Here is a 118,592-nt window from a genome sequence, read left to right as displayed (position 1 = left end):
CGGCGCGCCCCAAGAAAACGAAACGCGTGGTTTGTTCACGGGTGGGGTGGGGAACCGGCGACTCCTCTACCCTGCGGGTCATGCCGTGTTTCCGAGCTCTGCCCCAAAGACGAAGGGCTCGATCCTGTCCCCGGGCTGAAACGAGAGGGGAGCAGACGGCGAGCACTCTGGTGGTCCGTGGTTGGGGTACACGGGCTGGCCGAGTCCGGTTAAACCGCTGCGGCTTTTCGTGGCTGGTTGTGATGGAAGACTAGACACGGGCAGGATGCTGCCCTGTGAGTCCCAGCCTGGGTGGAAAGAGGGTGCGTTTGCAATCGCGCCTTTCTGTGTCATGTTTGAGTCTCCGGAGTGCACCGGAGTGACAGCACGGGACAGATGAGAAGAGCATCTCGCTCGACACAGCGAGTGCATCAGAGGAGTTTTGCTGCCCAAACGCTGTGAAAAGCAGGGGATCTGCGAGCAGCTTCGGCTGAACGAGGTCCCGTGTCCTCTGCAGGTCCTGTGTCCTCTCCCAACGGCTGAGAGCTGCTGGGGCTTAGCCGAGGGTTAACTTTCCAAAGGACAAGGATTAAATGCTGCTCTTAGTTGTACTGTGTAAATCTTGAATTAGTTAATCTGGGTTAGAGCCCAGATCCTGAAAATACTCTGAGATTAGGGTTACTGTGGCAGAGTGAGAGCCCCCAGCCCCCTTTTTGCACCAGTGACACCCAACAGCATTCGGCCCGTGACTTGTGACAGCTATAAGTGTTTGCCACATCTTTGTAGAGTCTCCTATATGTGTCTGTCACCTCTGCAACTGAATTAACGACCTGATTGGAAAAAAAAGTCAGAACTCATAAAGCTTACTTTGATTTTTCATCCTGAGGAATTATTGGTTTTCCATGTTTTTTAAATAAAAATGATTGAAGAGGGTTTTTTTCAGCCTTTCGGAAATCTTTCAGTCCTAGCAGAGGGGAATGAATCTATGCAATTTCAGGCCACAAAAATAAATAATAATATATAAATTTATTTATTTATTTAAGTGGGGGAAAGGCAATAAGTCACTGAATGCAGAGCTAGAGGACAAGTGCTTTCTTAACTGTAACTAGGCTTTGGCATCAGTAGGTTTCTATCAGAACTGCATTCTTAAAAATTGCAAAAGAAGACCTCCCCTGTATGATGTGGGGCTCCTGTATTCTCCTTGAAATGAACCTTGCTTCTTGGTTAGTACCAGCTGCAGCTGAATTGCTGCCATTTTGCAGCCCATTTGACTCTGCTCCCACTCAAAGCTCCCCCCACCTCAGGGTGCAGGTTGCTTATGCTCTTAGGGGCCGGTCTTGGCTCCTGCAGTAGGTGAGGTGAACTTCTCCCATCGGACAGGATCAGGCCCTGAGTTTCGAAGCTGCAACTGCCAAGTTGCCATAACTCCAGCAATTTGACTGCTTAAATTGCCTCTCCTTCATTTCTTCTGAATTTTCCATCAAAACACTCGCATCCCCTTGAGATCCACAGAGTGCAGATTCTTTTTTGTTTTTTAATACATTGCATTTTTTGGCTTTGGAAACTGCTTTTGAGCAGTATGACTTGTAAGTTGCTTATGAGCATGGGGATGTGGTGTCACTCCAGTTAACACCTCTGAAAGGCTGCAGAGCTGACTTGGGTAGGAGAGAGAGGGATGCTGCAGTCCAGAGAAGACCTGGTGGTGTGTCTCATTGCCCTGGCTGGCAGGACTGGCTGCCACAGATGAAAACTTGAGCAGTTAAAGAGTTGTCCTCCCAAATTCGTAGAGAAACAAGAGGAGGTGGAAGTTGCTAACAGCAGTGCAAACATTGCCACAGAGCAAATCGACATAAACTTCCCTGGCAACCTTTTCCAACGTGTTCCCCCCCTGCCTGCTACTGCCTTCTCTCTCAGTTGAGCTGTATTTCTGTGAACATATGCACACTATATATCATGCCTCATGTAGATTTAACCTCTAGACCTTTCTTACTTAGGCTTCAACTGGTAATGCTGCCTCCTGCCCATGCCTGTCTCCTGGCAGGGCTCATGGCACACATCCAGTGCTGGGAGGCCGGAGTGCCCAAGCTCCTGGCTGGCATGTTGGTGGCTTGCCAAGGGCCAACAGAAGAGCTGCTGTCCTTGGCTGTGCGGGTGCCCATCCATCACTGTTATTTGTGGTTCTTTCCCCCCCCTTCCTTAATCCCAAATCCTGTGCAAGATCCAGGCCTCAGCTTCCCAAAGGAAGGCTTGTGATGCTTTTCTTATAGCTGGAGAATCCAGTGTTGGAGTAGGCAGAGTCTCCAAAGACCAGGACCTTGGTGTGAGGGTCTGATGCAGTTTTTGAGTCCTTACTGCACTGGAAACACGCTGCTGGCTCGTCATTTCGTGGTCACAGTGGAGGCAGGCATTTGGGGCAGTTCTAACAGTGCTTTGGGAGCTTTCCCAAGCTGCTTGTGCCTGAAGAGGTAGGCACAGCCCTCTATTGTAATTAACTTGGCTTCTCCTCCCCAGTTGTGGTTTTTTTTGGTTTTTTTTGGTTTTTTTTTTTTTTTTCTGTATTCCCTTGTAATCCATCCCTGTGGATCTCTTGCTGCTGCCTGGTGGCAGGCAGGCTTAGAGGGCTCCCCTTTTTGGCAGCCCTTGCTCCCCTTAATTCCTGTCACTTCTTTCCCTCCTCCTTCTTCCTGCTGCCTGCAGCTGCTGGTGGTATGTGCCAGAGTGGTGGGAGCAGGTTGAGGCTGGATTTTAGGGTGTGGGACTCCCTCATGTCTGTGGAGTGTAGTAACCTTGCAGGACTGGTAGGGTACGGAAGAGAATCACTCGCAGTGTTTGGGACCATGAAATTGTTCCTGGGTCAAATTCCCCGGTCCCTCCGGTGCTGTTTTTACTGCTGTCGCTTGAGGTTTGGGGATTGTTGGGGGTTTTTTTGCTTTTCCAAAGGGCAGATCAAGCCCTATTACTGCTGTAACTCTTGCCCTTTATAAAGTCCTGTGACTTGGCTGGGAAGAGGAGCCATAGGAGTGTGCCTGCCTCTGCCAAGGGACCATTACCCGCATGGCCCGGCCGAGTGCCTGGTTAGCAACCATGGACTCAGCCTGCAGGGAAGCAGAGTCTGATGGATGAGAGCGTAAGGACATGGGGCTGGTTGGGGTCATGGATCAGCTGGGACTTGTTGATGCCTTCTGCCTTCCCTGCCTTTTGGCGGAGGATTTCGAAATACTTTTCAAGCTTTAATTAGTTCCAGCCCGTCTCCTTGTCCCAGCAGTTTTCCGGCTGGATAAACCAGGACCCAGAGAGGCTAATTGAACTTTGTATCCTTGTGGGTCTTATTGACTCCAGAGGAATTGGAATCGTTCAACCCTCTTGGAAAACCAGGCAGCCAGTGACCCCCCTGAAGTCACACAGGGAGGAGGTGGTGTGGCTTGGCATGTGCTCTGGTAATCTGGGCTACTGCCTGGCATGTCCCCTGCCTCCCTCTGATAAGTCCCACTGCTCTGCTTTGGGAGGGGTGGGGGGTGAGGGAACATGCAGGCTAATAACTTAATTACATTAAGGAATAATGAAGGGAACTGATACGAGGGATTAATTACAAGCAAAATCCCAAATTAATCGTGAGGAGTACGTGTAGCTGGCTCTGCAGCGATGTTTTGCTAGTGTGCTGCTCCTGTGCCCTGTGCCAGGCTGTGGCTGTGTGGCCCCGGGGGATGCTAATAAGGGAGCAGGAGAGGAGTAGGTGGCTGACAACCCCTTGGTCATCTCATCTCCTCCACCTTGTGAATCTGTATCAGACCACAGTGGGATGTTGGCTGTATAGCAGAGCCCTGCAGCAGGGAGGGGTTGGCAGGGAACTGGGCTCCCTTGCTCCGGGCCACCAGTGTGTGCGGGGGGGCCCAGGAAGATAGTTTTTGTTGGGTTTGGGGTTTTTATTTTTCTTCATTCCCTCCTGCATGCTAGTTTGCTCCCTCTGATGGATGGCTAAAGCACAGCTGACAGCCTCTGGAGGGAAAGTGAGTCTGTCAGGGGCTTGATTGCAAGAGAAAAGCTATGGAGGAAAAGTTTCCTTTATTAAAAAAAGTGACCTGTTATGCTTGACTTGTAGTAGTGTTTGCAATGCAGCAACTCCTTTCTGATTGTGCTCAAGTGCAGCTGGGAGATGGCTCCTGGGAGATGATGAGAGGCTCAGCACCCTTGCTGCCTACTCCAAGTGCTCTGGGGTGCTCAGCACCCTGCAGGGTCAGACCTCAATGCAAAGGAACCCTTGCCAGCTTTGTGCTTGTGTGTCTTGCACCAGCCTGCATTTCCTTCTGCATCGTCGCCATCTAGAAAGCCTCAGCACCTGGAATTCAGTTGACAGTCTCTAGATATTAAATTCCTGTCAGTTTTATAGAAGCAGAGCCACTTAACAGATTAAAATAACTGTGTATCCTGCAGAAATTCAGATCTTGACAATTAAGGGATTGAAGTGGCAAAGCTGTCGGGAACAAGAAAAAAAAAGCAGTGTTAAGTACCTAGGAAACTTGTGTTGACTGGGACTTGGGACTTGTCTGGGTGCATGAATAGGTCCAGGATGTGAGAGAAGGGGAAACTTCTGTCATGCTTTGCTGCTGAAATCCCACCCTGAAATCTCTAAGAGCAAACTGAGGCTTCTAGGATGTGCAAAGCTTTGGTGATGCAGGAGGTGGGGTGAAATCCATTTCTTCTCTCCTGCTTGTGTATTTAGTGATGGATGAAACAGAAAACCATGCCCAAGCTGTCCTCATTTGTGGGGCCAGACAGGACAGGTCTGGTGCATCAATGAGTGCCATTTCTCAAGCACTTTGTTTCCTTCTGGTGGGATTGGGAGAGAGGTTTTCCAGCATGGCAAACCTCCTTGTGCAAATACCCGTGCCCTTGTGGAGCGGGACTGGGGAAAGAAAGTCTTGCCAAATTCAGCACCCAGTCGCCTCGGTGACTAAACTGACTGCGGACAAATGGTGAGCAGCCTGCCTCGTGCATCTCCTTTAATTAACCTGCTCACTGCGCATCAAGGCACTCTCTGAGAACCTGTGAAACAATAACCAGTCAATGAAAAACCTCTTAATTTTTCACTGGTAATTGCAATGAATGAATTTTGCCCCTGTTACATTCTGGCAGAGCTCCGTGTTGTAGCTGTGACTGATGGGGGCATAAATATTGATTGAACAAGACTTGTTTGCTTTGCAAAACAGTGAGCATCGGGATATACAGGTGCCTGTCCTAGCTTGGTGCTTTTAAAAAAAGTATCAGAGAAGGAGGGATATGAGGCAAGAATTCTGCTTCTTTGCTGGTAAGAATATAAATAAATTTCTATGCAGGTGGTATGTGTTTTGTTGTCAAGAGGTGTTGAGCACCAGAAGAAGAAAAATACTTCTTATTGTGCTCTAGAAGGATAAAATGAGTTGAAAAAGTCCTGATGCTTCACTCTGAAGGGGTGTTGGAGGTGGTGATTCTCCCTGGCTGAGCTGGGTTCAGGAGTGTCATAGTCTCTCTTGTAATCTGTTTTTCCTATCAAGGTCCCTGTGGAGCACCCTGCATGTGGAATCACTCTGGGCTGCAGCATCCCTCAGCAGCTGGTATGACATTGTGTGGTGTCTTCCTCTTGTAGGTAACAGGGAAGGGCTCAAGCCCTTGCCCTTGGGTTTTTAGGAGGATGCAGCTCTGGCTCATGGCCCAGAGCCCTTGGTGAGCTTTAGGGGTGAGCTTGACAAAAGCAACTCTTCTTTTTTGAGCAGGGAGGTCTCCAGCTCTGTGTCTGGATGCCGAGGTTTCGCAGACACAGCACGATGTTGTGAAGCATCTCCACGCTTGAGAAACGTGTTGACTATCAGGGAAGATGTTTTTTCCTATTTATCCTTGCGCCACCTCAGATACGCACAGAGGTGGATTATTTACTCAAAAAACCTGACTGTTTTCTCCTCGCTCTTCCTTTCCTTGATAAGAAAACATCATCCTGATTTATTTTGATGGGCTCATGGCCCAGGGCCTGCCTTGTCTGGGTTTGCTTCTTGCTCTGCTGAGACATCCCTTGTCCCTGGCTCTGCCATGTGACCTCTGCCTCCCCACGGGCAGGGCACTCGGCACATGGGATGGCTGCAGGGTGAGAGCTATAAATGGGAACGCTGTGCCTGGGGAAGGCAGGTCCAAGGAACATTTATGGTGCTGTGACTAGAATTTTTCTGTCCCTCCTGAAGCTGAAAGGTTGGTTGTAGGCGTAGAGACCGGGTCAGAGCATGCAGGGCACGCTCTGCCTAGCTGCGGTGGTTCTGCAGGTGTGAGCTGGGCGAGCTCCGGCACTGGAAGGGCAGTGCTGGGAGAGGCAGCCTTGCAAATGACACCGTTTTATAATCCTGTATAAGTGCAGGTGCAGCATTATTGTCCCAGGCTGACAAATCCCTGGGAAGCTGAATATGGGGGTGTTGTCTTTCTTGGGTCCATGGATGTGTTGTACTCTGCGCTCACAGCTCACGGGAAGCTGGTTTGGCACTTTGGGCATTTTTGTCTCTGGTCTAGTCTCCTTGCCAGTGGGAACAGCGAGCTTGGGAGAGGTTGTGGAAACGCAAAAGCAATGTACTTTGTCTGGGAAAGTCTCATCTATGAGGGCAGCCCAGCATTGGGTGCAATAAAACCAAGTACGGGAAATGTATCTGTGGAGAAAGCAGAAGTAGGATCTGTTTAAGGAAGATGTTTGCATGGAGGAGTAATTACGTGTAGCCTAACGACAAAGGGTGCAGCGGATTGACTATTAATTGGAGTAGCACGAGCGGGAGATTGCTGGCATTAGCTGTGTGTTTCTTGCTGGTTTCCCCCTGCTTAAAGAAGGAAGGGGTGAGGAGCAGATGATGAGGGGGAGTTTGCTCTCTATCCACTTTCCCGTGCAATGAAAAAGCCATTTCTCCCCCTTTCTCTCACAGTGAAATGTTCAGATTTTGCCAGCGACACTTAGTGCAGTTGCTTACTAAGCTGCAATTAAATTGATTTCCCATCCTCTTTCGCCTTTTTGGTTCCAAAATCTCAGCAGGGGTCAGCTTTATGGGAGGAGTGAGACAAGGAAGAGATCTTGAGCCCTGTCTTCTGCTCCTCTAAATCAGTATTGCTCCACTCTTCATTTCCAAAGGAGCCAGGAAAGGGGGGCTGCCTAGATAAAGGTTTTTCCCGTGTAGCTGCTGCTGTGGTGGGCAGCCCTAGGTCAGGCTGGATTAGTCTATAGGGTACCTGGGAAACCTCCCACTGTGGGATGGGCACTGGGTGTCCTGGGGGGAGGGCTGAGGCTCTGGGTGCCAGTGGCAGAGGGGTGCTGGGAGGAGGAGGAAGAGGAGGAGGATTTTTCATTGTTAACACGTGCCTTCAGAAAATGATCAGTGGTGACAGGTTCAGCAGGAGTTCACCCCTTTGTTTATGGAGGCAGCATTAGTAATACTAATAGTTTGCCTACAGTCCCGCTGTTTGAAAGCCCTGTATGATCTGTAGTTAACCCTTACTGCATCCCTGAGGGAGTGAGAGGTGTGGTGGTCGTTTTTTTGGGAAGGGACAATGTGCCAGTGCCACTCCTCCATGGGGGGAGGAGATTACATGCTGGAAGGGGGACTGTCCCCAGCTAGCAGGTGTGCAGATACATTGGTGGTGGCACAGGGTGGGGCTTGTGTCCCCCGCCAAACCCTGCCTTACCACACATAGGCAGAAATTACTGATGATTTACTGCAAAACATCTCAAGCTCCAGCTTTGTTATATTATTTGGAGTAGCAAGTGAGCTAATGATTGCATCTCGTCTCAGAAAGTACTGCGGGAAGTGCAGTGCCAAAAGAGAATTGATTCAGAAGGAAAACAGGTTCATTTTTCAGATGAGGCTGAAAGACAAGGGAAAGAGAGATTCTTCTTCTCTTTTTTTTTTTTTTTAACTTTTTTAAATTTTATTTTTCTCCTCCATCTCAAGTATGACTCGTAGCTTTCCCTCTTCGGTTTTGTAGTGGAAACGCCAGTAATAAACCTGATTGGAAAGTGATGCGAGGAGAGCAGGGTTCATGCAGTGCAAAAACAAACGAGCTATGAAATCACCTTCTATTCTCCAAACATTATTCACAGAGCCAAGAAAATTGAGACGGATGATTCTTTTTCTTTTGAAGCCACTGAAGGAATAAGTCCAAAGGATGTAATTTGGCCCAAGCCTGGAAAGCAAGGCTGCTTTGTCCTGGCTTTCCAAATAGCTTTGCCTGCATTTAGACACACACCATTTCCTCCTCAAGGACCACTGTCGGCATCCGCCGGTTACAAACACACCTCATAACACATTATGGAGACACACGGCGCACAAATAAGACATGAATATGTTCAGCGGCGCGGGCCTGGGTTGCAGCCCCCCCCGGGCTGGGGGAGTTCGTGCACATCTCCTCTTTCTTCTGCATTGAATTTTTAGTTGCTTGTTGTTAGATGAGATGGAGAAAAGACGGGAGGGAGGGGTCACAGGTGTGAGCAGACTAATTTTCAATGGTTGACTCAGTTCTTCTTATTAAACACTGATTTATTTTTTTTAATATTTTTAATACTTTTTAATTTAATTTTTAAAATATTTTTATTTAAAACTGGTTTCTTCATCTGGGTCAAGGTAATCTGCTTTACCCAGTGGGTAGATTCAGGGTCCTTCAGGATGGAATAATATCCTTTGGGATATCCTTTGCACTTTGACCTCACCCAGTCGAAATGCAAAACTCAGGGTCTTGTTGGGGAAGGCAGGTGGTTTTCCAGCAGGGCAGACAGCAGGAAGACACAGGGAGGCTGCTGGAGCTGGTGTGGGAGCCAAGCTGGGAGGGAGGCTGTTATGTAGCATGGTCCTGCCTTTGACAAGAGTGGAGCTGGATGGAGAAGGAGCGGGGAAGAGTCATGGTGTTTATAATGCCCGTTGCATTTTCCTGGTGCCATAATGCAGTGTAATCTGGAGAGAGACAGACTCAAACATGCGTTAACCAGCCATCTGCTGCTGTGACTGGGATCCAAATGGATGAATATCCATATAACGCTCAGCATTAAACCTCGTACGGCGTGCAGGCTGCATATGGTTTGCTCCTGGTGGTACTGTGGAATGATTTGTGAAGAGCTTTCCTGTTCTGCCTTCCCATCCTGAAGGAAGATCTCTGCTTTGAGTACCTTCAGAGAAAAAAGAGCAACCATCGTGCAGCCCTTGGGGATGGGCGCTCAGCACAGCGGTGCACCAGCAGCTCTGTCTGCTGGGTGGGGCATGAGAGGAGCTGATTTTGGGGTGGAGGAGACAAACAGTATTTGCTGGGCCAGCCAGCACCAGGTCTCCCTGCCCCACTGCCATGACATGGAGTGAGGGAGAGTTGGATAGATGGACGGAGGGATGGTGTTGGATGAAGGGTTAGACTTGATGATCTCAGAGATCTTTTCCAGCCTGGTTGATTCTATGATTCTATGGACAGCTTGCTGCAGCAGAGGGATGGCACACATCTGGGGAAGCTGTTAGTGGTGGTTCACTGCTGTGAAGTTGCAGTTTTAGGGAAGCAAAAATATCAGTAATATCAATTTGCCTTTGTTTTTTTTCTTAAGTTTTGACATTTTTTTACCATATAATTAACTTCCCACAAAAAATATTGCTCTGGAAAACCAGGACTGAGATTTTAAAGTGGAGCATGCTGTTCTATACCCATCACCATTTTAATTTAGCCATTGGAAATGGCTGAAGATGGAATCCTCCCTGTTGTGATGATGTACGAGAGCACCCACCCAGCACGCTGGACAGATTCTACTCTCTTTTCAGTGACTGTTTCCTTTCTGCTCCCTGCAGACCCTGGAGCCCATAGATGAAGCAGACTTTTCTGTTCTCATGCAGCCAAGGGCTTCACAAGCAGTAGTAATTGTATTTACAGAGCTCTGAATAACTAATGAAATATGTCCCCTTTGCAGAGGTTATGTGTGAAGGGTTTGGTCAGGTGAGAAGATCAAGCCTGCAAAGAGCCTGAAATCTGCTGAGACTTCAGCTGCTGCGGTCTTAGGAAGTGTCAGGCATTTGTGCAAAATTAGGCTTTGCAAAGGCTTCTCACTTTGCCTGGTTTGGTGGCATTCTCAGGGGGAAAGTGAACTATCTGAGCCCATTAGAGAGATGGTCATCTGCCCAACCTGAAATCCCAGCCCCACATCTTGGAGAAGGAATAGCACCTCAAAACAGAGGTCACCAGGTGAAGTAATCTGAAATTTGAAGTTAGACTTGCAAGTGGCAAAAAAGGGAATCAGATGATGAGAAAAGTGTTAGGATGCCTTGTGATGTGGCCTTTATTACTGTGCATAGGTATGGATGTGTCTTCTCAGCAGAGACCTCCTGGATATACCTGCACACTGAGGAAGCACAACGTTTCCAAAATGAAACATAAAATACAAACACAATCTACCTTGCCAGGTGAGCTCCAGCAGGCATTTGAATGCCGGGGAAGGTCATTCAGATGTTGTTCTTCACCTGAGGCATGGCAGGACTCAAGAAGGGGAGGACACCTTCCCTTCTGAAGGCAACGTCAGCAAAGGAAAGTCAGTTCCAATTTGAAGTTTGCAGACAGAAGCTCCGCTTGTGTGTGGGGAGCAGGAGGAAAACGCGTTGGCACTTGAGGGTACCAGCAGCTGGGAGGTGAAGGGCGGTCAGCCTTCCCCGGCAGGCACAGGCAGTGTTCTGTAAAACAGGCTTTCTTTGCTCTTGGTGTGTTATTGCATCCTTGGGAGATCGGCTCCCACTGCCAAATCCTGACCCTGTAAATGAAACACTGCCCAGCAGTGAAGAACATCTCTGCTGTGTAGCCAAACCCTTGCACATTTTCTGTTTAACCAGAGTGTGGATAAACGCCTGTGCTGAGATAGCAGTTGCAGCGCTGGGGCAGACCTGGTAGAAAGGCCCTCGCTGTAGGTGCAGCAGCAGAGGCAGGTCCAGCATGGGGATTTTAACTAATTAAATAAAGTGTGATTTACGCCTTTTAATCTCAGTGATTCCTGCATGTGGGCACCTGTATTTAGGATAAAAGCTTATTCTGCTTCAATTAATTTTATATCAATATAAGCTGACTAATTAAAGGTGTGAATGAAAGGCCAGGTAGCTAATTCCCTTCCCTCTGGTGCACAGGCTGCACCAAGAAAACTCGGGGGCTGGGAGCTCTTGGCAATGCGGGTGTTAGTCCAGCTGAAACAGCCAAACAGTTCTGTGTTTCCATATGTAAATACCAACTGGGATCAGCTAAGTTTTGATGCAGATCTCCTGGTATTGACATCAGTTTTGGGCATTGGCACCAGCTATGCTTGGGTCTCAAGATGTTCTCCCCATCTTCATGCAGAACCAGCAGCCATTGCTGTATCTGAAAGGTAAAGCAGATGAATTCCCACTTTTTTTCCTTATTTCCAGAAGCTGTGTTTCAGATCCATAGGCCGGGACTGCAGTGTTTCACAGGTGTTTCATCACAGTAGGATGGAATAGATAACTGGCTGTTTCTGTGTCAAAATCGCAGAGAACTCTTCAGAATTATATTAATCCAATAAAAGGGTTAAAACTTTCAAAGTGTAAAAGCTGGGGACATTTCTCCTTTGAGAATGAACTAATGCTTGACCTGAAAAGTATGATATATCTCTAGTCCTGAGGCACAGCTAAACTCATGCCATGCTCAGGATTTCTTTTCCTCCCCCTGTAATCCTTTCCCAGTGCATCAAACAGGTACAGCAGATCGATTTGCTCAAGCTCTCAATGTTTGCTCCATGTTAGAGAGACCTAAATTCCACAAGAGGCTGGCTTTCATTGAAGGAGACTTTCAAGCCACTGAGTTTATCCCAGCACGTGCTTAAAGGCTTTTGCCACATGGGATTTGGTTTTGAGAGAGAGTGCGGGGAAGCCAGCGCTTGCTTTTCTGTAAGCAGGGCTGATTTCAGTGCCGTAAGGAGCACGGCGGAGTTTGATAACCCAGCAGCATGGTTCAGTGCCTTCCCTCGTGCTGCCTGGCTGTGTTCTTGCAAGGAGCCACAGTGTGATTACAAGGGCTGTTAAATGCCCTTAATATTCACGCTGCTGGAGAGAGCATTACTCCTGCCGGTTCTGCTGTCTGCTGCTGTTTGCAATAGAATTGCATCGATGATTAAATCACCAGTGCTGCAATGAGGAGCGTGTAAAGCCCCTCCAGCCAGGAGATGCAAAGGCAGAGTTAAATCCCTCCTGTTTGCCCACTTCTTTTCTGTTTGGTTTTTTTTTTTTTTTGCTGTATCTTAACAACATTTTTTAAACAAACAAAGCACAGAGGAACAGTTTGGAGCCATGAAATGAGACGAGAAATGAGCCTCTTGCAGAGAGGTTAAGAGAACAGGGCACGGGCGCTGCGAGGGAAAGGAGCTGGAGGGCTCAGGGCAGCACATGCTTGATGCAGCACTGCTGTGCACGCTGCTTCTCCTTGTCCTCTTCAGGAATAGATGGGAAAAGCAGCAAACTGAGTAATATATATGTGTGTGTATATAGACTTGGTGGGGCAGCAGATGGGGGGATGGCAGGGGGTGCTCTGATGGTGGTATGGGGCAGCTTTTGGAGCTGAAGCCAGCAGCTGCTTATCATGAGAGAGCCCTGTTCCATCCTAACATCTTCTGGGTGTTCAGGGGAGCTGCTCCCAGTTGGTGTTGGGCTTGGGGAGTGTTCGTTCCCACCATGCCTGTGCTGTTGCCTCAGCTCCGGGGTTTCCTTATCTGGCACTGGGATGCAGCTGTTTCCCCAACAAAGCCTTGTCCCTTGTATGCAGTCTCAGGTGCCTGAGAGGGTCTTCAGCCTGCCAGGTATTTTAGGGAAAAGAGCCAAAAGCAGATTCTTGGCACCCTGTTTCACTTGTTGGACTGCACCCATCCCTCTCTCCCACACGCTTTCTTGTGTGCTTCTGTGCTCGACCACAGCTATCACAAGCAGGTGGCTTGTTTTGGAAGTGTCCCCGCATTTCCCATTTGGCCCAAGAATGTGCAGTGTCCATCTGGCCACAAGGACTTGAATTTAGCTCGCGGGGCCAGGGGCTTTGAAACCCCTGTCTGTGTCTGGGAGAGAGGTGCTGAGCCGAGCATCCTTGTCTGCAGGGAAATGCTGGGGGCTTCTCTGAGGCCAGTTCCCGGCGGCACCGCAGTGGCTTCGGCAGCCCCTCTTTTCTGTGCAGGTATTGCTGGGGAGAAGGCTGGCACCTCCACGAACGACTTGTTTCCGTGGCTTGCTCTCACGGGGTCTCGCTGAGGAGAGCCCTGATGGGGTGGCCATTAACGAACCTGTTGGTTAATCGTGCCCGTCGGTTTCAGTTAGAGAGAGCAGCGTGGCGGGGACGCCTGGCTGGGCCCGGCAGGAGGCTGTGCTCAAGGTTTGCCGAGCCTCCATTGATTTTTGAGCTTGTCACGCTGTTCATTAGGAGTGGGAGAGCAAACTAGGTGCTTAGGAGAAGTGCTCTGAGTAGATCCTGATGGAGTGCGGGTTTCTCCCCTGCCTAGTTAAGAAGGAAAAAAAACCATTCTTGCCCAAGTCTCCTCTGCTCCTAGAGCACTCAGCCTCAAATCTCCCATCTTGGAGGAGTGCCCCGGCAGGACATCTGTCCATCTGCCCTGACACTGCCCTGTTCTTGCAGACTTGCTGCACTGAGGAGTGCAGAAAGTTGTGCTGTTGGTGCTTTTGGTTCGTGGGATGATTTTGTTCCCTGTTCCTCCCTCTTGTCCTGCCGGGTTCCCACGGCTTGGTCCCTGTTGTATGTTGAGCTTGCTGAGCATGTTGATCATGCTGGAGCTGCATTGATCGAGGCAGTAAATCAGCTTGCTGGTGCTGTGGATATAAATGGTGAATGTAATGTGAACCAAAGGGGAGCAGAGAAAAAAACAGGGGGAAACAAAAGGAAAAATTGGGAAGAATATAGTGTACTGAACAATGGATGGCCTATGAGTTGAAATACCTACCTCGACCAAGGCCTCTCAGCACAGCAGCATGGTCCTAAAGATGGCATAAGGTGCTGCAATGGGACCTGATGGGGAAGGAAAAGGGGGTTCCCATGTGTGCAGAGCTCTGCTGGCACCCCACCTTCCCTCTCTGCTTGCTGACAGTAGCTAATGGATAGTGGAGATAAGGATGGAAGCTGGTATCCGCCACGTGGGACGAGGTGCAGGACTGAATAGAGGGCACCAAATGGAGCTAAATCTTAGGCCAATTTATAGTCTTGCTGCCTACAGATGCGGGGAAGGTTTGAGCAGAGATACTGTTGTTCAAATGTCTTTGCAGCTCTTAAGGTTGCAGCCTCCCTGTTTGCTGCCTGCCTTAGCAGGGTTTCCTTTTTTTTAGAATTTTTAAGCACTTTCCTGCTGGTGAAAGGCTGAGAGCCCCTAAGGCTTGAGCCTTCCACTGATTTCAGCAGTTTCTAGGTCCCCGAGCTGCCCATACTGTGTCCCTCAGCCCTGGCCCGTGCTTTGGGGAGGTAGAAGTTTGGAGCTGAGTCAGTGACATCTCCACCAGTGGGTAGTTATCCAGCTGAACTGAGCCTGCTGGCTCCCTGTGGGCCGCAAACCAGATGTTGTATGGCAGTGATTTAAAGTCTCTGTCATTTAGAGACAAATCGGTGGTAATGAGTCTCTTTTTATAGACAGGGACTTTGAGGCATGGGAAGATTTAATGGGAGACACTTTGTAAAATTAGCTGCTTAGCTAACTTTAGCAAAATCTTAGCCAAATTAACTAAAAATTAGCTAAATTCAGCTAAAATCATTGGAGAATTCTTGATGGGGGGAAAAGCAGAAATTTTAAGGGCAAGTGAAGAGTTAGTAATGCTGCTGAAGTTGTAACACCGCTTGGTAGTTCAGGAGTGTGCCCCTGCCTTGAGTATGCTGCTCAGTTTTGGGCATTTCACTGGGATGGGTCCTGAGTTGGAAGAAATGGATGCTGGAAAGTTATCTGCAGGGAGAGAGGGGAATTTCACTTGTGGGCCTTCGTGCTGCCAGGCTGCTGTGGCATCAAGCACTTGATGGCTGGCAGCAGGAGGATTTGACACCTGTGTGGCCATCCTCAGCCACAGCTTTTGTAAGAGGAGGAAAAAGGGATGGGGAAAAAAATAAAGTCTTATGACTCAGGAGGGCATCTTGCTGGCAAAAAAATTGGGGAAAAGCATCACTCCTGGAGGAGCTGTGTGTAGCTGCCAGGGCATCTTCTTGCCCGGTGTTGGAGGCAAGGTGTCTGTTTGGATGGTTTAGGAATGATTCATTTTCTGAGGTTGAATATGGAGAAAAAATAGTGCTGCTGTAGTCCCACACCCTTGGAAATGAAATGGAGAGATGAAGAAAGAGGAAGGAGAGATGAACAAAAGCCTCTGTGGCTGAAGGAGGAGGTGAAAGAGGGTAAGATGAAATTCAATTCTGTGAGCCTGGCTGTTGGCCAGGAAGATGTGGTGAACTTCTGCTGTGTGCCTTGGGATCTATCATGACCGGGAGCACTTAGAGGCTTTTTCTCCTACAGCAGAGCTACATCTTTCTGCAGATGTTAAGCTGACAGAGACAAGATGGATTGTTGCAGAAATACAAAGGGCTTGGATGTACGTTTTTCCTTTTATCCCAATTTGTGTTCAAGATAGTTGTAAGCCCCATGGAATATTTTTCCTGGTAGAGGATCTGGTGATGAGCTAGTGGCTTTCTGCCTTTTGGCTTTTTCCAGAGGTAATTCCAGTGGACTAACCAAGGGGTGGCAGTGTTACTGGCCACCAGTGGTGAAGCCAGTCCAGGGGGTCACCATCTCCTCCTCCATTAGCTGGGAAGCTTATGTTCCCTGAGGATCAGGAGGGACTGGAGATGTGGTTTTGTGGACTGTACGTGCCTGACCTGGCTCTTATCTGCTATTTTCAGCCCTTGGAGCCATCAGAGTTGTTTCATCTGAGTGGTACAGAGTCAGGAGGGCAGATGCCAGGGGAAGCCATGTGGCAGCATCCCTGCCTGCAGCAGCAGAGCTGGGGACCACAAAGTAGGACTTAAGGCTAACCCTAGAGCCTGCACCACTGGGAGGTGAGAAGGGGATGCAGAACTGGTTCAGTGAGCAATGCAGGGGTTTGCCCAGCATCCCCACCTTGCTTCTGGGGCAGAAATTATTGTGAGGTTTTCAGGAAAGTGGTCTTGGAAGAAATATTGCTGTGGAGGCAGAAATCTGAATAATCTCTCAGTTTGCAGACTGCTCTTGATAAACTGTTGTTTTCAGATGCAAGACACAGGTCAAGCAGTTTTTGTGCTTCCTGCAAAAAGACCCAGCCCCCAAACACACCCCCATCATTGACACAGTGGGTAGGGCGAGGAAGAAATACATTTTTTTTTCCCCATTCGCTTTCATTAAATATGCTATCAATAAACATTCACCTTGGCCTGCCCAGAAGCACTCAGTTTTTATTAATGATTTTTTTTCTCTACTCTGGAAGCCTTCCAGTGACAGCAGTCCCTGTGCCAGCAGGGCAGGGCAGTGTTGGGCAGCATTTAGGATGTGGGTGAACAGTAGCACATCATTTCTGTTCAGTAGCACCTGTGCTGGGCAGGGGGCTTGCTGTAACATCTTAATCCTGACCTTGGTTTTCCTCCTGTGGCTCCTGTGTGCCCATCAGGACTATGGTGTGGCTGGGGCAGTGCTCACAAGCAAGTGTAGCTCTTTTGGGTTTGTGGGTAATAGTGAACTGCTGTGGGAAATAGCAGTTTCTTTTGAAGCAATCTTCTCTACAGAAGTCCCCTTGAATTTAATGAAGACTTAGAAAGTTGTTCCTGCAATTTTTATGCCAGCATATAGATATCCATAAAAGAGCCCTCCCATAAATGGAACAGAAAGGAAACCATTCATTTTAACGTCTGTGCATTTATGGATTGATCTTTACAGAATCCTATTAGTTTCACTGCCAGTAAGTGGCATGAGGACTCTATTTCAAACCAGACAATGTCAAGATATAGAGGTGGGCATTAAATATCATCCTACCTGTTGCTGTTCAGCTATACTGCTCATGTCTGAGCAGCATGTAATGGCAGGGGCCAGGAATGCCAAGTCGATCTCCTTCCAGCTCTTTGTTAGTAAAATCATTAGGAACCATGATAATGTAGGAGGCTGGCATTACACTGTTTCAACAGCCCATTAAATAGATCTGATCATTTTTGTACAAGGCTTCCTTAAAAGCAAAGAAATACTCTCCTGGAGTCATTCCTTGGTGCCGGCTTTTGAGAAAGCAATGATTTATAAACCTCTGCCTAAATAAACAAGTTACATACAATGAAAAAAAACCCAACAAAACCCATAAACCACAGACTGCTACTCTTCCCCATAGTGCAGACAATTTCTGGATTTTTTTCTCTTCCCCCTCTGCCAGGTGGAGGACAGATCATCCTCTCCCTGCCCAGAGGGCTGCTGACAGCCTGGCTCTACCTGCCCATTTTACACTTTTCCTTCTTGTGGTGTTTGAGCTGCTGACAGCCCAGATGGTTTCATAAACAGCTACCTCTCCTTGGGTTGAGGGTAGCTTACCTTCCAGTGCCATTATCAGGCTCTCAGATTATTACAAATGAAAACATGCTATTAATGTAATTTCCATTTTTTCCCTCCCTGTTTAAGCTCCCTGCTTTGTGCATCCCACTCAATTTTGGCAGTGCAGTGCTTTGATTTTCATTGATGGGTGATTTTACTTTTTGATTTCAATTCCAGCTGCATTTGGTTTGCAGAATGTGGGGACTTTACAATTAAAACCAAAATTGAGCCACACACGTTGAAGTGAGGCAGGAAAAGCAACAGGCTGACACTTCCAGTGTGGCACAGCAATTGGGGGACAGTGCTTAACCATGGTTGTGCCAGTCTCCTGCTTGGGAAAAGCAAATATGTGATGCCTTACCGGGCTGTTTAGGAAAGGCAAAGTAATATGAAAGTCATATATATGTATATATATAGATATATGTTTTCCTATATATAGGTTTTCTGTAGCTGAGAGGGAAGGGGTTGTTGCCAAGATCAGCGGGGTAGCATCAGATGTCACATGTTATTTAGGGAGTTGATGCTGCTGGTTTCCAGCCACCTGATCACACACACAAAAAAGACACAAAAATGTGTTTTAAAGTTGTTTCTCGTGTTTTACCTCTGTGGGCTGACCAGGTCACCTCTGCGTTGTCACTGTTGTTGCAGTGGAGACTCTGAGGATGTCAATTCAGGAAGAGAAAAGGACCTTTTTGAGGGTCAGAAGAAAAGAGAGGAATGTTAATAAAAGAGCCTGACTCTGAGCTTATCCTCTCCCTGGCTGTTACGATACTACTCACATCCTTTGTCCACTGGATCTTGCAGGCTGTGAAAGTAGAAAGCTGTTGAGTTGGACATTGGTGCCCAAAATCCCTGTTCCCCTGTCCCTGGCAGGCACCTGCCAGCACAGCCTTGCCACGAGTGTTTTCCTGCCTCACTGTTGGGGAATAGTTTCTTGGGTTTGAAGAGCACAAGGCTCTTTTATCCCTGGGCAGCCTTGGGCTTCGCCGCTGGTCTGAGCAAGGAGCTCTGCTGCTCTGCCTGGGAACTGGTAAAACTGGGTAAGCCAGCTCAGCGCTGAGCTCGCAAGAGTGGTGCAGATGCTTTGAGCTTGCCCTTTTTGCCATGTGTAATTTCTGAGTTCAGCAGAGGCTGGGAGCTGCATTTGGAGTGAGTTTGTGCCAGGGCACCTTTGAATTGCAGGGCTGGGCTCCTGGCAATAACAGGATTTGGCTGTGACATCTGTAGCCTAAATTTCATCCTGTCCCAAGGCTTCTCAGCCTAGTTGGAGCTGGATTTTTTTTATTATTTTTAATTTTTTTCAGCTTGAATTGGACTGTACTCAAAGAGCTGCCACATACCCACAGCTGTGGGAGAACCCAGCAGCTGGGCTAACAGCTTATAGCACATTCCCAGTGGGTTTACATCCCCTGGAGAATTTCTGGGCCTCTGTAGGCAAAGCAGTCACTGTCTCCACACTTCAGCTGCCCCATCAAGACATGGAAAAGGGATGGGGGGAGCACTGGGTGAAGCTGTGCTGTGCCCTGGGGGGACAGGGCAGCGGCTGAGGGAGCTCCCTGCACTAATTCCACTGCTCTGTGCTTTCCCACAGGGGAAAATGTGGCCTGGGAGCATGGCAGAAGCTCACTTTGCCACTTACTTCACCCACTTTGATACTTAAAAGCAGCTTGGTAGCTCCCTGTGTAAGGCTGTAATGAAAATTGTGCTCAAAGCAGGGCTAAAATCCAATTTCTTTTGCCCTTTAATTATTTAATTTATTTTCTATATTTAACGTGCTTGCTCTTCATGAGTCAACTGAATTTTCATGTAACTTTTTTTTTTCTCAAATATTTTTCTGTGTTGGCGGAGGGAACATTTTAAAATGAGCCTCTCAGAACTTGCCCTAGATGCCCTAGTGTTTTTTCTGGCTTCTCCCGCTATTGAGACAGGGTACTTACTTGCTTCACATTTCCCACGTGTTTTCCCTGATGCTTCCAGTACAGATAAAATGTTAAATCAAAGCACAGAGAAGAATTTTAATTTTGTTCCTCACCTTCACCACTCGTGTCTCAGGAAGGAAAGGGCTGGTGGGCTTAGCCTGGTGCTGGCAGCAGAGCCCTGCTCCTGTAGTGCTGGCTGCCCATTCCTGGTTGGCATCACTGATGCTGGACAGGAGTGAGGGAATAGCCACAGCGAGCCTGCTGGAGCTCAGCTGTGGTGTTGGAAATAGCAGAGCCCCTGCCAAATGCCCTGTGGAGGGGAAAAACATCTTGTCCTGGTGTACCAGGATCCTGGTGCCTTTTAGCAGTCTGGATTCGTATTTTAGAATAATAACGCCTTTGCTGCTTGTCTTTTTGTAGTCACATTTAAGTAGTGAGGCAGAGGACAGGACTGTTGAACGGCCTTTCCTGGGTGACTTGTGCTTGGGTTCTCCTTGTGAGGACAAGCAGGGTGCTGCCACGTGAATTGTCAGCAAATTTGGCCTGCTTTTGCTCACTGCCATCTCAGAGGGGTGGAAATGGTGCAGAGAGGGGACAGAGGGTGATGGCTTCTCCACAAGAAGCAGGCTTGGTCTGCTTGGCCTGCGAGGGAGGAGGGGAATTGTGTTGGAGATCTGGAAAATCATTAATGACAGACAAACGATGGATAGGAAATAGCTCTCATCCCTTCCTGGACAAAATCTGGGATCATCAAAGAAAGCTGGCAGGGGCAGGTTCAGTGCGTTTGGATGCCAGCTGCTTGTGTAGCCCCCTGCAGCAGCATCTTCTGGGTGCTGAAAGCCTGCCTGGATTTGATGGTGACCAGAGACACACGGGAAAAAGGTCCGTGGAGGTGTTTAATGAGAAGGTCTTCCTTTTTCCCTGCTGCTCTGAACACCCTGTTTCTCAGCTCAGCAGTTTAAGAGCCAGGCAGTACAACCAGGTATCGCCACAGTGACTGTGCCTGGCCAGGATGAGCCCTCTGCCAGTGCAGGCAGCTGGGCAGGGAGGAAGGTGCATCCCTCCCACCGGGGCTGCTCTGCATCCTGCTCTGAAGCTTTAAGCAGCGTTAGACACAGCTTACCAGGGCCATAGCACAGCACAGACCATTAGTCTTGCTGAGTACAGCTATGATCGTACTTAGCACTGCCTTCCTATCTCTCCTAGCTGAACTGTAGAGCACTTTGCAATGATTAATTCAGCATGAGACTCTTAAGTGAACATTATTGCCCCATTTTAGAGCAGACATAAAGGTCGCTGGCAGACCAAGAGCAGAAACTCTTTGCCATACAGATGTTCACCAGCCTAGCTGTCTCTAGCCACTGGTTACTTCCCAGTGGCCTTCTTTTGTCTCAGCTCATTTTTAGGTCCATTTCATTGCCCTTGAGATGTTGTTCCTTCCGCTGCAAAAAGCGGGGGTGCATTCAGATGCTCAGCTGTACCTAGCAGTTTGGGATTAAAACTCTCTTTGACTGCACAGGATAAAAAGTCTTGGCTTGTGTAACCAGTTATTTCTGGTGCATCTCTCCAGGCATCTGCGTTGATGTGGGCAGCAGCAGCAGCATATGCTGCCGGCTGCTCAGGGACCAGTCTTGTCGCCATCTGTGCGCAGGCTTGCTGGGGCTGTGGCAAGTGTTGCTGCTGGGGCTCTGTGTTCCTGCTTTTCCCAGGGCCTTGCATGAGCCCGGTGGCAGGTCATCCAGCTCAGAGCTGAGAGCCTGCTGTGGTGTGTCCAGAGCTGTTCACATCTCATGGGAGTTTTTTTTCCTTTGGGCACCAGTGGAGGTAGAAAGAATATGAAAACGCCCAGCTGGAGCTTGTGCTCTGGAGATGCCTTTACAAGCATTAAATCAAATATAAAAGCAGTCAGGTGTTGGTTTGGTTTTTTTTTAGAGCCATCAGGACCAGTGCTGGTTGAGATGCTTAAGCCTGCCTGCCTCATACACCGCTGGTAGGACCTCTGCACTGGCTGCTGTGTTTTTGGGAAGAGTCTATGGAGTGACATGTCTGTTCCTTAGCAAGTCTTCTCTATCCACTGGGTTTCTGCTCTTCTATGAGGTGTTGCAGCTTTTACTTGCTCCAGCATGCCAGCACGCTTGTCAAAGCCTGAATGTACCTCTGGGCATCTTCTCCCTTATGTTTGTAGGCACACCGTGACTGGTGCCAAGGGTCAGGGGAGCAAAGGGAGATAGAGGCATGCCTGGAGCTGGATAGGGTAAGGATAGAAAAAGATCCATGAGGAGAAACAAGCCAGTGGATGGCCAATGTTAAGGGGATCAGCATCACTAATTTGGGGCTTGACTCGTGCTTTCAGGACCATCCAGACAACAAAAGGTTGTGTTTCATTTCCAGTTACACAGACCCTGCAGAAGTAATATAAGGGACTTCCCTCCAGCAGCACAGCAGTACTACTTCTGTTCCCTTGATTCCTACCAGGAGGCCCAGCTGGAGACATAGCTTCAGTTACAGTTCCTCTGTAACTGAAGGCTGTCTGGTGCTCCAGTGGTATATCCAAACCTGGGGGCAGAGAAGCTGCATTAGCCTGGTCTCAGCCGTACCCCTCCTTTCCTTGCCTGCCTGGCCAGAGTTTAACAGCATCTCGTTTCCCTCTGGCTATAAAGACTGGCTCCTCATTTCCTTGCAGCTACTGCCAGCATCAAACATGGCCTGATTTGTATTATCCCATGTCTGATCCCACCTAATCCTTAATGCAGATCTGCCAGCAAGGGGTGCGTGTCGCTGTGGGAGCAAGAGGGATCAAAGGCATGCAGGAGGGTATGTGACCCAGATGGGTGAGGGGGCTGCCTGAAAGTGGGTCCAGCCTCTGCTCTCCACTCCTTGCATCATGTGAGGGACTTCTCTCCCTCCGTGGCTTTCTGAGGGCAGGACCCTTTGCCTTCAGCAGATACCACACAGCTTCTGCTGTGGTGCTGCTGTGTCCACCTGGCACGAAGCGCTCTCTGTGGAAGCAACTATTGGGCTGTTTCGGTGCTGACTCTTTGAGTTTGAGGTGCTGGAGGTGTTGCCTATCAACTTGTTCCTGGTAGTGGGTGGACAAGCCTTGTGTGGTGACAGCTCTGTGCTGATAAGGCCAATGAATGGAGTGTGTGTTGACTTGCCACTCAACCATGCTGCAAGAAGCTGTATCATGCCCACAGCTACTGCCACCTTCCAAGCCCGATGCTTCCAAAGGATGAAGACCCAACAGATTCAGGGTGGCTTGTTTCTGCCCAGATTTGAGCCCTGCTACTGGCTTGTATCATGCTTGCTCTGCTTGCCCACATGCCTCCTCTCATCGTGGGATAATACAAAATGCCATCTACAGGAGTGCCTTGGTGTCTGCATTGAAGAGGGCGAGGTTTTGGGGTTTGATGCATTGAGATACATGGCAGGGCTTGCTGCCTCCAGGCATGGGTTAGCCCCAGTGTGTGGAATTGTGGGGCTGAGCAGCAGCGTGCCATGAGCCGTAATGCCTTGGTGGAGAAAATGTCTTCCTGCATAAGCCAAGGGAGCTGGTATATGCCCAAGCAGGAGCTGCCAGTTAAGTCTTCTATGCAATGTTTCCATAACTGAGGACTCAAAACATGCTCTTTTCCTCATTGCAGTAAAATGCTTGGGTATGTGTGAGAATCAGTGCCAAATGCAGATTTTATTTTTTTTCTGATAATAACAACAAAGCTCAGTGCCTGGTTGCTGGTTTCCATCCAGATCCCCATGCTCTCAGGAGCTGTTTTGAGTTCGCTGCATCAGGTGACTTAGCATGGGTTTGGTTTTTGTTTTTATCTTGAGCGGATGTTTAAAAAATTATTTTTTATCTTCTAGAGATGGGCAGGAACATCGATCAGATATTGCCAGTGTGTTAGGGAAAGGGGGAAAGTTGTTCTGTGCCTCCAGGCTGTGGCATTGCCATGCTTCTTGGACCAGAATCCTCTTGGGTGTGAGAGCTCTGGTAATGGGCCCTTGGTGGTGACACACCTGTCCTCCAAATTACAGATGTTGTTTGCTACAAGCCCAGTTACGGCTTTGGTTGTTCTTTTTTTTTTTTTTTTATATTTCCACTGCCCTCCTCCCTTCTTTCTGTTTTCCTTTTGCATCTCTGATCTTCCTAGCAATGGGGGGAGGATGTGAGCAGAGCAGGAGAGAGTGAGTGACATTTGTCTCCATGTTTGTTTGCCTGGCATGGACCTGGCATGTCCCAAGCCATGGCTCCCGCGCCCAGCCACAGCTCTGCTCAGGGTGTGCTCATGCGAGCAGCAGCGCTGTGCTGCTGGAAGATGGTCAGAGCCTGGAGATCTGCCTGTGATCTGCCCAGCCAGGCCACACCAGCCATGTCCTGCCTGTGTTTTCCCCCCATCCCCAGCCAAGCCTGCATTATCCCAAGGCACAGCATCTCCTTGAGGCTTCCACAGCACCTGTGCTTGTGGCTGGCCACGACCCACAGTCCTTCCCCAATAGGCTTATTTTTTTTCAAACTTGCCACACCTTGCTACGATGCATTTCTCGCTAGCTAGGGTTGATTTTTTTATTCCTATTACTGAGCTGAGGTAGGGGCAGCTTGGGCTGACACACACACTCTAAATTACGCTGCTGTATCTCCGGTGCTGTCAGTCATGATGCGCCCAGGCCTGGGATCTCGCAGATGCTCCAGCAGCGGGTACCTAAGGATCAAAGGTTTCTTGCTGTCACAAATGTTTTATATCTAATTTCTCCTTGAGGGAATGAGGGGAGGATGGGCTGGCAGCTGGGTAGTACATGCACCCTGGAGCATCATTGCTGTGACCTGAGCTTCATCTTACTCCACCTGTGTGTTGAGGACCAGCTGCGGGTTACAAATACGCCTGTCTCTCTGCAAAATATGTCTGTGTGAGACAAGGATGCAGGTCACCAGCACTTCGTGATGGTGGAATGGTGTCTGACAGGCAGACACTGGCAGGTCCTGAGCTCCAGCTGTGCCCTGACAGCTGCAGATAACCTGCTGCTGTATCCTGCATCTTCCTGCATCATGGGGTTTAGGGCAGCCCTGGTGACGCTTTTAAGTGTGTTGGGGGAGTCGTGCTCTGACCAGGAACATCTCCACTGCTATCAGGATAGCTGCTTGGCATCGTTTGGGCTGGGCTGGGCTGCAGCACATCACTGCATATGCCAGGAAAATTGGGAGGGATAGGGCATTTTGGTTAGTCACCAGCAAGGGTTTTCCTCTGCTGTTGCCACTCTGTAAAGAATGAGAGGTTGGAAGAGGGGAAAAAAAAAGCCCTTGTGCTGGAGCTGCTCAGCAGAGGTGATGCTCCCTGGAGAGCCTCCCACCCAGTGGGAGCCTTATGAGTTAATTGTAGGAGCAGGAAACTGAGGCATAGCTTGGGGGAGTCCAGGGCTTTCCCAGAACTGGAAATAAAGTGCAGTAGTGAGGAGTTCCGTCTGATGGCATTTCTTGTCCTTGCTGAGCAGTTGTGCCTTGGTGCCCACCTGGTAAATCTCTGCTCCCCAAAGCACTTAGCTGACAGAGGGAGAGTAAAAGATGAGCTGGTGGCTTCCTGAAGGCAGCTAAAGCCATGCAGGTAGCTGTCCTGTGTATTTGCAAATATTTCATTTTCCTTGAATATCTATTTTTCTAGCATATGTGTTTTTTATAACCTTTCCCTCCCTTGGAGGCACTTCACATTAATATGCTGCTGTTAACCGTTGCCCCTCATTGCTGCTTGGTTTTGGAAGGGTGGCTGCTCAGGAAAGGATAGTAGCATTAGTTCCTAAAGCTGTGTAAAGATCCTCATGGAAGCAATTACCAGATGGATTACCCCTGGCTTTGCTGCTGTGTAAAGGCCATGCTGGGTCGAGGATGCTGACTGTATTAACAGTACGATCCCTTCCTTCTTGGGACGTGCTGTCCAGATTAGCTGCCTGCTTTTTAAAGGGCTGGGTTCAAAGCAGGACGTTGAGAGCAGGGATCCATCTGCTGGCTCCTTTATTCTTCCCTCCCTGTTCCTCTTTCCCCTTTTTTTTCCCCCGATGTGCCCCATCCCCGGCTGTCCTCTGGCGTGTGGGAATCCACAGCTCCATGGGGAAGGGGAAGACCTTCCCTGACCTCTGAGATGCTCAAGCTCTGTTGTTTGGTAGGAGTTTTGGCTTTTATGCAGAAGGAGGAGCAGAGCTCAGCTGGAGACCGAGTACAGCTATGGGCTCCTAAGTACTAAATCATCTGCGGCTCCTGCTGAAGTCTGAAAAGGCCAGTTTGACCTTCATGGCTGGAAAGCAGCTCATGTCTGTCCTAAAAGGCACAGAAGGAAAACAAATCACTGTTTGTCCATGTAGGAGCTCCCTTTTGCCACTCTGTTTACCCACCATGCGTCTGGGCTCTTCCCAATGTGTTTGGCCTCTGATGATCCTTTGAATGAGCTGAACCTGGCTGGTGTGGAGGGGACACGGGATGTTGCTTTCATTTCTATCCCAATTAGCGCCCTTCGAACTTGCTGATGACCTTTGGGGACCGTGTTTTGCACTCACCCACCCACTGGTCATGCAGCCAGCAGACGATGGCACTGAGTGGTGGGAGCAGGCTGTGGAGGGTCTTCCTGTGGTGCTCCAGTTAACGCAGCACCATGGCTGCAAAGATGCTCTTTGGAGTCTCCTGGCACCCTGGTGAGCCTGGAGAGGGTTGCTGAGGGAATCCCCTCTGGCGGGGGGCAAAAGCACTTGTGGGAGCTAGCAGGTAGAGAAAGATGGAGGGAGACAAAGGGAGCTGCGGGTGTCCCACTGCTGATGGGAGCGGCAGTAGGGGCACTGGTGGGGGACCATTCCCATCAGCCCGTGGGATTTGGGTTAGGAATTGGTGCTCAACTCATTGTGGAGCAGAGCTGCTGCCTGTCCAGAGGTTTTCCACCTTTTTAGATTTTTTTAAGCTGAAATAAAAAAGAAAAATCTCAGTGGAAGCAGAGACTATTATAGACTCTTAAAACCTAAATGGTCTTGTTTGCCATCCAGCCATTTGCAGCCCCATTAGAAGAGTTCACAGGGGCCAATGGACTTGCACTGGCATCGCTCATCCTTTCCAGGGGGCTGTGGGAAAACCCAGAAGACCTTTTTTGATGGAGACTTGGGAAGAGACATCAGGAAGACCGATGCAGCCCAAGCACAAGCAGTTGAACTGAACAGTCCTGCAGCATCTCGGGAGAGCTGTGGGTAGGAGGAGGAGGAGATGACCAAAAATCCTTGCTATCCTTCTGCTTGGCTCCCAGCACAGACAGAGCTGGATCTTCTCTTTTGTCCAGTCAGCAGCTTCGTTTGTGCTGACCTCCTAAATATTCAGCTCATTATACACTGTAACATATAAATAAAACAGAAGCAGGCAGGAATATTCTCCAGGAGGATATAATCGGCTTCCTTTCCTTTTTAATTATACAGGATTTGTCTCCATGTGTCAGGCTATCCTATGGGCTAATTTTTTATTTTAGGGAATTTAAAGTAAAAAATTTTTTACACAGTGAGACACTTACATACACTTCTGATTTTGGGGGTCCAAGAAGAAAGACCACCTTTCTAAGTGGGAACGCAGGGAATTTTGTTGCTGGATGTTGTTTCTAAAAGTCAGTGGCATGGATCCTTCCCTCCTTTCCATTGTCACAGGCAGGCAGGAGGTTCTTCAGTGTGTTGGAGTTGATGAGGGTCACCACAGGAATTCCTTGGCATCTGGCTAGGGAGTGTGATGCTGGCTGGTAGCATGCATTGCCTCTCCCTCTATAGAGGCAGGATGGTGGCCTGATGCTACAGCCAGTGAATAGAAGCATTGTCCACACACGAAGCTGTGGCCCAGGCTGCCTGTGGGAGATGTGGGTATATTTTAACCTGACGCTGCTGCCAACATGGCAGTTACTTGTTAATAAGTGTGATGTGAACTCTGAACTGACTTGCTTTCTCCTAAGGGAAGCCCTGGAAACAAAATCTGGCTTTTCATCAAGGCAATAAATCTGTCATCTTTCCCTCCATGCAACACGGAGTCCCCTACTCCTGATTTGCAAATAAATTCCCCGTTTTGGTGGCTGCCCCGGACATCCATTTTAAAATTAAAGCTTTGGTGCCCTTACTGGAAAAAGCATCAGTAATTCTCCAGTGGCTTTTGAGGCTGTTGTATTTGGCTGGAGACTTTAGCAGATTTAAGCCTCTGGAGGGTGTTTCAGACCACGTATATTGTTTACCACAGATACAGACAGGAAGATACACAGGTTGATGGTTCTAGCTGTGATCAACTCAATGGTGGCCCAGTTTCTCTAGCCCTGGGTCAGCTCCTTGCACTGAATCAGTGGCCAGCCACCTGAGCTGATGCCAGTTGAGTGTGGGGACAATAAGAGGAAGACACTGAAAAGCCTTCTCCAGAGCCTGATGTCATGGGTGGAGTGGGGACAGTCCTTCAGACAGTCCTAGAGAAGCCCTCCTGCTGAGTCACAGAGTGTAGAAAGGACCCCCTGGCTTTCTAAACTCCTTCTCAGAGTGGAGCGTGGGTGTGGCTGGTTCCAATCTGATTCCCAGACTTTGTCAACGGTTTAAGTCTAAGGAATTATAGAGGTGTGATTGAACCTTTGTACAACTTTGTTCTGTAGGGTTAAGGATGGCAAACCAGATAATTTATATAAAAATGAGTGATGTATTATGATAAATGATTAGGCAAAAATATCTTAAGTACACAGTACAGAAGGTAAAACTGCTAGGATAGTGTAGTATAGTATAGTGTACTATATCAAAGCAATTCTATTAAAGCAAATATCTTAAAGCTAGCAAAAAAGAAAAAAATTATTAAGTAGAGATTGATGTTACTCACCCATACCAATGACCATGGGCAAATCTCTTCACTCAGCCTTGAGGAGTAACCTTGAGGGACATCCCCGGCCATGAGAGGAATCCCCACACACACTCCAAGAAGGGGTATGTTAGAAGAACCTGCCGTTTGAAAGTGGGACTGGACTTTTTCAGTCTAAAGTGATTGATTGTCATTCATGTGTCCCCAGGTCAGCTGTGTCAGCTTAGCATTTTTAGATAGGGATATGTTACCATGTCTGCCACATCTTCACCTCACTATCAGGATTTTTAACTTTGGGGTTGACGAGTCAGACTGGTTTTAGCATGACTCAACACCAAAAACAGCATGACACCCCCTCTTGGTTCACCACTGACAGCTTTGCAAAATAGGGTGTTGTTCGAGTTGTTTTACCCCATTCCAGGCAGAGCATCCTGCTACACTGGAATGGGGATGTTTCCATCCAGGCTGAAGTTGCAGCTGTAGTTCCTGAAGATCAAGTCTTCTTCCATAGCCCCTCTCCAGCCTTCATAATTCCTGTTGCCTGATGTAGTAGGTGTCTTGATTGCATAAATGTTTTTGTGCTACCACAGGAGAGAATAATAAAAGGGTGGTGGGCAGGAAGGGCAGAAAAGGTAGTGATAGTATGGTCTTGGCCTCAGGGCCAAGTGAGAAAGTGGGACACTTACTGAAAAGTCCTCAGGGACTTGTGTTCCCTGCCGAGCTAGCAGAGGAGGAGATGATGCTCCATCCTTTGAAGATGGAGTGGCGTGCCTGTGGATGTGCATGAGCAGGGAAGGGTCAGTGGCAACGAGAAGCTTAGTGGTGAATGCTCAAAGCTTTTCCAGGGACCCAAGCTGCAGGACAGGCTTTGCTGGATAAGTACTTTGCTTTAATTAGGTATCCGTATTAAAATTTTATTTGATTTTTTTTGTTCTGTTCTTTCATCCCCCAAAGTGGGGTCAGAGCAGACTTAGATCTGCAGGCTTTCCTTGAGAGACAATAAATCACTTACTAGCAGAGGGAGACAGTGGTCCTCCTTGGAGCAGAGTGGGATTCTGGATTTGCTGTGTGTTGGCATGGGGTCCCAGAGGAGCTGCCACCAAGGTGCACGTGAATGTTGTGCCCAGGTACCAGTGTAAGAGGAAGAGGAGTTTCACAGGCCTCAAACTGGAGCTAAAATCTCCATGGGTCAGAAGACCAATTAGGGCAGACGGTGGCCAGGGCCCAGAGCTACCTCTGTTTCTAATGCATGATTTGGGTGAGCACAAAGCAGAAGGTAACACTGAACCATTGAAGCACTTAAACAAGTGCTTAACTTCATTTAAACAGGGATTTCTATGGGTTCCTTCAAATGTCTGCAGCTGCTTAAGTTTGTATTTAAGTGCTTGATTGGCTTAAGTATTGTGCAGTTTGGGGAAGGAGGTGGTGTGATGCTTCCAGGGTCCCTACTGATTTCCTGCTGAACGGTACCTGATGTACTGAAGCATGTGAAGCATGTTCTCCAGAGACCCACAGCCTGATTTTGGCACCATCACATGCAGTTTGGATGGGGCAAAGAGTGTGGCCATGGTGCTCTTCCTGTCTCCCCCTTATATCTTGGGGGGATGCACAGCACTGCTTACACAGGGCTAAGCCAAGGCACTGGGCTCTGGTGTCAAGAAAACTATACCAAAGCTTGACTGAAGGATCTTGTACATTGGTGCTCCATCTGGGTTATTCAAGGATGAGGATGAAGGCAGTGTGATGCTGTCCCACTTCTTTTCCCTCTGGTGCTGCTGACCCTCTTAGTGCATGTCCTGGCACCGGGGGACAAGCAGGGATGAGCCCTATCCTGTTTGAAGTATTATAATCCTTTCAGATGGCATTTGTGCCTCAGCCAGTAACAGCTTTATAACTGAACCTCCTGCTTGCAGAGGCCCCACACGCTTCAGTGGGACATTTAAATCTCATTTGTATAATGCCTGGTTGCAATTCCTGGTGGAAGATTGCCCTCTGCCTCCAGTGCCCCTGAGCCATGCTGAACACAAAGATGTCCTAGCAGGCAGAGGAGTGAGAGAACATGGCCAGGCAACAACATGCAACACGGCTTCTGAATTTCTAGAGCTTTCACTTGTTTATTGGAACTTTTGATAACCAGGTGTAATTTTTTATTTCCCCCTCCCCTCCTATTTTTTAATGCCTGAGTCCCAGGGAAGGCTCAGTAGAAGTGCTCGGTCAGAGATTATGTAGGGATGAGATTTTCCAGGGAAAGCTGGGTGTGAGGCAAATGGCTGCTGCCAGACCCCTTTGGGGGGGTCATCATTGCACCTGCACAGGCAAAACCTCTTTTCTAGCCAAAGATGGGTCTTCCTGTCAAACCCTGTGAGCTCTGTCAGCCTGCTGGGCTGGCTTGGGTTTGCTGCCTCCTGCAAGGATGCTTATGGTCCAGTTCACTCTGGTCTAAGGGCAAAACTCAGCATCCCCAAAAGGAAAATGGCTTTTATTTTAGCAAAGGTTTAAGTTCTCTATTTTAAAACAGTACCATGAAAGAAGAAAGTGAATCAGAATCTGCTTTTGGCTTGCACCGCCCACTCCTTGTCTTCCTGGGCAGCTGGAGGCTGGTCCTGGGGTCTGGTGTGATCTGCCTGTCCCCAGTCACCACTGGCTGTGCTTGGGCCAGGCTTTTCACCTGGAATGCCCTTTCATTGCTGGACTGCCTCACAGCAGCCAAAGTGCTGCCACAACATGCCTGCTCCCTGCCCACTGTCCAACCTGCTCTGGCCTCCCATGCCAGTGAGGGGTGCTGGGGGCTGCCTGCAGGAGCAGAGCTTCCCATGGGGACGCTGTGGGCCCGCATTAGCAGCCGGCTGAGTTGCTTGTTCCTCCTTCCCGCTCCAGCAATCCCTGCTGTACTGTAATCACACAATTATTATGCCATTAAAATGTCATATTCGCAGAAATCCACATAAACAAGGCATTAGCAGTTGCCAGAAAATTGTAGTTTTACTGCTAATGACCCACTTTCCCCCTGCAGCACCACTCCTTTTTTTTTTTTTAATATTATTTTTTCTCCCCCCCCCTTTTTTTTTTTTTTTTTTTTTGAGCCGTGATTTAGGAGGCGGATGACGAACTACATCTTTGCACTGAGAGGCTTTTAATCTTTAATGTGCAGTTATGGTGAAAAGCTGCCTCCATGCTGGCTCTGGGCCATTTTCCCTTTGCCAGCAAGGGGGTGGGCAGTTTTGGGGGGCTGCCTTTAGTGGGTCTTTTTGGGGGGGGTGCTTTAAGTGAAATAGCAGAGAAAGCTGTTGGTGAGCCTTTCTCATGGCTGGATGCTGGTGCGAGAAGGAAGCTCCTCTCCACAGTGAGTTTTGTCCATGCCCTGGGGATCCCCCCAGTGCGGTGTCAGACTTGTTCACTGAGAGCAGAGAGCTACCCCTTGGATATATTTTTCATTTCTTTCCTTCAGACTCATTGAGTCTTTCAAACTCTTTTTAAGCATTGACTGTGTTTCCTATAATTAATACCAGCCATTAAACTGCAATGTTGAAAGAGAAATTACCTAATTCCAACAAAAAAAAAGAAAATTTATTATTCGTACATGAGAGAAAATGAATATGAAACTTGGAGAGATGAACCCTGTAGAAGATAAATAGAAAGGCAAGTGGAGTATTGACTTGATCCTTTTCTAGTGCACGGTAATTTGGCCTCTAAAGTGAGTTAGATCATAATAAATTAAATTTAGATTTCTGCATATCAGTTAAATAACTCCCAAGACAGAATTCTGGTGTGAGGAAGAGGTGATAATACATGGTGGAAATATTATAATGAAGACCTTATCTGGTAACCTGTAACCGATGTGCTGTCCCTGGGTGAGCAAAGGGGATTTCTCCTGATGCTTTAACTCTCATTCCCTGTCTCTGATCAGGCGCCAAGAAACAGGTGAGTCCCTGCATTGGTGAGGTGTCCTGCCTCCCATGATTTGCATAGCTGGCAGCTTTTCATCCAAGGATGCTGCCTTGCTTTCCTTCTCTGCTTTGTGCAGGAGTTTTTTTGCAGAGGTCGGTGTGCATGTGTGTCTGAGCATCCTGTTCCAGTTTTGGTAGGAATGCTTGGGATGGAAAGAGCGCCCAGAAGATTTGGACAAGTGATGTGGATTGAAAGTGAATGACCCCACCCGGGTATCTACTTCTGGCTGAGAAAGTTAACCCCATCTCTGGGCTTGTTTTGTGGCCAGATAGGGATTAAAATAACTCTTTAATCTCTGGCATCTATTTGCTCTTGATCTCAGGTGTGTATTTAATTACCCAATATTTAGTAACCATCCCACTGATATCTTTCCTCAACCCAAAAAGGAGAGCCTGGGTGAATCGAGGTGGGGCTGATGTCTTTCAGGTGGAGATTTCATAGGAGTATTAGTTACTCACTGCAGAGCAAACCAAGAATGCGACCCCTGGGTGCAAGGTGTATCCATGGCAGTAGGAGAAGCAAATATCATGGGATAAGCCAGTGGTATTTGTCCTTGTATTGATTTACTGCTGGAGTTCCCCAGCAACAGAACATTACTGGGGTTAGATGGATGCTGGGAAAATGCCATCCCAGACCCTGAAGCACAGGCCAGGACCCTGTTGTGTGTTGAACCCCTGCTTCTGCTGCCTGGCCAGAGCATCACTGCCCTTGCAGCAGGTGCAGAAGCTCCAGTTTTCCTGGAGCCAAGGTTTCTTGCAGAAATCCACCAGCCCTCCCACCTGAGCCATCAGATTCTTTCCCACTTGTGCCCTTCTAGCTGATCCAAGGCTATTGGGTTTAACTGACGTTAAAAACCAAACAAACATATGCATTCACACATCTTACAGCCTCAAGTGCTGCATGGCCACTTTTGAAAGCCATTTTTCTTATTAAGTTTGATAAAACCAAGTTTTATTTTTCTTCACAGCATTAAAATTTAGGGACTGCAACTCCGTGGCGGTTGTTTTAGCAGCGCTAGGCCTCCCGGGGTCATCATGAAATCTTATAAACATCAGGCTGTCGGTGACTCCACGATGCAATCTCCTCTCTTTTCCCTGATCTTTTACTGTGGCAGTAAATCACGTTTTGCAAGATGCCTTAGAAAAAAGCATAAACAGTATTTATCACCCTGAGCACATTGGTCCTCCCAAAAGTCCGCAGGCGGGTTCTGTACATCCTCCTCGTAAACCTCCTGCAGTGACCTTACTGGTTTCATAACTTTCTTGCAGCCTTGGTTAACTTTCCCTTGGTCTTGAGTAACTTTCTCCCAGTATGGTTGGTGGCTTCTTCTGATATTCCCACACTGGGGTAAATGCTGGAGGAGCTCCTGAGAAGGCCATGGGTTCACAGCAGGGGAGGATGAATACAACCCTGTGTCTGGAAACCCCTACATCCCTGGGCTTTGCTGCCTATTTGGAAGTGGTCACGTTGCCGTAACCCAGAGCGATGTGGGGCATCCTGTGTTTGGAGGTACCTGGCTTGGTCCTTCAGTGGTTCACTTGCAGGAACCAGTGCTCCCTTCTCCCCTTCCTGTGACTACAGAAAATGCACTGCCAGATGCGAGTAAAATCAATTACGGGATAAAAATCAACCATTTCAAAAGCTTCATTTTGTGCTATTAGCAGGCAAAATCGGCTTTGAGATGGTGTGAACTGAGGAGGGGAAAAAAAAGAAAAGAGGAAGAAAAGATCAATTATTGGATAAGATCACAATTTTCTTTAGGGCTGAGATGGCTGTAAATGTTTGCATCTCTCCGTGTTACAGGTAGGCTGAGATCAAAGAGGTTGTGCTGCTGTAACGATGAGATGTTATCAGCATGGTATTGTGCTGGCTGTCTCAGACACTGCCAAAGGGTGCTTAAACCCCCTGACAGCATCATACTGCGGAGGGATGCTTAAACCCCCCAACAGCACCAAACCACCAAGAGATGCTTAAACCCCTGATGGTTGTCAGAGCTGTTGGGTAACCCCGAAATGCAGCTCCTCCATCCTTCTGGAGGGGGGACCACACAAGCACATGCTTGCCTGCTCTTCTCTCTGTGGTAGGGCTGAAGACCTTAGTGGGAGACTTGTTGTGACAAGGATGGACTGAAATTGGGCTGGGAGGATGGTGACCCCCTTCTTCTAGAGTCCTGTTGCTGGAGCCAGCCCTTGGCCTAGGGAGTGACTGTGGAAATGTGGGACCGTGCTTGATGAAACGGCTCCTGTTGGTGGCCCTTTCCTGCCTGAAGGGTTACAGGGGTGATGGGTCAAGTGATGTAAAATACCTTTGTTTTTTGGCTGGAGATAAATTAAAACCCTTACAAAACCTTCGTGCTTTTATATTTCTTGAGACCATGCTGCTTGAGAGAGGGATCCCCCAGAGACCTGAATTTGGTTTCAAATTAGTCATTTTAAATTCAAATTGGCAGGCTCTCTTTGACGTGGTGTTTTGGGACCTGAGGAAAAAAAATAAACCCTGAAGACCTAATGGGACTCCTTCTTGGCCTGCTCTTGCAATGCTTGCCCATGTTGCAAGGCTAGCTGACCTCCGGTGGGACTTGGGAGGATCTCCAGAGTGGGGTCAGGTGTCGTCTGGTCTCTCCTCTCTCTAACGGGGCTGACTTTGTGCGCGCAGGAATCGGATGTGGACTGGGACGACCTTTGGGATCAGTTTGAAGAGCGGAGGTACCTGAGTGCCCGGAGGTGGAAGGGCGGCGAGGACCCGTACCGGCTCCATGCCTTTAACCAGCGGGAGAGCGAGAGGATCCCCAGTGACCGTGCTGTCCGTGACACCCGCCATCACAGGTTCTGCCTCCCCCCTGGTTTCTCCTGATCTCATGAAACTTCATTATATGGGTGGATAGTTCCGTTCCTCTTCAGGGCCGTGGTTTTGGGGTGGTAGGTGGGTCTGGGCCCTTGGCCCACACCCAGTGGGTGTTCTTGGGATTGCTTCTGCCTGAGTTATATTTTTAGGATTGACTCACTTTGCTTGATTTTTTGGCATGTCTGGAAGTCTTAAACCTATTAATTAAAACCTATATAAATTTTCCTGGGACTATAAGGAAAGGGAGGAAAAGCCTTTTTTACCTTCAGAAAAGTACTGGGTGTGCAAGAACACATCTCCATGATGGTAAAAGTTTTCACTGCTGCTGGGAGCTCTTGGTCTGCAGACAATGCAGTGAAGTGGTGCAAGGCGGATAAAATAAGTGTTGAACGTTGATTTGGCTCTGGAGAGAGAGAAGTGGGGAATGAGAGAGTGAGAGGGAGAGAGAGGTAAGAACTTGTTGGATTACTGGCTGCTCCAGCACCACTGAGGTAAAAAATATCCTCTGGCACCCAAAGGACCCCTTGGGAGATGCAGGGAGGATTGCAGCAAGGGCTGTGGTGTAGACAGAGCTCTCCTTCCTTGTCAGCATGAAAAGGGTGGGATGGGAGTTTTGGTGCACCCTTGCTTGCTGAGAGCGCAGCTGTAGCCTCCTGTCATTGCCTCTCCAGACTCATGAGGGAAGAGCTGCCCTTTGTGGGTGCAGGTTGTTGAAGGTCAGTGGGGTTAATTGTTAGTTTGCTGGATGGAGTGATGCAGAGGTGTCCCACAAGTGAAGGAAAAACTCCCAAAGTTCCCTCGATGCAGTTTTCCTCATTGTCTTCTGAGGGCACAGCGTATGCCTGGCCCATGCTGCCAGTCGCCAGCCCACAGCCGGTGAAAGCCCTTTCCAAGGAGCTCTGCCTGGCATCATGTCCCAGCTTGCTGGCAGCAGCCATTCTCTACAATCTTCTCCTGGGAGCCCTTTGCGGGAAGTCCGGCTTCGGTGGGAGCTCTGTGCTGGACCCGCTCATGGCACCTTGCTGCCCGTGCTGCCCCTTGTTCCCAGATCAGAGCAACTCCACTCCCAGCATCTGACCCAACTCTGAATTTCCCCTATTCCAGTTCAAAGGCAGCACTTAGGCTGAAATGCTGAAACAGCACCAGTTCTCCTGCCCTATAACAAGCAATGTGCTTATTTATTTATTTAGCTTCTTTTTGTAGTAAGGACCAGATGCTCTTTTCTCTGGAGAGGAGCTGTCAGCCCTGACAGACGCCTGTTATAGCTGAGCAGAGAGCGAGTGTGCTATTCCTGGAGAGAATTAATGCCAGGGATATTAACCATCTGCCCTATTAAAAGGGAAGATCGACTCGGCTGCCCCTTTGCCATACCCGTGCTGTGCGGTGGCAGCCACCTTGTTCCCGGGTGGGCAGACGCGGCGCTGAGTGCTCCTGTGAAAGAAAAGTTCTCATTAAGGAGGAAGTGAGGGCACAGCGCCTGGGAGGGGCTAGGGCTAATTTAATTTGTTTCCAATTTCCTTAACCTGGTAATTGGATTCTGATTTATTGAGTATGTCTGGAGAACGCTGCGGATGATGCGCCATTAGCCGAGCATTAGAGCGGCCGCAGAGGAAATGGGGCTGCCGGGAGATCTGGGGGAGGCAAGCACTGATGGGGAGTATGGAGGAGGGAAAAGAATCTGGGATGGTTGGTTGAGGGAAGGAGGAAAGTGCATAGCTAAGACCTCTTAGGAAAAATAATCCTTGTTTACAGCACAGGTATCCTGGGAGCTGCTGCAGGTGATGCTCAGGCACTACCATGCAACCTAGAAGCTGGTCTTGAATTGTCCAGTACAACTGTGTGGGGAAGCATGGATAAGCATGGCCTGCTCTTGAAGCAGGGACAAATTGCTGATGACTATGCAAGAATATACATAGAAATATATAAAGAGAGTCGAGCATGGTGTTGGCTAGGAGGTGTCCCTCCTGAGAAGGGAAGAGTAGAATTCTGTGGACCAGGGAGAAGGGACACCCCCAGGGCTCATGCTACCTGACCTACTGGAGGCTGTGTTTAGGGGCTTGGTTTCAATGGAAAACCTGGATTAGGCTGCTTCATTTGAGCCAGACTGGAAGTGTTCTGGCTTCCTTGTTTGAGAGTGAACCCAAGGATTTGGACCTTGATTCTGCTCCAGCTGACTTTGGGGGAAGATACATCCTGTCACAGATCCTACACTAAGAGGCACCACCATGTCAAGGGGCTCCTGCCTGGCTCACGTGAGGGCTTAGGAGGCTTTTGAGAGGGTCTCACCCATCTCTTCAGCTCATACTCATGGGCAAGCAGGTTCTCCTTCAGCCTCTCAGTCAGATGTTGTTGCTCAAAGCAGATTGCTCTGCTCTGTGACCGGGTTTCCAGTGTGCTGGCTCCCAATCCTTTATCCCCTTTGCACGACACATGGCAGCACTGAGATGCACAGACCTGCAGACCATGGTAATGTCCCAAGACCCACACCCTGTAGTCCCTATCCTAGGGACTGGGATGTGGGAATGCTGCTCCTTGCAGCTTCTCTGTGGGCTATTTTTCATTAGGATGGTTGCAGAAGATTTCCTGGAGTTTTCTTTGGTAATCCAACCAGGCACCTGGACTTGCCAATGATAGCTGCAAAATCTGGCAAAGGCTGAGCAGCAAGCTCCTTGCCAGAAGGGCATGGAGAGGGCAAATGCTTTCGATGGGATGGGATGTGGCACTGACAGCCAGTTGCTTAGCAATGTTTGCTGGATTGATTTTGTTTTTAAATTACAGCCAGTGGAATAGTTTCAGATGGAGAGGAATTGCAGTGCTCCAAGGAATCAGAGCTGGAGAAACTGTGGTGGCTCTCTTTGCCTGTCTCTAGCCAGTGTGAGGCTGTGACCTTGTGCTTGGTTTGAGGGTGCTTTCAGACAGGGAAATGTCATGCCTTCTGTGCACTGCCTCGTGTCACTTGGCCTGTGAGATCTCACTACTGGAGCATTGCTCCTGGTGACCCTCTTGCATTTTGGTGCCATTAACTCCATTCCTGGTTGCACATTGACTAAGCTCTGGGACCACATAAAGGGATGCCTTTCTCCAGGAGAGGACCTCATATGGTCCTGTGGTGGTATATCACATCCCCACTCAGAGTTAAGGTTAAAAAACCGCTGTGGCTGCATCAGCAGATTGGACCTGGATCTTAGTGGCATGTCCACGCTGTGCACAGCCAGCTCATATCGCTGGAGTGGGTGACTGGTCCCCCTCCATCGTGGTAGCCACATGCCATTGGGATTACCTCATCTCCACATCCCACTTTCTACAACTCCCACTGGCAAACCGCAGGACCGAAACGGCAGTGAATGAGTCAGTGCCGGGCGTGTGCACTAGTGGGAGAGGAGCTGAGGTTTCCAATATTGCTCAGTGGCTTGGAAAGCTGACAGGGAGGATGCGTCGCCCCCAGCCATAAGATTTTGTCGTGATGGCTCCTGGGCTTTTTCCATCTGTGGCAGACAGCTCCTGAGGAGGCCGGTATTCACTGTGCAATCGCTCCATATGCTGCTTAGGCTGACCTCTGCCTCCCAAATGCTTCGGTGGGTTTGAAAGATGTGCAGATGCCACAGTTGTGGCTGCCAGGCTGAGCTGGGACCACGAGTCACGGGCAGCACCAGCCTGAGCGGGGGTTTGTGCTGGCTGATGGCAGCGAAGCAGAGAGGTGAATTCAGGGACAAGGAGAGTAGAGGAGAGGCTGGAGGAGAGGTGAGAGCCTCCAGCAGACTTCTCTAGCTACTGCAAATCATGTCAGACAGCTTCAAGCGTCTCCCACTGTCTGTTTTCTTCTATTTGCCTTACTTTTTACCTCCACACTGCTGATATGCATTTAGCAGTGCTGTCTCAAGAGCTGATAGAGCAAGGAGGCCAGGGATAGAAACCTCTCAAATTGCAGCAAAAGACTGGATTTTTGAAGTTCCCTCCCTCCCTGAGTTCCAAGTGCTTTACAAGAGGTCCTACCTACCTGTCTGAAGTTTAATTTTACAGCTGCTTAAGAGATGTGTTTGTGTGAGAATGTGTGTGTCTCCGAGAGAGAAAGCAGCTGCTAAAATCAAGTTGCAATTGAAACACGAGGCTGGCAGGAATACTGCAGGTAGGAATTTCATGTGTTGCACTGTCTGATGAAGTTTAGAGCATCCTGGCAGCCCAGAAGCCAGATAGTGCCAGCTTGTGCCCCCTGGAAAAGCTCTGCCCTTGTAGTCTGTCCTATTCCCTTTGCAGGGAACAACACACACTGTAAGATTTCCTCCAGGTTTCTTCGCTCAAATCCCTTTGCAGTGCCAGCTGGAGAGTGTCCATGGGGTAGGAGAGTTGCCCAGGGCTGGTTGCTCTGCTCATATGGACTATTCATGGAGGGATGGGAAGAGGTACGTGAAGCCTGTGATGTTCCCCTGGAGCAGAGAGCTGCTGTCTTGCATTTTCAGGGTCCAGAAATGTCAGGATTTCAGTCCTCAAGCAGAAGCATTAGACATTGCAGCGTTGTTTTGACCCATTAATTTCAGCATGCATCCCAAGGGTGCAGAGCTTACACATTCAGCATTACGATGGAGCAGCTGTTGTTGGAGTGGTCAAAAATACATGACTGTGCTGTGCATGGGAACGACTGGGAAGAGCACGTGGTCCTGAGGGTCAGCTCTGCTGGGTGTCGTACCTGTGTACGTGGGCACGTGGGGCTGAGTGTGCATCTCTGCCACTGAGCACCTTCCCCGCATCCCTGTGTCCCGCGTGAGCACATTTGGCACACAGCACGTGAGAGCGTGTGTCGACATCTGCTTGCCAATTGCAAGAGGGCAGCTGTGTCGTGTGCAGAGCTTGAAGTGGCTCCATTTTTGGATGAGTTGATGACTGCATCCCAGGAGCGGCGAGTAGTCAAGTGCATTGAAAATACTGTAGCGTCTTCTTGGAAGTGAAGAGTCAAAGAGGAGAAAAGTAGTTTTTGACAGCATTGCCTTTGGATTAGCATGTTTATGATGCCGTTGGACTTCTCACATTGCTGTGTCTTCTTTCAACTTCCTTTCCTGCTAGACCAAAACCACTTTGAGGTGACTGGAGGTGAACACTGGGTCTCAGCATCTAGAGATGCATTTTGTACCTCACACGGGAGTTTAAGCATCTTACCTTTCTTGGCTGGTTTCTTGAGAGTCTCCAATAGAACTTAATGTCTGGAGAATGACATGTGTGGACAAGCCCAGGCAGGGCAGATTGAAGGCTCTCCTCTGCTCTGTTGTCCTCAGTTCTACCTGAACATTAGACCTGCAGAAGCAGGTAAATGCCTAGCACGTGGCCAAACCCACTTGGAATTCGAGGGAAGGCTTGCAGGGATGTTACCCATGTGGACCTTGAACAATTGAGAGCAGAACCAAACCTAGAGGTTTTTCTGGCCTACTGTTGCCTTTCCCTTTGCTGACTCCATACATTTTTTCACTTTTGCCTCTGGACTGTAGCTGAGCTAATCCACTTTCCTGCGTAACACAGACTAAGTCCCAAGGGATTATTATTTTTAAAATTTGCTTACTGAAGCAGTACCTTGTGAGTTGCTGACTTGAGATGAGCTGTGTGGTAGACCAGGGCAAGAAGTGGTGTGGGTATGGGTGCATGCGCGTGTGGTCTCCCGGTGCCTGATGCTGCTGGGTTCATCTGCTTGGGGCAGAGGGGTGGTGGGGCAGCAGGGAGTGGAGCAGGTCTGGGCAGAGGAGCCTTGAGTGCAGTGCAGGTGGATGGACACCTGTCCGTGAGGATGGATGGAGCTGTACAGTCTAAGATGTGAAGGAGGGAGCCAGATGAGGAAGATGGGGTAGAGGGAGTGCTCAAATTCTGCCACATCTCTGAACCTGGCATTGTTGAAAGCTGGAAGAGGTGTCCCTGTGTGGCCATGCGTGCATTCTACTGTGTTTGCTCTGTCCTGCACCCTCTTGTGTGCGCTCAGGATCCCTGTGTGGGTGCTCCCCCATGAGAAATCTGTGATATCCTGAGGGGAGAAGAGTGGCAGTACCTCATGAGGGCTTGGAGTGGCTGGACGTAGGGAGGTACAGGTCTCTTCTTGCTTTTGGTGTTCATTATTAGCTGCTGTGTGGCTGCCAGGAATATCCTCAGGAGTTTTTCTGTCCCTTGATCTGTTATTACAGCTGTTACACTGTTCTCTGGGCAGAGCCAGGATATTTGTCGTTTCATTACAAAATAAAATTTATCACATGTGGGCAAAGTCATGTATGCATGAGGGCTGTCCCTGGATCTCTCAAAAGATGCAAAGCACTTTAAGGCTGAAGTAAGCTGGGTAAGAGAAGATCTGGGGTCCCCCTGTCTCTGGTCTTGGTCTCCTTATTTCTAGTGACAGCAAGAGCACAGCATGATCCTGCAGGCAAGCAGTTACACAAATCTATGGTGGAAAATGCATTTGAGACGAAAATATCTCCATTAGGAAACAGCATGATTGCTTTCATCTCTTGGACACCAGACCCCAAGAGGTTAGCACTCTACACTGTGTTTTTCCGTCACCTCCTTAGACTGAGATCTCTCGGGATGAAGATATGAGAACAGTCCATTAAGTAGAGCAGAGGCTGGCTTATGTTTTGGGGATAAGCTAGAACTGCCTGTATTGGCCAAGGTTTTGTTTCTGCCATTGGTGAGATGGCTTTTGTGGCCTCAGTTTGAAACTTTTCACGGGCTGGGCAGAGAGAGTATTGCTCACGCCTCTTGTGTGCAACCAGGTAACCCTTTGACAATGGTAGAAATAGCTAGCACGAATTGGGGATGTATCTTAGTATGTTGTATAGCTTTTATTTATGCAGTTGGGCAGGTGAAAGTGGTGAAAGTCTGTGAGAGACACAGCTTTGGGCAGCCAGCTCGCTCTCCACACTATTGCCAACCACTGACCAACTATTTGAGATCCAGCCGTACTGTCTGTGTAAGAGTGGATTATCATGTGATGCTGAGATTTATTTTATTTTTTAGGGAATTGTCGTTATTACCTCTTCTTATTATAGTTACCCTGTTTTCAAGCTCTTCAGCACTCCAGGATTTCAGATCTTTCTTAAACATGTTGGTTACTAGCAGTCAGTTCCCCTAGCTGGGAAAATCTGCAGTCTGCTAACAGAAGACCCAGTATGGAGCTCCCCTTATCAAGCCCCACTATTTATAGCTTTGTGCTAGAGTTTACACTTACTGCCACTTACAGTTTGGACCCATGTATTGCTGGAGAGCTGAGGCTTTTGGCTGAACAGAAGCATGAAGCCCAAAGTACAGTTAGGGGATGCAAACTGGGAAGGTCCTATCTGGCCAAAGACTTAAGGATGAGGCATAGTTTGACTAAGGGAGTGCACTGCATCCCCCAGACTACCATGCAGTAGTTATTTTGGCCTCCCAGCCCCTGTCAGGGAGCTGTACCAGCATCTCATGATTGTGATGGCCAGTTTGTGCTGACACTGTTCTTTTTGTGTGTCTGTTGGCTAAACCTGACCAACCTAAGAGTATAGGTGGGCGAAAATCTGTGTGTTTCACTCAGAAGAGCTCAGTTCTGCACATTGTAGATTCAGTCCATCTGGAGTGCTCACCACACATAGTGGCGTTTTGCACTTGGTTTTCTGGGTGAATTTGAGCTTGAAACTCCAAGGGGGTTTAAGGAACAGGTGTGTGATCAAAACACGGGGAGGTTGTTTTCAGGTAGCACAGAGAACAAGGAGTACTGAGATTTTCGGTTCTTGTCAGCTAAGCAAGGAAAGCAAGACAGCTATTAATCAGAAGCAGGCACTTCATAAGATCATAGAGTAATTCAGGCTGGAAGAGACCACAGGAGGTCTCTAATCCAGCCTCCTGCTCAAAGCTGGGTCAGCTATGTAATCAGCCCAGGTTTGTCTCAATGCAGAAACCAATGAGCCCGTTGGGACTCCTGCCCCTAAGGCTTGCCCCCAGCATTTTGTGAAAGCTGTATGTAATGTAAAAACCTTGGTTGCAGTGCATGGAATTTGTAGTTCTTTTCCCCCAGCTGCCTGTGGTTGGGTAATAAGCTTTGAAGTTGCTGGAGTTGCTGTCCTTGCAGTGCTTGTGTTAACTGTATCTTGTCCAGTCACTCATAGCAAGAGCATTTCAATGAGAGGAGGGGTAGGTGCACATCGAACCGTGCCTGATAAAACTTCCTGTCCTCACTGCCTGTCGGCTTTCCCAGGATTGATCGTTATGTCAGTAGAAAATCTGTGTATGAAATCTGTGCATCGCTGTGTGGTCGTCCCGAAGGACTGCCGAGGTGACTGGAGACCTTCATCCGTGTGATTAACAAGCACAGGAGTCTGTGCTGCTGCTTGGGTGATGTTGATGTGTTTGGTGGCCTCAGGTCATTCTTTGTGGGACCGCAGTGAGGGGAATTCTGTCGTCTCCTCTTTTGAGGTTCGTCATCACTTAAGAGTGATGCACTTAATTACTGCACTTGTGTGTCTTCTCTGGTTTAACTTTACAAGGCTTTGCCTCTGGTGGGGTTGAGAAAAGCTTGAGAAAACTTGGTCAAGGACAAAAATCCCATGGAGTCTCCACTCCATTAGGTAGTTTGAAAGTGGAGGGAAATATTCACTGGACCATTTTGGCACTGCAAAAATCTAGTGTTTCATGTTCATCTGCTTCTGCTGGAGGTAGTGTCTGGCATAGATGTGGGAACACCTGCATTAAGGTGCCTCTTTCCAACAGTTGCACCTACTGCTCCTGGAGAGCTTATGCAAGAAGTATGATGGGTCTGTCTGGGAACTCACCAACTGTGAACTGAGCTGGACATTCACATCCTGGGAAATGGCTGGCGAGTACCAAGTCCCCAGACTGGGAATGTCTGTGGCCACCCCAAGATGTGACATTGTCTGTGCATTTGCTGCCCCATGTTTGTTGTCTGATGGCCCATGGGGTACCTTGCCAGGAGGTGGAGGGCTTGAGGAGCAGGCCAGGTAGACCTGATGGCTTCTGAGGCAGGGACTAGTGGCTGAAAGGGACTAAAATTGATGAATGCAATGATCTTTTTTCAAATATCTTTCTGTGTAATGTCCTCTTTTGAAGGCTTCTTGGTTTTGGAGTTTTTTTTGAATGTGGTGGAGGAAGAAAAACTTGATGAGAAGGGTCTGCATGTAATGGGGTTATAGTGGGTTTCAGCACTGAGAGAAGTTACATCTCCCCTGAGATAGCTGCCCATGCCTGAGCTGAGAGCTATCCTTGGCCAATGCTCCTGGACCATCATCCCAACATTTACTTGTCCTGAAGAACCCCTTCTTCCCTCCTCAGATGTGACAGGGCTTCTGACATTGCCCATGTTGGCTCTGCCCACGCTTTTACTGGGAGTTAGTGTGTTCCCTGGACATCACGGACATCCAAACCACCCTGTGTGACTTGCACAGATCACCCTGGGGAGGAGAGAGGCTTCCAAGCATTGAGATCCCAACACAATCCCAGATTTTACTTTGATGTCTGAGACAGCCTGTGGTGCTGCCCTGCCCTCCAAGCCCTACCTAAGCACTCCCTGGAGCTAGAGGTGGTGGGTCAGGTCAGTCAACACTGCCTTCTTGGCATAGAGAGAGGGTCATTGTCACTGCCAGTCTAACTGCATCGCAGCAAAAGGACCTCTTTCCAACTTTTTGGTTTCAGAGATGCTAGGTCTTCCTCACCCTGGCAGTGCAGTGGCTCCACTCCTGATTTTGGACCACAGCTCAACTGATCCCAGGTTGTGAATCACGCCCTGGAGTCATGGGCTCTGACTGTGGATGTTCGCAGTCACCAAGGGGGCAGGAGCTGAAGTGCCATGAGATGGTGCAGTTTTGTATCTTGAGGGGCTGCCTAGAGAAAAGGCAGGCTGAGGGGCTTTCATTAAAAATGGTTCTGGGAAGGGGTACTGGAGTAGGGGTAGGCTGGTGTTTCTCCAGGAGCAGAGTTGGTTGTGTCTCAATTATGGATGCTGTAGGGCGATGGCAGATGTGATGGTGCTTATTCTGCAGTGCTATTCCTCCCCTCTTCTTTTCCTTTTCTTATATGAGGAGAATGAGGGAAACTCTTGAGAACGAGCTGAGGAGCGAGCTAGACTGTATGAGGAGCTGATGGAAGTGTATAGGCGGGTGTTGTAGATGCAGGAGGATGTGTCAGTTAAGTGGCTGTTACTCATTTCTTTTTCTGGAGGGTAAAGCTAGTTATCTCTGAGAGGGCTGTGCTAGGAGTGTGAGTTGTGGCACCTGTCTGCACAGTGAGCAGAAATGATTCCTGAGTTGTGTTCTTGGCTAGAAGATGTCTGCAGGGCAAAGGGGATTGGCAGCGTGAGTACTGAGGGAGTCTGTAGGTGTCTCAGACTCCGTGTCTCGGAACCCGGCTGCTGGCAGTGGGGGTGACTGGAGTGTTCCAGCAAACATCATGGTATAATACTAAACTTCTCATTGCTGTGTTTTGTTTATCCAAGTTGTCCCTTCTCCCAGCTGCACAGTGTCTTACTGGGTAGGAAGAGCATCTGCACGGGACAGGCATCCTCCCAGAAATAGTCTGAGGACCTCACTTGGGAGCAGGCACAGCTTCCATCCCAGCTGTCTCTTCCCTGAAGAATACCTTTATTTTGTGGGCTTACATTTTCCTTGCCAAAAGTTGCTGTTTCAGAGAGAAGAAAGCTGAGAACAGTTTCTCCCCCTTCTCCAAGTGACAGATTTCTTTCCCCTAAGTTATTGTGGCTTTGTTTCCCTATGAGACAGTTTTGATTTCATTTTGGAAATTCCCCACCCACCCATCCCCTGCATTTTGCCAAGAAAAATGCATGCACAAAATAGTTCTGGGTCGATCTGAAATGACCCTTCCCTCATCCTTTTTCAGTTCCTTCATTTACCCTGCTTGTATTCCAGCCCTGTTCTTGGCAGCCTCTTGGAGAGGTGTTGTGCACTATACCTTTGATGAGGACTTACTGCGGCAACCTTCTTCTGTGCAGTCCCTATGGGAATTTGCTTCAGCGGTTGGTTCCCTCCATAAGAACAGGTTTGTTTTGGGGATGGAAGAGTTAGGAAAGCCTTTGGGATTTCCCTTTTATTATGCAGACTGGGGTGCTGGAGCAACAGGGGAAGAGACTGTCTCAGAGCTGGCGCTGGCAGCGGTTCCTGGGGAGAAGGGACTTGGACTGGTGCTCCAGTGTCAGTGCTGAGAAACTCTTGGCTGTGTGACAGTGCCTTGGTTTAAAGTATCCCCTCCACCTGAGGGCATGGAATGGACAAGCAGAATATGTACAGGAGCAGGATTTTGCCTCTGTTAATATTCTGTGGCAGGTTGGTTTGCGTTGAGAAGTGACTGCTGGTTAGATGTACTGTTAGCCCAGAGTTGAGCTGCTCCCTATCCATCAATACCACGTGTCTCTCTCCAGCCTCCAGTCTCTTGCTCGGTCCCTTGGGAAATGGCAGAGCTAGTACTGCCAGGGCTAATTATTCCTCAAGACAGAAGACATGTGATAAAATATTAACCTTTTTCAAAAACAGAGCCCCAGTTAATTAGCTCCACTTTTGTGACACATTCACCCGGAGATAAAAGCTGGTTCCCGAGATATCTGTCTGTGGAGCAATGATCTTACCACGTGTCCCTGTCACGATGGGGGACGCGGAGGAGAGAGAGTTGGGAATTTAATGAAAGACAGTGACTTGCCAGTCACTGCACCCTGAGGATGAGCTGCTCCATTTCAAGGTGAACAGTGCCTGGGTATGGGCACCGCTGCTTGTGTTCAAGAGCCTGAAGCTGGAAATTGAGACAGAGTGGGTGGTGGGATCCACTCCACTCCCCACACCTGGCTTATGCCCATGTTGTCAGTGCCACATCTCTGCAGCCTGAATTTGCTGGCTGTGTGGGTAGACAGGGCTCAGTAGAGCTGAGTGAATAACCATGTTTCTTTGGTTGTTTAAGAAAAAGAAAAGCCAGGAGGTAGCAATTTCAAGATAAACCAGAAGCAAAGCTTTTGGTGAATCTGAAAGTAAAAAGATGGGAAAACTTAAAGCTGAAGGAATCTGTTTTTCTCATCCTGAAAAGGGAAAAATTTCATTTAGATCTCAAATGTTTTTGACACTTTAGTCATCTGAAAATGACAAGCTGTATTTAAAAGAAAGTGATTTTGAGTATCAGATGAAAAGTACACATTGGGCTCCTTGGGAACAAATGATGTACTGGAGCGGAAGTGATGCTGCAGTGTGAGTTGGCAGATGCAGGAACCACTGGTGGGAGGATGTGGTATCACTGTGGCAGTCACTGCACCAGGGAGAGGGGCTTCTTCCCAACGAAGAGAGGGATGGGGGTCTCCGATAGACCAGGATTGACCACAGCCCCTGGGGTGGCTGTGCCAACACCGGTCAATCCGTGGAGGCGTGGGATCTCCTTTTTAAACCCCATGTGCAGGATCCTGTGTTTTTTATAGGGAAGAGAAAACCTTGCTTGTCTTGGTGCCCTTTGCAGAGGGTGATGCTGCACCCACATGAACCACACCAAGGCCCTCTGGTGATTTCATGATGGGCATCACTTCATCACCAAGTGCTTTGGCACTCCTGAGGTGCCATTGATCACTCTCTGCTAAAACCATCCCCTGCCTTAGACTGCTATAATGTATTGACCGCTTGTCTTATGGTTATTACATGCCATCGATTACTTTGATAACTTGCTCCAAGTAATTCTGACAGAATGAAGTTGTTCGTTTAACTTCTGTGCTTGTCTCAGTATTTCTATTGACCCAATATGTTTGTGTAGGCTGAAATCAAAGTCAAGTATTAGTAAATAATGGAACTAATTCTCTGAGGCTCGCTCCTGTTGATAATTAAGGCCATGAGACAGTTTCTTCCATCAAACTCTCATTTGTTTTTTTTGGCTATCCAGCGCCTTAAAGTCCCTACTCTATCAACTGCAGCAAAAGGGCAATCACAGGTCCTGTTTCGGGGCTATTTGCGTGGATTTTTGCTATAAGCACTGCAGCTCCCTACATGTTTAAAGTGGTTTTGAGCTGTCACAGCATGGAGCTGGATTTGTGCTTCTCCAGCTGAGACTAAGGAGGTGTTGTGAGGATGGGGGCTTCCTCTGCTTTAATTTGCCGTGTGGTGCCAGGAAGCTCCGGTCAGAAAGCATCCTCCCTAAGGAATCTTTATATCCATGGTTCCAACTCTCTGAAATGTAATTTCAGGCTGTCCTGGCTTCTAAAGAACTTTAATAATGGATTGGTGGCTTTCCAGGAAGGTACAAGGTGCCAGATTTTGCTTTTACTTTCACCAGATGAAAACCTTTGCCATCAGCTCTGGTATTCCAGTAAAACTGGTTTCAGAAATTTGGCCACAGATTAAAGTTCTACTCAAAACAAAGAAGGTTCGTTTTTTTTTTTTTCATTTTGTTTTCTTCTTTTCACTTTTGTTGGCTCCGTTTTTCTTTTTGCATCAATTCTGAGGAAGGAAAGGTGGATGGAGTCAAGAAGTAAGACAGACCCTAAGTCTGTGGGGAGGGCTCTAGAAGTCTGAATTATGCATGAGCTGCTTCGAAAATCAAGACACGTGTTCTGGTTTAACTTGTTTTTAAATGCAGCCGTGCTATTCTTTCTTTCCTGTTTAATAGATTCTCTTTTTTTTCCCCCCTCCCCTTTTCCAAAGACAAAAATCCAGCAAATTTTTAATAAATTATAAATGCAAACGTCTCATCAGTTTTGAGGTTCACAGGCAGCAGCACGTCATGTGCACAGAAGGTTATTTTTGCCTTCTTGCATTTCCCCCTTACTTCAAATTTAGCCGTTTGATTAATTTTTTAGATATCTATCTTGCAGGGAAAAGAAAGAAAGAGAACCGAAAGAGGCAGTGAGTTAGAGGAAATACTAATTGTGTGGTAGCCAAATATAGCACTGTTTCAAGTTCCAGAAGCTGTGTAGAAAAATGTCCTTCTTTGTCAACCCACGGTTGAGTTCAGCCAATTTGCAGGACGCTGTCCTGGTGGGCAGAGTGTGTGCTGGTCCCCTGCCAGGGCTTGGAGCTGCTCGCCTTCAGTCTCCGACCGTCACACCCGTGGTAGGACATAGACTTCAGAAGAACAAGGAGGCTGAAGGGAAACGGCTGCATCATCTCCTGCCCTCAGGAGGGCTCTCTTCTTTTGTGCATTTTCTGGTATTTTTGCAGTAGCATGTGCTGGGGAGGGGGGAGGTGGAGACTTGGACAGGTTCCTCTGGGAGTCTAATTTACAGCCAGAACTGGTTCACTGCCCCGGCAGTTTTTTCCTGATGGTCTTCCTTACAGTTTTATCCAATTGCATCTAGTTAGAGCCTGCTAAATAACTCCTTGTTAGCTCTGAGGCTAAACACCATTGAATTTTTGTTGCAAATGTGCCTTCCCACTGTTGCTCAAGCCCCTGTAGACCCTCGAGTCATCTGCTAAACCAGGGATTCCTCTCTCTGGATCACCCCTGTTTCTCCCAGCCCCAGCAGCCCCTGTTGCATGCCACCCTAGGGATTTTTAAGTCCCTTTTTGGGAATGCAATCCTGAGGCACATGCCAGTCCAGCACAGAGAAATCTTACTGACCTTTCTCAAGGATATTTTTTCACTTTGGCAAGCCAAACCTGAGCTGGCATTCCCTGCAATCACGTGGCACTGCCAGCTGACATCTGACTCCTCGTCCCTTCCTCTTTCCTTTTGGCACAGCTGTTTTCCAGATTATTCTGCCTTCCAGCTGTTTTTTTCAGCCTCTGCCTCTCTTTGTTTCAAGTCTTTCGGTGTTTCAGTAGCACCAACCTGCCCACAGTCATGGCCAGCCTTAGGTGGCCCTGCAGGGCCAGGATAGACACAAGAAGGTCTGTAGTTGGTTGCAATTCCTGCAGCCACTGCTTTTCCTATTGTGCTACAAAGGTCACATATGTGCTCTGAGCAGCAACGTTCATGCTCAAACTGTGCTGTGTCCTGGTGGAGTGGTCAACATCAAAGCTCCTGGAATTACGGATGGAACCTCAGAGCTTTCTCAGTAGATCTTTGTCCCAGACCCAACTCCAAGTGCAGGATGTGCCAGCAGCTGGTTCACTGCTGGCAGCTGTGCCCTGGCAAAGCCCTGGGTGCTGCTGGAGATGTGCAGCGAGGCAGACCATGGTCAGGCCTCTGTTTGGCAGCCTCATCCTGACTGAGGAGGGGCAAAGCATACCCATAGAAGGAGGAGGGCATGTCTTGGGAAGATAAAGTAGGATTTTGTCAAAGCTGAGTGAAAAAGTGTTTTGAGGCAGCATGCAGGAAGGATGCTTGAGGAGAGCCAAGAAGAACCAAGCGTGCTGATGGAGATGAAAACCATGAAGAATGTCACTGACCCCTCTGTGTGCTCTAGTCATGCAAATACTGAATTGTCATATCCCATTTATACTGTTGTATGAGACTGATGCATTAACTGTAACATGAACAGCACACCTTGGATTTTCCATCTCTGGAGGTCATCAGGTAATGATTTTTCGAAAGGTGCTCTGCAGTCAGACACAAGTCACTGGGCTTAATGCATGGATAACTGAGAAATGCAGAAATAACTGGGAAAAATGCCAGAGACTGTGCTACCCAGAGGTCAAGTGAGGTGTCCAGCAGTTAGCTCTATGAACTTATTAGCTTCCATATGAGTTGGCACATACATTGCTATATAGTTTTATATCACACCGTGTCCAGGGTCCCTATTTTTAGAGTATTTTCATAGAAAAAATAGATCAGGTAATAGGAAGAAATTCTTTACTGTGAGAGTGGTGAGGCGCTGTCACAGGTTGCCCAGAGACGTTGTGGATGCCCCATCCCTGTAAGTGTTCAAGTGTTGGATGGGGCTTAGAGCAACCTGGTCTAGTGCAAGGTGGAGTTGGAACTAGATGATCTTTAAGGTACCTTCCAACCCAAAACATTCTATGATTTTATGATTCTGTGAAGTTTGTTTCAGCTCAAAGTCAGGGTTTAAGCACAATGGTTTCCCACTGGCTATGGCCATGCCACCCTGAGAGGTATAACCAAAGTACCTGCATGTCCTGCCATCCCTACAGGTGTGCAGAACCCCTGGGTATGTTTGCTGCTGGCCAAGGCAGGGGAGCTGGGGCTCTAATCCTTTCCTTCCAACTGGCGACTGTTTACTTGCCTATGGTGGGTGGCCTCCTTGCTCCCTGGGGCAGTAATTTTCATTTGCCTTTTGAGGGAGAAATTTTTCACACCTGTTGGTTGTCAAGACTTGTTTCAGTTTCCTCTGGGGTCATGGTGGAAGGAATTGGTGTGACTACACCAAGGATGCATGACTGTAGTAGTTAAGTGAAGGAGTTCAGACCAGAGAAGGCTGAGCTGTTTTTTGTGATAAGAAAGAAAAATTATTAAAGAAAGCTCTCCTCATATTTCTTTCCTGAACTGCCATCCATTTCCAGTAGTGAATTGGCTCCTGTCTCTTTGGTAAGGTACAGATGTGTTTTCAGCATCTCTGGTCTTTCTCCTCCACTTTCCCTGCCACTCTGTCTCTCCAGCTGGGTGTGGGGTGACACCAGTGTCCCTGGAAGGCAGTCATTAACTGGCTGGTGTGTAGCCTGAGCAAAGCTGTATAGGCTTCTCCCAGGCAGCAATAACTTGGTCCAGGCCAAGGCCAGGCTTGCTCCAGTCCTGACTGGCTGAGTCCCCTCAGAGGACCAGGCTGGCAAGAGCCCTCCTTTCAACATGAGTGTGAGCAAAGAGCTTTGGCACTAGTACGAACTCTTCCTTTGTGATTTGTGTAATTTATTTCACTCTTTCTGTGAGCTAAAAGGACTTTTCATGCTTTTGCCCTCTCTCCACCAAGTTCTTCTCTGCTTCTGGTGGAGCATCCAAGTCTAACATGCAGCTCTTGGTGGCTGCACTGCTGTGACGTGACTCTTGCAAGTGTCTTCACTCAAGAGAGCCATCAAATTTGGAGAGCAAGTCAGACTTGAGGAACGTCATCTGAAACCCAAAGTAGTTTGTCCATCGGAGGGTGGGGGGTGAACCCATGATGTTTGTGATGGCATGTCCCTGTCCTCTGGGTCGCTGTGAGTGCACAGTGTGGAGAAAAACCCAAATACCCTTGGTTTAGATGTGTGGCGATGAGACTGCCCTCCCGTGTGTTTCCAAGGAGAAGAGAGGAGCCAGGCAGGAAGGGTGATGTAGCTCTGTCTGATGCAGCTGGCTGTTTGAAATAAATATGCAGAGAGTCCTTTGGAAGAGGTGAGCTGTGTTGAAGGGAGAGTTTGGACTTCATGAAAAGCATTAAAAATTCAAAGCGGAGTTGTTGGCAGGTGATGGCCGTTGAAGTAGAACAAAAGAATGAGCAGAAGCCTGGCAGAGGAGTCTAGGGTAGTGAAATGATGATAATTATTTCTTGATTTCTTGAAGGAAGTTAACAAGGCACAGGAGAGGGTGAATGTAAGAGGTGGGGTTTGAGAGACGTGTCACAGCTCTGTGGGCATGGGATGTCAGGTGTCAAGGAGAAAACACTCTGGATGAGCCTGTGAAGGACTGGAAGAGGTTGCAGAGCAGGGTCCATCTCCGTTCACACTGTTAGTCTTTACCATTGTGCTGCGTAGCCGTGTTTGCAAGGTGGGCCTTGGTTTGGTGGGGGGCACTATGAATTAAATTTGACATTTTAAATGTTAAATGGGTTGAAATTCCCTGGGAATGAGCATGTGTGTTGCCCCATCAGGAGGATCTCTAGGGATGCAGGGGCAGCTGTGTGCATAGGCCATGTATCTGTGATACCACGCCGTTCACCAGGAGCACAAAGGTCAAAGAAACTCAAGAAAAAATATTTAGTAAGGGACTTTGGAGGCCTGTGAGGAATTCTGGAGCGTCCAAAGTTTGGGATTTTATGCAATTCCTGCAATGAGTGCTTCCTGTCTGTCTGCTTCCTGTCCCCACAAACAAGTGCTCTGTAATTTATTCCTGAGCTGTTAGTGGCATATTGGGAACATGGAGATGTGTTGCTCTGTCCACCCTGAAAGGAGTATAACAAGCAACTATTTCAGGCTGGGATTTTCCAAGGGTGACTCCAAGGTGTTTTCAGCCAGATTGCTCTTTTCATAACTTTCTAGTTCTGAAATTATTTCAGTTTTTAATGGGGAAAAAAATTTTAAAACAGAAAAGTGAAACTTCCATAAAACGAGTTTGACTTCTGGGTTTGCAGGAGGAAATAAGAATTGTTTCTCCATCTGGGTACTCTCTCTGAGATGTTTAGGGCAGGCCAGCCTGGCTTCTGTCTTCTTTCAGTCCCCCAGATATTAGGAGTTGGTGGAGCAGCCCAAATTGCAGGCACTTCAGGCTGGCAGCATTCCTGCTAGCACTTGCCGTGCTAGGATTGCTCCCCAGTCCTGCTGCAAGGTTTCAAAGCATCAAACTTTAAATGACTTTAGCCAGAGAGTTTCAACACTCTGCAAATATAGGCAGTGCAGTTATTACTCTTTTTTTACCTTTTTTTTTTTTAACAATTTAAAACAAACCAAACGAAACTTCCATTGGTTTCCTGCAAATGTATGGGTGTTGTTTCTGGTATGGGGGGTTTTTTTGTGGTGGTTTTTTTTTTCTTCCTTTTTTTTCCTTCTTTTTTTCTTTTTTTCTTTTTTTTTTGGCAATTGGGTGACCTATGAAATACCAAAAGTGGCACAAAACGTTTATCCAGCGACAGCCTGAGGTAGCACAGGCAGCTCTTAGTAGGTTTATTTTCATTATTACAGCAATTTTAGGGCTGCATGCTGCAATTTTCACTTGCAGTGAGGTATTAAATTGAAATTACCCCAGATGTAATTGTCACACAAAATAATTCTGGACATGCTGGATTTAATGCTTTTCCAAGCTGTGGTTTTTATTACCCAAGTAAGTGCCAAAAAAACACTTGTAGTCAACAACTTAAGCTGAAATCTGCCTTCTGGGGAGCCAGGATATTTCGCTGCAGTTATACTGGCGGAGGAAGGAAAAAAAAAGGGACCAACTGGAGGAAACTTTGGGAGGGCTCCTGAAAGAATAGCCCAGGGGTAAAATATTGGGCAAGGGCAGAGTCAGGGCCACAAAGGAACCACAGAGGAGGGGCGCTGGCAGATGCAGCAGCTCAGCCTAACACTTTTCGGGCTGGTGTCTGGAGAGGCAAGTCCCAGCTGTGATGTAGTACTGGCCACAGAGACAAAGCGAGGCAGGGGTGCTGCCAGGTCCCTGCCTGCTCCACAGCAGCAGCACAGTCGCTGGTCCCTTTGGGATGCAACGAGTCTCGTTAAACAGAAGCCAGGGATGGGTTGCAGCACCAGTGACCGAGCTCTGGAGGTGCTCATAGGAGACGTCTCAGCCTTTCCCAGATGCACGTTGTCTAGTGCGGCCAATCTGGTGCACAGACATCTGGAGTTGTAGAAGCAAGTTGTGGCGCACGAGGAGCCTTCATCGGGCTGCTGGAGCGCTCAGCCAGGGTTGCAATATTCCCAGCACTCCCACTGGTGGGTGGTACAGCCCGCACACGCTGCTGCTTTATTTATTAGCTCCTTAGCTGTTGTAATAACATAAGTAAAGTATTGATGACTTTATGTTTTCCACCCTCTTTCATTCTTTTCCAGAAATAGCTTCCCTTGTTTGCTCCACAGAACCCCGCTGGAAGTGGGTGGAAGGACACGCATCTGGGAACAGTGTATAAATAGCACAGGGAGAGGCAGTTGCCACAGTCTGTCCCTGGAGCTCCGCAAAGCAAGCGAGGGCTGAGCCTGAGCATGGCAAAACAGGAGCTGAACAGCCACTTCTTTCTCATCACATCAGTTTGGGAAGGCTCAGCTGGAGCTGGTTACTGGATAATGCACGGGGCTGCAGTGACCCAGGGGAGCAGCTCAGGGCATGACCCAGTGCTGTTTCATAATTCAGAAACCCTCTGTTTTCAGCATCCCTGAGATGTAATTTTGATGAATGAGGGTGTTGTCACACAGGGCAATGTTACTGAACTTTCTCCTGCATATGGAATAGCTGTGCAACTTTGGCATCCTTTGGGGATGTACCTAGAATTAGAATTGGCTTGATTGTGAATTTCTGGCTAAAACAATGAGAAAACTGCTTTTGGTCAGGTTGAAGCAGGATTTGGAAATGGTTTTGAGTGAAACAATGAGAGAAAACAGCAAGTGATACAGCGTAATCTTGGAAATATTTTGTCCCATTCAAGATATCATTTTTTTCTTATCTTTGGAATTGTTTCACCTGTTGCACACTCTTTTTTCCTTTAATTTAGTTCACTTTGTAGATAATTGGAAATGCAATTTCAAAATTAAAAATTTTGAAGACGGAAAATCTCGTCAAAAATAATATCTCAAGCATTTTGGCTCTTCACACGTGCAACATAACCATGTTCAATAGCATAAACCAGTAATATCTGGCTACTCTTACCTGCTTTCTCCTCTCCATCCCTAGCTTAGTTTACCCATCTGTTTTTACTTCACCTTGCAGATACTATGCTCCAGAACTTGGTGGGAGCAGACTAATAGAGGTTGCTCAGTCCTTTTTTTCTGCTTGATTTGAGGATGGTAGTGGTAGCACCTGGGCAGTGACACAGCAGCAGGTGATTGGCATGTGGATGTGAAGGGACATAATGGCTGTGATGGAGGGCTCCTCAGGCTGGGTACGGGTTCCTGTTGTGTCATCACAGGGACTGATAGGGACCTGGAAAGAGCATCATAGATGTAAGAGGTGTATCTGGATTTTCTGAGCAAGGAATATGTTGGTGTCGGTCTATAAAAGCCGCAAATGTAATCAGCTAAAGGTCAAAGTAATTACTGAGTCTGTGACATTTCCTCCTGGGAAGGAGGCAGCAGGGGCCGTGGTCACAGTTGTGGGTTTGGAAAGTTTTAAATCCCAATCTTCCCTGTAGTTTGGTTATGCCATTAAGGCAGAGTGAATAAGGAAACAATCAATTTAGAAACAGGACTTGGCTTACCTTGCAACCAGCTGGTGGAAATTGCTGCCTCGGGAGGTTGGGAGTGAGGTGGCTTGGAGCTGGAGTTGCAAGGATGCTCTTACCTCTGCTGGTGCCACCAGCTGGGTGGGTGTGAGAGTGCTAGCTGAGAAACACTGGTTAGAGGAAAGGGCTGCCCACTGGGCATCCCTTCTCATCCCTTCCTATCAATGACAGTTAAGTTCTTTGCTGCTTTAATCCTCAGTGACTTACTTGGCATTTTCGAGATTCAGACAGAAAAGCTCTTATTTATTTATTTGTAATAGTGGCTGGTGGACCATTTACTGATGGACTCTGCTGTCTATGTAAATTAAGTAAGCTCTCACTTTGAATTCCAGTACCTGAATGGCCTTTTCTTCTCTCTCCTTCCCCAGGTGTACAACTTTGCACTATGACCAGGACCTCCCACCAACCAGTGTCATCATCACCTTCCACAACGAGGCCAGGTCAACCCTGCTAAGGACAATTCGGAGGTAAGAACTCTGGTGATCTCTTAAAAAATAGTGAGTGAGCTAGAGGTTTTCATGAATAAAGGCAGAATCTGTTTGCACTCACCGTAGCAATGGGACCAGCTGTGGTCTCAAATGATGTCCGGGAGAAATTAGAGTGAAAGTTGGTCTTAGAGAAGTAGCTTTTACAGTGGGATGCTCAGGAAAGTAAGGAGCTGTGCCCCCTTTGCAGGGTCTAGCACGGGAAGCACCTGGGGGAGCATTAGCAGATTAGACAAAGTCTGGGATAAGAGCTTTTATATCCAGCTGGGTATCAGAGCTCAGCTGTATTTTCTCCCAGTCCTCTAGGGACGGCTATCATTCTACAGATATTTTCTCTGGTAGTGCTGTTTGAGCTTCTCCAGTGAGCCATCGAGTGCCAGAAAGGCTTGCTAATTGAGAAGCCCTAATGGCACACACGCAGACTAGGTTTTCAAAGACGGTTTCTGTGCTCCTGCGGGTACATGGTGGAGCGCTCTGGGCATGTGGCCATTCCTTCATTTGTTGGTTTGTTCTTGGCTGTGTTTTGCTGTAGTAAATAGACTAAAGGCTTCATTTTCACTGCAGGTTTTTCAAATCAGTTTTTAATCCCAATATGTGCCTTGAATCTGCAAGTTCTCTTGTGGGAAGAACTGGTGAGGTGTGCCCACCGCACCTTCGAGGGGTCTGTCTCCAGGTCTAGGCTGGTGGGTTCCTCTGTAGCAAGCTTGGATGCACTCTGATCTGTGCCAATAGTAAGTGTATTGCAGCTGCATCTCGTGCCCACATTGTAAAGATTTGTGCCCTGCTGCAAGTCTTGTCTTTTAAACTCTGGCATCCCCAGGGACCCCTTGCTATCATTGGTACTGGTCAGACTGGGGTTGCTGGTTACAGGGAGGCTTCAGTCATTCCCTGTTCACTATCACATCCTTGCTGAACTTTTCTCTGAAAACAGCATCCTTCCTCAGGTGAGCACACTCAGGGCCACAAATGAGTTTGACAGTCCTGAAATTGAATTCCTTCTTTGCTTTATGGTTTTGTGCCCAATCCCATCTCCTTCTTTCACACTTAATAATCTGTCACTGCTTTCTCTCTCTAGGATGTGTGGATTTTGGGTGATACTGACACTTGGTGCTCTGTGCCACCTCCTTGATCTTGAACCTTCTCTTTTGTCTTTACAGTGCCTTGCATAAATTTGCCATTCTCCAAAACCAATTGTAACAGAGATTGCAGGTGCAGTCCTCTGGCCCCCACTGAGATATAGGAAGCTTTAAGTACAGGGATGGACTTTGATCTCATTTCTCCTCATAACTCAGCACTTGACTGTCCTGCCAGGTACGATCACGAGTAATGTTGTCACATGGAAAATGTTAGATGCATAATACAGCTCTTATACCTGGATCCCCCATATCTGGCTTCATTAGAGAACTGTTCATTGCAGTGATGGCAAGGTTAGAAATACAGATAGATTGAATTTTTCCTTCTTCTAGGTTATTGTTTTCTGAAGTTTCTGATTTCCAGCTATAAAATTACTTTCTTCCTTGTTCCTCTTATTTTGTTTGCTTAACTTGATTAGTTGGCTTCACTGCCTTCCTTACCCGGCTGTGTGTGATTTCCACCACAGTTTTGCCCATGTGCACTGCTCCTTCTTGCTTATGTGCCCTGGCAATTCCAGCACTCCTGTTTGTCTGGAGAGTTTTTCCCCAATTCTGGGGCCCCTTCTGAGCCCTGTTTCTCTAAGGTTGATCTCCAAACAATGCCAGAGCTCCACGGAGCATTCCACTGAGCTGCACCACAGAGACAAGCCCAGGCAGTGAGGAACTGAGACGACAGCCTTGGGTTCCACATCTTCTCTGCCTCCCCCTGGGCTGAGATCCTCAGCTGACCCTCCTTTTTCTGGTCCCCATGGCTTGGAGGTGGCCTCTTGACATCAGGGTTTACTGTTTTCCTCCTGGATGCAGTGCACAGGGACTTGCTTTCATCCAACCAATGCTAGAGATACCAGCCCTGGGTGGCAAGTTGTGCTGGTGACATGGCTCCTGTTCTGCTCCTCTCTGGTGGCTACTGGGCACATATTACCACCTCTCTGCCTCCTTTTGAACCCAGCTGAGAGCTCATCTGCCTCTTTAGCCTCTGTAGGTTAATTTGCTGTGCCTTCTGACTGCTTGGGTTTTTTCCCCTCTTGCTCAGCAAATACTTAGCTTAATTAGATCTTCCAGATAACTCCATCCCACAGTGGCTGTAACAACATGGATCATTTTCCATGGCCATTCAAAACAAACTCTGTCCTCCTGACAGTGTTTTGTGCCTTTTGGGACAGTCTGTGGCCAAGTGCTTTAAGTTTAGTGGTGAGTAAATTGGCCACTTGTTCTGCCCTATTCTCCCTAGTACAACTCCATGGTGCACTCTTGGGATAACCCAGGTGGACAGACTGAGAAACAGATCTGGCTGTGGCTGGTAGAAGATTTTGAATTGCAAACCTGGTTTTTCTGAGTTCCAGTATACTGGATTTTCCAACCTTGTCGCAGAAACAATGTTTTCAGTTAATTACCATAGCAGGAGCAAGAAACAAGGCAAAGGGACATTGCTTGGCTTGTCCAAAGCCGTGATACCATAGGGCACCATCCCTGAAAAGGAGATGCTTCCTACAGGACTCCATGTAAACACAGAGGAGTGGGAGAGGGAAATACTGGTAAAGGCACCATCTATCGGGGGACGAAATGACCTCTTGCAGAAGAGACTACGTACATGATGAGCAGGAAGGATTTTGCTATTCCTGTGATTTTCCTGGGTGCTTGAGAGCTTTAATGTTTCCTGAGTGTTGAGGCTGAGCTGTGTGGCAGGCTCAGTTTGTTTCATGTGGCTCTTGGTAGGGATGTGAGTGCTCTGACCTGTGAAGCAGAGGCAGCAACACGTGGCCTCCACAGCACCCCTTACGCAAGTCACGTTGTGAGTGTTTGGGACGGTTCGTTTATGAACATTTTGCACTGTCAGAGCTATTGGGAAAAGCTAGTGGACTGTGTTGAATAATGAATTCATTTAAAAGTTTCATGATCTTTGACCATTTGCCAGCTGGAAGTAAAGCAGGGGGGGAAAAAAAAAAAAGAGGCCAAATTAATCGAATGCCCAAATGTCTGCAAATGGTGTGGTCAGCATTTATAAATGCATGTGGTGCAACTATGCTTGTGAATACATACAGCTGCCCAGGTAGTAGGGGATGGCTGTCGTGAGAAAGGCAAATAGAAAAGGAGAGAAGAGGCCAGAAAGGAGGAGATGGTGAATAGCAAAGCAGCTCCTGAGATTTTTTAGTATTTTTTTTAAACTGTACAGACGGGAGAAAGTACCATTGGGTTGTTTCAACTGCTCACTTTTTGAATGACCTTGAACAAGTCCCTTATCCCTCTGTGGTTCAGCTTCAAGCTCCAAGACTCAGTGCCTTAAAGATGGTGAGAGTCTCCAACAGTATGGGGATGGGACCGTGTAAGTAAACCCAACATGGGAAGGAAGCAGCAAGGGAGAAATTAAGCAATACAGAGGCATTTATAATTAAAAAAGAAAAACAAAACAAGCAATTTCTTCTTTTCTGTCTTTCCATCCTATACTAGCCTGCATTTAGCAAGGGAATCTTAATCCTGTTGTGTGGGTGACCTGCCGGGCAGAGAGGGAGACAGTCCCGTTTACTCTGCTGAGTGGTTTTTACTTATTTATTCTTCAAACTTGCAGCTGGGGAGCTCAGAGCAGGAATAAGGAAACTTTAATTATTTACCTCTTGCTGACAAACCAAAATACATCCTTTGGCAAAAGTCCCGATGCGAGTGCTGTGAATACCACATCAAATATTTAGGTCATTAATTAGCAGAGAGAATATCATGCCTTTTATTTTCCAGTGCTTATAAGTAAGAGAAGTGATGTCCTGGGCAGCCAGCACCTCACACCTTCCTCTCATGCCACTAACTTGTCTGCATCCAGACACATCTGAGAGAGGGAGGTGACAAAGCCATGCACCTCCTTGCTTCGGCACCACATAGAGTCTGTGCCATAACTGAAATGAGCCTGATTAGAGAAGCAAAAACAAGCCAGGTGTTGCACAGACACTGTATAATTAGCACTTTGTGCTGACTATTTTTTCATTTCTTTTTTTTTTCCTGCTTTTTCCTTAAACCCTGGGCTTTTTTTTTTTTTCTTAATTTGCTAATCATCTCTTGTGGTGACTGAGTACACAGCCCTCCATGCGCTTTTACCTTTTGATGTTAACATAAGAGAACCCTTGAATTTCAAAGAGCTTGGTGGGTATTTGAAAGAATAAAATGCAAAAACCGCAGTGTAATCAAAGCTCATTATGGTTATTCTTGGTGTGATGTCTCTCTTCCCACATAATTAGCCATTTGGGGTTGTTGAAGCAGCTCATTTTGGCGGGCATTTTCTCTCCGCACTCGCGGTCTGATTTCGATAATTGTGACCCTTAGCCCTTTGTACACTTTGTTATACTCCCAGAGGTGTTTTTTTTCCCCCAACAAGTCCCAATATGTTGCCATGGAGAGAATTAATGGGTTCATGAGTTCCCGAGGATCAATGTCCACAACCATCTCTCTAAAGCAAGTGGTATTCTGGGTGATGACTGAAAATATACTGACTTTTGGTCAGAAGGTCTAAGCTCCTCCACGTGAACATTTTCCATGTCTTGTATGTCAGGATGACTTTTGCACTGGTATTTATTTGGAGGTGAAATTGCTAGATCCACCTCCAGGTAGGTGGAAAAGGATCCCAAATTGTTGAGGATGATGGAAGAAGGATCTTAACGATGAAAATTTAGGGTGAAAATCTCCATGGCTACATCTGCATAAGATCTGCTAAATCCATTGAAACAAAGAAAATTTCAGCATTGACTTTACAAGATAATTCAGCAGTGAATCTGGTTTTAATGTATTGAGTAAATGTAAGCACTTTCTGGACTAGAGGCATGAGTTTTCATTTCAATGGTAACAGGACTTGTGGCAATTTAAGGGAGAAAATGTTGTGATCTCTGTCTCAACAGCATATAAAAGCTGTTTCATTTGTTAAAATGTGCCCATCAATGCAGTATATACCTGCCTATGTTTGATTTCAGGGAAAGAAATCTATAAATAGCAGAGTAACTTCAAAGCACTACAATATTGTCTTCTGATTTTACCCATATAAAAGGGGAAAAAAAGCCATGCACAGACATAAAGAAAAGAAAGTATTAAAAAAAAAAAATCAAAGCTAAGCAGAGGCAAAAGTAATAGAAAAACCGGCTTTGAATTTTTAGAAGTGCTTTTGTAGTCTGTCTGAAAAAAAATCCCCGTGACGTTGAAAATGTGCAGGATTTGGTGCCTCCATTTCCCATCCTCCCCAAGGAGTGCTGCAGGAGGGGTGTTTTTAGTCTTCTGTGTTTCCAACATCGTGTGCATTATCATGTGATTAATAGAGCACAGGCAGAAAATGTGTTTGAGGTGTGGATGTGGCTCTGCTGGAAAGCCAGCATGCTTGCTCTTGGCTGAGTAGGGAAGTGGGCTATGGTTGTGGTGTTGCAGCCTTTAGATCTCTTTGTGCCTGCATCAAGGGGCCTTTAGCTTAGCAGCAGTTTTTGGGCTTGCTGGGGTCTGTGCACAGACTTGTAAGGGCAATAATGAGCTCAAAGAGTGCTGAAATCAGTGAACATCAGGTCCCTTAGAGCCAGCCTTTGGACCACCCTCACCAGGGTGAGGGTGAGTTGTTCACTGGAGTTTTGGAAAGGTGTCATGTGGTAAGGGAGGCCCACAAGAGATTTGATGGGAGAGGGCTGTGATGATACAGGATGAGGGGATGTTGTGTCACCCACAGTGGTGTCTGTCAGTAACCCCATGGAAGGATGAGAGTTTATGGAGCCAGAGCAGTCCTTGCAGACGTTCTTCCCTTGTAGGTTGGCATGCTGGCTAAATTTTCCCTCCCCCTCTGGTCAACACTCTGCATCCCAGAGACGGCCATTGCTGGCATTCAGGGGACATGTTCCATGATCTATGGAACATGGCAAGTCCTGGCATAGAGTTGGCAGCAAGTTCCTTAACCTGGGAACAGAAGGAGCAGCAGAGCAGAGGCGGGGCTACGCATCTTCCCGACCCAGCGCCATGGGAATTTTCATGCTGGATTTTCTTCCGTAAGAGCTGCCTCGGAGGTAATTCCTCCAAAGGCATTGAGTACCACTTAGAGCCCCGGTCTGAGTCTCCACAGCCAAGTGCCACGGTTTTGGTTGAGTTATTCTGGCTGGTACCAGCAAAAGCAAGAATCAGCCCCTTCGTGTCCGCCTTCCCCTAGAGCGAAGCCCTGCATTGCACTTCGGGCTGCCGAATCCGTAGGGGAGACTAGGCAGAGGCGGGATTTGCATGTTCAAGTTGCCCGCTGCCTCCTCCCCTCCCGCTCTCCATGGGTTATTTATTTATTTTGCTAGCTTTTTTACAAGCCTGCTTCTTTCCTGCAGGTTTCACTGAGTTAGGTTTCCAGGCAATCAGCGCTTGTTAAATATTCCACTGAGCGTGATATTGCTCTCCTGTCTCTCTCTACTGACGCTCGGCTGCGGTAATTTGCTGAACTCAGCTCTCGCGTGTGGGGATTTTTAAAAAATAACAAACCTATTAATAATAATAATTAAAAAACACTTGACAGGTGGAAACAGCACATCTAAATTGTTCTGTGTGCCCCAGCGGGAGGAGGGGCGCTCAGGCACTTTTTCCTAGTAACAGGCTCCAGATGTTGGTGAGGCGGTGTTGTCTAACTCTGCTTGGTACAAGCCACAGTGTTGTCAGGGTGGCCACAGCTACTGTTGCGTAGGGGATGGCACCTTTTATTCCCTTCCCACTCCGACATTAACGTGCAAGGCATCTGAAGTGGGAGAAAACAATGGTTTTTGCTAAGATCCTGAAACTGGAAGAGTTTGTGTTTCCAGGGAAAGTCATTCTTGGACGTGATTTTTGAGGACCTCCACAAGGGAGGTGCCAGGCTTACCCACTCCAGTCTGATATGAAACCCCTTTTTTTCAGGATTTCTGCTGAGGGAAAAAAACCCCAAAACCAACATGCAGGGAGCATCCATTATATATGGAAGAAATTCTTTACTTTGAGGGTGGTGAGGCACAGAGAATTGGTAGATGCCCATTTACTGGACGTGTTCAAGACTAGATTGGATGGGGCATCGAGTACTCTGGTTTAGTGGAAGGCATCCCTTCCCATGACAGTGGGGTTGTAACTAGATGATCTTTAAGGTCTCTTCCAAACCAAGTCATTCTGTGATTCTATGATTCTGTTTCAAGCATCTACCTTGGGATATCCTGTACGCCTTCCAAAAAAATCCAGCTCAGTTCTCTGGAGGGTTGTATTTCCAGCACCTGGAGTGGGGGGTGGGGGATGTACACCAGTGCAGGCAGCAGACACCTGGCAAGGGCCACCCCCTGGGCAGAGTGGTCTTGTGGGTTCTCATGAAGAAGGTTTTGTCAGAGAAATGCAGCCCTTTGGTGAATGTCCTCAGATATCCAGGGGTGAGGCTGTGAGACCCTTCTACATTTTTGCCAGTGTGGCTCCCAAGCACCCATGTCCCCTGGGGATCCTGTCCTTTATAGCCCTCGTGACTGGGGTCTGGGACAGGGATGTGGTTTTTCCAGACTTCCAGACTTTTTTTTTTTTTTGCTGGAGTTTTGGGAGCCTGAGAGACTGGGAAAACCTGTTAATGAGGATCTGCAGGGATCAGGGGCTTTAAGGTTGTTAGCTAGTCAGGTGACTGCCCTCTAATGCCGGTGGGAATTTTGAAGGTCTGAAATTTGGGGGGATTCTAAATCCTGTGTGAAAAAGGAACCACACTCAGGATGAAGACAAAGAAGTTTAAATGCTGGAAAAGCCTGTACAACCTAACTGGCATTATCAAAGCCCAAGCCAAGCACTTAGGAGACTTTTGGGATGTCCTGGGGTTTCTGCTTCAAGAAGTCAGCCTTGACCCTTTGCTGGGGCAGGATTTTAAGCTTGTATAATTCTGCCAAACTCTGCGCTGTGAGAGAAAGAGAAAGAACAGGTCTAGGCTTTTTAATAATAATAATAACAATACTAAAAAAACCCTTGGTGGCATAATTAAGGGAAGATTGTGGCTTTCAGCCATGTTTCACAGTGTCTGTCCACATGGAGGGAGCTGTGAACCACATCCTCCAACCTCTCTCTTTCATTAACTAGATGTGCTCCAACCCTGCTCTTATCCTCTCGGCAGCCTCTGAAACACAATCAGCTCATGGATAAAAACAGGAGTTGTCCTGCCGCAGCTGTGAGCTGTGTAAAGATGGGTTTGAGCTGGGTAATTTTCTCTGTGTTGGCCCTGCCGTTGCTGGACACCGTATCATTAGCCCCAGAGGAGGTGTTGGGGCAACAGCAGCTTTGCTGTAAGCCCAGTTAGGAATCCCAGTGCAATGTGCATGTTGCTAAAAAGCCAGTTTTTCCTGGCTTTACGTGGTGCTCTGCTTTTGCTCACAAGGGTGATAAGGGTGAATCTCAGGTATTTCCCAGGAATACTGGGCACTTGGCTCTTAGGTCAGGCTACAGGGAGTTGATAGCCAGGCACTGTAGATTACTGGGGGTGGGGTGGGGAGTGGTTTCTGGGTCTTATCTAGTATATCCTTTCTGGAAATCTGGTCTTCTGTGCTTTGGCAGAGATCAGTGCCGAAGTTTTTCCACTCCGTTTGCTGGGTTGTTAATTTGGTCAAGCACTGTCATGGATTTTCTCTCTTCATTCTTTAGTGTGCTGAACCGCACCCCAGTGCACCTCGTCCATGAAATCATACTAGTGGATGACTACAGTGACGATCGTAAGTGACCCTTTCTGTGTTAAAAGCAAGAGGCCAAACTGAAAGAGCCTGTGAGAGACTGGGATGCACACAGAGATGGGAGAGAGTTTGCTGAAGTGGAAGGAAATTCAGAGCTGTGTAGCTGTGGAGAGCAAACCCTGCTGTGCTGGGTTTGCATCGCCACGTAGAATTCAAGTTCCAAATGATCAAATCTCTTTTCATGAAAATAATACAAGAAAAGCACGCGGCAAATTGTTTTTATGCCCAATAGACATGAATCCAGTCCTTACACGTTGTATCCTACCACAGCTGTGGTGTGTCTGATCTGGCTTTCAGCTGCAGCCAGGAGCAATTCTGGGTTGATACCACTGGAATTGCAGGGAATAATGAGTCTGACCCTTTGGACCTATGTACATGTTCTGTATACATTTATGTAGGTGGTCAGCAACTCTTGATTTTTTTTCACCCATATAATGAGGATTCCCTGTGTGGGTTTCCCATTTCTGAGAGGCACCATAAATAGCACTGTGCACCACACATCCTGCCCACATCCTCCTGCTGTTCTCTCAGTTAATAGCATGACTCAAGTTAAATCGATAGGTCTGATCTCCAGTAGAAGGTAGCTGAAGCCCCAGGGATTCCCAGGGAACCACCCCAGTGCGATGCACGAATTGAAGATCCAGGTGCTGAGAGTAAGTGCTCAAAAATACTCTCTCAGGCATAAAAAGGATGATAAACCATCTGAGTGGTCTGTGACACTTACATTTGAAGGAGCTGCAAAATGTAGCCGTTTACTAGGAAACCTGAAAACAAAGCCAGACAGGTTTTTGAAAACATGAATCTAGGCTTTGCTCTCGGATGTTATAAATAGGTGCTGCCTCAGAGAGCATTAGGGACAGATTTCACACAAGACCCACTTCCTGTCATTGACACCTCCCTGGGAAGTTGCTGAAGCTAGGGGAAGGAGTTGCTGTGATTACAGAGAGCTTTGGAGTAGCTCCAGCACTCGGGGCAGGCAGACTAGACAAGTTTGGGAACCAGCAGAGGACGGCTGTGATGGGGAAAAGGAGCAGGTGCAAGGACTTGAGCTGCTCTGGAGTACAGCAGAGCAGGATTTTTGAAGGATGGAGGAAGTAGATGCCAGGTATTTGGCTAAATAAACAAAGTACTTGCCTTCCTGAAAGGAAACAGGTTTGTAGAAATGAAGCTCCCTTGTCACAGCATGCCAACTGCCATGAGCCATGGAGAACGAGCAGGGCTGGGTTTAAACTCGTCCCAGGGCACCAGAGGGGAGCATGTTTCCTGCGTAAGAGCAGCCCCTCAGCTACTCAGCACTTCTCACCTCTCTGACATCTTCTTTCCTGTGATAGTCTGAGCCTGCTGGCATCTGCTCTGCATGCATTTACATAAAATGCATGTATTTGCATAATACACTGTACACACATGGTCAGTTTTTTCCCTGCAACCCACCCCAAACAAGTGCTTTTATCTCATGCCCACTTGTGTCTCATTTCTCACCTCTCTCTGCCTGCTGGCCTTGTTATTCACTGGGATGCAGCTTTTCTGCATGTGAATTCACAGCAGAATTCCACTCTAGGTCCGTAGCCAAGCCCTGCCACTTCTACTCCCCTGTCCCAGCTCTGTCCCCGAATTGTTCAGGGTATGGGTACAGTGTGTGCAGGTGCAGGGGCTGGGCAGGGGGCATGGGGTGCGTGTGTGTGTCTTTATAGCGCCAATGAAAAGGAGGCAGAGCCATGAGAGGCGTGAAGGGGTTGTGGAAGTCACAGCATGAGGGTGCAGAGATAGAGGGAGCTGTGATGGGTGCACCTGCCTGCAGACCCAGCTCTGGCCCTGCTCTGACATCCTCCACTTTGCTGGGAGAAATCCAGGTGAAGATGGATGCTGGTGCTGCAGGCAGTGACTGCGTGTGGGATTGCAGGACCTCCCTAGCTCAAGTGTAGGTGGTTGTCAGGCCTTTCTGCCCCATAGAGCTGCTGCCCAGGGCACGAGGAGCCCCCAGCTGCTTCACAGGGCTCTCTTTGACCATCCCTTTCTCCTCACTGAAGCCTCCAGGCCACCACAGCAAGCTCCTGCCCTGCCAACCAGACGCACATCAAAGAGCTTGTGCGTTGCTTTGCAGCTACCAAAAATAGTAATTTGCAATACTGTGCAAAAAATCAGATTGTGACCCCAACCACAACTCTTCTGTGCTGATTTTAGAGCATAACTCAGCTGCTTTCAGTGTTGTCAGTCTGATGAATTTACACTAGTTTTGTGAAAACTGCTGCTCTACCAGTCAGGATTTGTGCTGCGTGAGCTGAGGGGTAAGAGTGTTGTGACCCAGTGCTGCTATCACCCTAACAAGCCATCAACCAGTCCAGGACAGGGTACTCCCTGCTCACAGTCTCCCCTAGGACTCCCCGTTTCTGCGGCCAGAGCCACCATGAGGGCTGAGGGTGACATGTCCTCCCTTTTGTGTTTCCCAAGCTGATGACTGCCGCTTGCTGGGACAGCTCCCCAAGGTGAAGTGCTTGCGGAATGGACGACGAGAAGGTAAGAGCTGCCTGCCCACAACCCAAGTGGGATACCCAGATTTCGGGAGGTGTGAGAGCGATGCAGTCAGGGGAGACCTCCATGGAGTGGCCAACAAGGGAGGTCAGCGGCTCCTGGGGACAGGAGGACCATGATAAAAGGGGATGTGATAAAGGGCTGGGATTTGAAATGGATCTCCCCTCTCTTGCTGAAAAAGATGGAACTATTAAGATATCCAGTGAGGCTCAGCTGTAGCTTATTAGCCAGAAAATTAGAACAGGCAAAACAAAGCCCCGGGTCTTATTTGTAAAGATGTTCGCTCTAATAAAAGAGAGGAGATCTGCTCCTGCTGCTTCTGTGGGATTTTTTTTTTTTTAATAATTAATTATATTTGAAAGATTAAGAAAGGCTATATGGAGGATGAATGTATGTCCTACTGGGCTGCTGCTGGCAACCTTTTGAGACATTTTCCAGCCCCCCATAGCCTGCGTCTGTGCTTTCAAATTCTGCTTTGCGGTATTAGGAGAACAAAACCCTAAGTTTTTTCATGCTGCAAATCAAAGGTGCGAGTCCAGGTGGGTGTTGGGTTGAGGAGACTGAGGAGTGGAGATTTATTGCGGTTTCTTTCTGCAGAGGGTTTCAGCTCTGCAGGTCTGGTGACAGGGTGGCAACAAATCTCATGGGTGTAAGAGACATACCTGCTTTGGCAGGAGAGTAAGGGAGGTCTCCATAGACCCTCACCTCCTTCTCATCTTTCTGTCCTGTGTGATGGAGGTACATATGTGCTTATCTCCAGCATATAGACCCGCAGGTATTGGTGCTCTGTAAATCAGTCAGAATGTGGGAAGCCAGCCTTACCTTGCTTAATACAATTACATTGCTTAATACATCACTTAAGTTGTATCCCTCAGGGCCTGCTGGGATCTGGGGAGGTTTGGAGTTGGTGCAGAACACGTAGCTACCCATGAGATCTTAGGAGTTGCAGAGAGAGATACAGTGACAATCTGTATTGTAGAAGATGACCTTGGCAAATGCTGGATTGTTCCAGGCTTTGTTCTTCTGTCCCTCTCCCTCCTGCTCAGAGGCTGTTCCTTGACCCTGTTCCTCTAGGGAATTTTAATATGAAAGTCAGTGACCTTCTACATGGACCTGATGTGTGACTGCTCCCTGAAACCCTTCTATCTCTCTTTATCTGTCCCTATGGCCCCTCATATTGCCACTGTTTCTCCTTCATAAAGAAGCTCTACTCTTCTTCAGTCACCTGCATCTCCTCTTGTTTGCCAACAAACCATCTCTTTTCTTGTGCTGCAGTTCACTTGAGCATCAACTGCATGCAGGAGGAATGTTGAAAAGCTTTTTAACTCCTGCATAAATAGGAACAGAGCATCTTTAAGAGCAATGATTTTGCTGAAGAGTTTAGTGTGAAATCCATGTGTGCAGCTGCTTTTCATGACCTCCCTCTTTTTTTCATTTTTCTCTCTCCCAAACGCATGCAGCAATCCACTGCCATCTCGAAAGGATTCTAAATTCACCATCAGGGCCCTGATGAGCCAAGTGGGCTCTTAGCACCTTGAAAACCAACTCTCTTTCCTTGGTAGAAAATGTGTTCCCATTGAGCTGCAGATCAGCAAGTTGCCCCAGGGCAGGAGAGAGATCTGGGGGTCACTGGGACACAGAGGCACAGCAGGGGAAAGTTAACAGTCTAAGAAAAGCTTAATTCTGGCACGAGGTGACCCTACCCTCAACTCCCCTGGCGCATTCCCCACTGTCTTATGTCTGTGTTAGATTTATTACCTGAAGGGGGTCATGGAAGCATTTAAGTCATGTTTTGCCCCAGAACGTGACAGCAGAATTAATTGTGCAAATTAAGGATTGGCATAAATGGCATAAGTCATATATCTTGGTGGAACCATTTATTTGCTTTGGGGACCTTAGGAAATGGTTAGCATACCTTGCAGCATCAGGAGGGAGGCAATGAACCTGGGCTATGTTTTATCTGAATGAGGTTCAGGCAGGTCAAAACTCAGGGAATGCATGAGTGCAAGAGACCATGCTGGAGGAGCCTGGGGGTGTTACCCAGCCATCTGGACAGCAGCTGATGTGGTGTGTCCCTGAATAGGTCTGATCCGGTCCCGAATCCGAGGGGCAGATGTGGCAAAAGCAGGTGTCCTGACCTTTCTGGACAGTCACTGTGAGGTGAATAAGGACTGGCTGCTCCCTCTGCTGCAGAGGATCAAAGAGGTGAGTGCTCCTGAGAGACCAGGATCACCCTCAGGGGATGTATCAGTGATGTCCACCTCCTCTTCCCTCTCGATGGGCATGACCGTCCAGCCATAACCAACGGCATCCAAGGCATCCGAATAAGGAAGTGATGAACTTCTAGGCCTATTCTGGTCTTCCTCCACCCAACAGCCACATGGGGTGTCTCTGTGACTGGGGGAGCATGTGGGTGGGTGGGACAAGGTGTCTCCCAGGGCAGTGAGACTCTTAACTGGCAAGCACAGGTTGAGTGGTGAAAGGGGAATACGTGGGCAGTGCTCCAGCAGAGTTTTTAATTAGGCTCATGTAAAATGCTCAGTGCTGATGATTTAAGGGAGTGACGGCTCCTTGAATAGGGGCCGAATTTAATTTCATGCAAATTAAGTCCTAATAAATTGATTTAATAGGATTTAAATTCTGCTGATTTTGGAGCAGACAATGACATTCTCCTTTCGCTGGCGGCGACTCTCTCGTCAGACGTGCACACGGAGGCTCCCGGCGCCTCGGCACTCGAGTTGGGGGAGCTCCGTGCTGGTGACCTGCTGACACCAGGGTGCAAGGGATGAAGCCTTCAGCTTCAGCACAGATGCATGATCCTTTCCCTTCTCCATGCCTTGTTCTTTCACCTTGTTACACCTCTGGTTCCTCATTGGTAGTTTTAATTACTCGGTAATTTTAAAATTACTGAACTATGTTGAATAAGGGCATCTGAGGAGCAAGGGAAAGCTGAGGTGGTGGGTCATGGAGAAATCTGCCTAGTTGGTGTTCGCAGTGCCCCTCATCCAAGGCATCCTGCTTTTCACACCTCCATATGTGATAGCTGTTCTGGCTGGGCCAGAACACCTCTGTGCTGTTCCCACCTCTGTGCACCAGTGGTGGGACAGGGGAAGGGGGGCAGAGCACCAGGTCAGGTCCCTCTGCAGCAGGGGAGAGCTGTTGGTGCTGCTAGCAGTCGTAGTGCAACCAGTGCTGGAGAGGTCCCAACCTTGGTGTGCAGGCTGGGCAACAGTACTACTGATAAATGGAATTAAAATGGTCTTTTCATATTATCAGTCACAGCTCTGGTGCCATGTGCAGCATCACCATAGGAGTTTCACTGCCTCCTGGTCTGAATACAGCATCAAATGCACACATCACCTCTGTGGACTTTTTTTATTTGCTCTTCTGGACTGAATCTTTCTCTAGCTGGAAGGAATGCAGTCTATAAGGTTGCACTGCTGCTTGTGCTGCCCTCGCTTTGTCCAGTGTCTTGCAGCCCCAGGCAGCAAGGGAGACATACTACAAAGAGTGTTGAGGGACTAACAAAACAAGGGCAGTCCCACTTGCTTGCTTTTTAACTGCTCGCAGGAGCTGCAGGATAAGGGCAGAGTCCTTGGTTTCCTTCTTCCCAGGACCACCGTACCCATCCTTTCCATCAGGACTAAAATATTGATCAGTGAAGTGTATGAAATGTTACTGCTGCCACCTTCAGGCTGTGCTCAAGAGATGGGTTCCCTGTCCAACCACTCCGTGAGGATCCGTGAGGATCAGCCACCTAGGAAGAGCATTTTCTCACTCTGTTACTCCTAGGAACAGTTTGCTTTGAGCTAATGTGATTTAAGTTCCAACCAAATGGGTGCTGAGCGCCTCAAAGCAAACCTGGACACTTTTTCCACCACCAGCCACCCACCCCTGCATGTCACTTCCCTTGTTTTCTGAGCCAGAGCAGCTATTCCTGCAACTTTCATGGTAGGAAACACCAGAGCTCATGTGTGGCACCACGCACCCCTGTGAAAGTGCCCCTCAAGCCTTACATCAAGCTTTCCCAGCAGCTGATGGTATCCCCCCCAGGCTGACACTCACTTGTGGGTGTGGGCAGCACATACCCAGCATATGGATTTGGAAACAAGCAGGAAAAGCAAGTGATGGAGTGTGGGGGAATGAGGGGGAGTCTGGGGGGTGTCAGACCTGTGCCTGGGACGGTGTGTGTCCCAGGGAGTGGCAACGATGGTCGGTGTCTTGCACCAGTGTGTTTGCAAATGCATGACTGAGAGTGCGTGGGCATGGGCTCTTGTTTTTACTTATGGAACAAATATCTCTAAAGCCATTAATGGTGCATTTCAACTGAATAACTTTTCTAAAAATGTAATTATGCAGCCTGAGGTATTTTTACAGTATGACTCAACAAGCTCGCCCCAAAACTGTATTTACAAATGGCACTGGGATGAACCAGTGAATGGTGACCCCTTACTTACAGCTCAAATACCTCTCCAGTCTGGTGCTCTCTTGGGAAGGGGGATGCACATGAGGGGCAGCTTGGCCCTCTTACCTTACCTAATCCTGCTGTGGGGCCAGAGGAGCGACTGTGGCCCTTTTTGTTGACCATTACAAGGTCATGATGTAGAGGCTGGGAGACAAGCTGCAGTCAAGGTCCTTCTCCAAGGCTTAAATGTATCTGTTATCTTCAGGACCATTTTCAGAGGTTTTTTCTGTTCATTTAGGTCCCTACGTTGGTATGTTTGAGAAGTGTAGTGGGGAAATGAATTCTCAGGTTTGTGAAAGAGAATTGAAGATTTGGGTGTTGTTAATAATAACATGCCCTGCCATGAGTGGGTATCAAAAAAACAGAGAGATGAAGCTGCCTATAATAAGATTGGTACTCAGCCCAAAATAAATCATAGCAACAACGCTGTGCTCTTGAGCATGCCATGCTTTTCTTTTGAGGGTCAGACAGACCTTGATGAAAGCTGAGTAAATATAAATGTTCCGAGGACATGGCAGGGAAAGTGAGGCAGGGAGAAGGCAGCACTGCTCAAGGGTAGCATTTTGCAGTAATGCACTCAGCCCAGATGTGAAGGGGATTTTCTTACAAGAAGTTGTGCTGTGCAATGAGTAGCAGTGAAATTGAAGTTGGGGATGAGTGTCAGCTATAAGATGCTTGAGGGACAAGTTTTAAACGAGTGTATACAATCCTTTCCATGCCGTGTTCAGCACACAAAGCAGATGCTTTGCTTAAAACCTTTCCCCTGCCCTCAAGCAACTGCAGGATGCTTGGCTGTACTGGAGTGTGGCAGCTTGGGGGGCACTGTGCAGCAGCCACGATGGGTTTGATGGGTTTGAAAGGCTCATCGTGCTTGGATGTGACTTGAGTTTCCCCATGCAATACATAGATAGAGCAGACCTTGCCCTTTCAGTGAGATATTTGACTCACAGAAAGTGATGGTAAGACCCCTGACTTGACCTTGTTATGGAAATACCAAGTATTTGTCATGCTCAATTGGAAAATCTGGCTCTAGTCCAGCTCCCAGCTCATGGCCTTTGGTTGCTTCTTCCTACAGCTGCATTTGAATACTCCTTTGTCAGGACTAATTTCTAAAACAAAGTCTTTTCCCAGCGAGAGAGCAAGCCTGTGTGTGCTCAGATGCTTTCCTTTGTATGACTGTGAAAAACAATTTGATCTAGTGAGGGTAAAACCTTGAAGTTTGAGCTATAATTGGAGTTTGGGATTTTCGAAAAGAAAAAGGGAGATAAGAGACCAGTCAAAGCTGTCAGAGTCTCTTCCTCCTGTAGATATTTTTGTTCATAACTGTTTGTATAATCTCTTTGCCCATAACAAGATGTTAATTAAATCACCACCAGCTATTTTAAATGAATCAGGTCTTCTTTTTTTAACCCTTTCACACCTTTGTCAAAACTCTTAACTGTACTGCCATAGTTTGTGCATTATAAAAAATACCTGTATTTGAGCTATGTGACTGTGTTTTTCCTCTGTCATTTCAATTGCCCGTTTGTCACTTGATTTCTGAAATCTGATCAAAAGTGAGATGAAAGGGGAATACACTGGTGAATTTGCAAAAGGCAGAAGGAACTTTGCATTCAGCCCTCCAGCCTGTGGAGGGCAAGACTGGGTGAAACCCAAGTTGGTTGGAGATGCCAGCTCAGCAGCCCAGCAGCACACAGCCCTCTTTCCCAGGACAGAGAGTGCCTGCCTTTCCAGCCTCTCTTGCTGACATGCCCCTGGCTCCCAGCAGTACCTCTGCCACTTGGTGCTGCAGCCGTTAATTCCTTGGTTGAATTGACTGATGGCTGAGGAGAAGGAGGCAGTGATGGGCACTGGTCCCTGACAATCCTGAATGATGCCAACATTTCCAGCCATCTGATGTCTGCAGCAGCTTGGAGAATCCCTTGACCAGTTTGAGTGGTGTCATCTGAAGTCATAGGTCTTTTCGGTCCTGCTTTCCAGGATCCCACCCGAGTGGTCAGCCCCGTTATTGACATCATCAACTTGGACACTTTTGCTTATGTGGCGGCTTCCTCAGACCTCAGAGGAGGTAAGTCCCAGCGTCATGCGTGCCCTGTGGGTGTCCAGCCGTGGTGTGAACATGCACTGGCCTGAGGAGATGGTGGCTTTGCACCACACCTCTGGCTCCTGCTACCTCACAAAAAAAGTGCATTAGCACTGTTCAGTGCTCCCCGCTGGCTGTTTCCAGGCTATTCTAGAGACAGGTGAGTGTGGCGTGAGCAATAGTGTTTGCTACAGTGGATAAGGCAGTCAGGCAGGAAAGAAGGGTCATGTCAAAGCCATCCTGGGCAGCACTGAAAGTGACAGGAGGAGATGGGGGATATCTAGGCAATAAATGAAGGATGCAACTGTAGCGCTTATTAGTATGCCTGTGCTATTTGTAGCATGCAGTATCCGTCAGAGTGTGTGTCTGTGTGCACAAGGGGACTAAGCAAGGTTTCAGCAGCAGCTTTAATTCTGACTTTTTCTGCCTTTGGAGTGCTTGACTTTGCAATTGTAATGCAATGTGTTGTTTCTTGTTCATACATAGTAGTAAAATATGTTAGTGATTGGACTCTTCTCCCAAGAGCTGCATCTGTGTGGCTAAAGTCATTTGAAAGTGGGGAAAATGCTTCATCAAACACAGCTTATGCATCCTGCGTTGCCTCCCAATTCATACCAATTTCTAATGTCCCCATGGCACTTCTCTGCTTTGGTTTTAGGTTTCGACTGGAGTTTGCATTTCAAATGGGAGCAGCTTTCCCCGGAGCAGAAAGCCAAAAGACTTGATCCCACCGAACCCATTAAGTAAGTCAAGAAGGGGCAGGAGGCACCTGTGGGGCAGGACAGGCTTCTCCTCTGACCTGATGTGTGTCCCCATGCACCATAGCGGTGTGTTGCTTCTTCCAGGACACCTCTGAACTTCTAATACCTATAGCAAGCTTCTGGCTAGCCTGGGTTTTGCAGTACAGCTTCACCCCCAGCACTGAAGCCTGAGAGTGCCACAAAGGTAGAAGGGATATATTTGTGGTTATTGGTGTTTTGGTAATGGTTAGGGTTTGGTGTTGTGGTTAGGGAAAAAGCCCAGTGCTGTAGGCTACTGCTCCTTTCAGCTCAGCTGTCACTTAAAAATAAAGCCTTGGCCCATGATGTCTAGGCCAAGTCTTTCCAGATCAGCACTGCTCTTCTGAACCTCACTGGAGACTCCTCAGAAATAGGGGGTGCAGGAGAGAGAGCAAAACTGAACAGGAGAGATGCCATCTGTCCTCATGCTGTGGGGTGGAGGGAGTTCTTCACTCTGCTGAAAATCTCTCCTGGCAGCAAGCCTGGTGCTGGTGTCTGCAGCCCCAGCCATGAAGCGCTGGGCTGTGAGGCATGGAGGAGACTTGTGCCAGAAAACAGCGATTCTCCTCAAGCTATCTTCTGGGTCTGCCCTCCCCTCCTCCATGGACCTTCTCTGTGCAGTTTTCTTAGCTAATCCAAAGTCTGAAAAATAATCCTGTTTTGAAATAAAGATCACATAGCTAGTGATGGCTTTTAAAAAGCCTTTCTGAATTGGCTCTGCCTTCCTCTCCCCGGTGGAATGGTGCTCTTAATAGGCTGGCTCCAGGCAAAAAGCTGGTCTGAGTGAATAACCCCCCAAGTACTAAGTGCATTTTGGATGCTGAAGCCTACAATCAGGGCTGTGAACTTTGGGTTTGTAGGAGTTGTACTAACGGGTGCATTAGGCTGTCATTAAGTGCCAGGCAGTTTCTGACTGACAGCAAAATACCAAGGCAGCTGAAAGAAGGGCTCAGATGCATTTTGAAGTACATTGTCCTTTTTTTTTTTCTTTGTGAGAAGGAAGTACATAGGTAATGTCCCAATGATGGAAAAGGAGGCAAAGGGAAGGGCTGCTTCTGTGCATCCAGTGTTTGAAAGTGTGTCCTCTTTTCCTTACCCATTTTACAGGACACCCATCATTGCTGGAGGGCTGTTTGTGATCGACAAAGCCTGGTTCAACCACCTGGGGAAATATGACAGTGCCATGGACATCTGGGGTGGGGAGAACTTTGGTGAGTCATTCTTCTTCATTCTCTGCCTTGCTGTGTTGGTTTCTCTTTCTGAGTCATGCCAGATGGATACAAGGTCATTTTGGACTTTGCTTTGAATGCTCTGGATGGTTTCCCTCACTGACATTCATAGGTTATGGTCTCAGTAATGTAAGGAATCCAACAACCATATTGTTGATGGGAATGATGGGAATTGAACAATTGCTGGGACGTGGGACTACCTGTCTTCCATGCTGCTTTGATGTTCTGTAGGTAAATACCCTAAACCACAGAGCTTTCAGCTTTGGTGTTACCCTCGTATTCTTTCCTGATCTTATTTTCCCCTTAATAAAGCAAAGATATGTCTTATTCCATTGCCAACAGCATTTCAAAGCTGTGAACTGAGGCATCAGTGCCTCCTTGAATTTGCAGAGTACCTGGAACAGTAGCTACCTCGGCATGCTGCAAATAGGTGGCAAAGTAACACAACTGCTTATCCATTCCTGTGTCACTGACTGGCTGAGTGCTGCCAGGCTCTCCATGACAGTCACTTTTCCTGCACCAAAATAATAGGTTAAGAGCTGACCTAAATTCAGTCACCTCTGCCCCTTGTCACGGGACAGGATGGACATTAAGAAATCTCCTGCATGCAAACTTGAGAGGGCACATGAAAGAGGTAACAGCCTGTCCCTTGTCCTCCTTGTCAGGTGGAGCTGGATCGGGTTGGGCTGTTCTCTCTTTGAAGCTGTAGCAATGCTGTAGATTAGAGCAATACACTGTATCCAGGAAAGAAGAGGGAGGCATTCGATGTCAGTGAGACAGATCAGAACCTGGCTTTAATAGCTTGCACCCCTGGGGAGTATGGCTAGCCAGGAAGGAAGGATCTTGTGTCTTAACACATACAGCAATGCTGTCAGTCATCCAAGGGAACAGATGCTGCCACCTTGCAGTAATCCATTCGCTGCCTGGCACTGTTGTTTGCTTCACATGCCTTGTCTCCCTAGATATATTTTATTTAGTTATATCCTATTGTGCAGTAGGATCTCACTCACTCATGCTTTCTCTCTGTGGGTGGGTATCTTGCCGCCAGACTAACCCAGAGTGTCGGAGTGGGGTGGCTCTAAGGAAACCAAAGAGAGGAGTGACAGCCCTCCTGCCTCCCCCGCTGGATCAATGGCCCAAACAAAGAAAGGAACTAGACAGGAAGAGGGGGGAAGAAGGACTGTCACGCTGTGTCTGACCTGCTGTTGCCGCTTGTCATTCGCCTCTGACAGCAGCCAGCCCGAGCCGCTCCTGGGAGATGAACAGTGACAGGACAGCCTGCTCTTGGGGGAGGCTCCATCCTGGCAGCTTGTCCAATGCCCTGTAATGGCAGGCATTGTGCTCCTTACATGTGGTTATGGCCCATCCTATGGAGCAGAGCACAAGATTTCCCTCACTGTGCCCCAGAAGGCTGGTCCCAGCTGAACGTACACTGGCTGTGCTGCAGGGTGTGCCAGGACATTGGTGTGACAAAGGAAAGCCAGGCAGGTCAACTTTGCAACAAAAAAATGCAGGTCTGCATAGTAGCAGGGCAGATCCTCTCTTGCCCATCGCCCTGAGAGCAGCAGCGTGCCTGGCTCACAGCTGCATCTCCTGCAGGCACAGCAGTCGAGGGCAGTGTGTCCCATCTCTCCTTTGTACATAAGCAAGGGCAGCTGAGACCCTCCTGGGCCCAGTCAGTTCTGGGCAGGTGATGGAGAGCAGGAGCTGACCAAGCATCTGTTCTTTTTGGGTGCTTGCAGTGAACCATGCTTTTCCTGGTAGCTTAGTCCTGAGGGGGTGCAGGACTCTGGTCCTGAGGAGCATCACTGCTGCTTTTAATGTTATTGACTGTGCAACTAGAGGGGGCTGGAGACTTTAGGCAAAACAAAAATGAGTCTCTTTGTGTTGGAAGAAAGACATTGTAGGTGTTTTGCTTCTTAAATGTACTTAATTCCCTCTAGATGAGTAATGGCAGAAAGGAATTGCAGGGCAGCAAGAAGTGCTAAAGGTATTTTACCAAGTGAAGGCCAAGTCCAGTGCACCCCAATGCGTATTGCTCACATCCCTCCTTGGGGCCACTTGAAGGGACCACTTGCACTGGCAACATCTCTCAAGGGTCAAGTGATGCACACTGTCATTTCCTGCTACCCTGGCTCCTCTGAGTTGACCCTGTGCCATGCTTTAGCTGGTGCCTCAGTTTACCTTCTCTTGAGGCACTTAGCTCTTGGCTGCCTGTCTGGATACCCTGTTTGTTAGCTGCCATGGATGACTCCGTGGGTCATCCCTGCTGGAGGAAACCTGTGCTTTAATTGTTTCTGCTGGGCCTAGAGCAGGATCTGCAGGGTGCAACTAGTCTGAAGCAGGGAACTCAGAGTCCTCACCATCTCATGCCTCCCCAGCACTGTGTCCTTATTCCAGACTGCAGTGCACAGAGGTCACGTCTTCATTAGGTTTTACATTAAGACCAGGCAAAGACTGAGTGGTGCAAGCCTTTCCCTTTCTGCTCAGCCTCTCTCAGGCTGAGCAGAAGGACCAGAGGAGGGGAAGGCATGAGGCAGTAGCCACGCTGTGGACCAGTCCACAGCTTCTTGTCTGGTTGTCCCCTTTTATTGGACACCCTTCTAATTTACACGGCAGCACCAGCAGAGTGGCCGGCGCTGTGGCACGTGAACAAATGAGAGCGACAGCCACATGCAAGGGGAACTGAGCACAGCAGCTTAGAGTGGCCATATCCTGCCGTAATCTCATTTCCCTGCAGCTGTGATTAAGGTTGCTCCCAATGCAGCACCAGGACATGGCACAAAGGCGCTGTTAATACCCAGCACTGGGGAAAGTGGTGAGGCTCCAGCTGCTGTTGCAGCTCTTGCGTGTAAACACAGCAGTAAAGGGAAGGGCAGGGAATTTCTGGGAAGGAATACTCCTCCCTGCTGTGCTTTCCCACCACTGCCATTGTTTGCCCCTGCTCCCAGGGCCAGCTGTTAAGGATGGGATCAAGCCTTGAATTTTGGGCCCGCACACCAAGGCTTTGCAGCTGTGTCAGCCTCCCATTTCTATCAGCTCAGGAGCAGGCGGGTGTGTTGGGAGTGGGATGGGAGCAACATTAACCTGGCTTCCACCCCTGCAGCAACATGCAACTTGGGGCTGAGCCATGTGTACTGAGGCGGCTTTGGAGGTCCAGACTCCAATTCGCCTTTGCTCCCTGAAACTGTGAGTTGTTTTTGGAGGGATGGCAGCTTTGTAGGCCAGCAGTGCCTGCCGTTGGAAGAGGAGGAGTCCTGTCCCCACTGCCCAGTTGGCCTGCCTGCCACAGGTGCTTGTCTTGCCAGCATCCGACCTGGGGACAAGTCATCCTTGCCTTGGCATATGTGAGGGGACTTCTGGGAGCACAAGCTGGCAAAGATGATGGGTGTCCTTCTGTCTTAATTTTGTAGTTAAATGGGGGGGTGAAAATGAATTATTAGTTTTGGAGTAGATACATGCTACCTATAGCTCTTTACTGTCAACAGTCGATAAAGTAGGATTCAAAGACCCGCAGAAGCCTTTTCATTTTAATTTCATTTCTTCTCCATGCTGGTTCCGTCTGAGCATGACTTCCTGACAATAGAGCTGCAGATTCATAGCTTCATAAACATTAGGACCAGATGGGCCCATTAGATCAGTCATTCTGTTCACCCATCCTACCTCATCCAGCTCCCTGCCAAGAGCTCTGTAACTTCTGGTATCAGTTGTGCCACAGGCTCATTTTCTCTGAGAAGGGTCCCAAGGGCCAGCCAGTGAGTGGCTTGGAGTGACTCGGAGTCATTTCCCATACTGACAGCTTATCCAGACTTTTGAGATAATCCCTCCCACCACTGACCTTTGCTTGTGTGAGGGTGTGTGCCATATTGTACCACCACATTGGCACCGATGGCATAGTACCTGGGCAGGGTAAGCTCCAGTCCATCTTGGGGCAGGCAATGGATGCACAGCTCCCTGTTCAGTTTGCAAAATCAGTGCTGGATTCATAAAGAAAAAGACAGTTGTAGTTATTCATAAAGAGATTTCATAGCCTCTCGTGGTGAACTTGAGAGCCCTTTGGAGGGAAGTGACTCTGAAATAGGCAGAGCAGAAGTAATTAGGGGAGCGCAAAACTGGCAAGACAATTCTGCAATGTAAGCGGGGCTGCATGGAAAGGGACCTGCTTACTGTCTCATGCTTGCCATTGTGATAGCACCTGCTGTGCTAGAGGCAGGTTTCAAGTGCACTGACTTCAAAAAGCTTGCAAGAAGCTTTGAAATGCACTTTTAAGGCAGTTTTGCCTAGGAGAGCCCCTCTGGTAATTGATTTAGCCAAGTTTAATGTGGCAGGGGATGAAGTGAGAGCTAACACTAGGATCCAGACTGCTCTAGGACAAAAAGACAAAATGCTGAAGCTGCTTCTCTTGTAGAAATCTCCTTCCGTGTGTGGATGTGCGGAGGGAGCCTGGAAATCATCCCCTGCAGCCGTGTTGGGCATGTCTTCCGGAAGAAACATCCATACGTCTTTCCAGAGGGAAATGCCAATACATACATTAAGTAAGTGGTTTGTACTTGCTCTTTTTTGTGAAACAGAATGAGGAGCTGCCTTGTAGGGAGGGAGGAGGAGAGAAGACAGGGAGGAAAGTTTGTTTAGAAAACTCTGAAATATCCTTGGGCAGAAATTTCCTGAGCCAAAGAACATACATGTTAGTACAACTGTCCTGCAGGATTTCTACAGTGTCGAGAAAATGACAAAAATAGGACAATTATATGGTACCTTCCATCAGCACAGAAATGGAGGAATGGCCCCAGCACATCTCTGACCACTAGCTACTGGAACAGCAAATGATTTAGACCTTGAGTCACCAGAACACATTTATAATGACCTGCACTCAGGCTGCCAGCAATGTCTGTCAGTACCCAGTGACCTTAGCTGCGTGTTCAGCATGGCTCAGCTGAACCAGAAAATTTGGTTCCCAAAGTCTCTCCAAGAGGGGAGCCAAGCACCTTGCTGGAGTGGGTGACTGTGCCTCTGGACTGGTGCTGTCTCTTGAGCAGAGGCAGCAATGGGGTGCACCTTGCTGGCATGTACACTGGAGGAACTGCCAGGCCATCCCAGCTGAAGGGGACCTCTCGTCAAACACAGGAACATAGGCTGAATGAGATACTGAAATGGCTGGCTGAAATGGGCTAAGATCCTGAAAACATCAGGCAAAGAAGAAGGCAATCCAGAAGTGAGAATAGGCATGGGAAAGTTGATGGTAGCAGCTAGCGAGGTCAGGAGGGATGTTCTCTGTTTTTAGACTGTGAGGCCGAACGTTGTTGCTTAAGTAAACGACAAACACGTGGGGTACTTATACTAAATGCAGGGTTGTTTCTCAGCTAACCTGCAGTTGTGAGTGCTTACACACCAGGCATTCCTTTTAGTGCAGGCTTCCCAGTGTTAGAAAGAGCCAGCAGCACTTGTGAAGACCCGGGCTCTCTGCAGCTTCCCTATCTTTTACATGAGACAACGAGCTGGGGGAGTGCAAATTACACTTCTCAGTTACACCTAATTCATGATTTCCAGCCATGCAGTGTGTGGGGCAGGAAGGGGGACTTTGTCACCTTGAATAGCCGGTGTTGAGGGGCACAGGGCATTGCTGGAATCAAGGAGGAGAGCACTATTTTGAAAGTCATGAGGAAGGCTCTTGCTTTTAGTACTGAAGTAAGATTCATACAGAAGAGGCTGGGATGTGGCAAAATCTCTGCTGTCGACATCGGTGCAAACCTGAGTGAAAAGGTAGTGTCTGCATTGCATCACCTGCAGGAGGAGCAAGGAGAGCTTGAATGGGTACAGCTCTTCTGGCTGCTTCTCTGGCACAGGCCTCTGGGGACCTAGGGGATGCCTGTATCATGTAGGTGTGAGCCTCATCATTTATCCCCGTGTTTCTTGTAAATCCAGATGAGATCAGGATGCCAAACAAAAGAACCCTGCACTTGGGGGAAGGTTAGGTACAGATGTAAACACTGATTCAGTCATCTCTTGAACAAGAGCACTTAAACTATTTCCTTAGAGAGAGGGGAAGAAGCCCATGAATCATCAAGGAACTGCAAAGCAGTCTGGAGAAACATACCTGTAGGCATCAGGAGGTTGGATGTTGTTAACCCTATGATATCTATCAGCCTTAAACTTAATATTATAGTATATAGACACAGAGGAGAAGCAGCTTCTGGCACCCTGATGCTATGTAGTACTTCTGTTTAAATAGAGATGTTAGCAAAAAATATCTCCACCCTTCTGCCAGATCCTGATTTTTTTTCCACACAACCCCTACTTCAGAGTGAGCTTGGACTCCATTGTAGTGCTGGCTTCACATGCTGACTGTCTCCTTTTCTGGCCTCCTGGGACTTGGCTGGATCCAGAGCCTGCCCACGGCACGTGCAGTTTAGTGATGTAGAGGCACCGGCCTGCCTTGGAACAGGAGATTGGAGGACTCCCCTGGCCTGGGCAGAGATAGGCAGATAGGCATGGAGCAACAAAGATATTTGCGAGAAGAGTTAGAGCCATCTCAAGTCAACAGAAGACTTGCTGAGGTTCATAAACCTGCAGACACCTGGCTGATGTGAAAGACCGATATTTATACACTGTGGTGGGGTGGTTCCTCTTAAGTTTTGAATGCTGAGGTTTGCCTCAGTGAAATCCAGGAGTGCGATGCAGGAGAGTCTATACAGGATTGACTCAAAGGAAATATTTGCAAATCTTTGGCAAATTTTTCACCACTTTTCTGAGCTCCATCCAAGCCACTAAATAAAACACCAGGCACTCCTGCCTGGGAGAGATGATGCTTAAAAGAACCTTCAGTTCCAAGTATGGTGGATACAAATAATCCAGCTGAGTTTGAAATGGTGAATTCTTCACCCAAGCTTTATTTGGCCTGATGAGTTTGGTCCCCGGAGTAATGAGGAGGAGGAGTACCTTCTCTAGTAGTAAGGAGTGGGCTGTCTCAAAGGTGATTTGGGTGATGCCAAAGACCGAGTTGAGGGTAGGAGGAGAGCAGGATGGATCAGTTAATACATTTTGGAAAATGTTACCTTGGAGGCTTCCTTGGTTTCATCTGTCTTTTGCTGCCTCCTTCAGAAACACCAAGCGCACTGCGGAGGTGTGGATGGATGAGTTCAAGCAGTACTACTACGCAGCTCGTCCCGCAGCCCAGGGGAGGCCTTATGGAAAGTAAGGATCTTGCTCTGCCTGTGCCCTGCCTGTGCCCTTCCTGTGCCCTGCCTGCTGCAGTGGGGTGTTCACGGTGACGTCTCTCTGCTGCGGAAACCCGCCTGCGTTGTTTCTGTAGTAACGCTCAATTAAATGCTAATGGTAGGCAGATGCTATGAGCACAGCAATGAGACCTATAAACAGCCAGTTTATATGCTGTGCTGGTTTATCCCAGAGAGTGAGCCAAACCCAGGTGGGGGAAAACCTTTGCCTGTGTCCCACCCTTGGCATTAGGTACAAATACTTCTGGTCCCAGAGGGGAGTTTGGTGGGAGAGTTCAGAGGTGTTGTTGTCAGCTGAGGAGAAGGAAAATCATCAATTTTTTGGCCTGCTAATGCTTTATTGGAAAGGAGCAAGTCCTTTGTATGCAGGGAGTTTGCCATTCATTCTGTGAACAGTCAGAAACACCTCCCTGTCAGGAGGACTGTAAATATTTGTGTTATATTTCTCATTTTCATATGGTCCTCCTTGCCTTAGAAAGTTTCCTGTGGACCACAGGTGGTTCCAAATCCAAACCCATATTCCTTGTAGCTAATCTTCAGTCTCCAGAATAAATAAATTAAAGTCCTGCTGACTAACCTGTTTTCACTGAATTATTATCCTACTCCCATTTATTGGCACCAAATGAAGTAACGTCTCTGTCCTGCTTTTTATAGGAGGGTGTGGAGAAGTTATCCTATGCAAAAGGAAGGTACTGGAGGCTTCCAAGTACTCTGTAAATGCCAGCTCATAACAGCTTCACAGGCTGGCCTAGGGAGGAGCTGGAGTTTGGAAAATGTCACTGTACTGCCTAATCCCTCAGCAGAAATTTTGTCATGATTAATGAAAGAAAAAAGTATTTCACCATGAGATTAACTTCTGCTGACTTAAAAATGTGTTTAGGTGCTCTTGGAATCAAGGCCTCCTGTAGTCCTGTAAACTAAGAGTAACTTAGTATAGTGAATAGCATATATTAATTTCCTTGTACGTTAATATAGTAAAGTAATGCTTATTGCATATAGTAGACAGCATACATTTTTTTACTGATAATTTTTAAGTGACTGCACTTTTCTGTTGATCTATTTATGTGCCCAACTTCAGACTCCTTGTTAAAATTGCAATATGTCGTCATGCCATTTTACCAAGTGAGACCTCCAAAGAGATGGGGATCAAACAACCTCTCAAGCTCATGCAGAAGAAAGCAGAAAATAGAGCTGCTGATGCTCTTGTGTTTGCCGTCTGTGCATATCTGTTGGATTTCTATCAGCCTCCCTTTTTGGTGTGTTGGGTCTCACTTAACTCATTTCCATTGCATCTCTATGATATTTTCTTCCTACAGTGTCCAGAGCAGAGTGGAGCTGCGGAAGAAGTTGAAATGCCACAGCTTCAAGTGGTACCTGGAAAACGTTTATCCCGAACTTCGGTATGGATGTGCCATCTCCACCTGTCTCTAGCAGGCCACTGGCATGCCCCATCCCTCCTGCCCCACAGAGCTTCCCTCTTCATCTCCAGTCCCCCCATGTCCCCCTGCCCCAGAGACTCAGGCACCCCCTCCCTTGGGCTTCACAGAAGGGCAAAGTAAATTTTGTGCTGGCTTCAAATACAGTGTGCCATGCTGCAGGGCCAGGAGTTGGTCTTCGAGTATCCTTGTGGGTCCCTTCCAAGTCAGGATATTCTATGATCCTGTGATTTGTGATCCTGCTTTCTCTAAACAATCTTATAGACCTTGCAGCTCTTTGCTGTGGGATTGATGAGGGACAAGACACCAGTTATTCCCATTTACTCTCAGGGATTCATTAGATGTCCTCCTGCCCATGCTGTGGGACAGGTTGCATAGGGAAATAGCTAGTTTTCCTCTCAAAAGTATCCCAAGGCAGAAAATCCACCATAGCCTCTGCTGGGCTGTTTCAGTACTTAATGACTCTTGCTTACTAAAGAAGCACCTAATTTCCAGTCCTTTCACACTGTTCTGTGGTACTCAAGGCTTCCCTGTTGTGAAACCATCCACTCTAGGATTTTATGACTTGTATTCAGATAGCTCTGCCTTGCTTTGCTTAATATCCACTTCCACAGTTGCTTTTGCACAGATATTTTTTAGTTACCAAAATTATTCTAGAAACCGTTGCATTCATTCTCCTATCAGGAGCCATCCTCAGAAAGGGTGGAAAAGTTCTGGAGGTACTGCCAGGCACCCTGCTGGTGCAATGGCTAAGTGCAGAATCACTGTGTGAAAATGGTGATTTATAGCTGTTTTCTTGGGGTTTTTTTGCTGTATGTGGCATTACACAGCAGCATTTACAGGGAACGCCAGGGCTCTGTGACAGTGTGTTATAAAGTTCCTCACTCTTGTAAGCTGAAGGCTGACCTTCAGCCTGCTCAAAGTCTATTCCTTGCTCCTCTGTTTGCCTTGTGCACTGTTATTTATTTTTTCCTCTTGTAAAGGTCAGCCATCCATCTCCGAGCGCTGCTTCTGCAGCGTCCCTGTCCGTGTACTGCTCTCAGTGGTTCCGTGTTGTAATAGATCTTGCCACTCCCATTTTGTGAAGGTGAAATGGTGTGACCTTACCCCACTGAGCCTCCTTTGAGTAGTCCGTGGGCCTGGGAAAGTACGGATGTTGTTTAAACGCTGTTCCCACAGGATTCCTGAGGAGTCGCTCTATCAGACTGGGATGATCAGGCAAAGACAGAGCTGCCTGGAGTCACACAAGTCTGAAGACCAAGAGCTCCCCATCCTGAGCTTAAATCCTTGTAACAGCAGCAAGGGCACAGTACCAAAGGCACAGGTAAGATGTGTTGTGTATCCCCATGATGCTGGATAGAGAGAAGCCTCTGGGTCAGCTTCAAGATAATTGCTTAAGTTTACTAAAGCTCTGTTGGAGGATTTACCTGTTCTGACAGACCCTTTCCTTAGATAGCATGTAGTTAAACCCTGGTAACTCCACCTGAGTTAGGTGGAAGCCCTGGGCAGCAGCAGGGATTGGTGCAGGAGCCACAGTGCAGTGTGGACCACTCATCTCTGTGCCAGCCTCTGCTGACCACTTACTGCCAGGAACACCACACGCTGCTCATCTGCGCAGCTCAAAGACAAAGAGAACTATAATTTCCTCTCATCTTTCAGCCTTTTCTCTTTCAGAATGCACTGAATCGCAGTGGTATTTATAACTTCGTAGTCTGCATTCTCTCAGTATTAGATTGCCCATTAAACTAGTGAGAATTTAATGAGGACGATCTCGTTTTTTTCAATCTCACTGAGATGAGAAAAAGCTGTATGAATTGGTGTTCTCAAAATCACAGCCCGGGAAACATCAGAGCCAAGAGTAGGCTCATGTGCCTTGTTGCAGCAGAGTTTCTGGAGCAAGACTCTGAAGACACAGCTACAAAACCTGCCTTTCCTTCAGCCTCCCTTTGTGATTTTGGGCATGTCAGTAAGTTCTCTCACTGTTCCCATCTATAAAACAGGGAAGATAACAATCACTTGCTTCTCCACTGTTGCTGTGAAATAATTTAAAAGGCAATGGTGTGCTTGCTTCCGCTTGACTGTACATTCTTAACCCTTGTGGTTACACATTCAAGCCAGGTAGCTGTGCATATGAAAGGCCCAGCCTGGGGAGACTGATCTGTATGTGCAAAGGAAGCTTGTCATTATGTGCATCTCTTTCAAATGCAGTTGCATGCCTGTCTTTAGGCAGGAAAATAATATCTGTTTCACAGCATGGTAAAATCAACAATGATTACTCGAATATTAGTCAGTTCAGAAAATATAATGAATATAATTGTGAGTGTCACACAGTTAACACTTCTTAAGGTTTCACTGGTTTCCAGGTTCTAGGATTGTTTTTGTTTCTTCCTCTGCTACGTGGACTTTTCACATAAACAGCAAGAAAAGCAAGCTAATGAGAGGAGGTCATCATGTTTTGCAGGGCCAGCTCTGCAGAAGAAAAGAAAAATGTTTCAGTGACAATTGCAACTTTCAATGAATTGGATGTTTTTTTAAAAAAAGCTGGAAAAATCAGAATGAAAAATGCTGCTGCAAGCTAGCATTTCAAAATGAAATGGTATTGGTCTTTCTGAAATATCAGTTTGATGTGGTATTTTAAAATGAGAAATGTCATGCCAACAAGTTGGATTGTTTCATTCCCAGCAAACACATTTTGTTTTGACATTTCTATGCAGTAAATTTTTGGAATTTTTCATGGCACAAACTTTTCAGCTTCCCATTCTGATTCTGCAGCAGTTTGCAATAGGTCAACACTTCCTGCTGGATGGCAGCTCCATTTCTTGTGCACATCCAGGACTAACTCTACAAGGGAACAGAAAAATACACTACAAACAGATTGCAGAATGCCTATACTCAGTACACAACAGGAACAGAGAAAAACCTTTTCCTTTTATCTTTCTGTCTTTCTAGTATAATTCTCTGTTACTTGTACCCACAGAGACTATTTCAGATTAAAGCGTGATATTTAAACTTTCATTGTGAATAGAAACATATTTTAATGACACAATTGTTACAAGACCACCTGAACTTGTGGATGACATGGGTGTTATAGTGACCAGGCTGTGTAGGATCGATTATGCAGCAGTCCTGACTGCTACTTAGTTTTGCATTTGATATACCATAATAGAGCAATAATCTTCACTTTTAACATATTGAAGTCACGTCTTGTTTGCCCTAAGCTTCATTATTTGAAAAATAGGTTTAGTTGAGTCAAAGCTGTGCTTTCCTGGCATTCAGTAAGTACCATGGAAATATCCTGGCCATCCAAATTCTTTATTTTCGCTATTACAGGAGCAGTAATTTGGTTGCTTTGATTGCCTTCCTGTATCTGTCTCATTGCTAGGCTCCCCCAGCCCTTTAGCAACATTACATGCATGAAGTCCTGGGACTGGGTGTGAGAAGATCTGAGCTATCATACATTATCATGGTTTAAAGAGAGAGGCAAAGGAGCTGTGAGATGGTAATGAGTTGCTCTTTATTTTAGTTCTTTCTATCTGTAGTGCAGGGAAAGGATGTTGTGAGACCTCTGGCTACATCCATAGTTTGGATAAATTGAGATGAATACTCTGTGGTGAAATCAGATTTACACCCTTAGCAGGTCTCACAGACCCTCCCTGGTGGTGTCTGGTGTTGGCCTTGAATTACAAAAAAGGGCACTGAGGCACAAAAAGACCCCTTATCTTTGTGTAGGAGAGCTCTGTTCTGTCATCCTGGGGATCCATTTGGCCCTTTCTGTTCCAAAAGGTCTGGCAGTGGTCAAAGTAGGCTCTGTCCCTTGAGATGGCTCTCAGAGGGCTCTTGAGTTATTGACTGGCAGAGATCTTTGTGCAGTGCTCATCCCCAGGGCACAGCGGGCTCTGCCTGCACTCCTGCCCACTGGAGCCCTTGTACTCTATGCTTTGTTGCATCTCATTTGCTAAATGAAGAGATTGATTTAGTTTTTCACAAGAGAGATGCATCTGAGGGAAAATAATTGATCATAATTTTGTCCTCATCTATCTAATGAAGATGTGAGTAGTTGGGGGTTTTTTCCAAGTCAAGTGTCAGTTGATATTAGTTCACAAAGTTTGGAACAGACATCTGACTCTGGGATTTATTTAAATCATTAACAGCTTCTGGAAACCTGACATACTTCAGATAAAAAAAGCAGAAGGTGCTTTGACCTGGATACTCACACACATGCAAGCAGTCTCTGCAAGATGAATGTAAAGTTCAGGCATCTTCTAGACAAGCAAGGAAACATTAAGAAGGCTGTGGCATCCATTTCCTGGGCCTGCACCCCAAAATATCTGGTGTTTGGAGCTGAGTGGCTGCTATTGCATTTAAGTGGCATGTGCTTGACTCTTCCTGTGAAGGAAATGCAGTCTCATAGTCTGCCTGATACAGCTTTGATGCTCACCCCAGTTTGCTTGAGGTCCTCTGCTGACTAAATCTGCATTTTGGAGAACATTTAGCATCTATCCAAACTAAGTGTGCCTCCTGAGACAACTCAGCCATAAACATTCTCTTCTGACCTTCCTCCCCTCAAAAGCCTTCGTTCTTCTTCATGAACACGTCCTGCCCCAGCTGTAGGCTGGCCAGAGCTGCAGGAGGCAGGCTGAGCTAGCAGAGCAGAGGGGTAGCAGTGGCACCTTGTGTACTTCGCTTTCCCTCTCCTGAGATGTGTGTAAGTGCCAGTTGCATCCCAGGGTCTTTTGATGAGAGGAGCACTTTGGTGTTCTTAGGTGACCCATGCAGTCACATGCCTTGGGAAGTCCTTCCCTCTGATTTTAAAAAGATAATTGGGGAATTAGATTTTTCCCAGCTTCTTCAGAAACATTTTTCTTTAGCTACTACCTTGGCTTTAGGGTACAGCTGACCTCTTACTCAGTAGCAGAGGCCTCTCTGTCACGTAATGCTGGGTTCCCATGGGACTGCTCCTCCCTAGGCTGAGGGGCTCCTTCCTCCATCTGTCAGCCAGGCTATGCCAAGCCGAAGGTCACATTTTAAAATAATTTCCTCAATTCATAATCATGCTGAGTAACAGTGACAGGTGCCTGCTCAAATGATGCTAAAGCCTTGAAAAATAATCACAAGCCTCAGATGGGGGGTTAGTGTTATCTGAGGCTTTGGAGGAGGGGGATTGCTGGTGGTGGTATGCAGCTGGTAGCTCTGTTCTCCAAGCCCACCCTCTTCCTCCTTACTCCACCACCACTTGTGTTTGTCTTTGAAAAGGCCAGAAATCTTGATTTCAGTTTCACCTCGTATATCTGTTTTTCACTGGTGCTGGGATCAGATCTAAGCCCTGATGGCTTCTTCAGGCCAGTCTTCAGCCCTGAAGCCATGCTAGCTCCTTGAAAATCTCCTTAGGAGTACCATGGGCTACACTGTCCACCACAACCTCCATGGTGTGTAACTCTGTTGTTGTTACTGCTGTGCTGGCCATGTCAGTGCTAGGGGTGCCAGGGTTTAGGAGATAAAGTAGTTTCTAATGGAAAAGAAGAAAAAGGCAGAAATTTTAATCCCAACTGCTACAAATAAGGAAAGATATGAGGTAAGATAAAAATTTACATGGCCATTTGCATGCATTTGAACTCAAAGCCCTTCATGGGTTCTGTGGTGTTCAACTGACTCCCCCCCTGTACCCCACAGATTTCTTAATTTTCTGCATCATTTTCTCTGGCTTTCATCTAGGACTGAGAGGGGACAAGACATGATTAGAGCTGGATAAAACATTTTGAACAGGACTGGCTTTCATAAAGGAGCCATTCTGCCAAAATAGATGAGCTGTGTGAATATCTGTCAGTTGAGATAAAGACAGTAGAAGGACAGCCTGGGGGCAAGAGGGTAGGATCCAATGTCAGCTGTCGAACCAATGCATACATCTAGCTCTGGACTCCTCACTTGTTATGAGGAACAAAGCTTAGGAAAGATGGTTACCACCACCCTTTCTATCCCATGGACCATTGCTGAATGAGAGAATGGTCTTGCCTTGAGAGGATGTGAATATTGGGAAGGCTTGAACAGAGCCTGGCCTGGCAAAAAAGCATGGAGAACCTTTGTGAGGAGCAGTCCTCCATGAGGTACCTCAGTGAAGCAAGGAGGCTAAGACATCAAAGTCCCATGGCCTGAGTTAGTTGGGGGATCCAACATATACACAAGTCCAGGATTAACTAGCTGCTGCTGAGGAGCATCATGGATGCAGCTCCAGCCCTGTCCTGAGGTAGAATGACTAACAACTGGTTAAAAATGTAAAGCAGGTTTTCAAAGCAGCTTGTAGTAGCGTGGGCACCAAGAACAGATGTTGGAGCTTGCCCTGTAGGGTTTGGTTCTTCACAGATGCAGGAGTAATTTGGCACCTGATTTCCCAGGCTGGTGGTTTACACACAGCAGCTGACAGCGTGCATGGTTGGGATGTCTGGAATATGTTCACTGTAGGATCAGGTAAACTCTGCTCCATATGACAAAGAAGAACTAGTTGCCAGAAGGCCCTTTGGGTGCAGATTACAGCTTTGAAAATGAATGCTTGTTATGTGCCCAAATCCTGGGCAGCGCTCACTGAGAAGCCTGTGGGCAGGCTGTTCAGAAAGCCAGGTTTGATTTCCATGAGCTGGTGGGGAGTAGTGGGCTAAGAAGCACGGGGTATGAGGATCACAGTGTAAAATCCTTGTGGAGCTGGGTCTGCTGTGCAAAAGCGTGTTTTCCCTTCCAGGTGGCTAAGAACCTGAATCAAAGTGGGATTTATGTTCCCAGGAGTTAAATGCCTGTAGCTGTCTGTTTTGAAGTTGAGGAGAGGAGTTAGAGCTGCTGACGGTGACAAATACCAAAGGAGTGGAAGCGTTTCCCTGCTCTAATAATTCATGCTAGTGCAACAAAAAACCTCCACCATTCAAAGTCAGAGGAGCTGCAGGCATCCCAGCTCTGAGAGCAGGGCAGCCATTCTTCACATTCCCCTCCAGCACTTAGAAAGGGTTGAAGTCTCCCAGGAGCACCTTTTACCCTTCATTTTTCCAGCCTCAGCCTGATAGCCATATGTTTGAGCTCTGCCTTCCCCTCCATTGCCAACACCACTGCTCACATCACTTCTCACGGAGCTTTGGCTCTCTATATCTGAGCTCTGAACTGTTTTGCTTTCTCTCTGCACCTTTCCTTTCACAGCAGGTTTTGCGTTTTCATAGCCTGTACTGTGTCAAAGCATCTGCCTTGACTACTGGGGGCTGTTGCAGAAACCCTCTTGCTCCCTGGCCTTGTCTCTCCAGCAGGGTTATTGCCCTCTGACAGTGAAGCCAGCCTGCTCTTTGTCCTCCAGTCCTGCTCACCTGCCCTGCCACAGTTCAGAAACCTGCTTTCCATTTGCTCCCACTGCTGCTCACCTGACTGCTCAGAACCATTTACATAGCAGGAGTTGATCCTGCTTTGCACTCTGGCTAGGGGCCCTCAGAAAACCCTTCCAGCCCCGCTCTTTCTAATTTTAAAGTTGATGCTCACACAAAGTTATAAGCAAAACAATTGTTCCAGAATTCTCCCTCCAGAGTTATGTGAAAGCCTGGTTTGCAGTTTCCCGTCAGCCAAACGAGCTCTTGTCTATTTGTGTACTCACACAAATAGCAAGGAGACATCCCTTGCTTGGGATCCTCTCAGGAGCTGCTTTTGGGTAATATGAACACTGGTAAATGATAGGAAAGTTCAACTGGAATAAACATTGGAGTAAACTTCTGTGAAATACTCCTGGGCTATGTATCTGTACATGCCTGATGCTTTGTTGTGCACATTTAGAAATTCTGGTCAAACTATCAGCTACTTCTCTTTTTTCCCAAGTAAAACATCTAGTAGTGAAAAAGAGGGTAATCCCAGACAGCCCCTGTTGTTTGGTAAGCATCACACTGGGCAAAGTCTCTGTTCCTCCAAAGTTTATTTCTTAGGCTGAGAAGCTCATAAGAGAAGGTGAACATGAAAAGCAGTATGAAGAAAAAACCTTCAAGACAGCCCAGAGGAACAGAAGTAGCAGTGGTCATCACAAACCAGTACAGCAAACCTTTGGAATTTGCTCCTGCTGCCTTGATAGAAAGCCAAGCTTTATCCCTGATTTTTGTTATATTTGGGAACAGAATCCTAGGAGTTGCAAACATTTGCTTTGTATCACCTCTCCCACCACCAGCTGCAAAACATTTCTGCTGCTCTTCCCTGGAAAAACAGGATTCCACACTGTGTGGTTAGTAGTATTTCTGCCTCTCTTTTGCTTTTTTCCTATCCTTTTTTCCCCCCAACCACAGCCCAGTTCTAGCTATGGAATCTTTTGTCTCATGAACCATTTTCTTCCAAGTGCTTTTGTAGACATTTTCTTTGGTACCTGCAGTCCCCCAATAACAGCTGCAGTTTTGGGGAGGCTTGAAACAGTGACCTGTCCTGGTGCCTCTTGAAGTCAATGATGTTTATGCTTGCCTTCAGAAGGGGCAGGATCCAAGCCAAAGTGTTGGTTTTCTGAGTAGAAGAATACCAAGAGTCAACACTGATCTCTCACCTCATTTTTTTTCTTCCTCTCTGCAGGAATGGACGTACACGTACAACCACCAAGTCCGCCAGCAGCAGCTGTGTTTGTCTGTGTACACGCTCTTCCCTGGCTCCCAGGTGCTGCTGTCACCTTGTAAAGAAGGTGACAACAAGCAGGTGAGCCCTTTCACTGATCTCCCATTTTCTTTGAGATTCCCTTTCTTTCATCATAGTATTACTGCACAGTAAATGGCCCGTGTGTTCTGACTTCATCTGGGAAGCACAGTCTATTCAGGAGTACAGACTCTGGCCTGTTCAGCCCTTTGCCTCTTAAATGAGTGTGTTGATAAGGACGTCTATTAGTGAGGGTGGTGATCTGGATACTTATCTGCAGAAGTCAAACCCAAACTGGCAATTTAGTTCACACGGGCTGCCAGTCAGGCAGCAGATGCTAACGTTTCTCTGTAGTTAATCACTGAGCTGGCATTTGAACCAGTGACCTGGGGAAAAAGCTGTTAGTAATGTATTATCTTCCTGAAGCCAGGCAGAGGCCGAGCTTAAATGAGTGTGCTTCTGATGGGAAAAATGCTCAGCGTGTGCTCTGCTTGGTGCGAGTTTGGGGACCTTGTGCTTCCCAGCATCAGGCCAGAGAGGCTTGGTGACACCGGTCCTTTTGATGCTGGAACAGTACAGTAAAAATATAATGGGGTGGAAGCTTGTTCATCTCTTTTTCCTCTCGTGTGTCTCTCTCCTCAGCGATGGGGTAAAGTTGGGTCACACATTGAACACATAGCCTCACGCTTCTGTTTGGACACTGAGACGATTGGGGACACGAATGAAAGTATTAAAGAGCTTGTCATCAACCCTTGTGAGAGCACAGCCATGAGTCAGCGCTGGGACATGGTGATGTCTTGACTTGCTGGAGGAGCTGCACGGCAGGGACGGGCACTGAGACGTTGCTACACGCAGCCAAGATGCACCAGCTGGAGCTCAAATGCAAAACCACTGGGGGTCCTTGTGTGCTGTGGGGCAGAAGAAGAATCGTTCAAATAAAAATGGGACAGAGCAGTCCAAGTTGAACAACGCATTTTGACTCTAAGGCATGCAGCTGGTATTGGCCTGTTGGCAGTCATGGATTCAGAGAGAAGGGATGGCAAAAAAACAAGCTTGAAATGTTTTAAAGGGATGCTGGGGCTCCTGCTATGGGCTGTATAGAACTTCAGTGTGCACAGTATTGGTTATCCACCTGAAAATGCAGGTAGAAGAGCCTTGAAGACCAAAAGGAAACTTGGACTGAGCAAAGCAAGCATCTCAATAGCTTTTGAGGGTTGAGGTGGGTGCACAAGGTGGGATGTGCCAAGGGATGCTAAGAAACATCTCCAGGGATCAAGTGGAAAACACTGAATTATCTTTGCACTTTTTACTGCTGTGGATGTTTTTGTCTCTGCAGACAGCATGGGTGGAGCCGTGTTGCACGTTTGAATTTGTACCTAATCCACGTACATGTTGTGTATACAGAGGCAGAGCAGTCATTTATGTCTGTGGCCAGGATCAAAACAGCAGGTAGTGGGGGAATCCTGCTTTGTGCTAACTGCACATAGGGCTTGTTGAATCTCCAAAGCCCAAGCAAACAGAGGATTCAGTGTGTGAGATTAAAGGATATAAACTGCTGTGAAGCTGGGAGGAAATGCAGTAACATGATTATTTCTTCTCTCTGGAGGCCATGGGTCGCTGAAAACTCCCCTATAATCTCTCTGTGTCTCTCTCACTGCTTCAGATCTGGACTAAATCAAATTTTCACTTTTATTCCATAAAAGTAATATTTTTGGTAATTGAAGGTAATTGTGTCATATTTCTGTTTCTCAATTTCCAAACTACAGAAGAGGGGACTGCCATGAAGTGCTGCTACTGAAGCGATGGTGAAGGTAATTAAAATTAGAAACTACTCTGAGAAAGGAAAAGGGATATTACCTGGTTTTGCTTCCCAGGTATCTTCTAGTCCAAGATATGAAGTACTGAAGAAAAGGTTTGGGATTCCCCAGTCACACTGTGAGCAGGGAAGTCTGTGTCATGACATAGTCTCTTTCAAAGTCATTTAACATAGGCAGACCTGGCAGAAATTATTTCTTCAGCTTTTGGAGATAAGTCGTTAACCAGAGGTCGTGGCAGGTGCTATCAGTATGTGGGAGTGAGGTGTGACTGCCAAAGGACAATAGGACAGACAACCTCAGAAAGGGTCTTAGGCATAGAAGACTGGAAGGTTGTTTCTAGCCTGTCTTTCAGGGCAGCTGCCACTACAGCAACAGATAACAGGCAGTGGATCTCCAAGAGCTGTGCACACAGCTCTTGTGAAGTAAAAACTCTCAGAGAACTTTCGCAGGACTATCAGTGCAACTTGAAAAAGAAAAATATAGTTTGTGTCTCTAAAAATACTAGGGTTTAATGAAAATCCTATCCTTTTTTTCCTTTGCTGCAAACTGTAGGTAAAGCACCATAAGCTTTAAGCCTTCAAGCGCTCTCAGCATCCCTTTCTGAATAAATTGCTGGCGTTCAGGATTTTACTGCCTCAGTTTCTCCTCCCTCAGTGCTGGGAGAAAGCCATATGTGTAAATCTCTCTCCGGCTTTAGAGGCAGAACCAGTGTAGCTCTTTATGTACAAAAGGTCGAAGTGCAACATGCTTTTCATGTGCTGCAGTGATTACTAACCTCATCAAGCTCCCTTGGTGCACGCCTCAAGGGCCTCTGTTGTAAAAGGGCTGGGGCAAGCTGTCATTTCATGGTAGGAGGTGGCATTGTTTCCATGCCACCACTTTGCAAAGGAGACAAAGGGAAGCACTTAAAATGGAATGGACCCATTTCAAAAAGAAGGGCTGTGACCTTGGGCTTCTTCTATTTAATTGAACAGGGAAATATCACACCTACTTCTCACAATAGTGGTGTCAGGCAAGTGGTAGTAATTCCCAGTCTAGTGCATACAAGGGAAAGGACTTCCCAGGAGCTTGAAGCTTAACAGGTTCACACCTGTACGGTGCCTACAGCCTGGAACTGCCCAGCTGCTGGCACTTCGATTCTGAAAATCTTGGCGTTAGTTTTGAAGTCCAGCACCTGCCAGGTACACTGAGCAGGACCTCAGACCTATCTAGCTCTACTGTTTTCCAACAAAGCTGAAAATACCTGTTCTACTGACAGCCAAAGCTCTCTTTGCCTTAGCAAAAACAGCTACCTCAGGACTTGTGTGTGTGTGCTCGAGCACAGGGACCCATGGGAACTGCAGGGATGTATTCTAGGAAGGAATCGTTTGACCAGCTTTTCAGCTCTCTTGCCTTTTGTGAAACACAAATGCTGTATCAAATCCCTCTTATTCCAAAACATGCACTAAGGTGATCACTGTGAACATGTTTGGGGGCAATGGAAGGCAGGCAGTGGGGAGGGCGACATCAGGAATGGTGTCCCCTACGAGAGAGTAGCAACTAAGTTCAGCTGAGTCTCTTGCAGGCCCAAAAGCCACCTAACAGACCTGGGTAAAGCAGCCACTTGGCAAGCTGGTGATTGTGTCTCACACATATATCAGCTGTAACCCTTAGGCTACAACTTATTTCATGGTCCAAGAAATGAGATTATCCCTATGGATCAGCAATGTTTTCGGAGAAGCCTGAGACTATCAGCCTAACTCCTGGGAAGGTTTATATAAGCTGGCAATGCTCTGGCAGTCTCCAGAGTGAGCCCCACTATGGCATTTAGCAAATCTGCTTAATATCCCTGCAGATACCTTGCATCATGTCAGGGGAAAGGTTAACTGCTGCTGAAATCCAACGCATACCTTTAGGTTTATTTCACTTATTAAAATAGACTGAAGACAGGTTTTTGCTTTGTATTTGTTCCTTGTGTAGGCCTTTATTTTCATGCTGTGAACAGATAAATGTGACGGATAGGTATCTAGATGGGCTCCCATGCCAATACTTTTTAAGCCCTAATGTCATTTGGTAGTAATGCTTTTTGGTAACATTTTGCACTGCCTTGGAAGAAAATAAGATAAAGTAGAAAATATGATTCTAATCCTGGCTGTCGAGCTTTTTGACAGTCTTTATGATCTACAGGTAAGTAATTTCTTGTGCCTTGGAAAAAATTAGATTCAGAACAGGAAACTTGGGGCTAGAACTACTACTGGCTTTTAAAGAGCCAACTAAGGCTATTAAAAAAAAAAAAAACACATCAAAAAGACCCAAAATAAAAATTCAAACAAGCACCACCCCTTGCCTCATGAAGGAGATCTGTGTTCCACTGTGAAAAAATGTATCTGGTTTTAGTTGGGCTGGAGAAGTCTTGCAGTCCTTATGTTGCTGATTATGTGATTTCCAGGTATTTTGTGTTCATCTTCTCTCTGTACCAGTGAGTACCATAAGATAACAACAAAAATCATCAGTGCTTGGAACCTCAGGTTACAACATGGCGAGGTAGTAATTTAATAGTAAAGAGATGGAAACTGAATTCAAAGGTTTTGATTATCCAGCAACGCAACAGGAAAATAGATGGATGGATACTGGTGGTTCAAGACAAGCAGCAGCCCTGAGTGCTAATCCCTTCTTCTGCTTCTAGGAGTGGCTTGGGATAGCTTACTTCATTTCCCTGCAACAGCTTCACAAACTTTTAGTGAAGACTGAATGTTTTGAACAGAGAGAAAGCCAAGGATTAGTTTTTGTTGCATGCAATTCCAGCAGTACTGGACTGGCAGTCTCTAGAGCTAGTAGCTCCATGAACCCTTTTTATCTGCCTGAAGAGGGTCTGATTCAGATGGAGTTAATTTTCTTCATAACAGCCTGTAATGTCCTGTGTTTTAGACTGGTGAACAAAACGGTGTTGATAACACACCACAATGTTTTAGTTATTGCTGTGCCTGCGCAGTGTCAAGGCCTTCATCTCTCACCCTGCTAGGTTGCAAGTAGGCTAGGGTTGGGGAAGAGGGTTGAGAGGCAACACAGCTGGGACAGCTGACCCAAACTGACCAAAGACATCATACCAAATAATGTCACACTCAGCAATAAAACTGGGGGGAATTTTACTTCGGGAGGTGTTGCTTAATGACCTGCCTGAGCATCAGTCTGCAAGTGGTGAGTGACTGCCTTTGCATCACTTGATTGTTTTTGTTTTCTTTCATTTTCCTTCACTTATTAGACTGTCTTTATCTTTACCCACAAGTTTTTCTCATTTTTGCCCTTCTGATTCTTTCTCCCATCCCATTTGGCGGGGAGTGAGGGAGTGTCTGGGTGGGGGCTTAGCTGCCAGATGAGATCAACCCACCACACTGCCCTAAGCAAACCAAGGTCTGTAGTATATCAGGATTCAAGGCTCAGGCTCTGATCACAACTGTGCAATAGGATCTGCGCTGCTCAAATTTCTGATCTTAAAAGCTTTAGTGAAGAACTGTGGGCCAGGATTGTTGGTAGAAGTGGTAAAGGAAGGAAAGTGAAGCAGATTGCACACAAGCAGCAGAAGAAACTGTAGCTCGTTAATGTGCTGGCTAAATTAATTTTGAATGATCAGTCCAGCTCCAGTTTTAATATGCAGCTGCTTTAGACGGCCGAAGAGTTTAAGAAAGCCTGATATGAGTGTCCAGCTTATGTTGAGACTTAAGTGGAATTTTCCCAGATTTATAGATGTTTTCCAAATGTCCACTGTCCTATTACTTGCTGGAAGTGCCTTCAGAACCTCATAAGAATAAAAAGCTGTTACAAGCTACCACCTCTCCAACTGAGTCTAAGTTTCAAGTTGAGCTGCATTTTAGCTTAGAGCTGATGAAAAGCAACATATAAATTTGCAGGTAAGAATGCTGCTTTTGTGGTGTAGGGGACTGTTTTGTTTTTTCTGGTATTACTTGGGCTCTGAAGAAATCCAAGCTGTATGAGTGCGATGTACAAAAGAAAACATGACTGAGTTTCAAGACTGAGTTTTGCATGAGCACCCATCTAGTAATTATCTATCAACTGTCCATATCAATGAGTAATGTCTCTCATTTTCCTGTGATTTATATGAAAGAAGTGTCCTGACAAGATATTGCTACTGCACAGGGTTAAATTCAGTTGTAAAACCAACCAACCAACCAACCAAGGAGGAAAAAAAGGAGAAGGAATGTTCATAGCTCGTATGTAACCTGATACATGCAATAAAAGAAAGATATTGCAAAATTAGAACTCTTCCCAGGCTGAAAGGTTCAGGTTTATAACAGCACCAGAACACAATCTGCCTAACCCTCAGTTTTTTTACTAAGACCATGTGCCTCTGCAGTCCTCCTGTGGTCCTTCAGAGAAGCCATACTTCTGTCAAGTATTAAACATGCACTACATGGTCCCAGCTCTGGCCGTGGCTTAGTGATCCATGTGTCTGTGTGTGTGTCTGCAGCAGACAGTGCCTCCTTCTCTCAGCTTCTGAGAAGTTGTCTGAGCTTATTCTAATGGAGATCAGCATCCTCGTGCTGTAATGGTGTTCTTGCATTTGAAATGTTTTCAGAGGAATCAGTGTTAGAAAATTCGGAGCAGTTTTCATGTATTCTGCTCCTACTGACAGTTCCTGGATCACCCCCATGTACATCCAGACTGTGTTCTCTTACAGAGATGATTGTTTTCTCTAAATGCACAATCAGACCCAAAGTATACATGTAGTCACAACCAGATCCAAGGGTGTTACTAACATTAGCTCTGACCCTCTTGGCCTAAGCCAACACAGTTTAGATAGAGATTACAAATTTTACTGGACTTCAGCTGCCTGAGGCCACTGACAACAAGAACATACAGCACTGATATCTCATAAGGAGCAAAAGAGCTTGTGGTGTTGAGAGAGAATGCTCCAAATCCTCATCCTGAGGCTGCTTTCACCTCCTTACTAATCTTTGGGAAGTTGACCTGGGGAGGGTTGTGCACAAGGTAAGGTGAACGGGAGCTTTCCTGGAGATTTGGCAGTTGTGGGAAGCACGGGCAGGTAGTCTGATTGACACCTGAACTGATGGAGGGCAAGGTGGGTGGGTTCACAAGATGCACGATAAGTTGAGGAGGTGTGAGGCTGCTGCAGCAGATCAGGTGAGACTGTGGAGTAAGCCAAGGGCATTACATATCATGTGAGCATGAAAACACCTGCTCCCAGGAGTGCAGAGAGCCTGGGTGGATCTTGGATCAGCACCCTACGCTTTGAGGGGTTTTTATTTTGACTGATAAATGATCCAGTGCTTGAAATGGCTGCCCCACAATGCTGTAGGGGGTAAAAGAAATTTGCTTATCTGGTCACAACATACTCTCACTTCTGCTAATGAAACTGTTGTTAGAGTGGCAACGGCTTATTCAGTGCCTTGGATGTGAAACCTTGATTTGGACACGGCACATATGTTGATAACAGGCATTACTTGTCCTGTCTTTGCAGCTTTGCATTGCCAAACACTTGGTATGTTTGCAATGGATCCTTGGCTTGAAAGATCACAGCCACTGCATTCTGAAATTGATTTTCTTCTATGGAGAGATGTTTGAAGCAAAAACCAATTTGGTTTGTATAAACTACATTAGAGATAAGAAGATACCCCTCAGAGTGCTCAGGATCACCTTTGAAGCCATTTTCACCCTACCATGAATAACAAGTTCCACAATAAAAAGTATTTCTTACAGCTGATCTGATCTCTACCCATCCGTGAATTAGCTCTGAAATGAGATAAACCTATCTGCTGTAATTCAGGACAGGTGTATCGTACTTCCCAATCATATTACAGAGACTCGTGAGGCCTGGTGGTGTAACCCTGAGCACATAACTGGGGCAAGTAAGGCAGCTTTATCTGCTTTAAGGGACTTGCCTTCTAAGATGCTGCGCAGCTCCCGCCGCCTTCAGCTGGTGTGTGAAATTCTACCTGCACTGCTAGTCAGTAAGTGGTACCTGTGGAGGGTCATGCATGTGGCTTGCTTTTCTCTTTGGATATATTCAGTACTGGGTCTGGCTGAGATGGAGTTCATTTTCCCATAGCAGCCCTCACAGTGCTGTGCTGTGCATTGGTGGCTAGAAAGGTGTTGATAATGCAGCAGTGTTTTGGCTGCTGCTAAGCACTGCAGGCACAGCATCAGCACTATTTCTCCAACATTCTACCCTCCCATCAGTAGGCTGGGAGTGGGTAAGATCCTAGAGAGGGAACACAACCAGGCCAGCTGACATGAACTAACCAAAGGGATATTCCATACCATATGACATCAGTTCAGATATACAAGCTAGGAAAAAGAGGAGGAGGCATTCATTATTTACAATGCTTGCCTTCAGAGCAACCACTACAGTTGCTGAAGCCCTGCTTCCCTGGAAGTGACCAGGCATGGCTTGCTGATGGGAAGTAGAGATAGAACCTATTTCTTTTCTCTTTGCTTGTGCACACGCAAACTTTTGCTTTTGCCTTAGTAACCTGCTTTAACCTACAAGTTGTTTTCCATCTTATTCTCTCCCCTGCCCAACTGGGAAGGGGGAGTGATAGAATGGCTTGGTGGCTACCTCGTGTCCAGCCAAGGTCAACCCACCACAGTCTTGTATCTTCTCTCTTCCTTTGTCTGATTCTGTCCTTCCAGTCTGGTCCTCAGCTGGTGACAGTTTGTTTAGGTAGTGTGGCAGCCAACCTACAGAAAGACCAAAACAGAAAGTATAATTTAAAATGAAAAGCAGGGAGGGAAAAAAAAAAACAAACCACAACAAAACCACCACCTTTCCCTCCCTCCCTTCTTCCCATCTCTTGGTTTTGTAATAGGCTTTCCTGATGTGTACTAGGATCTAATCTGTAGGATATTGAAGAGGTATCAGGGCTTGAGATACTACTGTGGTATTGAAGGTATAGGTGCATTTGCAGTCCAACTCCGGGCTGGAGTCATCCCCTCTCTTTCCCAAGTACAAGGTTGTCAGCTCCAGTTACTGTAAGACTGACTGGGTATGGTTTGTGGGTCCTGTGTTGCTGTTTTCCCTTGGCAGGAGTGTCAGGTTGGCTCAAGAACACTGATAAGTTTCCCCAAACAGGAGCAGATGGACTCCTAGCAGTAGATGCCAAGTCATGTTGTCCATGAGACAACGGGGAAAAAGACCCTGATGAACCAGGCCTGGGGCAGGCACTGGTTGTTCTGCTGGGAACGGTGACATTCACAGCTGAGTATGTTGCCTTTGATGGCAGAAAGCAAATCTTCTGTTGTTTTGACTGTATGCAGTTGTGGAAATGAAAGGTGCCATATTCATGTATCATGATAATTAATGGTAGTTGTCAAAAGGTGCCGAAGAACACAAGCATCCAGAAGGGAAAGAAAAAAATCATGGTGCCTCCACTGGATTTTGTAAGAAGTATCGGGATTGGGGGAGGAAAAAGAACTTTATCTGACCTCAACTTTTTGTGGCAAATAATAATGGTAGCAGCCGTGGGTGGGTGGATGGGCATGAAGTGACCAAGTGTTACCCAGTCTGTGATTTAAAAGGTCAGTGCTGAGCTGCTTTAATGTGAGGCAATGGGGAGTTACGAGCTTTGCTTCCCATGTCGTATGTCCTGTGTGCTCAAGTGTGCAGGGCTGTGCAGGGGCCCTTGGAGCCCTATCTCTGCAGGCTGTGGAGGTTCCATCAATGCTGGTTGGTGGAAGGTCCCTGTTGGTGTGCTGTGCATGCCTGGTATGACATGCCTGCTCCTGGGGGAACCAATGCCAGGCTCAGCACAGCCAGTGGGAGCCCATTTACCTTTGGCAGGACCCAGATGGAGCAGGAAGCCAGGTCTGTTCAGGCAGTCTCAAGTTGTTTCTTGGAGGCTGCTCTTTCGAGGGCACTTGGCTGCCTGGTGCATCCTGCGGTCTACTTGTCAGCATATTATCAGCTAATTTAAAATTACTCAAACAAGCCCTTATCAGTGCATGAGACCAAAGGGTGTTAGTGGGCATAATGACAAGGAAGGTTTTATGAACCACTTCATAAAGCCAAATCCTCAGAAACTATTGAGGCTGTAATTAGATTTGAGGATAATAAGATTTTTTTTCCTCCTCTTTTTTTCCCCTCTTTTTTTTCTTTCTGGTAGCAAATCAAGGAAAAAAATTGAAGCACTCGGTTAATTCTTGTGTATTCGGAGTGTGGCTCCAGGCTCTTTACTAACACAAAGGGATTACAACTTGATATCAAGTACCCTGGGAGAAGTGTGAGCATGAAAGTACAGTTGTGTTTTGCTGTAGACTATGTGGATCCCTTATGTACGTGCCTTGAAAATGCCTCCCAAGGCTTAGGAGCAATTAATAATGAAATCAACTAATAACAAGATCTGCAATGCAAAGAGAAAACTAGCCAGCATTTTGTTATGGGGAGAAAATGAGCAAAGCAGCAGGGGACATGCTGATCGTGTCTGATTCATGTCATCTCTATAATCCCAGCTAAAGTTTTAACAGCCCAGGAAGATGAATTACCCAGTCTAACCAACACAGGGATCAGCATGGGGTTTATTAGAAGCAGGCTATCATTTAACAATGTCAGGAGTGTATTTATTATTAAGCAGTAGACTCCACAGTCTAAATGGAAAACCATCACTCCTCCTTAGACAGCGAACAAGGTATGTTCATAAAGCCAAATGGCCAATATAGTGTGTGCTTGCACGAACACAAATACTAGGTCCACTTTACTGGACCTCAGGGCTTTCTATGTCGAGCTAGACACTAATAAACTAAAATGTTTGAAGCTACTGGAGGACAAAGCTGTACACCATATGCTAATTCTGACTCTCAAAACTCCCTGGTGATTTCACTCCAGTGACTTGGTAAGAAACTAGAGAAAGGATTCTAGGTTCAGCACAGAGGGGTTGGTTCAAAGCAAATGCTTGTGGGCCTTGGTACAAAAAACAAGCAAGAAAACTCTGCACAAGCAACTAGATTTTTTATGCACTGTGTACTTTCAGCCTAGGCATTGCTGAGTCCTTCCTTTTTCTTTGAGGCCAATGCCCTTGTCCATAGGAAGAATCAATCAGTAAAATGTATGGTAATACACAGCAAACATTTTGGGTTTATTTATCACCACATTAAGGTACCCAATATGGAAGCATAAATAATATAGTTCAAGTAAACAACCACTTAAATAGTAGTAATATTTTAAGCTGGATTTGTGGGAAAGACTTGTGGCTGGCCACATTTTCAGTCCAGCTTCACAAATCCAAAGTGTTTCTGGACCAACAAACATGCAATGCTCTCAACCTGTAGTGTGGCCAAACAACTCTTACTGTTTCACAGTTCTGCTGTTGCTGCACAACCAAATAGCAATCCCAGCAATAATCTTTGGTCAAGAAGTGGGAAGGAGTTAGTGGGTGCAGCCATCTCACTGATGTGACTCTCTGTGTTTGTGGGCTGCCACAATTGGCTTTCAACTTCACCCAAAAAATCTTGTCTTTGCAATTTATGAGACCTTTTCAACCATATTTTTAACATGCCCTCCTAACAGCCCTGTTTGGGAGATATCTTGAAATGTGACAAAGTAGATTTTCAAAAATGTAGAAGCTAAACTGCAGAAGGAGATGAGAGCTTGGGCAGGCATGGAGCAAACATGCTGGACTACTTTTAAGTTTTACGCTTTATTTACCAGCTATCTGGGAATACCTGATTTCTGAAGTTTAAGCAATATTATACAAATTTCTTCACATTAACTTCTTTCTTCTCTCAGTTAGGGATTTCTGAACATAGTAGACTGGAATTGCAGGATGTGGATTCTGCAGAGTTAATGCTGATCTTTAAACCTGCTCTTCATGAAAAGTTGCTTTGTAAAAGAAAAACGAACCAGTTGACTTGGTTCCAGAACTTGACTGTTCCAGATTCTCGCCATGCATTTGGAAAGGAACATACCTAATGTCCATTTGAATATATTTGCAACTGAAGTCAGTGCTTTGCATCTGGCTCTGCGAGGCCACATATCTTTTTGTCTGGATTGTGGATCTGCAGGGTCTTGCTCTAGCAAGACTTTTTTCAATTTCTCTCACTTTCAGTGCTCAATTCGTCCAATCAAATTTAAAGTCTTCTGTGTTTCATTGCCATTCCCATGAGCTACTCCTACTGCTGAACATAGTCTGTCACTGTTCCCTGAATTCCCCATAACCATATTCCCTGATCAAGTCATAAAAGCAGATATGATATCATCTCAACAGGAATGATTTTCATCTAGGTGTGATGAATACCTCTTGCACTCCAATAGCTTGGATTCGAGCCATGCATAATTTTTGCATTAATTATGTCATTACTGTTTAATTGCTGCAATTAGCAGCATCACTTTTTCTGAGCCATCACTGTCATCATGTGGCCTCTACATTACACCTGTTGGGGCACCCTATGCTGATTCTCATGTATGGGATGTCCATATAGATAATAAATACACGATTTCCAAGTAACAAGTCTGTTGTCTGCTGTAATTGTAACTGTAAGCAGAAAGGCTTTCTTCTGAGGATATCAAAGAGCTGTGTTCACCTGGCCACAAGAAAGGGAGTACCTGAGTTACTACTCCTTCTTTGTGAGGGCACCTAAAACCCTGCAATATGGTGCTTCTCTGAAATGGTCATTTTTTATGTCCTCTCTGTGGAAATTCAGATGGCTACACAAAGTACAGGAAAGCTGGCATCAGGTCTTGACCTGAATTTTTAAGGAGCTTCATAAATTCAATTTATATGTCACCGTGACACTGAGTGCCACCTGGAAGTGAGATGCATGTCGTATAGGCTAGGAAATAAAGACTAGGCTGGGACTGTGCATCAGGAGGCAGACTGATGCTTAGTTAAGAATGTGACTACCCTGTTCAAAATCACTGTGTCTGGTCACCTAATGCAGAAAGGGGTTCAGTTCATAGCTATTAGAATGATGCTTCTGGAAGATCTGAGTGCTTCCTGCCCTCTGGTGAAAATGTTAATTGGTGGACTAATGACAGCAGTGTCATCTGGGAGTGCTTTAGGAATCTACCCCCATCTAACCCACTGCTGCATCTGCAGTTGTGGGTTTATAAGACCTGAGGGAACCCTGTCAGAATGAACTGGATGGAATCATCTCATAGGCAGGCATGAGACCCTCTGCTTTCATCTTACAGCAGGGCTGGGCACAGCCCAAAGTGTTACAGCTGCAGGCTGCATCTTCACTGTTTTTGTCTTTTTGAGATAAAAATTTCAACATTACTTCTTGTCAGTCTTCTGCACTGAATTAAATCCATTTGAGATAATGTCATAAGGATGTCAGTACAACAGGTTATTAAACCTACATTTATAACATCTGGAGAAAGCTACAGTGACTAGGTACACTCATATTAGCTGAGTACCAAAGTCTGCACTTCCATTCTGTAGAGAGAGGGAAGGGCTTGTTTCTCTGAAGTAATCACTCTTCCAGTAATGTGACCAGGCCTCAAGAGATTACACAAATTAAAACTACACTTTCTTATTCAGAAACAAGATTAGCTCTTTGAGGAGAGTCATACTTTGTGCTGTGGTTGTGGGGCTCAGGAGGCTTCTGACTGTCTGAATCCCCAGTCTCCCACTCAGTATTAAGCTATCTGCTAACAGCACTATCAGCCATCCTTACTTTACTGCACAATATCCATCAAGCAACAAACCTTGGTATCTATTTAGCAGTAGGAAATTGTTATCCAGAAGAAGTATTCTTTGTGCTGTAAGACAATCTGCCTTAAATAAGGGTCAGCCATCCTGCCAAATGCATAAAACTCCCTTGAACACTTATTTTGAGTAAAACAGAGAGAAATATAACTTCCCGATTGCTTTGAATTCTCAATGCCTTTTTTTTTTTTTAATTTTGTATGTATGTGTGTGTGTCTGTGTGTGCTGAGAAGGTTGTGTGCCTTTTTTTTTTTTTCCAGTGGCAATGGCCCTGCTGGGAGTTCTTATTATTGTTGCATTCATTTGAGCTTGCTTACACAGACAAAAATCACTCAAGCAAAATCACTGCTGATCACTCTGCAAGTGGGAATGATGTTGAGGTGACAGTTATATGGGCTTAGTTGCATGGACATAAACCATCTTCATTGGTTGGAAAAGCTGCCTTGGGAGGGGTTCAACCTTTTCGTGTTTGTTTCAAGTGCTCAGGAAGAAAGGCAGCAATTACTGAACGAAGCTTTAGGTCACTTTAAGTCACCCAGTGATGAACATTTATGCCACATATTACCAGCTTTTTAAACAGCACTGTTCTGTGCCAGTGGTTGCCTGCTGTATAGATAATTGTAAAACAAACTCCATATTCCAGTTGACACCCTTTCTAATTACATCTCACCTTCATTAGGCCATTAAAGTGATAAATGCTAGCAATTACATCGAACTCCAATGAAAACCCTCTGTCTGTGACATGCCCTGACTGTGGTGTGAGTGATTTGCCCAGGAGCTGGGCAGAACTCAGCTGGTGGAGCAAAGCTCTGAACAAAACAACTCCAAAAGGGAAAGGAAAAAAAGTCTGAAAAACAGCTCAGCTGATTAGAGTATCTGACAGTAAAGTCTATGCTGAGCATTGAACTGCACGGCTGGCTGGGGCTGATCCACTGGCTGTGAGTGGCAGCTTCTCTTCATTTTAATTAGATCTCTGCCAGAGGGGAGAAAGTGAGTGGATCTAGCATGTGCTTCAGCACAGAATAAGGTGTTCAGATCTGACGTCGGTGGCTGTTCTGTGGTCCTTCTTTGCTTGGCATGTTTTGGCTCCCCCGTGTTCTTGCACAGCAAATCTCCCTCGCTCAAAGAGGCAGCTTTCCTGGTTGCTCTGTTGTATGTGTAGGATTTAAATGTGCACAGTCACCTGTGTTCTAGCTCATATGTGGTCTCACATGGGAGACAGACGTGGGTGGGTAAACAAAAAGCTGCTTTCTGTCTCTAGGAAAGGATACGGTGCGTGGCAGTTCACAGGGGCTGTCAGGAGTGCAGCCACAGGGGAAGCCATAAAGAGGATTCCCCAGGTGCTGAGCTGCCCTGTGGCAGGGGAGCCCAGGCCTCCCTTCCTCCCTGGCAGTCCCTTCTAGAGAGCCAGGAAAAAGAGCTGGTGATATTTGGATTTTGGGTTTCTCCCTGTTGAGTGACTGGGGGGAGCAGCAGGAGGGGGAGCAATGGAGCCAGGGAAGCGAAGGGTCTTCTTTACCCCAGTATCTGCAGCACCTCCTCCCAGCCTGGTCTAGGGAAGGATTGGGGGGACACCCAAATGGGAGCCCTTCTGCAGCCAGGGAACAGGAGAGAGGGTTTGGGGTTACCCTGCAGTGCCACTGCCTGATGGCTGGCTCTTAATTGGGCACCTGTGGCTTCAGAGCTGCTGTTGCAGGTCTGCCTGGTTTCTGCCTCGTAGCAAATTTAATTTTAGACGCCCACGATGCTTTGTCACAGCCACGCATGCAGTTCAGTGGAGAGATCAGCCAGCCACTGCAGGAACAGATGTTTCTTTTCGTGATGGATTGAGCCAACATAGGAGATGGAGTGACAGGGATATTTTTTTTTTTAATAAATATGATAACTTCTGCAGATTTTTTCCTGAGGGTTTCTGCTGGGTGACTGCTATTACTGCCAAGAGCATACCCTGAGCTGGACACGGGCTTGCCCAGGTCCTCAGGGCTGGTGTCTTGGGAGCCAAACAACTGGGGCTTCCTATGAGTAACTCATTTGACAGAGAAGGACAGGCAAAGTCACCTCTTCTTATCAATTCTGATCTTCCTGTGGACAGATTGAGGGCTTCTTAAATGCATTCGCTGTCTGAAATTATTTGCTGAATACGACCATTAGTCATTTCTGATTTATGAATTTTTCAGTCTGTGAGCAGCTCAAAGTACGGTATTTGAGATTCAAAATCCTAGCTGTGCTGCTGTGTTGATTAGCTGGTCTGAATGCATTGAGGTACTTGATGTGTTTCTATTTTGTGACTAAAATGAGTGTGACCTTAAAATGTTTTGTACTACTAAAAATAATATGTCATTAAAATCCTTAGGAGTTGGCCTATGCCTTAAGAATATTATCCAGAGTTGGGAAGGAACAGCTGTGGGCTGCTTATTGACAAGTGATAGCAGTGAACTTTCCCCAGCTTCTTTTGACAGGGATAGCTTTTTGATCTGTGTGTTTCCTTGCCATACCTGAGAATCTTGCAGAAACACCCTGAGCAAATTTATCAGCATGTGTCATGTTATTTCTTCCATTTTACCAGAAAAAGACACAGGTGAGAGTGGATGATTTGTGTTAGTATGAACAGCTTCTCTAATAAGGACTGTTCCTAGCAAAGCTTTCTGCATTTCATTAGCTACAGGCTGGACACTGCAATAGTCTGTTGATGTGAAAATTCTCTGTGTTTTCACCCAAATGATAGAAACTTGGTCTGTTTTCAGTGACTAGCACTACACAATGTGCAATCTATTTTCTGTGACTGTTTTTTTCAACTGAAATTTTTGCTCAGAATACTATTTTTGAATATATTATTGCTGGTAAAATTATTTAGACCGCATTTGTAGAAAAGTAACATAAAGTTACCAGTAACTTGGGGGAAAAAGACCACCAAAAAACCCCCAAAAGCCTTTGAAAAAGAGGAAAGATAATTTCTCAGAAGAACAACAGGGACATTATAAGCCAATTCCATTGAATAACAGCCCAGTGAGGTATTTTTCAAATGAGGATGTACACAGCCTTTCTGAACTACCCTGTCATTATGAAAGGCACCTTCTAACTGCCACCTGGTGATTAGTTCCCTGGGTCACTGGGGGAAGAGATAAAAAAATCAATGGGAGATGCCCTGGTATGTGCAAGGGTGAACTTTAAACCTGGAGTAACTTTCTGCGAAATCAAAGGTGCTGGTGTGTGAGTTTGGGGCAGAACACCCAGTGGCCCTGCTCTTTCTGCTCCCTACGCCACAGGGCTGATTGGAGGTGTTTGCAAGTCCTTTACTCAACTAAGAATAAACAGATGCATGTGTGAGCCAAATCTGAGCTCAGACTGGAGCCCAATGTTTGTGGGGTGTTGCATTGGCTGTAATTTTTCATTGGGCACCACAGTTCTGGCTCTAACACCACTCTCAGATGACGACAACAACACAAGTCAATAAGTTTTGTTCCTGTGCTTCGGTGACACCCAACTTGCCACCCATGAGGAACTCAACCCCGGGTAATAGTCAGCAGGTAGAGTCAGCAGGCTTGGTCATTGCAAATATTTACTTTTCAAGCACTTTTGACACAAATTTTAACAAATGAGTTTGCACAGATGCAGGTGTAAGGGCAGGGAGATGTAGTATTTTGTGTTAGAATTATCAATATAGATGCCAGTCAAAGGAAACAGGAAAAGGTTCAGGCATATGGGCTTTTCTTCAGGTTTGAAACTAACTGAAAAAGATTGTTTTTGCTGGCTAGCAAAGAAGCACTATTATTTACCAGATGGCAGTTTGCATATGCTGATCTCTTGCCAGCCTAGATCTGACTGCCTTCTTTAGAGCAGAAAGTAAGTTCCTGGTAGGGGCAAATGCCTCTTGGCCCTAAGGCCAGACTTAGGCCATTGGCATCTCCTGTGGTATTTAAGAGTAGGAATGTGTTTGTGGCTCATTCATGATGTGGCCATTGATCCCAGGCAGGGCTAGGGTGCTGCTGCCTCCTCGCAAAAGATGTGCTCCAAGATACACTGAAGTTGTTAAATTGTTCTATCAAAGTCAGTGGCCTTTGGGTTAGACTGTGAAGCCAGCAGGCATTTCTGCATGGAAATCCAGGCTTTGAGCTAGTCCCTGGTTAGAGAAACAAGATTTTCAGGTATATTTCTGAGATAGGCTCTTGATTTATAAATAGGAATTAATTTTCCAACTAAATGGTTTCTGATTTTGCTTTAGATTGTCTCTCTGTGAATGTTTCATCAGTAAAATTTTCTCTCTGGAATTGAGAAAAACAAATTGGGGTATAAAGCACATAGCTCAAAATCCTTGCAGTGCCAGGGTGACAAATGGTGGGGCACAGTCCTGGCAGTCCCAGACACTAACTACAGCCCTGTCCACTGTGAGTAGTGGTAAGAGGGTGTTGATCTCCTGCTCTTCTCTTACTGCTCAGTGTTGAAGGGGCAAGGTCCAACCTGCCTCTAAACTGCCACCAGTGGTAGTGGCAAAAATGGTGCAGGGTATGTATTTGAAAGGAGGGTGAGTTAAAAGTGACGGTGTATCCTCAGTGGAGCTCTGTGGCCTGTGTTGCAAGCCTTCATAAAACTTAATTTTTATTATAATCACTTGGCTTTTCCACAGCTCATAACTGTACTCATTTTAACAAAATGTCCAGAGATTTATGAAGTCAGATAAAAATAAAAATTGAAGATTAACTATTCTGAAACTTCCTTGTGTTTTTATATACCCAACTGTTAAAACACAGTAAAATGTTTTTACTCATTCATCATTCTGACATGAAGTAATTGTTTGTTCTTACTGTTTGGATTACAGAGGTCTTCGAAGATCCAGTCAGGGATCAAAGTCTTACCATATGAGGCACTGTACACACATAATAAATCTGTGACCCTAAAGAAGCAGGGGTATTTTGTCTCCCAGCAATGCAGTGATCTCTTTTCCCTCTCCCTCTCTCTCTGACAGCCCAGTTATTTAGTATGAAGCCCATCTTTGTGATTTCCTCCTACGATGCTGCAATGCTCTCTGTAGCCCATAGTTAATAGGACCATCCCCAGTGCTGTGGCAGGAGGATATAAAGGGAGTGGAGAAGAAGAAGGTAATTCTTTGTCCTAGGAATCTGATCCATCACAGCCTGCAGTATTTCTTCCTCAATACCATTCTCTGTCACTCAGTAGGGCATATATTGGGTCAAACACATTACAGTGTGATTCTCCAGCTAATGGCTACTGAGGCCTGGTCTCAGAACGCTGCAACAAGCACAGTAATTGAAATTCAGACTGCAGGAGAGAAAAAGCTTAGTCTTCATTTCAGCACATCACCCACTTGCTTATACAAAGTTTTCTCCTGGATGCAGTAAACAAGGGACTTGATTCAGTAATGCCTTGAAGTCTTACCTCATATTAGTGAAAAAAAAATAAAATGACAGTGCATAGAGGCCCGGACACTGTGTTTTTAAGTTCAAGGTGCCTCATCTTCTTGCTTCGGAGAGCAAACTTTTGATGGTTCACCGTGGCAGTCAAAATTCCTGATTTGTTCTTGGGAGTTGCTAGATTCGTGTTGCCTTTTCCATTAGTGAGTCAGGAGAGCTGATTCACTGAGCTCTGCTCTATTCTCACTCCCTTTCTTCATCTCTGCATGGCTCACCAGCATCAGAGTAGCTGGAGGAAATCAGATGTCTGGGAGAGGGATGAAATCTTTCTCATCAGGGCTGAGTGGGATGTGAGAGCTTCTCATTCAGCTCTTGCTCAGTCTTAAACCCTCTCCTATATTAATTCTGGTATAGTGAGATTAGTGATTTGGTCTGTGATTTTCTAATAAGCTCACCAGATTTAAAATTAACGTGCTCTGTTTCAAAAAAAGTTAAAACTAATGCACCAGGAATGGAGGCAGTATCATATTGTTTTCCAGTTTATTTTCAGACTCTCCTGGGTGCTTCCCAATCTGGTATTGTACCAGTTTTTCTCACCTAAGTGGGAAGCAGCTGTTTCCAAGGCCATCTCACCCTGCAGCCAGTCTTTCTGAGCCTTGTCCACTCCTAGAGTTCCTCTTCCTTGTCATTTTACCTTGCATTTTACACTTTTTTACTGGATGGAATAATGTTCACAGAAGTCATCCTCTGTAAAGTACCTGAGACTTTGCCCTTCTGTTTACAGTTTTGTTCTGTATTTTGGCCCTGTTTCTACCCTGGTTCATGACTGTTACTCATAGCCTCCTGTGCTTGACTATAGAAGTTTTATAGTGTTTACTTCTTCCCTCCCTCCTCCCCCAAAAAGAAGGAAGTGTTTAGAAATATAGTGCAGTTTGGCTGTAAAAGTTAAAGGCAATATCTGATGTGCTTCCTTAATGCATTGTAGAATATAGATAATCAGGGAAGAACATTAGTTGAAATGTCAATGAAAAGTGACAGAAACATTCACTGGGGACCATATGCTGTCCTCTGTACTGGCATCTCGCTCTCCCTACGTGGCACTGAGCTCTAACCAAGTGCCTTATCTAGCTTTTTAAGGTATTTAATTAATAGCTCAGATATAGTACCAGTACTCATTTTTCCATGTACTGATAGAGCAGAGGCAAGAGAGCAGACCCGTGTTATCAAAGCATGCTGTGCAGCTCTGGGAGGAGCCTTTCATTCTGAAAAAAGAGCTCAGGGCTGGAGCTGCTCTGAAGCTGCTCATGCACGTAATAGGAGCCTGCTGCCAACACAGTGTGGGGAAAGAGGTTACAGTAAAGGGTCAGCCTAGGAAACGACGTGCCAGCCAGTGTGCCTGCGTAACACAGGCGTGTGGCAACAAGGTGGAAAATGAGAGCAGAACACATAAACTCTTTCTTTTCAAGGGTGCTGCCGTGACACGTGCTGGTCTACTTGTCCATGCAGGTCACAGCTGGCCCTTCGCAGTTCTTGGGAAGCAGAATTTAGGGAGGACAGTTTTCTCTATCAGGCATTTGTCTATTTGAACCTAGGCTGAGTCCTGATGCTGTGCTGCTCAGGATGATGCCCAGGGAGGGCACCACTGGGCTCTGTGCCTTAAATTTTGTTCTCTAGACCTTCACCACTTGGTTCTTGCTTCCCTTTCGGAGTGTCTTTCATGTGCCCTAGGCACTAGAGCACCCATCAGAGCCACACTGTGAAGGAACAAATACAGTACAGGTATTAAAAGTTCATTCAGGTAAATTCCTAAACTCTTTCTGTACGAAATCATCTTGATGCTTCTTTCCTCCTCTCTTGACTGCAGGCATCAGCTGCAAGACTGTCTCTATTACCTGAGGAGCTCACTTCTGTTTGGAGCTTTTCTCTATGGATTTTGCCACCCTTCCTATGCCTTTCAAATAAGGTCATATTCTCCTTTGGTTTGAGCTGAATAGGTGTAGCCTCAATATTAAGCTGAGCTGCCTTCTCTATGGGCAGTGTTTTGCTTTTTACTTGCTGTCAGCCAGATCAGCAAGCTGTACTGTATCTGGCATTAGGGCTTGCATTTTTCTCACCAGGATGAGGAAACTCAGGCTGGTAACGTTTTAGGTTTTTGGGGTTTTTTTAACTCTCCAACCCTGTGATGTTGGCAAATGCTGATGTTGTTACAAAACCTGTGAGATGACTCTTCTCTTGGCCAAAATAATACTTAGAGAGAGACCAAATGGGTCTCTAGTGAGTGGGGTACAAAGTGTGGACTGCTTTTTTTCAGAGAAGGCTCTAGCAGCAGCTTAATGCAGGGCAATGTCAGAAGCCACATTCCATCCTGTGCTGTGGTTCATCTTAGTTGAGCAGGAGACACTGTGGAATGGGAGTGAGTGTGGTCTCAGCATAGGTGAGAGGAAGTGTGGAGTGTTGGTTATCGAACGCACTGGATGGTAACTCCAGGCTGCAGTGGGGCATTTATCCAAATGCTGTGAACACCTGTTTTAGGCACCCTGTGTATTCCAGGGAAGCACAGCATGATCCTGAGAGCCTTACACCCATGTTCCCTGGGACTGGAAGGAGAGCTGCCTGCTGTCTCGTCCTGAAAGCAGAAAGACCTGTACCTCTCTTGCCTAGCATGGTAACTGAGATGAACATTATTTTTTACCATCAGGTTTCTGCCTTTAGGCATGCTCACCATCCTCTTTCAAGATAGTCTTTCTTTCTAAACTGCTATGTACATTGCAGGTATGTATTTTTGGGTATTATTGCTTCAGATGAGGTCACTTGTGTTGGATCAAGGGAAGATGAACCCAGAGTTACCAAAAGTATCTGATGGCTGTTTTTTTTAAGTCTTTTAAATTTCCAGGACTTTGATGATGGGATTGTTAGTCTGAGAAATTAATTCAATAATTTCTCCTTCTATCCCATTATTTGCTTTTCATGGAACCAATATATTCGAACAATGACCAACACTATCAGCACCCTTACTGTGTGGTGGAGAAGCTACACAAGCACTTCTCAGAGGACAAGTCTAGAAGTTATGTCTGTGACTTCCAGCCACCTCATGGTCTTAATTCCACTGTGACATCTTTAGGGTTTGCCATAATTAACTTCAAATCCCTCTTCTGCCCTTGGCCTGATTTGGATAGTAACTCCATTTTCAGGTTTTGAGTATATGCTGAAGAACATGGAGTACCAGAACAGCTATCTGGCTTGCCTCAGGTTGCAGCCCTTCGTCTCTCTAGGTGTTGGATGTCTTGTGGGAGCAAGGAGGAAAGGTGGACAGCAAGTTGCCTGTCTGACTAGAATACCAACAGTGCACCCTTGTTGGCACCTTACAAATGGTAAGATGTCAAGGAAGAAGAAGCTGTACTGTGCAGTATGTGCCACTAGTCAGCAAAGGCTGAGGTGAGGACTATGGACTGCAAATGTTTTTACTACTGAATGATCTGCAGGCCAAGGATTCTTCATCAGAGGATGGCGGGAATGTTTCTGGAAAACAAACAAATGTGAGGCTGTTGCAATCTGTTCACACCAAGACAAAAACAAAACAAAAAAGCGTGAAATAAATTTTCTCATACCCACAGGGCATTGACAAGGCTGGACGCAGAAATGCCAAACAGGGACTAATGTGCTGGTGAAAACAAGAATTTCATTTCGATGTGCCCTCCACAAAGGTCTGTCTCTGGCATTTCATGGTGCCCAGTAACTGTTCGTGAAGAGGTAGATAGGGGACACCGAGAGAGGGGTAAAAGTGCTCCTTCTTTACTTACCTTTCTGAGCAGTTGCTAGTAAAGTTTGGTAAAGGAAAACAGCAGTGCTATGACCAGATGAAACAGTGTCCATGTCACTTGCCAGGACAGTGTCATGACAGCTCTGTTTAAAATATGTTTTGATGTTACTCTTGATGGACTCATTCTCAAAGAGAGTTTCAGTGCTATCTGCTGTGGGGCCAAACTTTTGTAGAGGTTGAGTACATTCAAAATGCTTTCATATTCTGTCCCTCATTCAAATGAAAAACAAAGTCCAGAATTTCCTGGGAAACCACATTAGAAAAAAATAATGTCAGACCAAATGCAGTGAGCTATTGCAATAACACTTGAAATCTTTTTTACATTGAAATGTTAAACCTTTTGGATAATACAGAGAGGATCCTGAAGTGACAGGTTTTTCATAAGCAAAAAATGCAACTGTTGCAAAATCAGAACGGAGCCCAATGGCATTATTGAAATGTATTGTGTCTTTCTCATGGTGAAAATTCATTGTTAGTGGCTTTCATGTTTGACAGAATTGCATTTTTCTGAAGGAAAAATATTCCACTGGGAAATGCTAGTGCTAATATGGGTGTCAGTAACAGGCTGCCTGTTTTTTTATTTTTATTTTTATTCTTGAAGAAATCCCACTGTAGTTCTGAAGTTGGTGGATATTTCTTCTGAAAATAGGGCTCTGGAGAGATTTATTTTTCACACCAAATCCCCCCTCCCTCAAGTGGCAGTAGGACCTAGCTATGTGGATTCATTATGTACTGTTAAGCAGCTGCCACATTTCACTCAGGCAACAGTTGTACTTCATTTATGAGCAAAATGATTCATATGTGAATACAGCAAAAGTGCTGCAGCTCGTGGTGAATTTGCACTGAGGGGCAGCTCGTGGGTGAGGATTGGGTAAAAACAGATGCTGAAGAAGGACTTTGTTATTTGCCTGATAGTTTATACAGTCATAAAAGTTGTGCTTTAGAAGAGCAGGTCCTGCCAGAAATAGGAGTGCATAAGCACAGAGAAAAGAAGATTGTTTATGAGTAATATATTTACGGCTTCCCTGCATCTTGTGTAAGAGAAGCAAATAAATGGTAATACTTGACCTATATACAAAATTCTGAATGAGGAAGTGAAATGGATTGATAGTATTCTTCCATTAGTCAGATAATAAAAAAAAACAGTGGGACACCCAATTATTGCAGCAAATGTGACAATGACTGATGGAAGATTCCTCTTTTACACAAAATGTAGTTGTGTTCACTACCCTGGACATTTTCCCAGCCTGTTACTTTTGTTTACCATGGTCTAAATTAGGAGTATTTCTACTAAAAAGAGTGTGATCTTCACAGGGGTAAAGGCAGCGGAAGTAAGAAATGAAGGCATATGTCTGAAACATTGTAAAAAATAACAGTCTTAAAACTTCAGCACAGAAGCTCTGTGGGTGTAGTGAGGAGAGTCCCCTTTCTTAAGGCCAAGGCTTCCACTAGTATTTGGGCATAATTATGCAGTTCCTCCCCACACACCCTTGAAAGATGATACAAAATTCCCTGCTTCAGAGATGCTGCTGGCTACTGTGCTGGTTTTAGCTGGGGTAGAGTTCATTTTCTTTACAGTAGCTGGTATGGAGCTATGCTGGATTTGTGCTGAAGACAGGGTTGATGATATAGAGATGTTTTAGTCATTGCTGAGCAGTGCTTGCACAGAGTCAAGGCCTTTTCTGCTCCTCACCCCACCCCACTAGAGAGTGGGCTGGGGATGCACAAGGAGTTGAGAGGGGACATGGCCAGGCCAGCTGGCCCCCACTGACCAAAGGGACATTCCATACCATACAGCATCATGCTCAACATGGAAGAAGGAGGAAGAAAAGGACATTTGGAGTTACTGTTTTTCACAATAATTATGTTGTGTGATAGAGCCCTATTTCCCTGAAAATGGTGGAACACCTGCCTGCCCATGGGAAGCAGAGGATTAATTCCTTGTTTTGCCTGGCTTGTGTACACAGCTTTTGCTTTACCTATTAAAGTGTCTTTATCTCAACCTAGGAGTTTTCTCACTTTTACTCTTCCTGATCCCAGTGGTGGGGGAGTGAGTGAGTGGCTATGTGCTGCCAGTTGGGGTTAAACCATGACAGTTATGCAGACCTAGAGTCTACCCTCAGGAAAGCCAGGAAAAGAGAAGATATATATGTTTAGCTTAAAATCTCTTTTAAAAGAACCCCTGTGTTGTGCATTTTTTGGTGTATTTTTATTCCAGGGCAGAGAGGAATAAAGGTTCTTTAAATTTCAAAACTATGTGATGCCA

General features: G+C 46.8%; 1 protein-coding gene across 1 annotated transcript; it reads left to right on the top strand.

Moving 5' to 3' along the window:
• The first annotated feature begins 32,079 nt into the window (after positions 1 to 32,079).
• GALNT14 (polypeptide N-acetylgalactosaminyltransferase 14) lies at positions 32,080 to 95,386 on the top strand. The gene is made up of 16 exons (XM_029965082.1): positions 32,080 to 32,094; positions 32,151 to 32,164; positions 34,777 to 35,016; positions 56,342 to 56,440; positions 65,203 to 65,270; positions 67,737 to 67,802; positions 69,901 to 70,022; positions 74,263 to 74,350; positions 75,024 to 75,108; positions 76,252 to 76,355; positions 80,782 to 80,908; positions 83,472 to 83,564; positions 84,922 to 85,005; positions 86,221 to 86,365; positions 93,607 to 93,726; positions 94,306 to 95,386. Exons 1-16 carry the CDS (start codon positions 32,080 to 32,082, stop codon positions 94,462 to 94,464), a joined length of 1,629 nt encoding a protein of 542 aa, XP_029820942.1. The 3' UTR covers positions 94,465 to 95,386.
• Positions 95,387 to 118,592: the final 23,206 nt, after the last annotated feature.

Source organism: Manacus vitellinus, unplaced genomic scaffold (assembly GCF_001715985.3).
Source record: "Manacus vitellinus isolate BGI_N305 unplaced genomic scaffold, ASM171598v3 scaffold_8_pilon, whole genome shotgun sequence".
Taxonomy (NCBI): domain Eukaryota; kingdom Metazoa; phylum Chordata; class Aves; order Passeriformes; family Pipridae; genus Manacus; species Manacus vitellinus.
This window is presented reverse-complemented; position numbering and strand designations above follow the sequence as displayed.

What these genes read in the sequence shown, in the direction of transcription:
- GALNT14 (XM_029965082.1), top strand. An exon ending in TTCCTCAGACCTCAGAGGAG is followed by an intron (nt 74,351 to 75,023) that starts GTAAGTCCCAGC and finishes CTTTGGTTTTAG; the next exon opens with GTTTCGACTGGAGTTTGCAT. An exon ending in AAGAAGGTGACAACAAGCAG is followed by an intron (nt 93,727 to 94,305) that starts GTGAGCCCTTTC and finishes CTCTCTCCTCAG; the next exon opens with CGATGGGGTAAAGTTGGGTC.